General features: G+C 42.1%; 1 protein-coding gene across 1 annotated transcript; it reads right to left on the bottom strand.

The window, feature by feature from the left end:
• Positions 1–57,925: 57,925 nt before the first annotated feature.
• Positions 57,926–142,685, bottom strand: CACUL1 (CDK2 associated cullin domain 1). Its single transcript, XM_084633830.1, has 9 exons — positions 142,204–142,685; positions 129,490–129,616; positions 121,019–121,121; positions 104,822–104,917; positions 88,719–88,821; positions 76,267–76,356; positions 68,164–68,302; positions 62,665–62,708; positions 57,926–61,562 (listed from the first exon to the last, which is right to left on the bottom strand). The coding sequence occupies exons 1-9, from the start codon at positions 142,529–142,531 to the stop codon at positions 61,522–61,524; spliced, it is 1,071 nt and encodes a 356-aa protein (XP_084489956.1). The 5' UTR covers positions 142,532–142,685; the 3' UTR covers positions 57,926–61,521.
• Between the last annotated feature and the right edge of the window lie 1,494 nt (positions 142,686–144,179).

Here is a 144,179-nt window from a genome sequence, read left to right as displayed (position 1 = left end):
ACTGAAACCACCTTTAGGAGCTGGCTATGTGGAAAAATGCCAGAGTAAATTTTTACCAGAGACAGATGTATATAGAAAATTCTTGTGTGTTTTCCAAACATCAGTGAAATTCCAGTCCAGATCTGAATTTTGCAGCCTGCTTTCTTCTCTAGACTATGAACCTAATCAATTTCTAGACACTAAATGCTAACATATGTCTCTCTGATGATGATGCATGTCCAGCCTCTGATGCCATCCATGAGTTATCCAAAAGGATTTGAAAGATGGCAAGAGTCATTCGAATGCTCCCTAGGCAGCCAACTTCTCTTGCAATGCTGAGAAGTCACAAACAAATAATACACATAGTAAGTCAAGTATTGCTAGAGAGACCCTAGCATCTTTTTTGCTGCCCAGGTATAAGACTGAGTGGTTTTACTATCTTGCTGGTGTTAATATTAACACACCAAGTCAAGGACACAATGCTTTACCGTTACAGTCCATCAATTTGCTAAGTATCCTCTCAAAGCACCTAATCAACATTCTGAGAGGATGCCTCAAGAGACAATAATGGCTAGGGCTGGCTGTCAGTACTGATGAGTAGGGGTAATGATAATATTTTGCAATAAACATCATCTTCTCTGTCTGCACAGCAAATGAAGGATGACAGCAACACTAGCACCTTCTAGTTATTTTAAAAAACAATTACCAAAGCTGACAATCTTTTCCAAACTAATTTGGGGGGGGGGGGGCAATTCTTTGACTATTTAAGCACCAAGGAGCAAATTCAATGATACTGTGAACAGGAAACAGTGAAGGGGCAAAGGTGGTTTTAGGTCACTGATATATTCTCTGAATTGTGGCCACAAAGGGCTGCTCTGAGCTGTGGTTGGCTTGTAGAGATAGCTATAGGCTATTTGTAGGCCAGATAGCCAGAGCACACTTCTCTAATCAATGCCCTCCCATCAGGGGCACCGGAACAGGAGGGGGCAAGGGGCCATGGCCCTCTCACTTTTGAAAGTAGAGAGGCCTGGCCCGTCCACTTTTCACCACGGGCCTGGCCCACTGCCCCTCTTCTTCCCCCCAAGGCCCTGCCCCCTGGCCAGGCTGGAAGCTGGAGCCCAACCTGGATAAGAACAGCCTGGGGAGCCCGGGCAGCTGTGGGGAGCTGCAGACCCTCCACCTGCCCTGGGCGGGGGGCCCAGGAGGCAGGAACATAGGCCAGGGACTGCTGTTGGGCCCCCACCCAACCCAGGCAGGTAGAGGGGCCCGGGCTCCCCAGCCTGGCTCCAGCTTATCTAGGGGGTGGGGCCTTGGGGGGGAAATGAGGGGCAGGGCCAAGGAGGGGGTGGGGCCTCATGCCCCCCCCCACACACACACACTTTTAGGAAGAATCCATTGCCCCTGCCTCCCCTCCCCAGCCATGCCCCTGGCACAGCTCTACACATAATAGGAAATTCTCCTGCACACCTCATCCAAACACTCCTCCTCAGAGCCCGTGGCTGCGAAGAAAGCTGGAGAATCTGTGTTGGGGAGCAGGAGGATGAGATTTGGGGCTGTAGCCACCTTACAGAAGGGATCAAGATTGGCTGTAATTAGTGCAAATGGACTTAAAAGATGCTCTCTCCCTGGATGAGCTGAGCTACAGGACTGGGGCAGCTGCAAAACAAAATGTAAAGTCATGCCAGTCGATGTAGTAACCCTGGCCCGGTCGCTAGCTGTGATGCAGCAGTGCAGGAGGCTGTCCAGGGCAGAGAGACAGCCAATGAGAGAGCAGCTCGAGCTGGGGAGGGGGTTTAGAATCGCCCAAAAGGGCGCTGGGAAGGCGTGAAGAGAGTGTGCTGACCAGATTGGGGAAGTTCTGTTAGAGAAAGATGGCCCATGAAGGGTAGCATGCCAGGTGCCCGGCTGTGAGGGGCACAGAGCGTATGACTGATGAGGTTGACCAACAGGGCACTGACAGAGGGAATCCGGTTTGGGTGCCCGGGGAAATGGGTGTCACTCTCTGCAGGCGGAGCTGTCGTTCGCAGCTGGACCTGCTGGAAAGAGGTGCCATCAGTGCAGCACAGAAGCAAAGGACAGACTCAGGATAAGAGAGAGGTGAAGGCAGGAGAGTAGGGGTGAAGCTGGACTTGGCAGCCAGGGAGAGAAGGAGCTGATTTTCTGTAGAGGTGACACAGCATGTTGTTGAAAAAAATGTCTTTTATTGAGATGGTAATTTATAGTTTATTATTTTCCTAAGCAAGTATTTGATGTTACTTCATATTGTATCATTAGTCTATTATTTATATTACTGTTCCTGCCAGGTTTCTGGGTTTAGAATTTAGGCTTGTTTGTCTCTGCCTCTCCTCACAGTAGGCATAGTCTGGCTGAGGCCTGAGTCACTGCATAGGCAACAGTTTATACATGCACTAAGATACATTCATCTGCATGCTCCAGGCCGTTGTTCTGTGGTAGGACAGCTTGGCAGAGGTATCACTAGAGGGGTCTACAGCATGATAAGAAATCTGAAGGTGAGGAGTTGTGCGTTGGTTTGTTGTGGTTCCCTCTTTGCCCCCCTTCCCAATTATTATGGTTAATTTCTCCATGATCTTTACTTACTCACCAGAGACAAGAAAATCTGATGACCTTGGTAAACATTGCGAGCTCTCAAAAGATGGATTTTCCCTGGTGTTGCTGACTGTTAACATACAGGGATTAAACGTGGAGAGGCTGAGTAACAGAGACACTAAGATAATTCACTTCAACAGCCTCAGGGGAGAGATTGGACCATAACCTGGCACTTGTGACACAGAACTTTAGAACAAGGGATTTTCAAACAAACAGAGGAAGGTAATCTAAAAGCCCCTAAATGTAAAGGAAGGAAATTAAAATCCTGAGACTCAGCTAACTGACTCAGAGAAGGTATCCAACAAAAAACGGAATCAGGAAGGCAAGGAGAAAACCAGTCTGGTAAAATTGCAAAATGCAAGAGAAGAAAGGAACATAAACCAAGGGAGGTGAAAGGTTAAAGAAGCGATTTTAAAGGCATGGACAAAAGCCTAACTCCCACTGACTTTAAAAAGGAGTAAAGACCCTGATCCTCAAAGGTGTGTAGGCATCTAATTCCCTTGAGGATCTGAGTCTAAGGGCCTGCCATTTGTGCCTTTGAAAATCCTGACGTGGTAAGTTGACTTGATATTGTAGACCCCCCGCCCCCCCATCTCTTACCACTGTGTTCCCCATCAGAAAACTTCCACATCATTTTCCTTTTGGGTTAGAAACATATTTTAATGCAAATTAGGATATTTCAGAGACAGTCCATTATCAAATGGTTTGAATACAAATGGTAACTAAAGGAATTACAGTGATTTTCTCTAGTCTATCCAGTATAACTTTTATTAACTGTAACACTGGTTAAGCCTGGGGCCAGCATTTTCACAAAGTCAAGTTAGGAAAACAATGTTGTTCCTAAGGCAACACTACAAAATAGACAGTTTCTGCAGTGTAAAAGGTGTCTGTAATTCGAGTGCTCTGGTGATATAATCAAAGGAATTAATGGTATTATGTTACACGGTTATAATTTTCTTCACAGGAATGAATCTTATCCCTTTGCAGCCACAGCTCATGGCAATCTCTGGTTTCTGAATGCTACTTAGCAGATGGCTGACTAAGACGTGCATAGATGCTGAACGGAAGTAAGGTTCTTGAAGCCTTCACTAACGTATTGTTCTAGGCCCTGACACAAGACCTGCTGAAGTTAGTGGGATGGCTCCCATTAACTTTAGTGGGCAGTGGACTGTGCCCCTAGAGCTGTGTGAATTGTTCACAAAACGCATTCCAAGTTATGTGAAACTCACCCGGCTTTCAGTTTCATTACAAACTCAGCCCGGGTTTGAGCCCTCAAAACAAAGCAATATGAAGAAAGAGTGTATACGTGTAGGTGTTTGTGTGGGAAGGCTGGGAGCAGAAGGTGTGCATTTGCATCACACCTGGGTAAAAACAAAATGCAAGTTTCACACAAATGTCAATTGTTTTATTTATTATAGATAGACAGATAGTGTAGTTAAAGCTAGGTGTCCGTAAAAATTTCAGATTGTTTTCAGATTGTTCATGGACAGTTCACAAATATAAAAATGGGGCTAAATCTGCCAGTTTCTAATGGGTTTCCCAGCTCTAACTAATGGTCCATTAGCTCTTTATGTCCATATATGTTACCTCCATAGGCCTTCTGTGGCCCAGCTCCAGAAGGATAGCTACCACGTTCTCCAGAATCCTGACTGATACAAAGGTTCACACCCTTCCTTTGTTAGAAGATAGGGATACATTCTTCCCTTCAAAGCCTCCCATAAATGTTAGATCTGTCTCAGACTGGAGGACTCAAAATGTGCATTTATTTCAGGATACACCTGGGTAAACATTTTGTTTTCTGTTTTAATACAAATGCCATCCTACCAAAAAAGATTCTGCATATTACTCTATAAACTTTAATTGCACAGAATTGAAGAGTCCCGAGAATGTATTCCCCCTCCTCATTTTCCCTGGGTATGTACTCAAGTGGCTAGCCCAAACTGCTGCCCGTACTACCCCAGCTACACTGCTCCTTTTGCATGCCAGTTGGACCAGTGCTAGAATGGGTACGTCTACATGAGCTGGGAATCAGAGCCCTGGCTCCAAGGATAGACATAGCCTGATAGTCCTTGATATATATCCCAGCAGAAAACACATTGTTCCTATAAGAAGGATTGAAAAGCATTAATCATACTTTACTGCTCTTACAGTGAGCATTGATGCAAGTGGGTCCCATTGAAACCAATACATCTACCCACCCAGTGTTCGTCAGTGTGAGCAGGGATTCTACAAGCGAGCACATAATAGATACACTGGCCCCATTGATTCAATGTCAGAACCACTTCAGATTAGTATTTATTTCTTATTTGTATTATGGTATTGCCTAGAGGCTCCCACCAAGATCAAGACCACTTTGTGCAACGCCGCAAGCAATAATAAGAGATTGCAGAGCTTGCAATCCAAGTAGACAAGACAGATAAAGGATGTGAGAAAAGTTGTATTATCATCTTCATCTTACAGAGAAATGAGGCACCCTATTTCAGGTTTTGCCAAAGGGTTTGCCCAAAGGTCATACAAGAAGTGAACTCAAATATTCTGAATCCCAGTCTTATGCCAAAACCACAAAACCATCCTTCCCCTCCACAGAGAGTCCACAGAATGTGATTTCTGTCTTCTAGAGCCAGATTTGCTTTCTTATTATTGCAGTTCACAAAAGCGATCCCTGTAGATCATTCCTTTTCCTTGAGCTCCAGTGCATATTGTCTTTTCCTAGAAATTCATGTTCATTATGAGGTCATTTCCTTCCATTTACACACCTATCATTCATTAAATCATGCCTGTTCACCTGTTGCTCTTCAGACGTTTTGCCAAAGCAAATCTCATCCCACAGTTTACTCGTCTCCTTGCTACCACTGTAAAATAAATAGTTAATAAATAAATAAAAACGCATACGGGGAAATAATAATTAAAATATCATTGATAATCATATGGTTGATCATTACATACCAGTGAGTAATAAAATTAATATATAGTCCAGGATTTTCAAAGAAGAGTAAGGGCTTGTCTACATGACACAGCAAAGTGCTCCAGAGGGGTGTTATTTGTAGAGCGCAAGAACATGCTGCACTCTTGCTGCTCCATGTAGACCCTGCTACCATACTTTAAAGGGTACTGCATTCAACTTGCATTAATTTAGATCTGCTTGAAATGCAACTAAGTCCCCTTCAGAACACACCAGCAGGGTCTACATGGAGCAGCAAGAGTGCAGCACGTTATTGAGTGCCACAAATAATGCCCATCTAGTGCACTTTGCTGGTGCCATGTAGACAATCCCTAAGGGAATTAAACATCTCACTCCCATGTGTGCCTTTGAAAATGTCGCTGAGTGTGTAAAGCTCATATATCTCGCTCTTAAATCAAGAGGTTTTTAGTTAACATAGGGATTATTCTATTAAGTCTAAATTAAAATGAATGATTGGGCATATTTGAGGTTCAGAAGTAAAAGGGACACTTTTTCTTTCAACATTATCTGCCACCTTTTTGCTACCAAGAATACAAATCTACTTTCTTTCTTTAATGAGACTTACGGGGTGACGTCCCGTGGGGTGAATATTTATGAAGAAGATGCATCAGTGACTGTGACAGAGAGCTCTGGAGATGAGAAATAACATGCTTATACCGCTTAGTCCCAATTGTTTGCAGTGGAGGGGCATTTGCATGGAAGTCTTTCATTAAAATGATGTATTTCTTCCTCTGCATCCTTTTTTATTGATACCTCTAGTAGGGAATGTGGTGTAGTCTATAAAATTAACTACACTTGGATACGATTTGGAACAGTCGTGTCCTACAGGGCCTCTCACTCTTCCTCCAGAGAGATTAGCAGTCTGGTGCATGGGGCTGCGAGTAATTCAGTTGTTTTGAAGTTCTAGAATGAACTGTCTGTCTGTTCAGTCAAAGGAGAGAATGGAGGAGTGGGAAGTGCACCTTGCTTTCCAATATAGTAGCATTAACATCATGTTTATTAGGATAGAGCCTAGGGGACAACCGAGAATGGGGCCCCATTGTGCTGGGCTCTGTACCAACAAATAATAAGATACTATTTTGTGTTTATCCCCATCCTGCTTAAGATCAAGGGGAACAGGGTTTTGCTGGTTTGTGTTGAGGTATTGGGAACTAAGTTGCATGACTGGAGGAGGGCAGAGGGTCAGTTAAAATGTACTTGTGTGTGTGTGTGTAAGTGTAGTAGCAGCTAACAGGTTGGGAAGGTCTGGTAGAGCAACAACTGGGAGACAGGGGAAGGTCCTAGAGTGTAAAGCTTGAATGCTGGAAAGGATCAGGTGGGATGGAGTAGGAGACGAGTGGAGCAGATGCAGCAGGAACCCAGGAAGAACTTAGGCTGTTGAAGGAGATGGATAGGCCATCACCAGGCCAAGAAGGAGTCCAAGGGGTTTGCTATGGGGCACTAGAAGGCAGAACATGGGCAAAGAATGAGAAGGAACACGGTCGGACCTCTGCAAGCTTTTGATCAGGGAGTGGCTTTCATACACCAAAGAAGGGGCCTAGTGGGTCAGAAGGGTTTGAAAGAATAATCTGTAGTATGTTTGAACAGTGGAATTTTATGAGTCAACAATGTATGATATTGATTATCATTTGTTTCATGCACTCCTGAGGCATCAGTGACAAATGATACAGTCAGCCAGAAAGAGACGTCCATGTGAAATAGAACGGCATCTTAAATTTGAAATTAGAAGTGCATTTAATTACTGGAGCCTCAAGAGAGCCCTGAATTATGAGCTGTGGTTTTGACATGTTTCTGTTAATTAAAACCAAACTTATAAGAAGCTTGGAAATTGCTCCATGATAAACACAGCAGGATTTATTCCGCTCTCTTTTAAGGCTTTACATAAAGCCAGCCATTCTGTTTTTTAAGCATTGATAATGGGGAAATGGCCACGGATAATCAGTATGGTAGTGCTCTATTTAATGTGTGATATTTATGGCTCACTAAATCCCTCTACCTCCAGTGCCCTACACCCCCTTAACTTGGCTCAGATGGTACCCTGAACTATCAAGAAGCAATATAGTAGCCTTCGTACTATTTTCTGAGCTTACACATTCAGGTGCACAGTACACGTGTCACCCAGGGATTCCACCTTTATGTTTGTTCAGCATGACTCTTTCATGCCTGGTCATAGCCCAGAGCTGTAGAAATCTAAATGCTCCCATAAAAACATCAGCATGAGTGGCAACCCCAACAGAGCTGCAGCAAGTTGCTCAAGTGAAGGAGGCCACTAAGTTCACACATCTTCTGCCAATCAGCGATTGTGACCTACCCTTAGGAGGTTGCTCAGCCAAGTAAAGAAGTATAGGTGGGGCTGGCAGAATTCAATTTTTATTTCTGTATCCTTTTGATGGATAGTATCCATGAATTGAAGCATTTTGTCTATTTTTAATCTATTTCAGTTTTCATAGTTGCACAAAATTATGGGGAGACAGGCAGCGGGGGCAGGGAGGAATCAGACAATTATTTAATGACAGATGCTGAAATTCAAAAAGCTAAAGCTCTATATTACCATTAAAACACAAATGGTCAACATCACGCCAAAATATATGAAGTAAATATCCTTAAATCAAACTTTAAATAAGGTTTTAAGCAGCATTTTTCTCACTTTGTCTATCTGTAAATTTCAGTAATCAAGGGAAATATTTTTTTGCCAGTTTGTGTCTGTACTGTGAAACTGATGTTTACGGACACCTACCACTACAAATCAAATCCTTCCATGCCTAGGTAAAATAACCCCTTTACAGCTCTGTTATTTATACTTACTTTGTGGCTCTCTGTCCACCTCTAGTGCCTGGACCACAGAGGTTTATAAGTCTGTACAGTCTCTGAGTTAACACAGAAAGATCTTTTAACTCAGGCACTAGATGCTCATGCTTTTAAGGTTTTATCCCCACTGCCAGTCAGCCTCATGTTACAGGTGGTGTCAGCTCAAGAAGGAGTAAAGCCTCTGAAAGGCAGATACCTCCTCTCTAGCACAGAGGGGCAAGGAATGGGCTCCACATACACCTGCCTCCCAGATGAACAGATGCAGAGGAGGAAATAATCTGTTCCTAGAACAGTCCAAAAGCAAGTTACTTTCCCACTCCTGCTCTGCTCCTGGGGCAGCACAGTTAGGTGCTTCCAGTTACTTAGGACAGATTGTTAAGTAACTAAGCCACCCAGCAATAAATCAGAATAAATTAAATTACTCCCTCTGTCATGGCCAGGATTTTCCTTAGACAGTCCCGAGTCCTCCTGGATACTCCCACCCTTCTTCCCCTCTCTGGCTTTGACACAGTCAGGCTAACAAAAGTTGCATGGGCTCACAAGATTGGGAAGCACAGAGAGCAGAGGTTTTGTTTGGATCTTGAATAGCAAATTCCTTCCCCAGAAGGCTTCCTCCCCCACATTCATCCTTTCCTACTAGGTAAACCATAAGATTTGCTAGATCAATTAGGGAACAATGAAAATCATGGAGACTCCAGCCTAAGCATTACATGAGTGCATTTCTCCCATTAGAGTCAGATCAGTGACTCCACTTTCTGTACATTTGTTTTTAATAGGCTGGCAAAGGTTGTAAGAATAACGAGAATTTTCCATTGTGGGCCCTATTCCAGCTGCCCATCCCAGCAAAAGAGGCAAATGTTGATATTATCAGCTCTATGAAAAGCTTTCTCCAGTACAGCAGATTGGCAAACACGGCACCAGTTCAAAAATTCAAATGCACATAGTCTCACTGAATAGGTTTGTGGCATACAACAATATGGGCCCCTGGGTCTGGGTAGAGTTACTATAATGATATACTTGTGCACGCTTCTAGCGTACCACTCTTCTGTGATTTCCACTCTCCAACAATGCAAATTTCGGGGGGGGTGGGGGGGGAGAAGAAGCTGAGATTTATCATAACTTGGAGTAAGTGATGGGTAAAGGGTTAGATTCTGCAACCCTGACTTTAGTGAGAATTTATTTACACAAATAGTTCAGTTGAAACCAATGAGTCTTCTTGCGAGAGTAATTGCTCACCAGGGAAAGTAAGGGGTGCGCATTTGAACCTAAAATGAGCAAGAAAGAGGAAGGATAGGCCTGTGGTTAGGGTGTTAGGCTGGGACCTGGTAGACCCACCTTCAGTTTCCTGATCTGCCATGGGCTTCCTGTGACACCTTGGACATCGCAAGCAAGCACACTGAAATGGATGGGACTGCTTCTGGAATCAGGTACTTACTTTTCATTATAAGAGAAGCTTCCATGCCCGGGGGTAAATGTTGAAAAGGGAAATTCCAAAGAACTCGGGTGACTACTGGGTTTCACTTTGACGCCCAAAGGGCTCATAAAAACAGATTGCAGTATTTCCTGGTTCTCCTGGAAATAAACAGGAGTGAGGACAGGGCCTGCCATTTCAGAAGATACTAAGAGGATTTAAGAGGGAGTGAGTCTTCATTGCTGACCCACTGAAGTAGGATGGGGAACCAGATCATTCATCCACTCCCTGAGGAGCTAAGTAGGAAAGAGGTCAGTCAGCTAACCTGGAATATGGGAGAGCAGAGGAAACATTAGAAGGCCACTGAGCCTTTCCCCACACCAGATAGAAAGTGAAGGTTAGAGAGCCTAATTCTGAGTGGATCCCATCAGAAATACAGCCTCCTCCCACAGGGAGTTCGGTGAACTGCAGCACGTTGCACAGCAGCAGGCAACTCCCCTCCTCCCCCCACGGGTTTGCCGAACATAGTCACGCCGCTGTAGTTACCAGGCGGGTTGAACTAAAACACTTCCTGGTATAGTTGAAGGACAGGATCATCTGAAATGAGAAGCAAAACTCAATTGAAAGAGAGAAGAAGGGAGAGAAAAGGAAAAACAAAGGCTGGTAGCAATGCTACGGAAGGCTCCACGGAACACCACCTGAGCACACCCGCCCACAAAAGGAACTCTTCTGATAACCAGACTCATTTGTGTGGCGTGGTACTAACCGAGGGAGTAGAAAAGAGGCTTCTTTTTCGAAGAAACCTGGAATGGGATATTCAGAGGGGCTTAACTTTGGTGTAACATCAGTAGGAGCAGAGTTAGGCCAACGCGGAGCATTTTTGAAAATCCCACCCTCATTGACTATCTTAAAAATTGGGACATTCCCAAGTGCTCTTGTCATGGAGAAGTAGGGACATGAATAGAATAATCAATTAATAATTACTAATAAGAGGGCTATCCAAGTTCCTGTGGAGGATGCAAAAAATCTTGCCCAGGCACATAAAGCAGAAGTCAAACTTCCTAGAGTCTCCAATGTGACTTAAATATTTCCAGACTACATGACAGAGTTAACTCAATGGGCCAGTCTGAAACAATCCAGAGAACAATTAAAGAATCCTCATAAGTCTTATGTGACAGCAGCCTGTCAGTATAATACCATGGTGCTTTTCTCCCCTCTATTTTAAATGAGGCTTCACTTAATTATCTTGTGCAACTTGTGTTGGTATCTGAATGATAACTCACCTCCATTCCTGAGACTTGAGAAACTCAGGAGAGTTTCAACAGAAATCACAAACCACAGAGCACTTTTGAAATTCATTTTCATTCAGGCTGATCTTCAATTAAGTCAGATCTAGGAAGTCTTCAAGTCACAGAGGTCACTGGAAAATGTCAGCAAATTCATCAATCAGCACTGAAGTTTAAAAAAACAAGGTCAAGTTCAGCTTTTCTGCTATAGTAAAGACTTGCAGTTGCATAAAAAGGTCATCAAAACATCTTTAGACATTGGGAAAAATCTTAACCATTCAAATTACGACTTAGTTGTCAAATAAATGCTTTCTTCAAGGTTAGTTGCAGTATAAGTTTACTTCAACTATGAAGTATCTAAGAACGGCATTTCCCATCAAGACAGCTAGCAAAATGTTTCCCAGCTTCATTAAGGAAAAAGCATGGTCTTGATATAATCTTTACTGAAGGGAACAAGCACCTACATAGATGTATTTCTTAAGTCTGACCAAAATGCAAAGACACTTTCCATTGAAGAGTCTCACTTCATATAGGACTGAAGTCAGCGTGTGTGGTCTGTGCACAGGACAAGCAGCCAGGAAGTCCAAAGTTCTAAACCTATCTCTGACACTGACTTCTTCTGTAGCTTTTAGCAAATCACTTAACCTCTGTTTCAATTTCCCAACCTGTAATAAGGAGGTGATATTTACGTATCAGAGGGGTATTATAAAGATTAATTATTTAATGTTCACTAAACACTTTGAAGATGTCAAGGTCTATGAATGCTAAATATTATTGCATCCAAATGTCTAGCTATCTCATGGCCAACAATTCATCGTTCATTGTGTTGAAAAGCTTGTTTATTCCTTTTCTCTTTGGCTCTGGCAGGCCATTGGAGTCTTTTGTAGCCGTACAGGATACGGGCTACATAAACAGGCTACTTTCTGGGCTGCTTGCTACTGTGCTGGAGTACTCAAAGGCAACATATGGTGCATAGCGCTGCTGGGTATGGGTGCATTAGAACTCTCAGAAACCATGATGGGCATGGTGAGGACTAGTGGTTGGAGCGGTGGGTCAGAATCAGGGGTCCAGAGCAGTCATGGAACAAGGCAAGAGTAAGTCCAGGAACAAGACCAAGGCTGGAACAGAACTGGTAACGAGGCTGGAGCAAGAGCAGGGCTGGAACAGCTGAGGCCTGTGGAGTTTGTTATCCCTATCAGGCTGAGGAGAGTTCCAAGCCATGAAGTGACATTAAACAAACTGAGCTGCTGTTTCTCCTGTGAGGCTTATATACCTGCTCTGAGAGTCACATGATCAGCTCCTGACTTGTGGATTGGCTGGAGCCTAGCACAGGAATGACTCATGACGACAAGTGGTTAAATCAGGCTCTAGTTCAGGTATGACTCATCACCAAACGGTACAGCAATTATACCATGCTGACAAGTACTCTAGAAATGCCTGTATATAAATATAAATACAAACACACACACATTTGGCTTATAAAGAGGCCATGTTTATAAAAAAGTAATTTGGAAAAATATATTTTTAAGTCCTATCCAGATTGTAACTCTGCATCCCATCACCATGGAATCTGAGTCAACGTAGACACCATACCTGCTATCCCATTTCTGCAGCAAGGAGTTTGGCTGAAATGAAGTCATGTTGGGGTTCTCTTTTCTTACCCAAAGTAGAAGCTGGACTGGAACAGAGCTGAGGTCCAGCAGACCAAACGCTCCACCACATGGTTGACTCCTCTCTTCCTCCTCCCAGAACACAGCAGAGAGCAGACACCATCGTCCTGCCAGAAACGTGACTAGCTAGCAAACTGAAGTAAAGAAGTTGTGCCTGCTTTCAAGTTTGACTACAACAGTAGCTCACCATTCTGCTGCCGAAGGAAGGAAGCCTTCAACAGCCAGACGAGCCCTAATGAGATTCCCGCTGCTGTGAAAATTGACTCCATGTCTAGGTGTCTGGTGAAAATGTATTTCACCCTCATGAGAGTCCAAGGGGGAAAGAAAGCAATTTGCAAATGGTGGGGATTTAGTGTAAATATTAACGCAAACCTCAGGCTACATTTTAAAAGTTTTGGTAAGAATCTTAGACTTATTGACATAACTGTAACGTGCCAGTTCAAGATTCCCCATAAGCTCCATATTTCAGGGGGGTTTTGTTTGCTTGTTTCTCTATAAATATGCTAAAACAAAAAGAAAAAAAACCCAGACAAGAGCACAGTGAAAGCTTTTGGAAAGCCAATGTACTAATCAGCATTCACTACTGATGTTAAGATGGCTAGCTGCCTTATAGGTTTTCAAAACACAAGTCAGCCAGAGTAGGCGTTTAAAATCCTGTGGACCAAGTTTGCTGCGGGGGGGGGGGAGAAGCTGAGATTTATCATAACTTGGAGTAAGTGATGGGTAAAGGGTTAGATTCTGCAACCCTGACTTTAGTGAGAATTTACACACACAAATAGTTTGCTTTGTAAACAAGGAAGGTGGCATCCGATGCAATCCAGAGCACTCTACAGTCAGAGGAAGTTGACATTGTCATGTTTTGGTCATAAACAGCCTACCATCTTCCAAATTTCATAGAATCATAGAAGTTTAGGGTCTATTATCTAGTACAATCCCCTGCCCAAAGCAGGGGGAACACCAACTAAATCATCCCAGCGAGGGGGCTTTGTCAAACTGGGCCTTAAAAACCTCTAAGTATGGAGATTCCACCATCTCCTTAGGGAACCCATTCCAGTGCTTCACCACCCCCCTTGTGAAACAGTGTTTCCTAATATCCAACCTAGACCTCCCCCACTGCAACTTAAGACCATTGCTCCTTGTTCCATCATCTGCCACCACTGAGAACAGCTGAGCTCCATCTCTTTGGAACCCCCCCTTCAGGTAGTTGAAGGCTACTATCAAATCCCCCCTCACTTCTTCTCTTCTGCAGTCTAAATAAGCCCAGTTCCCTCAGCCTCTCCTCATAAGTCATGTTCCCCATTCCCCTAATCATTTTTGTTGCCCTCTGCTGGACTAGCTCCAATTTGTCCACACTCTTTCTGTAGTGGGGGGCCCAAAACTGGATGCAGTACTCCAGATGTAGCCTCACCAGTGCCAAATAGAGGGGAATAATCACTTTCCTCAATCTGCTGGCAACACTCCTCCTAATGCAGCCCAATAGGCCGTTAGCCTTCTTGGCAACAAGGGCACACTGTTGACCCATATCCAGCTTCTCATCCACTGTAATCCCCAGGTCCTTTTCTGTAGAACTGCCGCTTAGCTAGTCGGTCCCCAGTCTATAGCAGTGCATGGGATTCTTCTGTCACAGGACTCTGCACTAATCCTTGTTGAACCTCAGATTTCTTTTGACCCAATCCTCTAATTTGTCTAGGTCCATCTGGACCCTATCCCTACCCTCCAGTGGATCTCTCCCCCCCACAGTTTAGTGTCATCTGCAAACTTGCTCAGGGTGCAATCCATCCCATCGTCTGGATCATTAATGAAGATGTTGAACAAAACCAGCCCAAAGACTGACCCCTGGGGCACTCCGCTTGATACCAGCTGCCAACTAGACATCGACCCGTTGATCGCTACCCATTGAGCCCAACAATCTAGCCAGCTTTCTATCCACCTTATAGTCCATTTATCCAATCCATGCTTCTTTAACTTGCTGGCAAGAATTGTAACAGGGCAAGACTCACCACCATGGTGCCACCTTCTGGCTGTTCTGGGAACTAGCTTGTTTCAGAGTGCCTCGTCTAGTGGTGTCTTGCCCATCACTCTTGTCTCCACCTTTAGGACCCACGTCGCTCCCCAGACCGCGGCATCCTCTTCTGGACACAGCCCTCCAGCTATGTCCCACTCGGTTCTCTCCCCCCTTCCAGGGGACCTGACAGTCCTCAGCCACTTCCCTTGGTGGCAAACTGCAGTCTCTGGTCTAGCCACTCAGCTCAGTGGCAAACTGCAGTCCATGCACTGTCCACTCCCCAGTGCAGGGGGGTGCGGCGGGGAAGGAGGGCAAAGGGGACAGGGACCTGGGCCCACCTGCTGCTCTGGGTCCTGGCCCAAGGATCTTATAGCCGGTAGCCACGTACTGCCCCTCCTCCTAATCCACCATCTGTTTCCCTGGGCCACTTCCCCACAGCCCTAGCACCTTCTCCGCCCTTGTATCTGGGCCTCCGTCTGGAAGCCATCAGGCTGGAGCTCCCTCTTGCTCCTCTAACCCTACCCAGAACTGCTCTGTCCACGGTGTGTGTGTTGTGTTTCGTTTCGTTTCGTTTCGCTCCGCTCCCCTCCCCCAGGGCAGCCAGTCCCCCCCCCCAGCTTCCAGGGAGAGACTGCCTCTGTTCTGCTCAGCAGTCCTTCTTATATAGGCCAGTCTGGCCCTGATTGGCTGCTCCACTAAGCCTTCTCCCTATTGGCTGGCTCAATAAGCCCTCTTCTAATTGGCTGGGTTCTGCACAGCCTCCCCAAGGCTGCTTTAACCCTTCTTCTGCCTTTGTGGGGCAGCCGTCCCACCACAGAATATTGTGGGAGACCATATCAAAAGCTTTGCTAAATTCAAGGTATATCACATCCATCGCTTTCCCCATATTCACAGAGCCAATCAGGTTGGTCAGGCATGACTTGCCCTTGGTGAATCCATGTTGACTGTTCCTGAAACCATTAGCTTTCAGATACATAAATATTGTAACGAAACATAGCTGGTGCTGAGTGCAACAACTCACAGTATAATCTAGTCCTCTCCAGTCAGAGGTGCTCTCTTTCAGAAGACAAACTGAACAAGCTGGTGTTCCTTTATTTCAGTCTTGGAATTTAAAAAGACTTTATGCTAACAAAAAAGCATTTGGTTTAGTCTTATTGATGCTAGTATTTTGATAAGTATGAGAGAAGAACCCAATATAACTACACAATAATCTTGTTACATTGCACAGTACTTGAGATACCGCAAGGACTCAAAGCTTTCTTTTGTTTGTTTTTAGTTTTGCACTTGGACTCTGAAAAGATGGGAGCATCTAATTTATTACAGAAAAGGGGTCATTTTGCTGAAAATTATAAAAACGAATCTCAGTTTAACAAGTTCTCCTTTAACAACTTTATTCAATTTTAAAAATCACACCACTTTTTTTTGTTCAAGGACTACAGTAGATTCTGTGATAAAATGTGATATATAAATACAAAATACCTGCATACATTTCTAAAGAAGGTTCAAATAGTGTTATAATTTAATTTGTTTTTAAAAAGTATTTAATTTGGCATAATCTTGATTTTTTTTCTGTGCATAATTTCTTCGGGTGTAATGGAGGAATACAATCTAAAAATTACCACGGAACATACCTGTATTACCATATCTGCATTGGCCAGAAATAATATGCCCAGATATGTCTCAACAATGACCTTGAATAGAAAAAGGAAGAGAGATCCAACATTCAGCTAGGGACAGACTGGCTTGATGAGTTAGCACAAGCACTTAGGAGGTGAAAAATCACCACCTTAAAACATCATCATTTTTCCCCCAGGATGATGAAATGATGTCAAATTAGGCTGTAAGCTCTTTGAAGCAGGGACTGTCTTCCTAAATGATTTTATAGCACTTAGCATGATGAAGCTCCAAATCTTGATGGGGACTTTTGGGCACTCTCATAGCAAAAGTAAAAAGAACAGGAATACTTGTGGCACCTTAGAGACTAACAAATTTATTAGACCATAAGCTTTCATGGGCTACAGCCGACTTCATTGGATGCATAGAATGGAACATATAGTAAGAAGATAGATAGATAGATACACACACACAAGATATACATACATACAGAGAAGGTGGAAGTTGCCATAAAAACTGTAAGAGGCTAATTAATTAAGATGAGCTATTATCAGCAGGAGAAAAAAAAAAAAACTTTTGTAGTGATAGTCAAGATGGCCCATTTAGACAGTTGACAAGAAGGTGTGAGGATACTTAACATGGGAAAATAGATTCAATATGTGTAATGGCCCAGCCACTCCCCGTCTCTATTCAAACCCAAGTTAATGGTATCTAGTTTGCATATTAATTCAAGTGCAGCAGTTTTTGAAGCTTTTCTGTGGCAGAATTGCTACCCTTAAGTCTTTTACTGAGTGGCCAGAGAGGCTGAAGTGTTCTCCTACTGGTTTTTGAATGTTATGATTCCTGATGTCAGATTTGTGTCCATTTATTCTTTTGTGTAGAGAATGTCTGGTTTGGCCAATGTACATGGCAGAGGGGCATTGCTGGCACATGTCACATTGGTAGATAAATGGACACAAATCTGAACCTGTAGATGGAGGAGCTCAGAATCTCTCAGAATTAGGTCTTAGGTGAGATACACACCCAAAAAGCTAGGCACCCAATGACTGGAGTATCCCAAACTAGAGGCCACCTATGAAAAATGTGGTCTTAGATCCTAATTCAGATTTGGGGAGGGATTTAGCACAGTTGTAGACAGTAGAATGGACACCTTGTTCCACCAAGTTTCCATGCAGTGGTGCTGAAAACAATTCTTTTCCTAAAAGAAAAGGAGTACTTGTGGCACCTTAGAGACTAACCAATTTATTTGAGCATGAGCTTTCGTGAGCTACAGCTCACTTCATCAGATGCATGCATCTGATGAAGTGAGCTGTAGCTCACAAAAGCTCATGCTCAAATAAATTGGTTAGTCTCTAAGGTGCCACAAGTACTCCTTTTCTTTTTGCGAATACAGACTAACACGGCTGTTACTCTGAATTCTTTTCCTGTCTACATTAGCAGCCAATTGTTTTCATTTACAGTTGATGGGAGGCCTAGGGAGAAGTCCTTGCTGACAACCATTGTAAGTCATGGTTTATTTTAAGTCCTGTAAACAGACCCTGCGTGAAAGCACTACAATAGTCCCACCAAAAACACGGCTGGTGCATAACTGCACTAACCTGCTTCAAGGACCAGTGATGTAACAAAGTATTTCATGAAAGCAATGTTCTTGCAGCGGTTTTCTTCCTTAGTGCAGACAAGATTATAGTCAGATTCTCATTCTAGCTGGAGGTTAAAAAACCCAGGGAAGTGGTGCAATCTTACCTTATAGGTGGCAGGAAAAGTTATAAGTGTAATGTCACTGTCAAGGTTCCTCCCCCACTCTGAACTCTAGGGTACAGATGTGGGGACCTGCATGAAAAACCTCCTAAGCTTATCTTTACCAGCTTAGGTCAAAACTTCCCCAAGGTACAAAATATTACCCCCGTTATCCTTGGACTGGCCGCTACCACCACCAAACTAATACTGGTTACTGGGGAAGAGCTGTTTGGATGCGTCCTTCCCCCCAAAATACTTCCCAAAACCTTGCACCCCACTTCCTGGACAAGGTTTGGTAAAAAGCCTCACCAATTTGCTTAGGCGACTATAGATCCAGACCCTTGGATCTTAAGAACAATGAACAATCCTCCCAACACTTGCACCCCCCCTTTCCTGGGAAATGTTGGATAAAAAGCCTCACCAATTTGCATAGGTGACCACAGACCCAAACCCTTGGATCTGAGAACAATGAAAAAGCATTCAGTGTTTTACAAGAAGACTTTTAATAAAAAATAGAAGTAAATAGAAATAAAGAAATCCCCCCTGTAAAATCAGGATGGTAGATATCTTACAGGGTAATTAGATTCAAAAACATAGAGAACCCCTCTAGGCAAAACCTTAAGTTACAAAAAAGATACACAGTCAGAAATAGTTATTCTATTCAGCACAATTCTTTTCTCAGCCATTTAAAGAAATCATAATCTAACACATACCTAGCTAGATTACTTACTAAAAGTTCTAAGACTCCATTCCTGTTCTGTCCCTGGCCAAGACGACTACAGACAGACACACAAACCCTTTGTTTCTCTCCCTCCTCCCAGCTTTTGAAAGTATCTTGTCTCCTCATTGGTCATTTTGGTCAGGTGCCAGCGAGGTTACCTTTAGCTTCTTAACCCTTTACAGGTGAGAGGAGCTTTCCCCTGGCCAGGAGGGATTTCAAAGGGGTTTACCCTTCCCTTTATTTTTATGACACGCCCCCCAAATCTCAGCTAGGGTGAAACACTGGCTGGGATTTCTTCCTGGAGCTCTAGGAAAACAGAGTTAATAAGACACATGCATCTCTAAATATACTACCAAGTACATAAAGACTAACAATATTTTCCACATCTCAAGGACGATTTTAACCAGTTGATTCTGGGAAACTTTCACGGGAGAGTGCATCAGCCACTTTGTTAGAAGCTCCTGAGATGTGTTGGATGTCGAAATCAAAATCTTGGAGAGCTAAACTCCACCGAAGAAGTTTTTTGTTAGTTTCTTTGACGGTGTGAAGCCACTTTAGTGCAGCATGGTCGGTTTGCAGGTGGAAACGCCGTCCCCAAACATATGGGCGTAGCTTTTCCAGAGCGTAGACAATGGCATAACATTCTTTTTCAGTGACTGACCAGTTGCTTTCCCTCTCAGACAGTTTTTTGCTGAGAAACACTACAGGGTGGAATTCTTGATCAGGTCCTTTCTGCATTAAAACTGCTCCCACACCACGCTCGGATGCATCTGTGGTTACTAGGAACGGTTTGTCAAAGTCTGGGGCCCTTAGTACAGGGTCAGACATGAGTGTCGCTTTAAGCTTGTTAAAGGCCTTCTGACACTTTCCGGTCCACTGAACAGCATTTGGCTGTTTCTTTTTGGTTAGGTCTGTCAGTGGGGCAGCGATTTGGCTGTAGTGCGGTACAAATCGTCTGTAATAACCGGCCAAGCCTAAGAAGGATTGAACCTGTTTCTTTGACTTTGGGACAGGCCACTTTTGGATAGCATCCACTTTGGCCTGTAGGGGGCTGATAGTTCCTTGACCCACCTGGTGTCCAAGGTAAGTCACTCTGTTTAGGCCTATTTGACACTTCTTAGCCTTAACAGTTAGTCCTGCCTCCCTTATGCGCTCAAGGACTTTTTGTAGATGTTCCAGGTGGTCTGCCCAGGAATCCGAAAATATGGCCACATCGTCAAGGTAGGCGACTGCATATTCTCCTAATCCCGCTAGGAGACCATCTACAAGTCTTTGGAAAGTGGCGGGTGCATTTCGCAGCCCGAAAGGGAGTACATTAAATTCATACAGCCCGAGATGTGTGATGAAGGCTGACCTTTCCTTGGCAGATTCATCTAGCGGTACCTGCCAGTACCCCTTGGTTAAGTCCAAGGTAGAGATGAACTGGGCCCTTCCCAGTTTCTCTAATAGTTCATCTGTGCGTGGCATGGGATAGTTGTCTGGGCGAGTTACAGCATTTAGCTTACGGTAGTCCACGCAAAAACGTATTTCCCCATCTGGTTTGGGAACTAGAACCACTGGAGATGCCCATGCACTTTCAGAGGGGCGGATTACACCCATCTGTAACATATCCTGGATCTCCCGTTCTATAGCAGTTTTAGCTTGAGGAGACACCCGGTAAGGGTGGACCCTAATTGGGTGAGCATTACCTGTGTCAATGGAGTGGTATGCCCGTTCAGTCAGTCCTGGGGTGGCTGAGAACGTTGGCGCGTAGCTAGTGCACAGCTCCTGGATCTGCTGTCGCTGCATACGCCCAAGGGTCATGGAGAGGTTCACCTCTTCCACACCACCAGCACATTTCCCTTCGTAATAGACACCTTCAGGCCACTCAGCGTCGTCTCCTCCCTGGGCTGTAAACTGACAAACCTTTAATTCTCTGGAATAAAAGGGCTTTAGAGAATTAATATGATACACCTTAGGCTTTCGGTTGGAGGTGGGGAATGCTATGAGATAATTAACAGCTCCCAGGCGCTCCTGGACCACGAATGGCCCTTCCCACGATGCTTCCATTTTATGGGCCTGGAGCGCCTTTAAGACCATGACCTGGTCTCCTACTTTGAAGGAACGCTCTCTGGCATGTTTATCATACCAGGCTTTTTGCTCTTTTTGAGCATCCTGTAAGTTTTCTCTAGCAAGGGCTAAAGAGGTTCGGAGGGTGTTTTGTAGGTTGGTTACAAAGTCCAGAATGTTAGTTCCTGGAGAAGGTGTAAATCCCTCCCATTGCTGCTTCACCAACTGCAATGGCCCCTTAACCTCACGGCCATATACAAGTTCAAATGGGGAAAACCCTAAACTGGGATGTGGTACAGCTCTGTAGGCAAAGAGCAACTGCTGCAATACTAGGTCCCAATCATTGGAGTGCTCATTTACGAATTTACGTATCATGGCCCCCAAAGTTCCATTAAACTTCTCCACCATGCCATTTGTTTGATGGTGGTAAGGAGTGGCAACCAAGTGATTTACCCCATGAGCTTCCCAAAGGTTTTTCATAGTTCCTGCCAGGAAATTAGTCCCTGCATCTGTGAGGATGTCGGAGGGCCAACCTACCCTGGCAAAAATGTCTGCTAGTGCCTGGCACACACTTTTAGCCCTGGTGTTGCTTAGAGCTACTGCTTCCGGCCATCGGGTGGCAAAATCCATGAAAGTCAGTATGTACTGCTTTCCTCTGGGTGTCTTTTTCGGAAAAGGACCCAGAATATCCACAGCTACTCGCTGAAATGGAACTTCAATGATGGGGAGTGGCTGGAGAGGAGCTTTGACCTGGTCTTGGGGTTTTCCCACTCTTTGGCACACCTCACAAGACTGGACATAGGTAGAAACATCCTTGCCCATTCCCTCCCAGTGGAATGACCCCCCCAAATGGTCTTTGGTCCTGTTCACCCCAGCATGGCCACTAGGGTGATCATGGGCTAAGCTCAAGAGCTTGGCCCGGTATTTAGTTGGAACTACCAACTGTCTCTGAGGATGCCAGTCTTCCTGGTGTCCCCCAGAAAGAGTTTCCTTGTATAAAAGTCCTCTTTCTACAACAAACCTGGATCGATTAGAAGAGCTGAGAGGCGGTGGGTTGCTCCGTGCCGCCGTCCAAGCTCTCTGGAGGCTTTCATCTGCTTCCTGTTCGGTCTGGAACTGTTCCCTTGATGCTGGAGACATCAGTTCCTCATGGGATTGTGGACCTAGGCTTGGTCCCTCTGGAAGCGATATAGGGGATGGAGCTGTTTCTGTTGACTGTGAACCGCTCTCCGCTGGTGCACTATGTTGGGATTCAGGCTCCGGCTGAGCCTCTTGTGTAGGGTTATCGGCTGCTGCCAGTTCAGGTTCGGTGGGGCCCTCTGGTGTTGAGGTTGCAAGTACTGGATTCGGTGCTGACACGGGGTCTGGTGTTGGTTGTTCGGCTGGTTCCGGTTCTGGGACTGGTTCCGTCTGGGTCTCTGGGACTGGATCCACTACTGCTGTTGCAGACATTGGCCTGGGGTCCAGGTCCATCACCTCTGACTGGGTCCTGATAGAAGTTTCCGGAACAGAGCTAGGCCTCACGGCTTGTTTAGCCTGGTTGCGGGTGACCATTCCCACCCTCTTGGCCTGCTTCACATGATTGGCCAAGTCTTCCCCCAACAGCATGGGGATGGGATAATCATCATAGACTGCAAAAGTCCACATTCCTGACCAGCCCTTGTACTGGACAGGCAACTTGGCAGTAGGCAAATTGAAAGAGTTGGACTTGAAGGGTTGAATCGTCACTTGGATCTCTGGGTTGATTAAATTGGGGTCCACTAAGGAAGCATGGATAGCTGACACTTGTGCTCCGGTGTCCCTCCACGCGGTGACCTTCTTCCCACCCACACTCACAGTTTCCCTCCGCTCCAAGGGTATCTGGGAGGTATCTGGGCCTGTGGACCTCTGGTGTGATTCCGGTGCAATGAACTGTAATCTGTTGGGGTTCTTGGGGCAGTTGGCCTTTACATGCCCCAGCTCGTTACACTTAAAACATCATCCAGCTGACGGGTCACTGGGGCGAGGAGGGTTGCTGGAGAACGGGGTGGTGGGACGATAAGGGGTCTGGAGGGTTCTTTGGGAGGTAGGTGGGGCTTTGGGCGGCCCCCGGTAATAGGGTGTGGTCTGGGGTGGTCCCTTCTGGTCTCCGCTCCAACTGCGACCAGTTTTCTTCTTCTCTGCCACCTCCACCCATCTGGCTCCAATCTCTCCTGCCTCAATTACAGTTTTGGGTTTCCCATCTAGGATGTATCTTTCTATTTCCTCAGGAACACCCTCTAAGAATTGTTCCATTTGCATTAGGAAGGGCAAATTTACTGGAGATTCAACACTTGCTCCTGATATCCAGGCATCCCAATGTTTTACAATGTGGTAGGCATGTCGGGTAAATGACATGTCTGGTTTCCACCTTAGGGCTCTGAACCTCCGACGAGACTGCTCGGGTGTTATCCCCATTCTGACTCTCGCCTTGGATTTAAACAGTTCATACTTGTTCATGTGTTCTTTAGGCATTTCAGCTGCCACCTCAGCTAAGGGTCCACTGAGCTGCGGCCTCAGCTCTACCATGTATTGGTCAGTAGAGATGTTGTACCCAAGGCAGGCCCTTTCGAAGTTTTCTAAGAAGGCCTCAGTATCATCACCTGCCTTGTAGGTGGGGAACTTTCTGGGATGGGAAGTGGTACCTGGAGAAGGATTGCTAGGGTTTGTTGGTATATTCTGCTGGGCCTTTATCCTCTCCATCTCCTCCACATGCTTCCTCTCTTTTTCCTTCTCCTCCTCCTTCAGCCGCATGAGTTCTATCTGTCTTTCATGTTCCCTTTGTTTTTCCTCAGCCTGAAATTTGGCTAATTCCAGCTGTAGTCGAGCTGAGGATTTGGCCATTCTAACCTCTCTGTTTTTAACTAACTTTACACCCGAGGTTTAGAAATAAACAAACAAAACTTGGCTGTAAAATTTTGCTGTGCTGGAATAGAATACCTATTCTCTGATAGTGATTGTCAGCCTACAGAAAAAGACAATTCCCTTGTCTCTGCTCTGGGCCCAAATTAAAGCAAAAAACCTCCAACTACTTGGAAACCTGCTTACCCAGCCCAAAGAAGAAAAAAAATTTCTTTTCAAACCTGTGCTCCTTGTAAAACAAAAAAAAAAAAATCAAAATCCTAAAAAAACCCTGCCACTTTTGTCTCCAGGCAAATGGGTAGAGCACACACCCCCTATTTACTTTTAGGAAGAAAAGAAAAAAAAAAAAAAACCTCTGGGTTGGAAGACTGTGAATTTCCCAGCAGGAGTTAAGTACCCTGCCTCCAGGCAAAGAAAACCTGCAATTCACAAGATAATCCCCTTTTGTCTCTGCTTGGCCACAAAGCAGAGAGAAACCAAGCTGCTTTCAGTTTCAAAGCTGCCTTCTGGACTTCCTAAAAATTCCTTTTTAAAAATCTGTATTTCTAGTTCAAAAAATCTCAACTGGATCTCAAAATGATTTCAGGTTAATCCCACCACTGCCACCATGTCAAGGTTCCTCCCCCACTCTGAACTCTAGGGTACAGATGTGGGGACCTGCATGAAAAACCTCCTAAGCTTATCTTTACCAGCTTAGGTCAAAACTTCCCCAAGGTACAAAATATTACCCCCGTTATCCTTGGACTGGCCGCTACCACCACCAAACTAATACTGGTTACTGGGGAAGAGCTGTTTGGACGCGTCCTTCCCCCCAAAATACTTCCCAAAACCTTGCACCCCACTTCCTGGACAAGGTTTGGTAAAAAGCCTCACCAATTTGTCTAGGTGACTACAGACCCAGACCCTTGGATCTTAAGAACAATGAACAATCCTCCCAACACTTGCACCCCCCCTTTCCTGGGAAATGTTGGATAAAAAGCCTCACCAATTTGCATAGGTGACCACAAACCCAAACCCTTGGATCTGAGAACAATGAAAAAGCATTCAGTGTTTTACAAGAAGACTTTTAATAAAAAATAGAAGTAAATAGAAATAAAGAAATCCCCCCTGTAAAATCAGGATGGTATATATCTTACAGGGTAATTAGATTCAAAAACATAGAGAACCCCTCTAGGCAAAACCTTAAGTTACAAAAAAGATACACAGACAGAAATAGTTATTCTATTCAGCACAATTTTACCCTTCCCTTTATTTTTATGACAGTCACCTTAGAGAACTGGTCTGAAATCAATGAGATGAAATTCAGTGAAGACAAGTTCAAAGTACAACATTTAGGAAGGAAAAAAAAATCAAATGCACAATGACAAAATGGGGACTCACTGGCTAGATGATCATACTGCTGAAAAGGATCTGGGGGTTCTAGTGGATCACATACGGAATAAAGTCACATATGGAATATGGGTCAGCAATTGCAAAAAAAAAAAAAAAAAAAAAGACTAATATCACCATAGGGTGTATTAACAGGAGTGTCATATGAAAGCCATAGGAGGTAATTGTCCAGTTCTATTCAGCACTGGTGTAGCCTCTACTGGAGTACTGTGTTCATTTCTGGGCACCATGCTTTAGGAAAGATGTGGATGAACTGGAGCGAGTCCAGATGAGAGCAACAAAAATGATAAAAGGTTTAGAAAACCTGACCTATGAGAAAAGGTTTAAAAAAAAAAAAACTGGACACATTTAGTCCTGAGAAACGAAGACTGGGGGGGAGGGGGGGAACACCTGGTAACAGTCTTTATATAGCAGCCATTAACATATAAAGAGGATAGCGAACAATTGGTTTTCCATGTCCACTGAAGATAGGAGAAGAAATAATGGGCTTAACCTACAGCCAGGGAGATTTAGGTTAGATATTAGGAAAAATTCCTAACTATAAGGGTAGTTAAGCTCTGGAAGAGGCTTTCAAGGGAGTTTGTGGAATCTCCATCATTGGAGGTTGGACAAACTGTCAGAGATAATCTAGGTTTACCTGGTCCTGTCTCAGAGCAGGGGCTGGACTCTGTCCTCTCAAGGGTCCTTCCAGCCCTACATTTCTATGATCTTGTTCTAGGTAAGCAAGCATGTAACATAAGGAAAACGCAATTGGTATGGAGCTGTGGAGGATATAAATCAGAGCAGAATAACATGAATGATAATAATGCTGGCACTGCTTAGCACCTGCAGAGTGCTTTACAGTTGCACAGCACTGTACAGACTCTTTAATTAACCTTCACAGCATCCCTGTGAGATAGATCAGACAAGCCTGACAGACCTTTCATGATGGACAGTTCACTGTGGGGGGGGAGGGGAGGAAGCAAACACAGCATTCTGGTTACTGGGGAGCTTGTTCATGGGGTCCAGCATAGACCCAGACTTGGGTGTTGATGGCCAGGAAGGGGGCATCATCAGGGCAGCACTGCATCCCTTCAGCAGCCTCTGTCCTCAAGCCACTGATTTAGGGGTAAAGGCTCCATGCTGCATTATCAGTTCTAAACAAACAAGTCCCTTCCACTCTCATGAGCAGCTGAACTCCCCTGGATAGAAATGCAGCAGCAATAAGGTCATCTAGAGATTAAATTCTGAAGGAACTAGTGTTTCCCAGCTTTTGGAGGAAGAAATTGAATTGTTTTTCAGAATGAAACAGATCTAGCTAATGTCAAATTTCCACACAATTGGTCTAGATGAACCATCCTGTTTTAAAGCAACTTCAGTGGCACATAAATATGAGGAAAACTTTCTCTCTCAAAAGACTGTTAAGCTGAAACACATCATTTATTGGCTAATATACCTAGCTGCAGCATGAATCATGGCACAGTATAACAATGAAATGGATGCTAATCTCCATTGTGGCCAGGGGGCAATAGCTATTTCATGCCAATGGATATCACCAAGATCAATTCATCTGGAATACACAGACACTACAGAAACAGACTAGGGCTCTTATGTTGAGGCATTCAGTGTACATGATGTCCTTTTGGGTTAATGTTTTCAATTAAAGTTCCCAAATTGGCATTTGTGGGTACCCAGGGATATGTCGGCTGCAATGACACCTTGCAGAATTGGGCCCTTAATTAGGTTTTAATAAGATGTTTATTGTAACAGCGGAAGTCTCATTACCATGACATGTCCTTAGAGTGAATGCAGACTGTTCTGAGACTGCCAATCAACCTTGCAAGCCTTTCAGAACAGTGCACATAACTAGAATTGAGTAAAGGCGACAGTGATTTGGAAGCAGATATTTTTTAATGGGAAAGCGACTTCATATCCAAAGCTGAAACTTCAAGCACTTTATAATCATTCCATTTTAAAATGCCTTCATTAAAACAGTGACAGTAAGTGGATCTGGCTGTTCAGCATAAAGCCCCTGCCGAAAATGTAAACAGAGGGAGAAAGAAGAAGAATTCACAGTAAGCACTATATGAGATTCAGGGTACAGTCACTGGTGTTAGGAAGCAAAGATGGGATTTGGTGCAATAAATCAAATAGTAGTCATATACACAGGCAGGCCAATCTCCAGGCAGAACTTCATGTGGTGTTCTTATACAGTTATGATGTTTGGTATGGCTATGTCACATTTCTCTGGAAAGCTAGGATCACTCAGTATCCTCTCTAGGCTGTCATTTCCCATTTTGTAGTTGTGCAATTGATTTTTCCTTCCAAAGTTCATTTGTCTTTATTGAATTTCATCCTTTTTATTCTAGACCATTTCTCCAGTTTGTCAAGATCATTTTGAATTCTAATCCTGTTCTCAAAGTGCTTGCAACCCCTCCCAGCTTGGTATCAACCTCTCCTTCCTTCAAGCCTCTCCTGAAGTATGCATCTCTTCTAACGGGTCTGAAAATCCTAGTCCTCCCCATGTTATGTGTTAAATATGTAAGGTTGATTTATGAATTCATTAAAGAGTCTAAGTCAAAAACACAGAACTAACAAGACACACACCAGTTCCACCGTTAGTTTGTGTGCTAATGTCACATACTGTCAGCTGTACATATTGTATATAGAACCTGATCCCATTTAAGTGAACTACAAAACTCCCACTGATGTCTGACCCTTACATCTGGCTTTTGGGGAAAAGGTGTATCTCTATATTTGTCCATAAAACACCCAGCACACTGTAATGATACAAAACCTACTGCTGGCTGTGGCTCTGCATAGTTCCCTACACTTACAGCTCATACAAAAAAGCAACTTTCATTTTCAATTAATCTCATTAAACTTCCTTTTAAAAACTGTGAAAGGCTGTGCAGTGTCTAGAGTAGATTGTGACAATCTTTGACAGAGCTTCCACATTCTCAGAAGCTTTATTTCCACTTCATTAAACTATTTTCCAACAGACTAAGACTAGGACAAAATGTCTTGCCTTCAGCGAAGCAAACTGGACTGCCAACAAGACTAAGGGCCTGATCCAAACCCCAGTGAAGTAAAAATCTTTCTACTCATTTCAGTGGGCTTTGGATCACATTGTTAGCACATCTTCTGAAGATCCAGGCAATAGTGGAGTAATGGGATCTTTTGGAAATACATTTCAAACTAACCGATAGCATGACAAGTGCTAATAGCCTCACTGCTTTCTTTTAAATCAAAAGTTTTCTTGAGAGGAAAATAACATATTGAGTAGGCCATGATCCAATTTTCCATTGAGAAACAGTTTCAATGGAAAAGTGTGTTTTCAACAAACCTAAGTTTTTTGCTAAAAGCACTTGCTTTCTGCAGAATTTTTTGACTTTTTATTGACAGTACAGAAACCTGAAAACCAAAAATTTCTGTCCCCAAACCAAGAAGTTTCAGTTTCAGGCAAAGCAAAACAAACCAACCAACCCATTTTTCAACAAGAAGTTGATATTTTCCCCGGGGGGCGGGGGGATGGAATCTGACCAGCTCTTGCACCAAGGAACTCAGAACAGTCGCTTTTAAACAAGAAAATATTGTCTTCCTGTAACTCAAAGTGGCACTAGTAAGGAGGGGAAGAAAAACAATAGCACTATGTTTTGTTCCTGCATCTGAGGATCTACTGGGGGGGGGGGGGAGGAAATCAACTCAGGGAGGGGAGGACATGGAAGGATAGTCAATTCAGGCTGAGGGAGAGGAGCCAGTGGTGAGCAGAAATATCCTGATGCTACCCTTGTTTCATTCACTTGCCTTTCTGTGGATCTATGTACAATGGAGCTGGAATGTGTAATTTCCAGGTAGAGGAGACGTAGCTGAACTAGCTCTCATATAGCTAGCATGCTAAAAATGGAAGTGCAGCCACCACGGCACTAGGGAGTACCTTACCCTGAGCATGCACCTAGGGCCTCAGAAAGGCTCACACATGATCCTCCCACCACTTCAGCTACACTTCTATTTTTCGATCAGAACCAGACCAGTTACCTTTCCCCAAGCTGGAAATGACACCTTCCTGATCCTGTGTAGGCTAACCATGACGCTGAGACAGCTACTAGCTTTGGAGAACCATCAAAAAGGGGCAAGCACTGGAGCTGGAGGAGCAGCAGCAATGAAAATGTGTTACACAAATGGACTGCATGTACAAATGCAAGGCGGTGGCAATTACACTTCCTTCTAACTTGTTGCAGACTTAAATCCTACTTGCTGGGTAAGATTGGCTGGGAAGTGGCAAAATAATTCTGAGAACACTACGTTCCTTAACTTGTTGCTACTTCAGAATTTGCCCTCTCCATGTGCCAGAACAGCCAAGAAGAGAACGTTTATCCTGCTAATAACCCCTACCTACCATCCAGGTTTCAGTTTTTCCTGGGTTGTAATCAAGGCAGCTGTGATACATTCAACCAATAGTGTCATCCGAGCAACTGTAAAGGGGATATGCCATGCTAATAGAGTCCACATGGAAAGAGGTGTACAATTGTGTATAATATATTCTACCCCACATGTACTGTAGAAGATCATTTAAGTCTCCTCTTTCATCACTGTTAGAGAGCTTATTCCTTCACTCTCCCACTTCCCTGGTCCTTCTCGCATGAACAGAGAGCAACAATACCTGAAGTCCGAAGATGCAAACAATTCAATGTTTATTGGGGTGAACTTCCAGCAAGCTTAAATCCAAGTTCCTTTTTCCTTATTTTTGAATCCCAACTTACTTCCTGTTTGCCCCTAATTTATACAGTAATATTCTTAGTTATACCTTAACCAATCGTTCTACTGAAATTTACCTAACCAATTCTAACACATTGTAACATGCTTAGCTAACCAATTATATCCCACCACCTTCACAGAACACAGAACCAGACAGAGACCACGCAAATAAACAATAGCAAAGTGGGAACTAGAATGACAAAACAATACAGAAGTGAGGATTTCACAACTACATCTATAATGACATAAGGGTTTCCCAGCTGTGTCTATTGATAAGTGAGTTCTTACCAGGCAGAAAACTATCAACCTAAATTTCCTTTTACATCTTCTAGGCTCTTCCCTTTTTCTGGAGGTGATAGATCGGATCACCTTCCTAACAGCCCCAGATTGACTAGTTTGGGATGTGAGGATGTGATCGGTCGCTTCCCAGCTTACGGCTGCCTCTGCTGCTTATCCAAAGGCCTTGGCCTAAGAACAGGGCCTCAGACTGTCACAGTGAGAGAAGGCCCTTCCACAGATTCCTTCTTGTATATCTCTATTACTAGCTAAATGATAAACATAGACCTACATTCTTAGAGTACAGGCCTTTCCAGGCAGGCCTGAATATCTATAGCCTAACAGTCATCATAAGAGATTAATTAAAGATGTATAAATGATATAAACTGGTATGAAATGAGCTTGAAAAAAATCACACTATCCTTTTTAAAAAGTGGCAGCAGAAGAGCTGTGACCAAGTTAGTCCAAAATCATTTTCAATAATAACTAGTAATTGGGGGGAGGTCAGTATTTGGATGTCCAACTAGAGATACCTTAAAAGATTCTGAAAATCAATGTGAAAAAAGGTTTCAGAGTAGCAGCCGTGTTAGTCTGTATTCGCAAAAAGAAAAGGAGGACTTGTGGCACCTTAGCGACTAACCAATTTATTTGAGCATAAGCTTTCGTGAGCTACAGCTCACTTCATCGGATGCTTATACTCAAATAAATTGGTTAGTCTCTAAGGTGCCACAAGTCCTCCTTTTCTTAATGTGAAAAAAAATCACTAGTCATGTTTGAAAATCTCACATTTGAATAACCTTGCAGTCAAGAAAAGATGAAAGCTTTTATAGATATGTAATCATATATAAGGATCAATCACAAAATCATTCTAGTAGGTAAATACTTGCTGCCCGAATCTTTATATGAGTGACATTTCATTTCAAGAATAAAACAAACAACCTTGAACAGAGGGTAACCAACAGCGTCATTTTCTAGAAATATTTTACACCAAGACAATAATTGTCACAGACCACATTTCCAAAGAGACCTTGGAGAGACCTCAGACAATTACACACTGTACCAATCATAATAGACAGACATCACTTAACATTGTTATGCAAACCAGTTTTTTTTAAAAAGCCCATCTGATACAGTCGTGACACCTACTGTTTAATAAATAGAGAGATCTGTTTGGAGTTTTCGTTTACAGTGATTTAATGAAAACAACGGTGGGGAAAAATTCCGAGGGGAGATAAGGATTATTTGGTGGAAGAAAAAAACCAAACAGAAAACCAAATGCTCCAAAACGTTATTTTATAGGGCTTACACTAACAATTTTGCACAGTTCTTGGGTGGATCGCTGGATCACTCTACAGCGGAAACCAAAGATTACCATTTCTAGGATCCATTCTTACCCTAAAACTTTTGATGATTTGGATAGTTATTGCTAAACTGTGTAGCTGAGATTAAAGTTTAACTTCATTTTGTGACTCCCTAATATAAAATTAAACAAAAGGTAAAAGGAAAATAGGTTAAGATACTGTTGCATTGCATCACATAGACAACGAACTGTTTAAAGTGTATAACCATGGAGAGATAATTATAAATGGATAGCACTGTCAGGAGACAGAGACTAAAGTTTAGTGGTGAATTCAACAGCTGAATAGAAGAGGATACAAGGAACAAATGTATTAGGTAGTTTGGCCATCCTTATTTAAATTATAATTCTGGGGGCTACCGGAACCCAGCAATGAGGAGGATCATGGAAAGATTTTAAAGGAAACTGAATGTCAAGGCCTGTGTTTTGTAAACTGGCAGTAGTATTAATAATTTTAAAAAATTATTAAAGCTACTGTTAAAATTATATGGCACACAGGTTAAGAAAAGAGTGTCTGTACATCTGGGTATAGTGCTTAAATTATCCAGAAGGACAAAGATTTGTTTAAAAGCCATACAATACATCTAGTACATCATCCACAATAACCCAAATTCAGATTAATAAATTTAAAGATAGTCTAGTTATTAGCATCCAAATATTCAGGTACATCACTTATGGAAAAAGTTATTTAGAGAGTTGATTGTGAAAAGCAAATACAGCCATGTATGAAGATTGTCCTTGATACTACTACTAAATTACTTCTATGGATGGAAAATAAACTGCACGCTATGGTATTTTTCTCTTGCCTTTTCAACCTCTTAGTCCATGTGTGAGGGAATTCAAGTTAGAAGCATTTTGTTTAAAACAAAAGTAATGAATGATGACCCAAACAAATTATGTAAATGGAAACATTGTACCTTTCTTAATCAGAACAACAGTTTTTTTCCTTCTCTGAAAGGAAGTGGTTTAGTAGAAAGGCCCTCTCCATGTTCAGAGTGCTTGCTTAAACACAGCTTGTTGTTGTTACAGACGGCAACTAGATGACTCCAGTGACTGACAAGTAGATAAGCAGCTTTCTGCTTCTAGGCCATCACTTTGAATTGACCTAGATCAATCTGATATAAACATCATCATTAACAGACAACTTCAATAACATCTGAGAGGTAGCAAGGTCCATAGGCTTAGGCATTAGGAGAGCCAGGTTGTTCTGCCTTGATCTCCCTCTGGGTTATCTTAGGCAAGTGACTAAATTTATAGACAGTTTCATTGTCTACAGAATAGGGACATTTATATTTGTCCATCTCTTTTCAACAGGGAAGAAAATAGTCTAGTGAATTATTTTATTATTGCTCATGTCCCTCCCCCCAAAAGAATCTCAGCCAACCGCAAACCATTTCAGATGGCACTAATTAGCACCCTTCATCTTGTTGGCAGCCTCAGTAGGACAGTGTGTAATTGGGTGGTAGGGGATGGAGAAGTGGGACTAATGCCAGATTAAATATTTTCCATGACATTATTCTTAAAGCTCCAGAAGTATATCCACACAAAAATCTCTGCTTTGCTCAGCAGCCCAGTGATAGAGGAAATTAGAGGAATGTACTTTTTTAAAAATGGGAACTGCAACCACCTGGAGAAATAAAACAAAGGTTCCCTGGCTTCATGATGTTTCTGTAGCTTGTGTGTTAACATTACTATAAACAAAGGCTTTTGTGTCTTCTCAGAACACTACTAACATGTTCTTCCTTATGCAGGGGAGAAATGCTCCAACCCAGATCCTACTCAGCTAGTGCACATTGGTGCTTCTCTATGCAAGATCAGAGCTATGCTGATTTATACCCGCTGATACTGTGTCCCCTCCACTAACATCAAATTGGGCTCAGGTGAGACCTGTGATTTGGCTAGGCCCCCAAGCTGATCAAGGTGAAGATCAGGGGATGAGATGCCTCTGACACTGGTGCTGTTGCTGGGTGTCAGACATTTTAAGGACTTTGGAAGGAGAAGGGATTTACAGCTAACTTCCCTTCCCGTCTTGCTGTTGTAGGGGAGACTAAATTGGCCCACAAATTGATTGTCTATGTGTTGCCTCAAGCACTTGTGTTGCTTATGCTAATGGCCTGACCTAGCTGTGCTAAATCTGACAGCATGTTGTGTATTTAACATAAAGACTTAAATGTCTGAATTAGATGATATCTTGTTAACCTGCTAGGTTGTGCAGAACACTCAGGAAACATCAGCCATTTGTTCATAATCCCTTGTGCTGTGGGGTGACTAATTTTTATTGCCTTGAAAAGATGTTGAGCTGTGGCGGGAGAGAGGCCCAGTGGTGATGTCATTGACCCTCATTTATACTTTCTCTCCAGGTGCTAAAAAGATCCTTGCTGTGACATGGGCATTAGGCAGCCCCCATTTTGCACATGCGTGAGGTCTCTGGGAGAGTGGATTCTTCTTGATAGGCCATCAACACGTGTGGTTGGTCCTGAAATAAATTTGTCTTGTCACTGTTTGTTACTCCTTTGTTGCCACTGAAAGATTAGCTGTGAGCGTTTCCCACTTACCACATATTTCAGTAACAAATATATAGTAATACTTCATAACTTTGCATACAACTCAACAAGATAGTAATGTTCAACAGATAAAGACTTTTTAAATGATACCTTACAAGGCATACTTTGTATTAAAAAACCATATAAATCATCTCAGTGGTGAATGTGAGGTTTCAAGGGTGCTATTTAGAGGTACAGAGTGTCACACCTCTGTAAACTTCAGCTCTTAGAAGGAGACACTTGAGCAAATTTCATTCCATCTAGTTGACGGTGCACATACAAATGTTTAACAGTTAGGGCAATCAGCCATTGGAACAACTTACCCATGGATTCCCCATCACTGGCAATTTTAAAAATACGAGTGGATATTTTTCTAAAAGATGTGCTCTATTTCAGACAGGAATTAATTCAGGAAAGTTCTATAGCTTCTGTGATACAGGAGGTCAGACTAGATTATCACAATGGTCCCTTTTGGCCTTTTAATCTGTGAATTTATGAAAATATCCAGTACATTACAGTTGATACTAATTAATTCGTATCCCCAAATTATGTAAATATTTACACAGGTGCTTCATTTAGGCACAGTGAGAAGTCCCATTGACTGTATAGCGTGTAAAATTAATCTTCACAAGATCAAGGTGTTACTGTGTGTTTTGTTCTGGAAGATCTGAGTAGAGTTCTCATACACAGGATTGTTATAAAACTGATCTATAGGTGAAGGAAAAAAAACAAACATATCTACTTTTTCCAAAGCAATATATATTACAGCGAGGAATTATCATACATGCAGATTTTTGTAACACAGTTCATCATAAAATTGCATTACTCTATTGTTAATTTTATTTTGATGCTAGTGAGGCAGTTTGCCTTTCATAGTTTAATAAATTTATACTGAGTAAGATTTGATTTTCAAAGAAGGAACGGATAATTTGACCAGGATAAAATATCTCCCTCCACCTTATGTTAAGACGACCACAAAATTAGATTTAAATTCATAATCAGAGAAGAAGCTTTTTGTAAAAGCTATAAAGTTCTAAGTTGAGAGGCCTTTGAGTGCCATGGAAATGTTCTGTTAGCACCATTATATGAGAATTTGTTAATAACACAATCAATTTGGAGATGGTAATCTGAACAATTGGCATTGTCATTACTTAACTGTATGTCAAGCTACCCACAGAACATTCAGATTCTCAAGCAAATGCACAGTAGAGGATGAGCAAAGATCAGAGAGAAATCATTGATGCAGTGTTGAAATTGAGTAAATAGCAAAGTGGGATAAAACCCACATTAGGAGATACAGTTGTATCTAACCCTAAACCCATTTTTGTTAGAATACCTGCTGTTTGGTGTAACCTGGTATACTCCTAAGACCAAAAAAAATTGATCAGAGGTAATTTTGTGAGCTGGGGATAAATTTATCCCCCTCTGAGATAATCTAGCAGGCTAAAGAGAAGAAGGATGGTCCCATGGTTAGAGCATTAGACTCTAGAGATCTTGGGTCAAGTCCATGCTTCCTGTGGCCTTTGGGCAAGTCTCTTGGCTTCAGCTCCCCATCTGTGTACAATAGAGACAATTTTACATCCCCACCTTGCGAGGGGTGTTGTGAGATTAAATAAAGATCAAAGATTGTGTAGTGCTCAGATACCTCAGTAATGGGGGCCAAAAAAGTACCTAAGATGGATAGAACAACACTGGAAACAGAAATACTCTTCCTCATCCCTTCAATTTGAACCATAAGTAGTAGATTGGGTGTAAAGTGCCAAGCTCTACAATGTACCTCATTTCAATGGACATCACTCAGTTAGTACCAAATGTTTTTTGTATCCCCCTCACATCATGGTAAAAATCAGATATAAAGAATCACGAAGCTAAGTTTATAGAAAGTTCTTTACACTGAAGGGATAATCCAGCAGCATTTTAAGTTTAATTCTTGAATAATTTGTTCTCTTTCCCCCCTCCCCCCCCCATTCCCTCTCACATGATGTGCTCCACATTTGGGCACTGGCAGGTAGGGAAACAGGAATTACACAATTTCTCATTTCATTTTCCTTGGACATTTTACACCTAAGTTTATATTTTACATCCTCCCACCCAGTCTTTGTTCTCAACACTAGTACCTGCCATCTCTTGGCAAGAAGAAAAAACAAAAACATTCTTTATGTTCATATAAATGGAAATATTAGTTATATAGATTGTGGGCCCAACCTTCATATTTTAAGTTGATGTCCAAACTCCTCCTTTAGATGCTCAGACTGAAACATAGATGTGTACTATGAGAATATTAGGGTCCTGATTCTGGGTTCCAAGTGCTGGTTTGAGCATCCGAATGAAGGATTTGGATGTCCTGTTAAAGTGCACACATTTAGTATTGTGCTTGTGATTAAAAGGAAAGAACTTCAAACAGCCACCCGCTTTAGAAAAAGCCATAAAAGCAGGGCAGTTTATCACCTCATCAACGCTCAAGTAAGTCTATAGCTATGACACAGGGAACAAAAATTTGATAACAGAGGGTTCTTCAATCTAGCAAAAAAGGTATGACAAGATCCAATGGCTGGAAGCTGAAGCTAGACAAATTCCGAGTAAACACTTGTGCCCTATTTTTAATCAACCATCGGAAGAACTAACCAAGGGCCATGATGGATTCTTCATCACTGGGAATTTTTAAATTAAGCTTGGTTGTTTCTCTAAAAGAAATGCTGTAGATCCAACAGGAATTGACTCATGGAAGTCCTATGGGTAGTGTTATACAGGAGGTCAAACTAGATGATCACAATAGTCTCTTCTGGCCTTATAATCTATGAAAGCAGCATCAGATTTGTGAAAAGCATGACTGCCTACCCCCCAATAACATAAAAGCACAGTCAGGTGAGTATTTAAATAGCTGTTCGGTGTACTTATCCTTGTGGTTTCTGTTAACTAAAACAAGAGAAGCCAAGTTTTTCAGGTTGTGTGAATCTGAGATATTCACTAATGATGAATTGTCAAAAGCATTATCTGGTTTAAAGCATGTCACTCTCTGTATTCCTCCAATATTATGACAGGTCTAGCATGCCCCAGCAGTCACTTGCACAGATTTCAGTGCTACATTATGTTCCTATATTAGATAAGACTTAACTTTGTACTATTGCCAGTCAATCAAATCAGCAAGTCACCAGCTTCGGCTATGCTTTCCCTAACAATAGACAGCTCTGTTGTCTGAGAAGGAAATCAATACACTATGGAACTGAGGTTCCTCACAGGATTTGGGCTGAAATAGCAAACAGTACCAATAAACCAATTGTGCATTTATTCCTCTGCAAGACAGCACTTGTCAAGACACAACAAATAGGCCACAAGCCCCTAGTAACCAAATGTACCATGTATCCTGCAGATATAGCACATTGACTGTTTATATTGCCAAATAATTAATTTTTATTTCAACTCACTGTTATCATTTTTCATGAGCTAAAACCCCAGCACAACACTAAGTCACATTTATTATGCTCATGCTGAGCTTGTTTATCCCTTCATAAAGCAAGCTTTCATTTGGAAAAAAAATCTGGATTAATTGCAATAGTTAGAGAGACACAGAATCCAGCCAGATGCTGGAGAAGTCTCACGCAACAGTTCCAATGCATTTCAATTCTAACTTACTACTCACCTGCTGTTTGATTGCTTGGCACTGGTTGAGCAGAAGCAGCTAGGTGTTTAGGATAAAGTCATCTTATACAACCTAACCCTCATGGATCCCTGATGGATACGCCATCATTTAAATGGAAACGTCATTTTCAGGCTTCTTATAGCCTATGGCCAACAGCTCAGCTGGAGTACATCAGAATTTTTCCCCTGACTTCACTGGAGCACTACCAATATAAACTAGCTGAAGCTATGTCTCTATAACTTTTATTTCTTTGCAGTTGTTTTCTGATGACAAATGTCATTCTATTTTCTGCCAGCCTTTTTGAGAGGTTTGATTTTTAATCAACCAAAGTGCCAATCCCTCCTGTACCTGCTCCTGCACTAAAAATGTTCTTGTTATCATCCAGCTGCTTGTATTAATTGTGCTTGATGAAAACACATTAAATCTTAGGTATAGGGCAGCAAAGTGATGATAGAGTCAAAGTGGTCTAACTTCTCCATGCTACAAGCCATTTGGGAAATAAAGGGTACACTTTGCATTAATCTGGGAAATCAACAGCCTGCAAGGAGCTTTGAGTTAAACACGTGCACCTGTGCACAGCCCAAGTAAATTAGGTTTGTGCTGGGAACTATGCATGGGATGAAATTCACCTGGAGGGCCAGGCAAAGAAGTGATCCCTTTTCACGGCTATTGGCTCAGTGATGTCATGGACTTAGCAGCGATGCCCAATTTGTCCCTAAAGTCCCCTCTAGGGAGGGTTGTGTGCACTTGGCAGGGGCTATCAAGTCTCCTTTGTGTACAATTGTGTAACTGTTTGTGTAATCCTTTGTGTAATTGTTAACAATCAATTACTCCAGCCCTTCAGAACTGTTATGGATCCACAGCCCCCAAGGTAATGGGTAAATTTCATCCTCTGTGGACATCAGAGCTGCTATCTGATACCCGTGACTATACACACAGCAGTTTAGGAGACTAACTCTCTGCTTCCATGTCCTCTTATTTCAATTGGCTGACCAAGCATGAAGGAAGGATTCATGTGACTGTAATCATTACAGCTAACAAAATAGCAGAATTGATCAGCATCCCACAAATCACCTCTTCCCTAGAATCATTCTCCCTTCTTCTCTTTTTCCTTCATAGTCACTGTATAGTTTTCATAATACTCTTAGGGTGCAGCAGAGTTCTGTTGTATTGCATGTACCTTTCACTGGTTTGTGGTAGCATTTACTCAACCTCCCAGCTACTAAGAAAAATAGTTAACTGCCACCCATTTAAAGACCTCTGACAGAATCCCCAGTGCCCTTGCCAGATTGACTAATTATGTTCTGTCCATCTCAATTCTTCACTGAGACCATGACTCAGTAGACTGTCCCTATTCAGCAAAATACTTTGCCTGTGCTCAGTGTTAGATATGTGTTTAACTCCCACTTAGTTTGTTGAATATGGATGGACTTATGCGCATGCTTAAACGTTGCTGAATTGGAGGCTCAGGGTGAAACCTTGGCCCCATAAGTCAGTAGTAAAGCTCCTACTGACTTATTCTCTAGTAGATATTTCATGTCCTAAATTGTGGTTAGTTTTGCTGTTTTCTTTAAGCAACTGCTTCCCCTAAGGAAGCTGTGTTTTCAGTGTTAAACATAGTGGGGGGGGGGGGGTTTGGGGTTAAAATAACACTATGAAGGTAATAGTTTATTGTTATTATTAAACAGACATGTGAAAAGTAATCTCTAAAAGAAAAAGAAGAGGGTTAATCTGAAGAAAAAAAATTAAATCTACCCAAGAATGAAATGGTTATTAGACCATACAGAGTGGAGTATGACTGGAGACATTGATTGCCCCAAGCCATGTTCTGTTTAGCCATGTCGTCTTTTCGATATCAAAGCATGGGTCAGCTCTTAGCACTAAACAGTCTGAGCCTCATCACAGGGGGGAAGACAAAGAGAGAGAAAATCCTTACTGCCGTTGTGGTAACTGTGGGATGAGGGGCTTTGGGGTTTCGCCCCTTCCTATTTCCTTTTCGGTAACATGCCTGGGATTGTATTATTTATGAAGCACAACAGAACATGAATGTTGACCGCAGAAGATGAGATTTTCAAAGCTAAGGGGTTTAGCCACACAATTTCCATTAACTTAAATGACTGTCTCAAGCATAATCCAGGCCCCAAATGTGCTTTCAGTCCAAGGGCTCAAGTGGGTCCATGGAAGTTGAGTGCTTACAGCACATCACCATATATTTTAAAAACACAAGGCACTATTCACTTCAAAGCTATGTATCTGTATTTCAAATGTGCTTGCTCTGGGTAACACCCACAAAGCTTTACTTTTAGTCTGGCCAGCACATTAAGAAGGAACTATTCAAGTTGAATGGCCAACAAGGAACACTTAACTCACAATGGACCATGGAAGACTCCTATCCACACCTGATGGGCCTTCCTGGGGATGTTCTTGCTAGAATATGGGTAATGGCCCCTGCTATGACTCAGTGAAGCATGCAAGGGAATGAGACTAGACCACATGATACTGAACTCCATTTTGGTACCTGTATTTTTCCACAAACTGGCCTGGGAACTTGGCTTGGAACAAAGGGGGTCCCACCCTATGGAATAAGTTATAAAAGAGGGATGTGACATCACCAAGAGTCCTCGCTCCCTCTACAGCTTAACACCTGAGAAACAAAGAGTGAATGGAGGAAAGTGCTGGTCCTACGCAAGAAAGAAGAAAGCCGTGCCTGTGTATGAAACATCTACAAACTGCTTGTACTATCTAATATGGTGAGATGCTGTTTGATTCAAATCCTGTGTAGTGTAGAAGATTTAGATTGTGTTTTGTTTATTTCTTAAGTAATCTACTTTGATCTGTTTGCTATCACTTATAATCATTTAAAATCTATCTTTCTGTAGCTCATAAATCTGTTTTATATTTTTACCTAAAACAGTGTGGTGTAAGTGAAGTGTTTGGGGAAAAATCTCAGCTCAGTTAACAAAAGTTTATGCATATTCCCCTCCACATCAAGGGAGGGGCGGACTGGGTAATTGTAATAATCTTTACTGGTCAGGCTTTTGACCAGGGCAGAAAGGTACAGGTCCAAGGAGCTGGGGGGTATTTTGGCTAGAATCTCTCTATCGTTGGCTCATGCAGAGGCTGGCAGAGCTTTCATGTAACTTCCAGGTGGGTGTGTGAATGCTGATGGGAGTGCAGAATCAGGAGCGGTCTGCAGCTGGTCATGGCCGCACAGTATGAGAAGGAGCCCAGGATGGTAAGATAGAGGGCTGAGTGGTACACCTGTTCCAGGTCACACCCCTCAACAGAGTCTGTGCACTTGAAAATGAAGTGAATATGTCTGCAGAGCCACATAAGCTTGGAGGAAGAGGAGGAAAGAAAGTGGGTCTGAAGCCATGTCCTTCATCCTCACACCTCTCTGTATGCCCCAGGCACACATTTTAGCTGTGTTAAATGACACGGCATAGCTCCTCTGGAAAATCAGTGAGTTACCTGTTGTCTCAGCAATTTCATCTAAGCCAGTGTCTCCAGAGGCAGGGAGGCAGGCATTCCATTGTGCTCCTTTTATAGGAAATCTACTTTCTGGTGTGATTTTTTTTTCTCACTTAGAAATTTTCAGTCGTTTCTAGCACAGTTACAATGTTTTCTTTGTAACAGGGAGGAGAATGGTAGAGCCAATTCAAGGGGGTAGGTGAGGGAAGTACAGTTTACAGTCCCCTTCCCCTCTAAAAACCATCAGTGACATTTCAATTGATGCACATACTTAAGTATGACTTGATCATTTTCTAGTTTGTGGGCTAAGTAATGTAATTTTAGTAGCATGGTACTCCCATGCATATGTGTTTGGGACCAGAATTGTTAAGGTAAGTGTATATTCTCTAAAGGAAACTAAATCTTCAGCTGATGTAATTGGTGTAGCTCCATTGATTTCAATGGAGCCATGTGGGTCACGTCAGATAAAGATCTGATTACACTGTACTTCCTTATCTACTGCATTGGGAAGATTTTACTCTTAGCCTTGTAATTTTTACCAGTTTGTTCTGTTTTCCCTTCATGCAAAATGTTTGAGTCTGTCTAAAATAATTGTCATTGGAACAAAACAGAAAATTTAATGTAAAATTTATTACTTTCAAAATAGTCTAGAAAGGAAGGAAAGGAACTAAATTCCTGGAATTTTTTTTAGTATTCTCTGACTGCAGTCTCTTTTAATTCAGTGCAGTCCTATGATATACATTACCTTTCATTTACATAGACTCATTAATAACTCATTAAAGAATCATGTTACAAAAACAAATCCAGTGTAACATGATGAAAATGAGCTCAATTACTGGAAAAGAAAATGAGTAGATCTTTTTAATTTGCCTTCAGCTGAATTTTTGATGGATTATTACTTCATAAGCATATAGTGTGAAGTAGGAAATGGAGATGGGAGTGATGAAAAGACTAGTAAAAAGTTTTAAAAAATTTCCTTCTGCAGTGTAGGTCAGACATCTAGAAAAAAGGACCAAACATCTTCAACACCTCACAATCAATCCATTTTTTCAGTTAGACTTGCTGAGTTCTCTCTTCTGCTTTCAGAGAATCATCAGAACTGTATAAATATGGAATTGCTAAATTGTGTGTCGGCTTTCTAAAAACTTGGCAATTGAATCATGATGCCCTTAAATCTTACCTTCAGACTAGCAGGAGCCTTAGATATCATTGATCATGAGGTGATGACTGGCTTGCTGACCTGAAGTTAGTTTTTTTTTTCTCTCGTAGACTTACCCTAGTAGGTGGTTTTTGGATCATTATTTTTCTACCCCAAGGGCTATCTCCCATTTTGTTCCACTGAGAGTGGAATATGTGAGGGGAAGCCCACAACTCTGAAGTGCCCTCTCCATGCCATGGGCTGAAATAGCCCAGATTTACCACTTCTTCAATGTATATCTGGGGCCAGTGGGAAGGTGTGGGCTAAAGTCCTTTCAGTTCGCTGATGATATTCAGTTCTCTCTCCCTCCATCTTCCTTGATCCAAAGAGTGTTGCTGAGTTCCTCTCTGTGTGTGGTAGGAGCTGGGGCATGGATGGGAGAGGCTGCTAGAGGCTCAATCTACAGAAGATGGAGGTGATGCAGGTAGGCAGGGGGACGAATCCTAAGAACTCAGCTAGAGATTGATACGGGTGGTGCTCAGCCTGCAAGGAGGCTACATCCCTAAGGATTTGTCATGATGATAATCGTTAAGAAATTCCATTGCTAAGCCTGTGTCACTTGCTTTTCTGCCACATTGTCACCAAAGGGTTTTAACTAGAAGCCCAAACTGACCACAGCTAGGTGGAACTCTGAGGGAATGTGTGTGTAAGTGACTGGCGAGGGGGCTGCAGGAGGTGTTAGACACAGGTATGGCGTCAGACAAAAGGTCTGAGCATGGAGCATGCCCTAGAATTCCAGAGCTAGAAACTAGACTCTACCCAGACCCCACTGGCTCAGATACATGTGGGACCTCACAACTGGCTCCACTTGCAACAGCCCGGTGATGGCGCAGCAGAGTAACAGGCCAGGTTGTACCACCACTGACCTGCAAGGATTAAATGCAAAGAATGGCTTACACTCACTCCACCACCCCTGCCATTCTATTTCCCCATTTCTGAGAGCGCACAAGCCAGCACGCTGGACTCTTTGACCGAAGGAATTAAACGGCTTCATTGATGCTGATAGCCTCACAACTCTGCAAGCGCTACAGGCAGAGAGGAATTTAATACCCAGGAGGTGAGAAGAGCTTTGATATTCTTCATAAGTCCTTTGTCAGTGTTAGAGTACAAACCTGACACATCTCAGCAGACTATAGGATGCCAGCAAAACAGGAGCTGAACAAGAACTTGCACAGGTTCTGGGGCTATGAGCCTGATGACCATAACAAACATTTCTTCTCTGAACTATTAGAATTTATTCATGAGCTGCCAGGGTTCAACTGTGACTTAACAACAATACTGGCAGCATGAGGGCCTTGGGATTGTTTGAGTTAATTTGTACTCCATCTGCTTCCTAGTGGGATTTGCAAGCAGCTGAACAGTTATTGTCACCCATATATAAAAATGGTGATTACACTTTGCTTCAAACACAATTATCAACGGATTGATGGATCTGAGAAAGCAAGGCAGAGATTTTTTTTTTAAGGGTGCTGCTGGGTGCTCAATGCTTTATAAAATAAGGCCAATGAGGAGCCTAACTTTAAGCACCCATCTTTTAAAAATCTTGGCCTATAAATTTGGAGTTTGGGTTTCACCATTAATCTCTTTCTTTTGTGTGCGTGCCTGCAATTAACCATGCTCACCTTATTGCACCTGCAAATTGGGTAATTAGACAGCCATCAGTAGACATGTGGCCCAGAGCCAAAAAGGCACTTAAGGACAAAATTTCTGTTGCTCCAGTTGAAGTTTGGAGCCTAAATACCTGTGAGGATCTGTGCCTGTGTCCTCCCAAAAGGAGGCTGGCTCGAGGATCCTTTAAAAATCAGGCCTTGAGAATCCAGAAGATCTTTCCCACCATGTTCTTATTATTGTGAAGCGGGTGAAATCATCAGCCTGACTATTTGAGTTCCCCTTTAAGAAGTCTACTGGAGTCAGACAACAACCTGCTTATGAAATTAAACTTGTAAAGAAACAACTTTGGATTTTTCAGAAACAGATATATGTTTATGGCTGGCAATCTAGAGGTTAACAGAGAACCCACAGCATAGGTGCAGCAAGGAATTAATGGGGACATATGGACCAGAGAACCTACCCAAGAACAGCAGTGAACTACATTGGCTTGCCAGCTCCTGGAGCATGAATGCAGCAGCATATGGTAACATCATTGGTGCTGAATACGAGGTAAAAAGTCGTTACAATGATTCTGCCTAGACATCTGTTTAATACACAGCAGCACCTACAGCCACTTGGAGCAAGTCTTCAGCTGATAGGAATTGACATAGCTCCACTGAAATCTAAAGCATGTCAATTTACACCAGCTGAGGAGTTGGCCTTTCCTGCCTCACAACAGGGGTGTTACATGCACATTACATTTTTCCAGTGACGTCTTCAAAGCTGCCTATTTCAAAAGATTTGATATCATGGCTGCCTCAGTGGAGGCTTGTCTATGAGCAATGTAAATAAAGCTTAAAGAGACAGGTATTGTAAGGATAGGTTACTGACCCCAGGATCGCTACCCTCCCCAGGGACTGCAGAGGTCTTCCCTGGCTATTTTAGAGGAGTGTCTACACATAGGAGTACAGTGTTTCCACAGCTATTTCCATGAAGGTTGGGACTACCACATTTTGACTCCTATGTGTGTAGCTCTCAGTATTTTCTCCCTTTTCCAAGCTGACGAGACATCATAGCTGATCCCACGGGGGAGAAGATGGCGCTTGAACAAGGGGAGCAAAGATGGTCCAGTGGGTAGGGCATGAGCCTTGGACTTAGGAAATGTGGGCGTTCAGTTCTCTACTTTACTACAGACTTCCTGCGTGACCCTGAGCAAGTCACTTAGTCTTTCTGTGCCTCGGTTCCCCGTCTCTAAAATAGCGTAACAGTACTCTCCTACCTCAGAGTAGCACAGTGACGCTACAAACATTAAAGATTGTGAGGCACTGTAATAATGAGGCCACCAAAGTACCAAAGGGAAAAGCATGGAACAAACAGTTTTGAATTGTTTTTAAATATTTGCTTAGATGAAGGGGTAATTAGTCAAACTGCTGATTTCATTTTTAAGTGTACTACAGTGGTAACAGAGCTGTTTAGGACACCTTGGCTTCCTTCAATCACCATTCCCTTTATCTGTTCTTTGAATGTAGTTAAAGCCTTTTTGATAGCTAATTTAGAGAGGCATTCAGAAGAGCACATGTGTTTATCCAACTCTGAGGCACCCAGTAGGCTGTCCGATCTATCAATCTACCGGTATGGGCCTCTTCACTACAGTATCTAAGCAGCATCTAAATATTAAATTTCTCCTCACCATAGGCCCGAAGTAGTGAAATATCATCCCCATTTTACAAAAGAGAAACTGTCTTATCCAAGGTAACACTGAAAGTTTGTAGCGGAGTATAGAACTGAATCCAGATCTCGTCAGTCTCAACCCAGTGCATTAAGCAGATAACTGATCTAAAACAAAACCTTCACTTTAGAAACTCCCGTGAGAGCTGAGGGTTCTCAACAACCACAGAATTGGGGCTTTAGGTTCTGTTTGGCCTTGAATATTATTAAGGCCCTGACTCAAAGCCCACTAAAGTCAGCGTGCATCTTTCCATAGTCCTGAATGGATTTTGGATCAGGCCAAAGGAGAAGAAATGGCTTTCATAGCCTAGCTTAATGCTGGATTCATAGGTCAGCTAGCTACTGAAGCCAGATGTAGTAGTCGAAGGCAGGTCACAGACCTTGGCCAATCATTTAAGGCAGCAGAGTAATATTTTATTATTTTTTAAAATTTAGTCTATGGGGAAATAGGTATAACATTAGAGTAAGAAAAACTTGACACACTGCCCAGCTGTTTTTTAATAAAGCCTTTGCCAGTTCATGTACACAAAATGTGATTTTTATAAGAGAACAACAGACCTTGGGGAGAGAAGTCAAATGCATGCTGTATTATTACATTTGAGAGCTGCACAGTGATGGATATCAGCTTTGTAAACACAACTGGTTTTGGAAAAGCATCTGCATTCAAACAGGATAAAAGGGCTGAGCATAAATCAGCTCCCAATACTATTCAATTTAATATCACTCAAAAGCTGACATTGATGGCTGTTGGCACAGGAAAAGGGGGAAGTACAGCTGAAGAATGAAGAGGATGCAGTTGTTGCAATGGAAAATTCGGCCTGGAAAAGCAAAACATAAAACCAAAGGATCAACACCTTCACATTTATTTTAAAATGCCTGTTGCGATCATTGGGCCTACAAATTTACCCAAATTGTGAGCTCAATTGTGAAAACTGAATGAAAGTTCATAAAGTGTCACAATAACCTATAACAATAAATCTTGATGGGAAAAGTTGCAAGATGGAGACAAAGACTGAATTAGTAAAAACAAAAAGGCCTACTGCTATAACACAAGGACTGTGTTAAGATCATGCCTGTTAAACAAGACAACATGAGACCAAAAGTCAATGTAAGAAAATTTGTGTGTTAGAAATTAGGCTGACTGGCAGACCACCTAAGGAGAGGCTAGACTATTCCGCCCATTACTCCTTTGGGTGTCTTTGTCTTTAACACACTCTCTCTCTCTCTCTCACTCTGGGGAATATGGACAAACAGCTGGAGGCTACCGTGATGTTGGCTGACTGAAAGACAGAGAACGGGAAGGAGTGAGCTTCACCATCATGGCTGCCACACCACCATCTCCTGGCATCCTAGACTTTCTCCGTCCGAATCCGAAGAGATGTCCTCCCCAGACCGGCACAGGCAGAGGGACCAAGATAACACTACCACCTTTACCAGCTCCGTAGAATCCTAGAATATCAGGGTTGGAAGGGACCTCAGGAGGTCGTCTACTCCAACCCCCTGCTCAAAGCAGGACCCATCCCCAATTAAATCATCCCAGCCAGGGCTTTGTCAAGCCTGACCTTAAAAACTTCGAAGGAAGGAGATTCCACTACCTCCCTAGGTAATGCATTCTAGTGTTTCACCACCCTCTTAGTGAAAAAGTTTTTCCTAATATTCAACCTAAACCTCCCCCACGGCAACTTGAGACCATTACTCCTTGTTCTGTCATCTGCTACCACTGAGAACAGTCTAGATCCATCCTCTTTGGAACCCCCTTTCAGGTAGTCGAAAGCAGCTATCAACCCCCCCTCATTCTTCTCTTCCGCAGACTAAACAATCCCAATTCCCTCAGCCTCTCCTCATAAGTCATGTGTTCCAGTCCCCTAATCATTTTTGTTGCCCTCCGCTGGACTCTTTCCAATTTTTCCACATCCTTCTTGTAGTGTGGGGCCCAAAACTGGACACAGTACTCCAGATGAGGCCTCACCAATGTCTAATAGAGGGGAACGATCACGTCCCTCAATCTGCTGGCAATGCCCCTACTTATACAGTCCAAAATGCCATTGGCCTTCTTGGCAACAACGGCACACTGTTGATTCATATCCAGCTTCTCATCCACTGTAACCCCTAAGTCCTTTTCTGCAGAACTGCTGCCTAGCCATTCGGACCCTAGTCTGTAGCGGTGCATGGGATTCTTCCATCCTAAGTGCAGGACTCTGCACTTGTCCTTGTTGAACCTCATCAGATTTCTTTTGGCCCACTCCTCTAATTTGTCTAGGTCCCTCTGTATCCTATCCCTACCCTCCAGCGTATCTACCTCTTCTCCCAGTTTAGTGTCATCTGCAAACTTGCTGAGAGTGCAATGCACACCATCCTCCAGATCATTAATGAAGATATTGAACAAAACTGGCCCCAGGACTGACCCTTGGGGTACTCCACTTGATACCGGCTGCCAACTAGACATGGAGCCATTGATCACTACCTGTTGAGCCCGACAATCTAGCCAACTTTCTACCCACCTTATAGTCCATTCATCCAGCCCAACTTCTTTAACTTGCTGGCAAGAATACTGTGGGAGACTGTGTCAAAAGCTTTGCTAAAGTCCAGGAACAGCACGTCCACTGCTTTCCCCTCATCCACAGAGCCAGTTATCTCGTCATAGAAGGTCATTAGATTAGTCAGGCATGACTGGCCCTTGGTGAATCCATGCTGACTGTTCCTGATCACTTTCCTCTCCTCTAAGTGCCTCAGGATTGATTCCTTGAGGACCTGCTCCATGATTTTTCCAGGGACTGAGGTGAGGCTGACTGGCCTGTAGTTCCCAGGATCCTCCTCCTTCCCTTTTTTTAAAGATTGGCGTTAAATCCCAAATACCATCTGGGATCTGAGACTTTGTTTCTCTCCCCTTGTGCCCCCTAGGTGTCCTTTTCATTCCCCACCTCATTTCTTTTCCTTCCTCTCCCCAGGGCTATCCTTACCCATATGCAAAGCACGCAACTGTGTGGGGCACCAAATTTCCTGATGCCCCCTGCGTGCTGCCCCAGTGGCTGCTCTGCCTCTTCCCCAGGGCCCCCGCCCCTGCTCCCCCTCCAGCCCCACCTCTTCCCATCTTGTCCCCACTCCCCTGAGCTCTGCGGCAGAGCCAGGGCTGCACTCACCGGCAGCAGGAAGTGCAGCGACCTGGCCCCAGCTGCGCTGCTGGTAAATGCTGGGGGGTGGTTCCCCCCGCCCCCCAAGCCAGCCCCCCATGGAGGCCTGGGGCCCCACACACACCCCTGCTCCTCCCCGCACAGGCCTAGGGCCCACCCCCACCCCCTGTGTGTATGGGGGGGGGGACTGCGTAGGGCCCCAGAATAGCCAGGGACGGCCCTACCTATCCCTCTCCTTTTCCATTTTGTCTAATAAGAGTCTGGCTTAGCTGGCCAAGACTGCATATTTTGCAACACTGCTGGAAAGCTGTGACAGAAAGAGGCAACTAAAAGCCAGTCTTGAGTTTAGTCCTGTGTGTCTAAACTCGTCAAACACATTAAAGTGGGGGGAACTTTCCATTCACTAAGAGAACATGCCAGAACTATCACTCAAAATCACTGTGCTCATAAGGCCCAGTCAGCATCCACACTAGTATACATCCACAACATCCCCACGCTGGTAGAACTATTGTGGCAAACACACTGAAGCAACATAATCATACCACTACAGAAGCTGGGTGCACCAAGCCTTCAAAATCTTTAAGCACTGGCTGCTAACCCAGCTCGTTAATGGGCCATGTGCAGATTTTCATTTACTTGTTCCACTCACATGATTGTTTTCGTATTTTTTCTTCACTTGTGGTGATATTGCAGCTATGGCCAAAGGCTCCTGCACTTAACAGTTAGTTGTTTCTATTTCAATAAATCCAGGGATTTACCATGCACTAAAACAGGCCTTTTTGAAAAGCTCTGGCTCAGAATAAAAGATAAAAGAGGTTATGGGTTTGAAAGGCTTTTGAAGAAATTCAGCTTAAATAAAAAAAAGTCTAGGTATTTCACTTTGAATCATGGTACTGCTGCAAACCCACCTCTGCTCAGTTCCTTTTTATCTGAGTCACTGACATCAGACATGCATTACAGTGAATTATGAAAGGAGATCAATGGCAGAATCTCATATATTGTAAGAATCAGTGAATCATGAGTATTTGAATGACAGTATAGTAACACCTAGGGAATCATGAACCAGCCCTGACTATGGAAGATTTTAATACATTTAAATTAATTCCCCTTCACCACCACCTCAGAGAGCCCTATGTCTACACAGGAAGTATCTAGCGCTATTTTGACACTTTCAAGGCATCAATATTTTCATCTTTGCTGCTTTAGCACCCAGTAACAAAAATTAAATCGAGCACCCAAATGTGTTGGCAATTGTTTTAAGTCAGCCAAAGGTGATCAGAATTAAAGCTGCCACACCATCCTTTACTCACGTGCTGCGGCCAGGGTACTGCCCAAGGTCTGGGCCCTATATCTTCGACTGCGGCCAAGGCATGCAACTCAAAAAGAGGATTGCAAAAGTAGCTTTAATGCACATTTGCTCTCCCCACAAAGTAAGTTAGGGCAACTAAATTACACAGGTTATCAAGGGGTTATAAAGGCAGCCAAGGATTGCTGGGACACAGAGAAAGCCTCAGGTCATGGGGATGGGGGAAGGCATGGGGAAGGGTCTGAGACAAGACTCCACCTATTCCATTCTCCTCCCTTCCTTGCTGGGGTTGGGGGGGGAGGGAGAGGAAAGTAGTTGCATAAGAATGGCCATGCTGGGTCAGACCAAAGGTTCATCCAGCCCCAGTATCCTGTCTTCTGACAGGGGCCAAGGCCAGGTGCCCCAGAGGGAATGAACAGGACAAGTAATCATCAAGTGATCCATCCCCTGTAAGCACTCACTTACTACCTCTGGACCCAGGTCCAGGTAGCCCATTGAGGGATAGTCCAACTTCAGCATTAGCCACTAGCCCATGAAAATGCTGGCCTAGGCACATGAAGTCAGTGGAATCTGTATGCGTGCTCAGTACTTCTGAGACTAAGGTCACTTATTTAGAACAGTAACTAGGAGCCTACGATTTGGCACCCAAGCAGGAAAGCTTTTGCTTCAGTTTCCTGCCATGCTTGGGGGCTCTGCTCCTGTTCTACCAGCTCCTTGAGGGGGAGAATGTGGAAATCGTGGCTGATCAGAGCATACATTTACAACAGCATTAGCCACACTCAGGATTCAGTCAGTGACAAGTTCACCCCCAGGAAGGAGTGCTCCTTAAACATCAAATCTCATCATGAATTGGCATATTAATGTGCCCTTCTTTGGTTTTAAATTATGAATTAGTTCTTCATGATGGTAAAGAACTGAACTGTTAGCCAGTTATTCCTCGGAATTTATCTTGTTACCTGTTTAGGAGAACAACTTTCGCTTAAAAAAAAAATTAAAAATGATTCCATGGTCCATAGCGCACTGCTGTGACAATAGAGATGAGTTAGTCCTAACAGTCCCAACTAACAGCAGATCAGGTCTGTTTTATTTTGCATATCGAGATGGGCGGGGCAGGGGGGAAGAAAAGGGTGACAAAATAATTTTTACTGGTGGTCAGGGCATTTTTTTTATTCAGTTAGTGAGTTTCACCATGATCAGGGGAGGTAGCTGTGGGGTTTGAAATAAATCACGTATTGCTGTAGAAATACATAGCGGAGTTCGTTTCAACAAGGAGTTACCGCTGTAAAAAGTAATTTGTAGTGATAAATTAAGCGTAAAAATCAACATTACTTTTAAACCAGTTTAAAAATGCCCACACCAGTGACTTGCAGCAGTTTAAATCAATTTAGAAAATGATTAAACTGGTGAAATGTGTGCATCTGTAAGTCACCTAATAGTAAGCAGATACCACTCATTTTTTATAATTACATTTTAAGCTGAATTTTAATACTGATTCCCCACCCCTGTAAAATTGGTGTAAACAGATATTCATGATTTAGGTTTAAACGTCACATTTTATCTGCAATTTGTATTACTGTCTATACATTGCATGGTCAGGTTAATTACAAACAGACCATTATTGTATGTACAAGGGAGACCTTGCCACTGTGGGGATCTAATCTTCTGAATTTCATGCTGTAGCTGTGACTAAAATATCAGTGTTGATGTAGAATTTTGCATATGGCTTTGACCCAGGTCACCACCTCTCTGCTTTGAGATTTTCATCTTTCCCCCAGCTCATGAAAAATAATCTGCCGTAGGTTAGCTCATTAGTTGGGGCTTGACCATCCCTGTGGGCATTGCCCTGAGTAAGGACTGGGGTGTAAATGCACCAGCCCAAAAGTAGTACTGAGGGCATGGGGACTCACAAGGGTGTCTGATGCATAATTCCTTCCTTAGAGGATGCAGTTTACTTCTTCCCCTCCATGCCTGAGCCAGCACTCACATTCCATTCCCCAAAGCAGGGAACATCTGTACAGCAAGGATTTTACTCCTCTAAACCAGAACCAAGTAGATTTAATCAAGTAAGAGACTGGCAAGCAGGGAGGCCTTGCTTCCCTACTCAGTTAAGTGAGGCCAGGGCACAGTCTAGCTGCCCATCACAGATTAGCAGGACAGTAGCTTCTTCAGTATTGCACAAACCTCAGGGTTAGACAGCCAGAATAAAGATTTCTTTTGAAAGATCAGATGTTAAGAAATTAAATAGGTTAAAATCAACTCAGACAAAAAATATGGTAGAGGGCTAATTCAATAATTATTTCAACATTTATTTTGTATGAAAGAAGAATTCTGAAGCAATGGTCACAGATATAAAAGCTGAATTATGGCAGTTTAATTCTGCCTAAACTCAGTCTACTTGGTTTTGATTGGGTCTTGAATTATAATTGTGATTGAAGGGGAGTTGGTTTTGTTGGCAGCAAACTAGCAAGACACAGAGTAGTGAAGGAGAGCTCTCAACCCACCTCTTCCCACACTACTACTGCCAGATTACAGTTCAAAGGACAATTACTTCCTACTTAAAGAACAAGCAGAAAACTGAGAAGCACAAATTTCTTGGTTCCCTCACTAACTAAGCATTCAGCACATGTGAGCACAAAAAGTAACTCGTTCTTTCACTTTGTTTTCTCTTGGGAAATAATCCTAGTATTTCTTGGTTCACTAACAATATCCCAGAGTGTGACATGACAAACAGCAATTCTCATTACCATTCATGCTGCTTGTGATGTCACAATGGTGAATTCTGGAGTCTCTTCATTGATCCCTAGATGCTGCAGTTAATACATTAGAACTAGAGTAACGAGGGTGTAGGTTTCCAGAGTGACTAGTAGTTTGAAGGCTGTTTTCAGGTACCAAATTTGACACATCTTAAAGGGGTCTGCTTCTCAGAAACAGCTGAGCACCTATTCTTTGAAAGTCAGGCCCTTCATGTTGTCTCAGATTGAGCACCCAAAAATCACTAGTCCCCTTTGAAAATGTAGACTCACAGGGCTGCACAGGTAGGAAACTTGAGTGACAGTCAGGAGACTGGGGTTCTATTCCCAAGTTGGCTGCAGGCTTGTTGTGTGATCTTAGGTAAATTGCCTCTGTTTCCTCTGATTCTTTTCCAGTCTTTGGCTATTTTAGATTGGAAGCTTTTCAGGGCGGGGACCATCTCTTATGGCTTTATACAGTGTCAGTCACAAGTAGGCCCCAAACTATGGCTGTGCCCTTAGGCACCACTGTAACACAAATAGAAAATAATTTAGGAAAATAATATTAATAAAGCTCTAACTTATTTTTTGTGCTTAATGTTCCCTCGACCACCCCTACCGCATAAAACTAATTAATAGGTACACCGAGCACAGAAATCTGTGGTGAATGCATTTTCAATGTAGAGGTCATCATAAATATAACTGCGTGTGTTCAACACAATATTCCCTGTAACTCTCAGTGGCCATGAAGTAGCAAGCTGTGTGCTTTGCAGTTGCTTCTCTGATTCTTAGAAAGCTCTCTGAAGAGCTGTAATTGAGTGAACAAATACTATAAGATTGTGTACATTATAAATAGTTTAAGCACCAGAAATTGTAGATTCTTATGTTTTAAAGGAAATTAATAAGCAGGATTATGAAATCTTAAGTGAGACAGATTCCAGGAGACTGGAAAGCTGCCAGCATAAGAGCACTGGTCCCCCATAATAGCAACTGCAACAATAAAAGGGCTAAGAGACATCTCAAAATGTTAATTAAACACACATTCACCTCCTATACTTACCCATGTGATTCAGACAAAAGAATTAAACAGTATCTTCAGGTGTGCAGAGGCAAAGATAGTGGAGGAACAATACAGACAGTTTCTAAAAGGAGCTGGATTGCACACGCACCAGATGGGAAATGCATTTCAGTGGAGACTCAACATAAATCAAGTTAGTCCTGAAGAAGGACCCAAAAAACACACATCCTCCTCTTCCTGCACAGGAAGAGAGGTCATGCCTTGCAAGTTCTACCTCAAGCTCCCCTTAGCAAAGCAGGGTAGGAAGTATAGGCAGGGCCTACAAATGTTCCCATTGGATGGCTATCCACAGGAACACAATACCCAAGCCTTGGGGATCTCCAGTCGCTGGCTAGATGCTGCACCACTGAAGTCAATGGAATTGGTGCTATTGACTTTACATGGAGCAGGATCGAGCTCCAGAAAAGCAAAACCAACCTCCTACGTACCATCTAGCTCCTCTCTCAGAATACTGAGGGCATGGCTGGTTCAGGGCAGCCAGTCACTTTTTAGGTCAGAGAAGATTATGCCATTCAGGGCAACTGCTCCCTCCAGCTGCCCATATACTCTGCATTATAGGCATAGAAGAAATCTAAGGAGAGAGCCGTGTTGCGTGGCTGCATTTCCTGTCTACTCCTTTTTCTGCTGAATTTCAGTGTTTTTGCTCCCTCCTGCGCAGCAGAGAGGAAAGTGCCCAAATGTGCTAAATAGAACAATCCTCCAGAACATTGAGGGGGAGCGGGTGGGGGGGACGACAACTTATTAGCAGGGGAAGAGAAGAAAATAAAGGTGTTACAGTTATACAGACACTATAAGGGGCAGAGATTCTATAGGGATGAGCCCAGAGTAATCCCAAGAAATAAATTAATTTCTTAACTCTAACTAGAGTACTGTGTTCAGTGCTGGCCATCATGTCACCGAGAGAGGATTGCACCGGGCATGATGCGGCTCAGTGTTACCAGATAGAGTGATTGTAAATTATGAGGAAAGACTTCAGCTTATTCTTGCTGGGAAGAGAGGCAGCTTTGAAATGACTGAAGGTGTCTGAAAGGAGATTTGAGAGAAATGTGTTCGCATGAGGGAAGGGTTCAAAAGCTAAACAACAGCGTTAAAGGATTAGGGAAGTATAACAAGGAACTCGGGCAGAACCATTTTTCACAAGGAGTGTCTGGGTAGCCATTTAGAACGGAGTGGTGTATAGGACCCCCACACACATAGGTCCTCCAAACTTCACCAGACCTCAGATGTACAGCATGGACAATACCATTAAATAACAGCTACTAAGGGCTAGATTGTGCCCTTAGGCACAAACCTGAGCAAGGGATGATGTGTACACTGTACCCCCAACCCTGTAGGGAAGCTCTGGAAAGCACTGTGCCTCAGAGATACCCCCGAGTCATAATCCCTCTTCTGCTTCTTCCTCACTTTGGCCAGTGAGTGTGTGTCAGGGGTGGGGGTGGAGGGTTGAAACCAAGTGTCCACCTGTTCCCCATCCTTCCTTTCTCACCTGCTCCAGGTCTGTCGTAAACAGGCACACAGCATTTCTATTTACTCCTGTGTGGCCAGATCCAAGGCCTGGTGGCAGAAGCAGGGGGTTAAAGGGAGGTTCTTATTCCTCCTTACTCCCTTGTGCAGCCCACATCACTAAGTCCTCAACTCAGATAACGCCAACTAAATATTTGGTGCATTTCAATTTTGAGTTGTTCCCTTTGTGCAAACAGCAGCTCTCCTGTTGATAGCATGCAGAGAGAGATTGCAATGTTATCAATTAAATTACCATTTGTCTGTTAACAGAGATTGGAGGAACTTCTGGCAAAATTCCCCCACAAGTCACCTCACCTAAATTACATAATCTGTGTCTACAAGCAACAAGTTCAAAACAATACTAGAGAGGAAGTAGCTGCCACCATTTTTATCCCATCATTACAGGATTCAACATTTCCAATGTTATGCTAATTAAAATCCTTTAGCAGGAGCTCAGAACCAGGGGGTTAGCCACCAGGATTCCAAAGATGGATGGAAGAAGAGCCAGGAGGGATGGCTCAATGGTTTACACATCAGCTATGTTTCAGAGTAGCAGCCGTGTTAGTCTGTATTCGCAAAAAGAGAGTACTAGTGGCACCTTAGAGACTAACCAATTTATTTGAGCATAAGCTTTCGTGAGCTACAGCTCACTTCATCGGATGCATCACAAAAGCTTATGCTCAAATAAATTGGTTAGTCTCTAAGGTGCCACTAGTACTCTTTTTTCTTTTTACATCAACTATGAAATTTCTAGATTCCCTCAAACTATGAATTCAAATCTGGACAAGATCAATTTAATCCTTCCTCATTGCCTGGTATAGTAGAAAAAAAATACCATGAGTTTTCAGAGGAGACACAACACTATCTTCTCTCTTGCAGCATTGAGAAAGCAGAGGTTGGAAGGGCGGGGGATACAGCTCAGGAGAAGCCGTTCCCTCTCAGCAGCTAAAGAAGACAACAGACTTGAATCAAACACCGACAAAGAAACCCAGTGACACAGCAACAGAGCCACACCTACAAAAAACACTGACAGAATGGGCCAGATCCTCAGCTCCAGTAAGACTGTTTTCACACTATTCCAGTGGGTAAAAGCAGTCTTAAACCTGGCCTATGTGACCAACAGGGCACCCTCCCCTAGCATAAGGCAATGCCCAGGTGGCATAGTGTCAGTGAAGACAAATATACCGTTATCCTCACAAGCCCCTGGTGTAAGGAACATGCCAGGAGGATGTTGGAGGGAAAACACAGCGCTCCAGGACAACCTATGGACTCTGGGGAGCCACTGCTGGGAAATCTGAACAACCCTGAGACGGCTACAACTTGCACTGGGGGCTGAACCAGCCCCAAGCACTGGGGGAGTGCAAAGGTGATGTAAAGCTGTTTATCTTTCTCCTTACTGGAGTCTACACCAAGCACAAGTCAGTCAGACCTGAAGAGAGGGGTGCACTTGCAAGTACTTAAGTTAGGTCAGTCCTATAAAACCTATTCTTTCCAAAGAAAAATTTCACAGAATACATGAGAATCATTTTTCAATCATTCGGAAGTAAATATTTGTTTTGGGGTCAGGGAGTTCTCAACATGAAAGATGATGAAGAATCATGCCTGGTCAAGTTAAAAGGAGATGGAGGCATTCCGCACCTTGTAAAACTGGGCCTTCTATTTGGTGTGTGAAAAGGAAATACTGGGCTAAATGCACCCTGGTTGACTCCACTGAAGGATGAATCTGGCAGACTGTATTTCTGGCCAGTAATTATCCCAGAGAGAAAGACCCAAATATTTACATAAGAACAACCATACTGAGTCAGACTAATGATCCATGTAGCCCAGTATCCTGTCTCTGACAGGGACTAGTGCCAGATGCTTCAGAAGGAATGAACATACCAGGGCTGTCATGAGTGATCCACCCCATTGCCCACTCCCAACTTCTGGCAATTGGAGGTTTTGGGACACCTAGAAACTGGAGTTGTATCCCTGACCATCTTGGCTAATAGCCATTGATGGACCTGTCCTCCAAGAACTTAAATTGTTGTTTGAATCCAGTTATACTTTTGGCCTTCGCAACATCCCTGGAAATGAGGCCCACAGGTTGACTGTGCGTTGTGTGAAGTACTTCCTTTTGTTTGTTGCAAGCCTGCTGCTTCTTATAGTCCCTTTCTCCACACCATGATTTTATAAACTCTATCATACTCCCCAAAGTCATCTCTTTTCTAAACTGAATAGTTCCAGTCTTTTCTCTTTCTCCTGGTATGGAAGCTGTTCCATCCTCCTAATTGTTTTCATTGCCCTTCTCTGCACCTTTTCCATTTAGCTGCATTACATTTTCACAATGTCTACATAAGATGTTGAGTGAGGTCCAAAGTCTATACAGGAGTTGAGTGCTCAGCACCTGCACAATCTGGGCCATATACAGAACCACAGACTATTTCTGTGTCGAAAACTGCCCTAAACATTGTTTAGTCAAGAACTTCCTACAAACACAAAAGAAGTAAGATAAATATTTCAACTTTCAGAAGCAAGAAATGAAATTCATCTAAAAATACTTTAATATAGCAAGTTTGCCTAGAGAACTTAGACATAGAAGAGGACACCCAATGTATAACCAAATTTACTGTTTAGTCTCATGGTAAGCAACAGATGCAAATTTACCACAAAGTTATTTGGTTAGAGTTACTAGTGTAGCTAGGACCATGCTGCCTTGTAGTCATGGTTTTACAGTATCAATGCTCAAATTGGCTGAGTTAGTTTTACTGTAAGTAAAATTCAAGTTTACAAAGAAACAAAATAATTTAGCATATTATGCTATACTCCATTTCATGCTCAGCTCACAATGATAAAACCCTAGAAGACAAGATAAACAATACTTCAGCATTAGGTTAATAATGCCAAAACATACAGAAATTTTAATGCCAATTTACAACATAATACAATGCTTTACAAGGAGAGTTCTCATGTCCGCTGGCCAAATGGGAACGCCACACGGTGAAAAGCATTCAAGTACTGTTATAGTGCATATAATATTGTCCACACTAAGAGGAATGTTTTATTTTACCTTCTTATAGAATTATTGTTTCAAAAGTCTGTGTCCTAAGTGTAATGCAACAATAAAGGAGTAAATTAAAATCATTGCCTCAAATATGAGGCCTAAGTCCTACAAGTTATTTACAAACTGTAGATCAGTAAACCCTTTGTAAAAAAAAAAAAAAAAGAAGAGCAAAACCTTAACAGCATGATAAAGCTGAGAGCTTGCATACTATCATATGAACTAGAATGGAACTGATGTAGTATATCAACTAGTTGATGTGTATATTCTTAATTCAAGAATATTTTCTGTCACCATATACAGAGTAAATGTACAACTAAGGACACTGTCAAATGGTTTTAATTTTGAAATTTGATTTTTTTTTAAACTGTTTTTGATAAAATTTTGGAATGTGGCAAAATTAAAATCAGTAGCCATTCTCTATCAGCATTTGTTACTTTCTCCACTGTGTTCATTCAAGGTAGGATTTACAAAAGCAATCAACATTGGCCTAATTCTGCTTCCAACGATAAAACTCCTATTGACTTCAGTCGAAGCAGAGATACACCAAATGCTGAGTGCTTTTGAAAACCCTATCCTTGATGGTTTGGTTTTGATCACTGATTCAGAGTAATCTGGATCTCTTGGTAAACTGGGAGCAAGCAAACAATGTGTGTTTTAATATGGCTAAATGTAAACATGTAGGCTATACTTACATGATGGGAGACTATCCTGAGAAACAGTGATTCTGAAAAAGATTTGGGGGTCATGGTGGATAATCAGCTGAACATGAGCTCCCAGTGTGACACTGTGGCCAAAAGAGCTAATGAAACCCTGGAACGCATAAATCTCAAGTAGAACTAGAAAGGTTATTTTACCTTTGTATTTGGCGCTGCTGTGACCGCTGCTGGAATACTGTGTCCAGCTATGGTGCCCGCAATTCAAGGACATAGATAAATTGGAGGGGGTTCAGAGAAGAGCCACGGGAACGATTAAAGGATTAGAAAACATGCCTTACAATGATATAACTATTTAGCTTAACAAAGGGAAGATCAAGGGATGACTTGATTATAGTCTGAGTATCTACATGGGGAACAAATATGGGCTCTTTCATCTTGCAGAGAAAGGTACACCACCATCCAATGGCTGAAAGTTGAAGCTAGACAAATTCAGACCGGAAATAAGTAGTAAATTTTTAACAGTGAAACTAAGTATTGGGACAATTTACCAAGGGTCATGGTGGATTCTCCATCTCTGAATTTTTAAATCAAGATTGGATGTTTTTCTAAAAGCTATGCTCTGGGAATTATTTTGGGGAAGTTCTATGGCCTGTCTTATACAGGAGGTCAGACTAGAAGATCACAACAGTCCCCTCTGGCCTTGGAATCTATGACACTGTAAATTTAAACATGAAGGGAATAGAGTCTGTTTACAAAGCAAAGTTGGAAGGAAAAGAACTCTCTGTCACTGCCACATGTATATTTTGCTTCTTCCTGAAATCTATAGACCACTCATGCAAGCTTAAGAGAATTTCTCTAAAGGTAGGACAGTTGTGTGTGGCAGAAGTGTGGATACACTTGTGCCTCAGCTCAGAAAGGTTTTTGATATTACTAGTTTGTTTGTTTGTTTCTTCTTAACTAAAGATGATAAAAGGAATCTGGAATCAAAGCTACTTTTTCAAGTACATTTCTCTCCCTTTTTAAATTAACTGGATTCGATTACCCATACTGCTAACTGAAATTCATCTCCTAACCATTACAATTAAGACTACAGGTCCAGATTTACTGGACCAGCCCAATTGAGCTTGGCACAAGTCTAGAAGGGTGCATGCATGCACATATGCATTACATCACCTTGGTATCTCCCTGATCCTGAACGATGCTGTGTATCTTACACTCTGGCTGTTTGGTTGCAGGGCCATATCCCTCTTCACCAGTCACACGCCCTATGCTGGTAGCCAGGAGGAGCACTGGGAGAGCCACTCCGGCAGCCCTGCATGGGTGCTGTCATCCACTGACCAACTAAGGCAGGTTTAAGTCTGCTCATTGCTGCCAGAGTGGCCCATAGCATAATTCAACAGACTGGAGAATCTTGCTCATAATCCAACTCTCAGCTAACTTTCCAAAATAACACACAACACAATACATGGCATTGCATTCATTTTGGAGTTCACATTCATCTATTGTAATTACTATGGAGGCCACCAAAGTCACCAGAAAAGGGAGGGGGCATAGGGATGTTTCTACAAGAATTGGTCCCAGCATTAATACTAAATAAACACAGGAAAAACAAAAAGTGGGAAGGAGGCCAAGTCACTATAAGTGACACTATCAGGTTAAAAGTTTTCTTCCTTTCTAAATTCATATTCTAGTAATGCAGGAGAACCTTGTGACTTTGCAGCATATTTGTTCACAACATCACAAGCTTTTCCTTAAGAACCCATTTTGCATTCACCAAATATGGTCTGTAAAGTTGCCAAGTGCACAAGCTGAAGGCACAGAGTCAAAAAACATTAAGGAAAAAACCAATGGAAGAAACAAATTCGGAATCAAAAACCTCATTGTCAGAATTATATTTAGAAGGGACCAACTCTTAAAGCTGCTGTCACTTTGTACTGAATAATAAATACTGCAAAGTAACAAATCTTTATTCTTATTATTTAAGTAAAAGCTTCAGAAAATACCTTGAAGTTTTAAAACTAATACACTGATGTGTTAATTAGTTTAAAGAATGTCCATAATAAAAAACAAGAGTGCAAAAAAGATTCTTCCATTTTAACATTTTTGGAGGAAGCTGCTGATTTTGGCTGCCAATTTTCACTTAGAAATTATCTGGTTTTCAAGGCGCATTCCTCACGGAATCAGAGAGTAGGAACTTGCTGAGAGACCAAACCGAAGCATCATGTCTTTCAAAGTTATCCCAAGTGTAGCAGCAACTGACATTTTATTACATAACGAAGAAAGTCCAAACTGCTCTTCCAGGTATAGCTTGCGACAGAGCTCCTGAATATCAGCAGACCCCAGCTGAGGCGCTGGATATTATCTGTGCTCCTCCAGTGTCGTTCTGGCTAGGAATAAAAGCACATCCGGTATGTTCACTATCTGTACCCTCTGGAGCTTGCACATGCTGACGAGCCATCTGAAATATACATAAAAGAGACATGGTTAATCAGAAATCCTTATAATAACTTACACTTCTGTAGCGCCTTTCATCCTGACAGATCCTAAAGCACTGTGTACAAACTGAATCTGATACGCCAGCTCTTTAGTCATTTCATCTACCACCCTTCTGTCTAGAAGAATGGCAGCACAGAGCAATGCTCCATATCAGTCTAGAGAAGGAAATTAAGAAGGACATATTCCACTGATATTATTGGAAGAAATTGGGTAGAGAGAATGCAGTCAAAATTCAATGAGAGCTGATGCTACTAATAGTTACCAAAAGATCCAGGGGATGTTTAGTGTCAAGTGATCAGGACCTTGCTTTTAAATCTCACCATAAAAGATATGGGACTAGATTCTCTCCTGTGCCAAAGCTCTACTGAGGTGAGGGCACCAAAGACCTAGTTATCAATCCCTGATTCAGCTGACCAGCTCCAGCCCTGACAAGTTAGAGCAAGCTGTTGGGCAGCTCTAATTTGTACCTCTGGGATAGGGTAGCCAGCAAAGAATTGTAGCAGAGCTCCAATTTCCTCCCTCCTTCCTTTCATATATCCCTTATACAGGGGAGGGAATAAGGTGGGAAACTCAGGTACAGGGCCCAGATCTGGTACACTTGCATAAATAGAGAGAGTTGTCTGCTGGTCATTTTTTTGGCCAAATTATGGCCTCTTTACATGGGCTTAATGGTGCAAAGGGCTGTAACTGTGTGGAGAATCTGGCCCCCCATCTCCACAGTTGCATGGACACCTTGTTGTCTCAGAGGCAACACTGGGGGCCTTGTTAGAGTTGGTCCTATTAGCAGTGGTTACGTGGAAGACAGCAACACATTGGAGTGCAGGTTCTGATCACTCCCAGACCTCAGAGACCCACCCTTTTCTCTGTATTCAAGCAGTCCACTCGGAAAAGAATCATTCCTCCCCCTGCTGAAGAGTTACACCTTTATATACATAGAAAATGATATGGTCTCCACCTGCTGGTTGAAAGACCCATAACCCAACTAGCACAGAAGATCAAAGACAGTTTTATTCTTTTTATTTTTTTTTAAACTAAACAATGAACAATAGCGGATTCTTACTTACTATAAGTTAACTCTTCTCCAGCTCTCTTGCGTGACTGGTCACCTCTGGGAAAGAATGGGGAGAAAAGAATGGTCATTGAACCAAACAAAAAAACAGTGTGGAAACCTATGACAGCAAAGTCATCATATTTAATTTGTAAAAGAAATACTGGGACATTTAGTAGAAATTAAACAGTATGCAAATATGCTAATGACAACAACAGTCGAAATATATGATTGGGGAAAAAACCACAGCAGAATCAATACACATACAATAAAAAGTGCAATCAGACAATTATATAGTTTAGTTACTCTATCCTTTTCTTTAAAATTGATTTTAAAAATAATTCTTATGATAAATAAAAAGCTCACCCTCTGGATTTAAATGAAACTATTTAATGTATGAGTTGAGACCAGACTATAGCTGAGCAATTTGTCTTAAAACAAACTCCTTATACTAGTTTTATAAAGCTATTTTAGAAGATCTGAAAGATTTTTAGATTTAGCAGTAGCCGAAATCTTCTTATTCTTCTGATCCACTAAATCCAAATACTATTCCTCTAAACAGAGGATTTTTTTTTTTTAAAAGAATTCTGGGTGAAATCCTGGCTCCACTGAAGTCAACAGCAAAACTCTCATTCACTTCAAAAGGGTTAGGATTTCTTCACCCCTTTGACTTTCTTGACTAGTATGTACAGAAAACTGAGCTGCTTTGTAGTTTTATTTGAAGCTAGATGGCAATAGCTGACTATGAGGCAAGAGAGATGTCTCAATGTTATTTATTTTCTTCATGCTAGCCAGAATCTCTCACTTCTCTGCTAGCAGGCAATCCAGATCAAGCGTTCATGTGACACAACAGGAAGTAGTGAACCACTTTAATAAATCCATCCTCTTTGAGAGTGGCCTGTGGTGTGCACTTTGTTTAAGGTCATTAATGCAAAAATCACCACGGAGTGATTAGGTAACTTCCCCACCACCGTCAGTTGCACTAGTCATTTGATTATCACTGCTGAAAACTTTCTAGAGGGGTGCCAGTCATGTAATTAGTTCTTCAATGTTCAGTCTCCTTGTGGTTAATTTTGGTGTGATATGTGGAACAGTGAAGATGTCAACAATCTGCTGCTTGTACAGAAAGTCTCATTTGGGAAATAGGAATGTTGTTTTGACTTCATCATTTATATATCAGGCTGCTAAAATTGATGGCTTTTTAATCTATATTTAATAAATGAGTTAATCTGTAATTTTAAGTACTAAACAGCACACCAGAATCTTAGTCTAATTGCAGGAAATTATCTCCATCCCAGTGTACATTCTTTTGACTCAGCTGATTTTTAGCAACTCTAGAATTAATTTAGCAAAACAACTGTTTCATCAGCATGAATGTCAATTACATAAGCAAGCCATATATACAATTAAATTAGAGAGGAACTAATATGGAACTTTGCAGCTTCAATTGCTAATTGAATAAAAGCCTATAGTTCTCAGTATAAAAGCCTAATACAACTTGATTTTTTTAATTTAGTATATAGTTCTGAGTGTGTGTGGTTTCTCATAGTGCATTTGACCAAAGGCTGCACAAAAGAGTTCTTGAGGATCATCCACTTTTTTTGTTCTAGGTTCTACCATCCCCCTTTCTGTATGACCTCTTGCCTCTATACTCCTATGAGGTCACAGAACTGTGAGAGAAAGAACAAGTTAGTTAGCCTGTTTGCAGGCAGACACAAATACTGCTCTTCAAAGGAACCAGCCATCAATGCTTGGCTCTATTTAAGCACTGTAGAACATCAAAACTTGGCAGCAGAAGACCCTGGTTATTCCCATGCCAAATAACAACCATTACCAAAGGTAATGTATAGAGACAACGTGAATTGGAACTGGGCTACAGTGGTCAGTAACATTAGGAACAGGCAATTATTTATTTTTGTACAAAACAGAAATTGACAAACTATGTTTCAAGGACCCCTGGTGGTTCAAAGCACTTGCTGTGGGGTCCATACTAGATGGAGGGTAGGTTGTTCCCCACAAGGGCCCCTTAACTCTTGAACATACTTCCCCCCCGCACTAGTCTGCTAGCGTATAGATCGGGGAACTTTCCAGTCATATATTGCAAAGCCTCTCTCAAGCACTTAGGAAGGTAATGATTATATGTAGATGGTAAAACTGGAGGCCTTTATTTTTATATCTTTGGACTAGTAATATACTGTTGAGTAACATTAGTATTATTGTCAATCATTTTTAAGTAAAGTGAATTTAAATTACTGCTAGGGCACTCAGAGCCAGTGATGGGCTCTTTTAAATGCTAAAAATGGAAAGAAGAATTTTTTTATTTTTTTTTTGTAAATTAACCCCAATGCTTGCCATCAGAACAATATCTAAGCATATATAGTATATTCTAATACTGCTCTTTCAAGCACAACATGCATATTAGATATGTTTATTCCAAATGCCCAAATCAGACCTTACCTTCTTTTTTCCATATAGCATATTGATATTTACAGAATAAAATCAGTTACATTATATTAGAGTTATCCTATAAACACCTTCAAAGACTAAACCCAAATAGTGGGTATTCCTTATTCAAAGAATTGTTGTCGTCCCCCCTCACCCGGCACAGGTAGCATTTGGTAGATAGCAAAGTACATTTTTTTTTATTTCACAGAAAACATCGGGACAGACGTACCCAAGAATTGTTATCCAACATCACATATGCAGATACAAAACTAAGACAAAGATATTAAAGCCCAAGGGCCCCACAAATTATTTTTTAAGTCCTTTACAAACAGATAAAGGTATTTTCTTGCACCCATGTAAATCCCAGTGAAGGATCAGGGCTATGGAGGTTACAGTCCACACCCTAGGCAAAGATTCCAGGAAAAGGAGCAGCATAGGGAAAAAAAGCAGAACAATGAGAGAACGTTGGGAAGAGCAAAAAAAAATCTTGGGAAGAGCAAAAAGGAGAAGAAAATAAGAGAGAAGGTAGGGTAGAACAGAAAAGAGACTTGAAAACATAGACAAGAAGTTAAAATTTGATGTGGAAGGTGAGATGAAGCCAGTGAAGGGATAGGAAGAGGAGAGTGGCATGGTGAGAAGAGGTGAAATTTGCAGCATTTTTTGGAGGGGATTGGAAAGTGACAATTTGGGGGATCAAAGAGAAAGAGAGAGACTGCTGCAGTCAAGACTGAATATACACTCTAGAATTATCAAATTGTTCTGACAAAATAAATATAGAGTTTTCTGGGAACACAGATTTACATGAATAATCAATAAGATAAGAAGAAAGGTTGGCTTATCTCAATAATTTTTATGTAGGTTTTTAAATAAGGCTCTGCGTTGCAGTGGTGATGTCAGAAACGATGCTGAAATAGCTATCTACCAGGACACACGTTTTCACAGTTTTTCCTTGCACTCAAAGTGCTGTCAGTATAGTTCGATGGGAAGAGTTAAACCCTTTACGATAAAACTATGAATCATTAATTATTGACCTATGGCATCATGGAAAAAGATCTTTCAGATCAAATTTATTAGCACTTGGAATATTGCCAGTGTTTAAAAAGCTCAGCTCAAGGCTTGCTTACGAATTGTCTCTGAGGAAATATAGTTTAACTTCTCAATTAAAAATAGACATATTTCATAATCAGATTTCCAGGTTTAAGTGATTAGATGTAATTGTATCATTTCAAATATGTTTACTGATAAAAATGATGCTTTAGAAATCTCAAGTCATCTTGTGGCTAAATGCCCTTAAAGTCTTTTCTAATCTTTCTTTTTCTTTTTCTTTTTTTTTTAAAACCACACATTCTTAATGAGGGTTTTAATGCAGCGAGAACTTTTGCTAAGATCAATATCAATCTCCCCTCTGCTTCTCCACTCCCAAAGAACAACCCCATAACTGAGAACAAACTGTAATTCAAGAGACCAATAGGGGGTTTCTTTTAATAACTTCAATTTTTCTCAAAAACAACTTCAATACATTCTGCTCTATCTATGGTCTTTGAAATGGAGTGTGTCAAAATTTAAAAGGCTTGACTAAATTTCCAAGTTAGTATAAACACCCTCTCCTTTTCTTAGGCTATTCAATATATACAAGCACAGCAGAAAACATGCGAGTCTTCAAATTACCACTTAAATACCAAGGCAATGGCACATAAGAAATACTTAAAATATTACCCGATCTTACTCCCATTAATCTTAACACCAGGATGCTGCCCATTGATAGAAGCCAGTATTAAATACAGAGTGCTGGTTTTGTGTCAAAAGATAGGCAGATGATTATTCCTTAGCACTGGTGCTTTGAACAGCAGAATATTTACTAATAACTTTTCTACTTTAGTAACTGGAACTCTCACTTGGGGGATATTTCAAAGGAGCTCAGACGTGCTCAGCTACAGATCACAAGGCGATCTGAAGGTCAACACCAATGTGTTAAGACCGACCTGACCTTTTGTTTTATGTGTATTCTTTATGATTGGAGAGAACACAGTTCTAGGTCTCCTGACAGCCAACATACAACACATGATGTTATTCTAGTTAGGAGATAAAAGAATGTGCTTCTCAGAAATACTGATCATCAACTGAAATATTATAATTATAATATTGATCTAAGTGAAAACTGAAGGCCTTAAGAAAGACTATCTATAAATTCCCATTTCTGTGAGAATATTGTATATGCACTATTGCTATAAGCAGCCACTAAGATTAGGATAATTAACATTTAGAGAAAAATAAAATTCTCTTTTACTCAGTTTGTTTACTTTGTGCATTTGATAGTACTTTGTGTATTATCAGTTTCAATGCTTTGTTGAGGGTCACTTTCACTTCCTGCCTCATGCACTAGCTGCTCTACTCCGGAGAGATGCTCCTCTGAAAGGATCTGGGCTTGCTAACTTCCTCAGCCTAACCTTAGCGTTTCTGGCTCCTGCAGAGGGGGTCAGGAGAGGCAGCAGTGGCAGTCACGTGCTGCAGCCTGCCAAGTTCACTGAAAGACAATCGGCCGGTAAGATGTGAGAGCACGGACTGGAGTGGGAGGAGAAGAGGAGCACAGTAGACCCCAGCGCATTTTTAAAAACTAACAAAAATTCAAACTGATGGTGTCCTTTTACTACTTTAGGGAAAAGCTATGTTCAAAGGACAATGCTGAATGGGAACTGACAGTGAAGATGACCACCCACTAATAAATAAATCAAAATACCACGAGGGTATAAAAATAATCAGAAACATCTCAATTTTATCGGAAAGTATTTGAGAGCTGCTGATCACCTATTACTTCTTATTGCTTTCAATGGAATTTGTGGGTGCTCGGAACGTCTGAAAACTCAGGCCACATTGTTAGGTGCTTAAATATGGATTTAGGTGCCTAAATACCCAGATTTGAACATTCTGGTTCAAGTCTTTAGAATAATATTTAATATTCTATTGAATACAATATTTACATTTTTATGGGTTTTTTTTTAAGTATATGCATTTTAGTAGTATCAGTGCTGTCTAGTGTGTGCAACTGCCATTGAAGGCTAATAATTATTACCTGGTAAATCCATTCTGCATAAGCTCTCTTTGAAGTTTCTGGTCTTGAGCAGCATATTCCTGAAGCTCAGATTCCACAGCAGGGGGGAGAATGTTTGGGATGAATTTAGAAAACAAAGCTGGTGCCATCTGAACCCACTCTGTGTGAAAAGGGAAAAATAAAAAAAATGATGAAACATGCAGAATAGGAAAAAAAAAAAAACCTTATGAGCGGTAATTTTTTCTTTAAGAATTAGCAATGATTATTTTGAGGAAGGACTGAAGGTTTTTAAAAAAATAATACAAATTGTTTAAATAGCTTGAATTAAAAGACTAGATATTCTTAAAGTCTCACACATTTTTGGCCCAAGAGTCAGTGCTTCTCCATCAAGAGCCAATGGCACGATAGACACTTACTGCTGTAAACAGTACGAATCTTATACTTCATTGCCCTGTACCTTCTGTAATCCTTTACACCAGAGCAAGAGGGTGTAAAATGCTATTAAGTCAGAATAGATTCATAGATATTAAGGTCAGAAGGGACCATTATGATCATCCAGTCCGACCTCCTGCACAACGCAGGCCACAGAATCTCACCCACCCACTCCTGCAAAAAACCTCTCACCTATGTCTGAGCTACTGAAGTCCTCAAATCGTGGTTTAAAGACTTCAAGGAGCACAGAATCCTCCAGCAAGTGACCCGTGCCCCATGCTACAGAGGAAGGCTAAACCCTGAGCATATGGGCAAGATTCACCAGCCAGATACCCAATGACAAGGTGGATAAGGTAATGTCTTATTGGACCAGCTTCTGGTAGTGAAAGAGACAAGCTTTTAAACAACTACACTGCATACAAAGTCAGAATGGTATACATCCTCCAGGAGGCAGCTCCACAGACAGGGTCTCTTCACTGAAGCAACCATGCCTCCAGACTGATTCCATAGACTCTCAGAAGTGACAAAGCAAAGATAATGTAGCATATAGCAACTGCCTTAGAAACATGGAGAAACAGAGAGGTACCACAGAGTAACAGTGCAAGTATCTATAGCTGAGCTTGCTTGGAGAAGAAGAGAATGTTTGCTAACAACTGTTGCAATTCTAGTGTAGACAAGGCAAGTTGTACTCATTGGTTAAGGTAAACCCTTGGCTCCCTCATAGGGTTTACCTGACTACTGAACATGCCTTAGCTAATGTGTTAAAAATATACCATGTTCCTAGCGTAGACATGGCCTTACACATGAACACCAGTGCATAAACCAATACCTTCATCACTGTAGTAAGGTTCACTGATAATTTATACACAAAGCAATACCACCTTGCACATTACACAGTAAGTTAAAGGTACTGTGCCATTTAATGAGTACACACAAATATCCCATTAAACTAACAGCATTGGACAAGTTAGCCCAAGCTAATTTCTTAACATTAAATACTGTTGACAAGCTCTTCTGTGCCATTGCCATTGACACTGACCATGTGAAATAAAAAGTGTTTAAACCTATAAACAATAAATCCTCTAATGGTGACGTGAGTCAGAGAGATCAGTATCTTACACATTCTTTACCAATGAAGGAAAGTTATGGACAGCAGCCAAATGCACTGTGTAAATGTCTACATATTTTCTTAGAACAAAGGATTAAACCCACATTTACCCCCCCACCCCCCATCTTCAAGACCTTCAAGTCTGGGTTACCTCAACCCCATGCCGTGGCTGGTCACTGCATCTGACCTGTTTTTCTCCATCCTCTCTTCCCTGCCCCCACCCCTGCCATTTTCATTTTGTTATTTTTTTTCACCCCCTCATCTCTTTTGTCTGTGAATGTTGCTCATTCATATGGTCACCTCTTTCATAGAATATCAGGGTTGGAAGGGACCTCAGGAGGTCATCTAGTCCAACCCCCTGCTCAAAGCAGGACCAATCCCCAACTAAATCATCCCAGCCAGGGCTTTGTCAAGCCTGACCTTGAAAACCTCTAAGGGAGGAGATTCCACCACCTCCCTAGGTAACGCATTCCAGTGCTTCACCACGCTCCTAGTGAAAAAGTTTTTCCTAATATCCAACCTAAACCTCCCCCACTGCAACTTGAGACCATTACTCCTCATTCTGTCATCTGCGACCACTGAGAACAGTCTAGATCCATCCTCTTTGGAACTCCCTTTCAGGTATCATAGAATCATAGAATCATAGAATATCAGGGTTGGAAGGGACCCCAGAAGGTCATCTAGTCCAACCCCCTGCTCAAAGCAGGACCAATTCCCAGTTAAATCATCCCAGCCAGGGCTTTGTCAAGCCTGACCTTAAAAACCTCTAAGGAAGGAGATTCTACCACCTCCCTAGGTAATGCATTCCAGTGTTTCACCACCCTCTTAGTGAAAAAGTTTTTCCTAATATCCAATCTAAACCTCCCCCACTGCAACTTGAGACCATTACTCCTCGTTCTGTCATCTGCTACCATTGAGAACAGTCTAGAGCCATCCTCTTTGGAACCCCCTTTCAGGTAGTTGAAAGCAGCTATCAAATCCCCCCTCATTCTTCTCTTCTGCAGGCTAAACAATCCCAGCTCCCTCAGCCTCTCCTCATAACTCATGTGTTCCAGTCCCCTAATCATTTTTGTTGCCCTTCGCTGGACTCTCTCCAATTTATCCACATCCTTCTTGAAGTGTGGGGCCCAAAACTGGACACAGTACTCCAGATGAGGCCTCACCAATGTCGAATAGAGGGGAACGATCACGTCCCTCGATCTGCTCGCTATGCCCCTACTTATACATCCCAAAATGCCATTGGCCTTCTTGGCAACAAGGGCACACTGCTGACTCATATCCAGCTTCTCGTCCACTGTCACCCCTAGGTCCTTTTCCGCAGAACTGCTGCCTAGCCATTCGGTCCCTAGTCTGTAGCTGTGCATTGGGTTCTTCCGTCCTAAGTGCAGGACCCTGCACTTATCCTTATTGAACCTCATCAGATTCCTTTTGGCCCAATCTTCCAATTGGTCTAGGTCCTTCTGTATCCTATCCCTCCCCTCCAGCGTATCTACCACTCCTCCCAGTTTAGTGTCATCCTTCAGTTCTCCTTCTTCCTCTCTTTCCCAACCCCTATTCTCTTTCCTTCTTCTGTCTCCTTCCTTCCACTATGTGGCTTCCTTTCTCTACCCTTTACCCTCCCCATCCCCAACATTAATCAGAACAAATTTTGCTGCGGGAGATCTGGAGAGGAATCTACTAGTGTCTCTGTGTTCCTCCAGAAAAGGCATGCTAGAGTAGGTAGAGAAGAGAGAAGGAAAAAGAAGCAGATTGAGCTGCTTAAGGAGAGCTACTGGACAGTGTTCCCTCTAATTTTTCCCCACAAATCTATGGAATGAATTTTGTTATGTGCACCAATATGGAGGTGATGTGTGACGCATCACCTTCATATTGGTGCATTTAACAAAATTCATGTGGTGGGGCCGAGGCATTCGGAGTGTGGGAGGGGGCTCAGTGCTGAGGCAGAAGGTTGGGGTGCAGGGGTGTGAGGGCTTCAGCTGGGTGAGGCGGGTTCTGGGCTGGGGCCGGCGGGTTCTGGGCTGGGGCCACGGATGAGGGGCTCAGGGCTGGAGCAGAGGCTTGGGGTGTGTGTGGGGGGAGGGGAGGGGCTGAGGGCTCCGGCTGGGGTGTGGGCTCTGGGGTGGAGCTGTGGATGAGGAGTTTGGGGTGCAGAGGGTGCTCCAGGGCTTCGGTATGGAGAGAATGGACTCCCCAGCTCTCTCTCCCCGCAACAGCACCTGGGCTGGGGTGGGAGATGAGCCTCTCTCCACACAGCAGCTTCAGGGCTGGGGCCACGGGATAGGCACCCCTTCCCTGGCAGGTCTGGGCTAGGGGCGGGGTGCCTCGGCCACAGCAGGTCCAGGCCGGGGCTGGGTTTGGGCCGCCCCTCCCCTGGCAGGACCTGGCCGGGCGGGTTCCCTAAGCACATGCATAGCGCTAAACAGGCTGCTGCACAGCTTACAGGGAACTTAGGTGCTGGACACATTTTGCTCCCTGACTTCAGCCCAGATCAGAGTACTTAAGTGCATGGCAAGTTTCTCCAATCGCACTACTCTTCTTCTCCTCCCTTTGCCAGCCTCTCCTATTACTCTGTCAATCGCCTAGTCTCAGAGAACCATTTGGAGACAGAGCGTGGAGAAGAGATAGCTCTTGAAGCTCATATTCCCTTCCTTTGTATTTCCAGTGCCAGCAGTGGAGACTGAGTGGCATCAACAATCGTGTACAACTGGAACAGCTTCTCACCTTTGGGGCAGTCTCACAGCCTCCCAGGGGCCTGCTCTTCTGAACACGGTAGAATCTAAATCACCAAGGACTGACTCTACTAAGGAACATCTTTCAATACAGAGGAATTATTCTTGGTACAAACTTAGAGCACTTCCAGTCCAGCTAGAACAGCATTCATATAGTATCCTTATCTTCATCTAGTATCCTTATCTTCATCTTTTCAATTAATTTTACTATGTTGCTATTGACTAAAGCCATGACAAGGTGAACGTTTGACAGATTGAGCTTAAGAATTTGATGTGTTGTATACCACAAACTCAATATTCTTTCCTTAATTGGTTTCAGAGTAACAGCCGTGTTAGTCTGTATTCGCAAAAAGAAAAGGAGGACTTGTGGCACCTTAGAGACTAACCAATTTATTAGAGCATAAGCTTTCGTGAGCTACAGCTCACTTCCTCAGATGCATATCGTGGAAATGCATATCCTTAATTGCTAACCAAAGACATTCTGTTCTCTTCCATAGCATAAGCATTGTTCACAGATTGGCTAAGTGGACACTGTGAACTCTAACTATCTCACTCTAAACATTACAACTGTCTCTGAATGCTTACTTATGAAGCATCCAGCAGGATTACTCAGACAACTATGCACTTCTACTCAAAGTTAATAGGTATGCAGGTCACCGGGTATATGACTTGAGAATTTAGAATAAGAGATATTCAACGTTATAATTATAGTGCTGCCAACTCATGATTTTATTGCAAGTCTTGTGCTGTTTGGTGTTTTTCTTAAAGCCTACACTTCTGGAGTCATGCAATTACAGGACAATCTCAGCTTTCATTTTTCTATCCCTCAAGATTGTGAAGACGGGATTGAAAATGTTAAACTCAAAAGCTCAAACACCAGAATGCAAATAAAAAGAACCTCAAATTTATCATTTTTTAAAATCTAATTTTTGTGGACATGACTGTGATGAAGTGGGGATTTTCCCTTGTTATGATGGATGTGAGTCTTACTGTTGAGCCTATGTGAGTTTTACTGTTTTGCATGAATACTGTGTGTGCCTCAATTTCCCATGTGCTGCACCAATACCTCGGTGGTGAGAATAGGGGTGTCTGACTATGGCTGAGACCTCTGAGGCAGGTGAGGCTGCTCCAGCTGCCTGCACATATGCTATGACCGGTGCCCTTCACAACCTGAAACCCAGGAGGGGATGCAACCAGGTGACGACCAGATGACTCTTTGCCCAAGAAGCGAGACAAAGACAAGCAGCAGCAACGGAGGTGTCTGAGGTCAGGTTGCTGGAAGCTGGCAGTCTGCTTGAGGAGACTGGAAAAGGGGGAGTCCAGGGCTTCCGGGCCCAGGACTCCCCAACTTGGACTTGGCCGAAAGTCACTAATTTCCATGCTAACAAGTTCTGTTCTATGCTGTGTTCCTGTTGACTAATAAACCTTCTGTTTTACACTGGCTGAGAGTCACATCTGACTGCAAAGTTGGGGTGCAGGGCCCTCTGGCTTCCCCAGGAGTCCCGCCCGGGCGGACTCGCTGCAGGAAGCGCACGGCATGGAAGGGGATGCTGAATGCTCCAAGGTCAGATCAAGGAAGGTCGAAGCTGTGTAGGTGTCTTCCCCTGGCAACAGTATGCTCAGAGAGAGGAGACATGCTCCCCCAGAGTCCTGACTGGCTTTATACGGAGTAGTTCCAGAGCATCGCCCGGTGACTCCGAGACAACAACTCGTGATTTTTAAACATCTGGCAATACAAAATCCAATCACTTCATGTTAGGATGGTGCAGAGAGAGGGCGGTTTGTACAGTCCCGTCTGGTTGTCAGTTATTTTGGTCAAATAATGGAATGGCTTGAGCAATCTGTCATATGAGGACTGAGGTTGGGGCTTGCAAGAGGACTTCCACAGATGTTGGAGCAGCTGGTAACTGACAGCTTTACCGTTTTTAAGGGAAAACTTAAATTCTGCAGAAATCAATGGCTTAGGTCTTCCTACTCAACACTAGCCAGGTGATTTTTCATGACCTGGTAACAATCTTATTTAAATAGCCTTTGGAACACAGTAAGAATACTGAAAATCTGAGAGGGAAATGACAGTACTGAACCAAACTAAACTTTGTCTGTGAAGGAAAAGGCAAGGCAAGTTCCATTTAATCTTGACAGGCTTTGTAAGGTTTTCAATACTCTTGTCTTTTGGGATATAAAATAGGATAGTAATATCAAAATCTTACAGATCGGCTCAACTTAGAATGAAATCATGCTTTGTGCTCTTTTTAAATACATTTTCCTTCTCCAGCACTGAAAAGTAAAAGAGGGTAAAGATGAAAGTCATCACCAGTTTCCTTCCCCTACCTCCTTATATTTTTTAATGTTTGATAAAAATAAGACATGCCTGCGAAGAGTGTTAACTGTGTGAATTCTGTAGATAGTCTGACCACCACAATACTGGCCCTCATACACGCCAGACTGAAGTTTTCATAAAGCTTCCTCTTTGTCATGTCTGGTTCTTTGAGTGGCAATTCCATAGAAAAGAAGATGTGATGGCACCTGGATACGATCCTCTTCGCAGTTACACCAGTACAAAACAATAGAATAACTCCATGGAGCTAAAACTGGCATTGTAGGTAAGAGGAAAACCAGGCCCATTTTGGTATTTGTGTTTTTGAAGCAGAAAAATAAAGGAGCATGACCGATGTTCATTCCGGGAACTTCACAGAATGCCCAAAACATTTCCTCTCCTCATCGCCAGTTAGATGCTGTTGACAGTAGAGATTTACAGCAGAGACTATACCTGGTCACTAACTAAAGCATATGAATACACGTTCATTACAATATTGTTAGAATTACATATTTTATTATATGCCTATTAAGTCTTATAACAACTGCAGAGCTCACCACATGGCAAACTACACATACCAGTGACTAATGGTTATTTTAAATTACCTGCTGCTGTACTGTTAAACTCCTTGGGAATACTGTCCCTTGACCAGGGCTCCCTTCAGTTTCCAAATTATACTTTACAGTACCTTCTCAATTTCATATTAAATTTCTAATGCCATGAAAAATCTCAGAGTACGTCTACACTCCCATAAAAAACCTCTGGCACCGAGTCTCAGAGCCTGGGTAGCTGACTTACGACTCACAGAGCCCGGGCTGCAGGGCTGAAAATTGCAGTTTAGACACTTGGGCTGGAGCCCAGGCCCTGAGACCCTCTCCACTCATGGAAACATCTACACTGCAATTTGATAGCCCTGCCGCCACAGCCCCAAGACAGCTGACCCAGGCCATCTGCAACAGTGCCAAAGGTCTTTTATCGCAGTGTAGACATACCCTCACACACCACACTTTTCTAGGCTTGTTGAGATAACTAATGTTGGACTTGAAGCCCACATTATATACATTTTACCCAAGGGCAAAATAAAACTTTACAATGAAATAAATGAATTATTTATTTGTTTTAGCAAAATTACTTCTGTAATCACCACAGCATCATAGATGGAAAGGCCATATCATTCCCACTGTTTTATCTATCTTGTTTTTGAATATTTGTCATGATTGTCCCATTGAGCAGCCTCATCCCCTTATAGTAATACAAAGAAGCACAGTGCTCTTGCTTCAGTTTCCCCTCTCTTATTTTAAACTATTTAAGTGAAGGTGGGAGCCCAATGCAAGAATTAGTCCTCCTGCAGTTCACAATATAGATCTACGGCATTCATAACAAAGGCTTTGCTGGGACATTACACAACACAGCTGAACACTGGCTGACAGATAAGATCATGAAACTACCTTTTTAAAGATACATAATATTCCAGTTTGTGGAATGTTTTGGCACTATAGAATGATGGGAGATTCCAAAAGGAAGCAATGAATATTTACCTGGTCTAAGTGTATACAGGCCTTTCACAATATTTGCCATGGTTGAAGGGGTTATTTGAAACGGTGTTGACTGAGCTTCTAAAAGTAAAGCTGAAATGAAAAGAGAAGCCTGATTAGCCATTTTCTTGATCAAATACTTTAGGTTCTCTGCATATATTTTTGGCAGTTAAAAGAAAGAAAGTTATTTTTTCCTGCTCTGTCACCTGATGTTCATAATGAGGAAACCAAGTGAGAGACAAATGAGTGAGAACTGTATTCTTACAGATGTAAGTACTGTATAACCTTTTAATTAAAGTGCAATATACGATATAAAGTTATGTGTGGCAAAAATGTGAAATAATACTTTATCTTTCTCCTGTTACAGCTAAGCATATAGGACTTGTAAGGGAAAACAGGCAAGTAACTGTGTTTCAATGACTCCGCAACAGAACTGAAGTAAATGCAACTTATTTTTAGCGGTAACATTCACAGTGCTATGGTAAGCATAAGAATTTCCACTAATAACTGTTTTAAGACATTTACCATCCTGGCAACAATATCTGCTCTGGATTTGAAGTCCAAACATGAACACTCACCCTGAAACAAAGTTTTTTTTAAAAATCAGCTATAAGCAAGAGTACTTTCTTTCTTTTTTTTTCAAATAGGAGAGAATATTTATCTTTCATTCTTGATGCACTTATTGGCTTAATATGTAACCGAGAGACACTATCAATAACTGCATTTTTTCTTTGGATAGTTGATTTGGTACTATTATTAAGCATATTATGCGGCATCAGTTTTTAACATGAGGTGGATTTGATTAATGTTGTACCTGTATAAACTACAACATGAACTACTTGTAATTCATTTTGTTAAAGAGCTACATCTGCCCCAAGCCCTTCCTGCCATGTTTGTATGTTTCCAGAAGCCACTGGTCAGCATGTGTTACACACTCCTCTCTCTGCCCGATCCACAGCGCACGGTCCTGTCCCTTTAGCTCACACTTTGGAAACATATGTTTTTAGCTGTAGAGCGTCCCCAGTTCAATACCCAATATTGGTCAAGATGGCAGTCACCATACTTATAACCACTGTTTTTTTTTTTTTTTTTTTTTTTTTTAAAGTTCTTCCTTCTTCTGTGGTATAAAAGACCTGTATAAAACAGTGGAAACTGACAAGAGAAATCTCTTTCTTTAATCTTTCAATTACAGTAATCCAAAGTGCTATTTGTAACTATTATAGGTAAATTTGTCTCTGACAGAAGTGTGATTTTAAAAAGAACAGTGTCCCTTTAAATCTGGAAGTTTTGAAAGGACAGTGACTTGCATTCAATGAGACATTTGAAACCTTTCCTCAACAGATTTTCCCTGCAGCAGTACCTAGGCTAGTCAGGAAAGCTGCCTAAAGTGATGTCACCTAGGGAACAAGACTTTATTACAATGTGTAGCAATATCTAAATATGATCTAGAAGAGATTAAGCTATAGATATATCATGCATCTAAAACACAAGCCTAGCCATCAGACGTTTAGGTGCAATTGTAAAATGATTCTATCTAAAATGGAACCAACGTATGTGTACTGGATTTAGTTCTAAATGGCTTTTTCAGTTCCTCCTTAAAACTTTTGAGAAGACTATTTAAAAAGAATAATCACATCAAAGGTAAACATTTAAACATTAAAATGAACATAAACTCAACAAAAGCCAGAACATTCACAGCTAAGAGCAGCTGAATACATGGCATCTGACAGTATCTTCAAACCATTTGGACATAATTCACTGACTTCATTAAAGGAAACCCAATAGCAAATCTTGCTTTGTAGTAGTGTTTGATCTTATATCCCACGTAGGCTGCAACAGCTAGAGATATTTAAACATACTTGAGCAGGACTAACACTCATCACAGGCAATTTTACACAATGGGGGAGGACAGACAGAATATTATTACAGAGAAAAATGGTATCGCCAAATGTTATGTTCCTATCAATCAGAGAGAAGTCAGGAAAGCAAGCTCCCTAAACAGGTGCATAAAACATTCTTCAAGCTGCAAATTACTTAGATGCCTTTGATCACATAAAATAAAATCAGAGTCGAATATAGGGTGACCAGACGTCCCGATTTTATAGGGACGGTCCTGATTTTTGGGTCTTTTTCTTATATATGCTCCTATTACCCACCCCACCCCGCACGCCCCACCCCGTCCTGATTTTTCACACTTGCTGTCTTGTCACCCTAGTCAGATACTAAATCTCTGGTTTATAAATTTGTTTCAGAGTTCATCCCATCATACCTTTTATATATTTGCTTTCACATTATGGAAAACAAAAAGTGCCCAGAGACACAAAACATCTTTTTCTTAAGGCACATCTGATCCAAGCAAAACGCTGTATGGGTGGGTCTCTAACAGATGTAGAGCCAACAATGTTGGCTATTACAGCTCTCTGACCATGGTACAGAAGGCATGTTGGGGGGGAACGAGAGAGGAAGCATGGCTGGATCACATTACACTCCACCAGGTGCAAGTCAGAACAGCCCCCCAAGCTGCTTTCATCTGTGATAGGGCTGGGGCAGAGAATAAGGGAGATATAATTGGTTGCTTGTTCTCAGCTTTTTTCCCCTCCCTCTCCTGGGCTACCCTGCATGGCTGTAGGAGGAGGAGAAAGGGGAGCCATCCATCAACAGGCATTCCTTCCCTTAGATACGGCAGAGTCAAACTGCTGTGTTCTCCCTGGGGCTCTCACAATTTGGTAAGTGAGCATGCACCTCATTCCTCAACCCCTACAATGCAGCAAGAAGCCAGCAGAGAAGCTAACAAAGGGATAGTAACTGCTCAAAGTGCTCCCAGTTCTCATTAGAGCTAATCCTGGGGCTGCTGAGGAAACAATGGGAGGCAGCTAGAGAAGTGCTATCCCCTACAGGCCCCCTGCAATGATAGGGCTGATTCAAACACTGTTTAAAAATCATGGGGTACAGCTTATAGAACACACAAAATACAATTTTTTTCCTCAGTGACACAGTTGCCTAAGGGCACAGCTTAGACACTTGAGGTGCACAAATGGACACTGGACCACAGGTGGGACCCCACTGTCATAGGAGATGACAGCTCATGAATCAACCTGCAAACTTACACTAGTGGTGCTTAACTTGCACTGAAGTCAATGGAATTAGTCCTGAAACTTAGGACTGTTTGCATGACTAACCCATAGCTTGGAGATGTTTAGACTTAAACATGATTTTAGTTGCTGACTACAGTATTTCCATACTAGTTTAGATATTTTCCCATAAAAACATTTCTTTTTCAAATTGAGGTATAATTCTGTTCCACAATATGTAGTATTTGAAGATTTAACCAGATGCATCCACAATACGTGGCAAGAAAAGTGAACAGTAATCTCTGTGCTGGTTTATTGATTACTGCACCCGCCTTTTTATAAAGGAATTTCATTAGCAAGTTCACCTGGAGATCAATCCTCTCATTAACAGAAGTGAATTTGTGCTTTCCTCCCCAAACCTTATTACACCTTGACTAGTCAAATATTTTTTACCACTTGTTTTTGGTAGGCAGATTGCACCAGCCTTTAAAGCTACAAAATAGCTCACTAAGAAAGCTTTTCTGGATTATTAACTCAAACTGTACTGATTTTGAGACAGCACAGCTGCTGGGCCCAAGTCATCTAAATGAAGAATAAAAATAGTTCCTTTCTTACAAGAGATTAATTTCCGCATTGAGGTAGGAGTGAAAAGGAAAGTGGGAGCAGTACCAACCCTATCTTAAAGGTAAAGCAAGCTTGGGGGTAGTGCCCTGTGCAGATACAAAAATGTGGATCCGCATCCAATCCGCATCAGCAAGAATCAACTTGCATCCAACCTGCGACCTGCACTTCATCTTTTATTTCTATCTGCATCCGCACCGCCTCCGCAGCAGCACGCTGACAGTGCCTCTCAGAGGACCATCTGTGCGTGTGTGTGTGTGTACTGTAGGATCTCAAAGGCAGGGAAGCAGCAGTCTGCAGCTCAAAGCCTATGAGGCTGCCTCCCTATCTTTGAGATCCTATATCCATCACCCCCCATACAGAGAAAGGGGAAATAATAGATCAAGAAGCCACTGTCTGCAGCTCATAGTCTATGAGGATCTAGAAGGCAGGAAAGCAGCCTCATAGGTTATGAGCTGTAGACAACTGCTTCTTGACCTATCACCTCCCCTTTCTCTGTATGCCAGGGGCGGGGGGGCGGGGAAGGGGTGGTGGTGGGAAGAGTGGGATCTGGAAGACAGGGAAGCAGCCTATATTCTCTCTCCCCGCAAATATACACAGAAGGGGGGGGGGGGATAGATCAAGAGAGGCAGCAAAATCCCCCATGCGCCTATCACCATGGTTTAAGCAGCCAAGCTATCTAGGAAACCTCTCCCGACTTCATTTTTGCCGTATCACGGAAGTTTAGAGGGAGGCAGCTGCTTCTGTAAAGTAAGTAGATGGGGGGGGAGGGGGAAAGAGTGATGGAATATAGGCTGACAGCTGCTTCCCCGCCTTTGAGATCCTATATTTATAGCCTTGCGCAGATACAAAATTTATATCCACGTCCGATCCACAAAAATGGTTCGTGGACATCCGCATCTGCATCTATGGATGCGGATATCCCCGAATATAAAGTGGATATCCATGGATTTGCAGGGCTTTACATGGGGGCACCCATGAGACTGTTGTGCATTCCCCATCCCTCTTGGCAGCCTGGAAACCAAAAACGTAGATATTCTTTTCAGGCCCTTTTTCTAGTTTGCTCTGCCAGCGCAGCTGCAGGTAGCTTTCCCATAGCTGACCCCTTGAGAGGGAAGAGTCAAACTGGAGAAAAAAGAGAGGTCATCACTGGAAGATAGCAAGATCCTTCCATCTGATTAATTTTGAGTTCTGCCTGCCTGTTCCAAAAGGTGAGGTGGGGGAAGATACCAGCTTCTCTGCCATAGCAGCCCATTCAGGCATTGATCTTGACATTAAGTACTGTCCAGTTTTCTCCGAGTATTTTGCATAGTCCCTCTTCCCATATATAAAAGCTGGGCATGGGACATATCACTGTAAGACAGTGAGTCACTCTACTGCCTTCTTTCTTAGTTAACTAAGAACAAATCAGTACATTTTGTTCCACCAACATTAATGAGCTCGCTGATGACAGTATAGAGTTACACATCTGTTAGTAATTCGCTGGAGTGCAAATCAAGTAACACACCCTTTCCTGCCTGTCCATTAACTGAGGTATCAAAAAGTGAAAAACCCCTTTCCCTGCAACATGTACCAGCCTCCAACTGCCTTAGTTTTTTCTGTATTTTCATATGGCGTTTATGCTTTTTAATTCCATATCAGAAGCAAGAAGGGATGATCTGAGTGGATTTCTTTTGCAAAGAGCCATCGCTGAACTTATTCAGCTTCTAGGTCAATTTTTCTGCTTCCTCTTTGAAATTTTTACAGTTGAAGCACTTTCCCCCTATGTTCGTCATAGGAGACCTTTTAAAACGAACTCTTTTCTCATATGCGATTATGAAAGAACTCCTGCCCTTTTTAAAAATGAAAAGGTGAACAGCTTTAAATCCACCCCTTTCTGAGTCTGGGGGAACATGACTGGGAAAAAGAAATAACACTGTCCGACGTAAAAGACAACTCTGACTAAAATATATCATAGGATCAATTAAATGTTTCACAAGTAAGAATTCTTGGAGATGGGGAGGGGTTCCAGTGTCAGGGCAAAAGAACCACAGACCCCTGAGAGCGAAATGTTAGACTCTCAGACTTCAAAATGTAAATCACACAAATCCATGCCACAGTTATTTTTGTGACAACCAATGACAGAAATATTGGCTTTGGCTTTTGATCAAGATCAAGATGTGTCTTTTCAGGTAAATATTTACTTTCAATGCACTCAAGTAAATTAAATCTTGAACCTGAGTACTACATAAAACAAATGCCTGCTTGCTATTATAGTGAGTCAGCCTGTAGATAACAAATCTGTCAAATAAATGAGTAGCTTTTGATTAGCTAATCGTATGACTGTCTAGGTATATGTTATGACTTGGGAAAGCACAGACTAAAAAAGTGTGGGGCTAGATAAAAATCAGTGTTGAACTATATTGTAAACAATTAGTATAATTTTGTGCACGTATTTTCATGCCTAGACTCTGATTCTCTGTTTCTGGGGTCCATCTTTATTCAGATCTTGCACTTCTGGTTTGAAATCTGACTAAAGAGTTTTATATCAGTAAAAGAGTGATTGCAGCCAACGTTTCTCTTTCCTTATAGTACTTCCTCAGCATGAGTGGTACACTCTGTCACACACCTATATTAACAGCCAGCTGGATGTTTCCCTTTCTCATCCATTTATATAAGAGGACAGGTGAGTGAAGGGAAAACATGAAGATTCAGCCTCCGTCCAATCCCCCCTGACCCCCGCACCCGTGGAAAAGGGAAGTAGCAACTGGGAAGCTATGTGGAAGAAATTAATTTCTTTCCTCTGGTGGAGCAGATCTCCTCCTCTAGTTACAGCTAAATGATTCCTCAAGACGGGAGTGCTTTATCTTTGGATCAAAATGATGTGTTTGAAGGGAAATCTTTTTGTCTTTGGAAATCACCAGACTGCACCAAATGGCAGGCATTATCACATGTTTTACAAGGGTAGGTTTCTCCCAAATACAATTAACTCTCTGAAAATTCTTCAGCTCAGATACAGACACGAAGGGAAGGGGAGAATATGCACATGAAAACAGGAATGGTGAAAGTCAGCAAGACAGTGTACGATGCCAACACTTACAGAGGCTCTTGGTGGTGCCCCAAGAATAGAATCTAACATACCCCAGCCAAACAAGTTAGTGAGCAGCACTGCTCCAGACTGAGAATAATCAGAATTATTTTGCCTTAGATACTCTTCCAAATCCAGTTTGTTCCTTATTAGCTTGTTCTTTAGTAGACCAACTGAAATTAGTACAGCTGAGCTTTCTACTTTAGGGTTGCAGTGAGCTCCTCCTGGAGGTGCCAAGGAGTTGTTCACATCAAAGATGAGAACCCTCAATTGTCACTTAAAAAACTTTTTTTGCCACTGAAGGCGGCAGCTGGATATGTTTGCAGATATAAGAAGTTGCAAATGGACCATAGATTTTCAGGTACCTATTATGCCATCAGTCAACAGTGATGTCACCCAACAAAGTAATAACTTTTAAAGATTCTTCTGGACACAAGGCATAGCTGTAAGCCATGACTGTCTGGAGAGGTTTCCAATTAAACCTGTAGAAAAGCCTGGCTTCCTGAACTACAATCCACTTTAAAATGTCAGTGACCAAACTGGGAGGGATAATAGGTGTTCTATTATCAGAAAACATTTTATTCCTATCATTTCAAATGGGACATATCACTCTCACAGCGCATGAAGGAACAAGACGATCTTCTATCTCAATTTATTGTAAAGTGAAGGACTGGAGATTTGTTTATTAGTGCGTTTGAAAAGAATGACAACAGTAAGCCTTTCAAATGACCTGTATTTGGGTTTACAGTATAAAGAAAGTGATTGTGGTTTAGATTAGTGACTATTACTCATTTCTGGATTTTGTTACTTATAATAATCTCATGCATAAATGCCATCAACAACAAACAAGATTTTTTCATGAAATAAAAAGAGAACAAATTATCTGCATCACTCATTACCACCAAAGCTTTGTGTAAATAAGATGTTTCATCTCTCCTTGTTATACCCAGGTAAGTAGTTTTGCATTTAGTAAATGCTCCATTAATCATTTAATATAGCGGCCTTATCAAATGAAGCCAGCTTTTAGCTCGCATAAGAAAAATAATATGGTTCTATTCACTCAGTTTATGTGGCTCTACTTTAAAGAGCTCTGACATGACAATTATTTCTGTTTGTGTAATTTCATATACTTATACATAGGTACACAGCTGTGTATGCGCATCTATATAGTATTTTTTTAAATTATGATACTATGTCCAGAAATAGCACACTAAGGGCCAAAGTCTGCAACCAGTTACACCCATGTATTTTTGCGAAGACAATCAGGTTGAACGGGTATGAGCACAGGCAAAACATGGCCAGAAATCTGCATAAAGCTCATTTATTTTATGCTTTTTCTGCAAAGCAAGGATGAGTGTAGGCCCCATCCTGCACTGATCATAAAAGACTGTGTCCCATATGCAGGTGTTTCCTTTTTCCTTCAGTGACTCTCAATTCAGACCCACCACAAACAACAACTCAGGGTATGCCTACGCTACATAAAAAGCGTGTTCTTAACTCTGATCAAAATAGCAGCGAAGACACATCAATTCAGCTTTTAACACTAGTTAGCAGCTCAAGTTCAACCCCTGGCTCAACTACAGGCTTTAACTCAGAACCCATTGCACCCCCAACTGCCTAGGTGTGTTAGAGGATTCCAAGTAAGATCAGAGTTCTAATTATTCTCTTCTCACCTCCAACTATATGGGTTCAGAAGCAGGCCCTATTTTAGGCTATGTCTACACTGTGGAACTGTACTGCTATTGGGCTGTAAGGTCTCCTGTATAGCCCCTCTTTGCCGGCAGGAGAGAGCTCTCCTGCAGGCATAATTAAACCAACCCCTACAAGCGGTGTTAGCTACGTCGGCATAGCGCTGTCCACACCAGCGCTTTTGTCTGTGAAACTTATATCCGACAGGGGCATGGGCAGTGGGTATCATAGTCTGGGAGAGGCTGTGCCTCCCCAAACAGCCTGGTGTGACCCTGCCCACGGTCCACCCCTTCCTGCAGTTCCTTCCCAGTTCCTGCTCTTCCATAGCCCAGGCTGGTTAGGGCTGGGGTGGCTGGTGTGCCGCCCAGAGCTCAGGAATGAGGGGGCTGCAGCCATGCCACCCGGAGCTCTGGGGCTGGTGGCGCTCCGAGGCTGGGTTTGAGGGCCCGCCTGGAGCTGCGGGTGCTTGGGGCAGTTGCGGTGAGGCCACGGGGTTGCTCTGGGTTCCTGTGGGGGAGGGGAGGCAGAAGGGAAGGATGATTGGTGGGGCCTCAGTCAGAACGGGATGGGCTGGGAGTTAGCCTCCCCCAACAGCCGGTTCACCAGCAGCCCACTGTCAGGGGTATGTTTTTTCATACCCCTGACCAACGACAGTGCTAGTGTAGACAAAGCCTCAGTCAATGGGACTTTTGCCTTCACAGCATATTAAAGGCAGAAAGCTCCACACCATTTATCCCTTTTTTTTTTTTTAAACAGTGCCTTTGTGCAGGAGCACTTTACAAATCAATTAAACTTAAACTACACTCATTTCCCCTCTTGAATGGGATTTGAAATAGAAATTTCAACTTTTAGCCTTAAATAGGATGACAAGATACCATCAACAAAAATGCATTAAAAAGATGAACAAATTTTAAAAGTAAAAATAAAAGTTATTCCTTTGTGTTGAGCTTAGAATATATAATCTCCAAGCATTTTTCATATTGATAGATTGGCCGTGTGCATGTGTGTTTGGGGAGGTTGGGGAGGGAGGGGAGAAGTGTTAAAAAAAATGACAGCTTCAACGTCTTATCAAAACTTTTTCAAATATATTAGAAAATTCAATCTTCCAAGAGGGCCTCAAATTAAAGTTACCTTATTTCCCTAAGTAGATGCCTATTTTGAACATTTATTCTCATGAATTGTCTTGCTGAACTGTAGTAGCAGGTAATCGGACATCCAAATTATTTTTTTAAATTAAAAAATGCAATTTATGTAAAGATATTGAGTCAAACCGTAGGTAGTCACTGAGGTACGATATAATATTGTTTTTGTTACACAGTCTTTAAAATATAAAGGGGTAATTCCTTTATTCTGGCATTAAATTTTAGAATGACTGGAAAATATTTGTGAAGGTTACTGCAAGATGTTTCTCAATTTCCCTACTGTATGCATGTACTCAGTTACTTCCAGGGATACTGTAGGAAGTTTAAAATTTTGTCAAGATACCACTTTTTAATCTTTGATTTTAAAAAAAAACCCACTACTACAGTCAGGATATAAGAAAGTCAGATCACAGTAAGAAGTTTGTCAAAGGTTTAAAAATATAACACAAGATGTTAAATGGCCTAGTTCTAATAAGCTGAATGGTGAGACTAAATAAATGCAGTCCATTAACAGTGCACCTCACACTAGGGTTGCCAATTTTGGCTGGATGTATTCCTGGAGATTTCATCACATGACAATCTTTAATTAAAGATTAACCTTTAATTCATAGATACAAAGGTCAGAAGGGACCATTATGATCATCTAGTCTGACCTCCTGCACAACGCAGGCCACAGAATTTCACCCACCCACTCCTGCGAAAAACCTCTCACCTATGTCTGAGCTATTGAAATCCTCAAATTGTGGTTTAAAGACTTCAAGGAGCACAGAATCCTCCAGCAAGTGACTCATGCCCCATGCTACAGAGGAAGGCGAAAAACCTCCAGGGCCTCTTCCAATCTGCCCTGGAGAAAAATTCCTTCCCGACCCCAAATATGGCGATCAGCTAAACCCTGAGCATATGGGCAAGATTCACCAGCCAGATACTACAGAAAATTCTTTCCTGGGTAACTCAGATCCCACCCCATCTAATATCCCATCACAGGCCATTAGGCCTATTTACCATGAATATTTAATTACCAAAATCATGTTATCCTATCATACCATCTCCTCCATAAATTTATCAAGTTTAATCTTAAAGCCAGATAGATCTTTTGCCCCCACTGCTTCCCTTAATTCCTGGAGACTCCAGGACAATCTTTCAGGGTTGGCAACCCTACTTCACACAAAGCCATACAGTAGGTTTCTCTACTTCCTGCAGTTTTTTATTTTTTTTATCTTTTTCCAATATTTTCTTTTAATTTGATTTCTGCAACTCATCACAAAGCAGTAGCGAAGAAAGACAGAGAGACCCTATGGTAATCAAAGGAAAAAGTCACGTGTGTTACCTGGTAAATTCTTTTTTCTGTTATTTGTACATTGCTTTTGATATTGCAATTATAATTCACAGAAAAATTATATGGCAAGAGAGATCAGAAATTTATTTTCTAAAAATGTTAACTAGTGTGCTACAGAGCTTATTGCCTTACAGAAGGTCATACTAAATTAAATCACACTAGTAGCTGAAAGCCCATGCTGTCGTTTGGGTGTAATTTGTAAAGTAATGCGTGATAAGAGAGCCAAAAAGAGGCTGAGAACTTAAAAACCGGATTGTAACAGACCATGAATCCCAGTGATCATTGAACCCGGTGATATTCTGAACAAAAAGAACGGTCAACCATGCTTGTAAATCTTTCTATGCTACATACTGATTCAGACATTTTATGCTTCAGAGTGATGTTTGGTTACACTGGGTGTGCTGGTTGTGTTATGCCCGGAGAGTTGTGTGGATTTGTGCATGTGGCAAATGAGTGATCTGTATTAACATAAGGGACTGTGTGTGTTTGAGGTTATTTGGTATGCTGATTGTGTTGTGTGGGTGGATGTCTTGATTTGTATCTGGTGGGAAGAGGGGCTGTGCTTGGAGATTTATGTGGGTACACTAAGGCTACACTAGCCACTACTTTGTCCATCCCCCAACTTTTTCTTAATTGGTGGGGTGGGAAGGGAGATGTGGTTCTCCTCTTGCTGTACACCCTCTTTAACACCTGGGCACTTGATTCCTCCAACCACACCACACCAGTCACATTTTACTTAGCATTTTGATATTGAAACTAGAAAAGAGCATAGGCAGCTGGACAATAAAATATTATGTCCTCATAATCGTAAGATGGACATCTTTAGCATGAAGTACTTAGAGAACAGTGACATCTACACAAAATGATGTTTGTGAAAGCGTAATTGTTGTTTTGGCACTAATATGCCTCATTCTTCCTCCTAGAACAGTGGTTCCCCGCTTGTGCGGGGAAAGCTCCTGGCGGGTTGGGCCAGTTTGTTTACCACAGATTCAGCCGATCACGACTCCCAGTGGCCGCGGTTCGCTGCTCCAGGCCAATGGGAGCTGCTGGAAGCGGCGCGGGCCGAGGGATGTACTGGCCGCCACTTCCAGCAGCTCCCATTGGCCTGGAGCAGCGAACCGCAGTCACTGGGAGCCACGATCAGCCGAACCTGCGGACGCAGCAGGTAAACAAACCGGCCCGGCCCGCCAGGGGCTTTCCCTGAACAAGCGGCAGAACAAGTTTGGGAATCACTGTCCTAGAACATTACTAAATTTATACCTTTATAAATAACCAACCTTATTACACTGCATTTTTACTGGGAGACCCAAAAAAACCCCACAGTATGGCACCCATTCCCTTATCTTTAAATCTTATTTTAAGTACTGTTCTTGGAATCTGTATTTAAATCCTCTAGTTCTTTGCCATTTTATTCCTACCTATTCTGCTTTTTCTCCTAAAACCTACACTTGAAAATATTATAGTTTCCCAGAATTGCGACAGAATCTGATTGCCCCCCATTTTAAGAAAAGTCCAATAAATTTACTTACGCATTAGGCTGTAAATGTGCTTTTCTGCAACATGTTCCGTAAACAGCTTTATAAGGTCATCTTTTAAGTCTCTGTTAAGCTTGGTTTCTATGTAAAATTTATTCTGGAAAACAATACAGACAAAGGTTTTTATATTTGACTTTACAATGGCAGACTAAGCAAATATACTTTACCACCGAATGGAGTCCAAATTTAAAAACTGTAATAATGCTATTGTTTGAATTCTAAACAGATTACTTGCTAATCTGATTCATATTACACAAACGAGCCCTGATTCTACAAACATGCAACATGCTTAAAGTTAAGCACATGAGTAGCACCACTGAAGCCAATGAGACATCCTTAAGGTTAAGCACATGCATGTTTGCAGAATTGGGGTTTGCATCTGCAAAATACATTTTATTTTAATGATAGTTTTGAACAGACTACAATACCCAAGTAGGAGTCGATATCATGTTTATAGCAATAATGTGTTTATCAAAGGCATCAAAATGTTTAAGATGTGATTTGTTATCTGCGAAATTCTACTCACTTACTTGTTTTTGAAGGACAGGAGTGAGGTGGGGGGTGCATGTGTATAAAAAACATCTGAAGTGTTTTTCATCAGCTTCATGGCAAGGGAGTGTTAGCAGATTTTGTGCCAGCACGGGTAGTTTCATGAGGATTATACAAGTCTTCATGAAAGACTGCCAAATAGTTTATGAACAAAACTGACTGACTTTGAAATTATGATCTGGTTGGGAGGTCCTGCAGATTTAAGTTTTTGGCTTAGTCTTTTTCGTAAACTGTTTTTAATTCAACTACTCCAAGAGAAAACCACCACTACACAACCACTATTTACACTTAACCTTACAATATTTTTGCTTTGCTGCCACAGAGTCAGTTAGCAAGCAAAAAAAGGAGCACCAATCAACACACCCTATTCCCAGGAATAAATCTCACTGCAGATAACTAGGAGTTTAAACCAACCATCCCAGTAGAACCACGGAGGAAAGGAAATGTGAAATACTACAGCAGAATACACTTGCTATTCTCTAATCATAATCTGCAATACATTAAATAGACCAGAAACAGATTTATTTTGACAGGTTTCAGAGTAACAGCCGTGTTAGTCTGTATTCGCAAAAAGAAAAGGAATACTTGTGGCACCTTAGAGACTAACCAATTTATTTGAGCATGAGATTTCGTGAGCTACAGCTCACTTCATCGGATGCATACTGTGGAAACTGCAGAAGACATTCTATACACAGAGACCATGAAACAATACCTCCTCCCACCCCACTCTCCTGCTGGTAATAGCTTATCTAAAGTGATCACTCTCCTTACAATGTGTATGATAATCAAGTTGGGCCATTTCCAGCACAAATCCAGGTTTTCTCACCCTCCGCCCCCCCCCCCCCACCCCTCCAAACTCACTCTCCTGCTGGTAATAGCTTATCCAAAGTGACCACTCTCCTTACAATGTGTATGAAAATCAAGGTGGGCCATTTCCACCACAAATCCATATTTCAGAAACACCAATTTTGTTTAGGTTTCAGAGTAGCAGCCATGTTAATCTGTATCCGCAAAAAGAACAGGAATACTTGTGGCACCTTAGAGACTAACTTATGCTCAGATAAATGTGTTAGTCTTTAAGGTGCCACAAACACTCCTGTTCAATTTTGTTTAGTAATTTATGTTAATAGCAGTCCTAAATTTGAAATGAGTTTAGGAAAAAAAACCTGAAATGTTGAAGTGTTTGTTTTGATTTAATTTACCACAATTAAGTGTTTTAAAGCACCTTGGTTCCTTGCTCAAACGATGCTGGTAAAGTTTGCAAAAATACCTAAATCCAATTGATTTTGATAAAGGCAACAAACATTTAGAACCATAGAAACCCACAGTTTAGCGTCCTTTCTCATGCCGTGTCAAATGCTGTGCTGAGCACGTGCAACATTTATAGCTAAATTCTGTTCAGTCAGTTTTCAGTCCAAGACATCTATGGTACGAGTCAATAGACCACAGGTTGAATTTCCAAAGGGGTCCACACCTCCATTTTAAATTTTTTAGAGGTTCACAACTGAAAAAAGTTTGAAAACCACTGATCTACATGTCTGATAATTCTGTTCATAACTATAGTTTCAACCAATTTGCCCGGTACTGAAGTTAGGCTTATTGGCCTGTAATTGCCAGGATCTCCTTTAAATTTAAAATTTAAAAATTGACAATACATTACCTACCATCCAGTCATCTGGTACACAAGCTGATTTACGTGAGAGGTTACACACCACAGTTAGCAGTTCTGCAATTCATATTTGAATTCCTTCAGAACTCCTGGGTGAACACTATCTGATCCTAGTGATTTACTACTGTTTAATTTATCAATTTGTTCCAAAACCTCCTCTACTGACACCTCAATCTGCGACTGTTCCTCAAACTTGTTACCTAAAAATGGTTGGTGTGTGAATCTTCCTCACATCCTCTGCAGTGAAGACCTATGCAAATAATTAATTTAGCTTCTCCACAATGGCCTTGTCTTCCTTGAATACTCCTTTAGCACTTCTATCATCCAATCACCCTAATGTCTTTTTGGTAGGCTTCCTGCTTCCGATGCATTGAAAAAAACGATGTGTTGTTAGTTTGTGTGTCCTTAGCTAATTGTTCTTCAAAATTCTTTCTTGGCTTGCCTTCTTATACTTTCACACTTGACTTTCCAGAGAGTATGCTCCTTTCTATTTGCCTCAGTAGGATTTGACTTCCAATTTTTAAAGGATGCCTTTTTGCCTCTAAATGCCTCTTTTACTGTGCTATTTAGCCATGGTGGCATTTTTTTTTTATTTTTTTATTTTTTTGGTCTTCTTACTGCATGAAGATACTGCATTTGATTTGGACTATGAATTATGTTCTACAGTTTTCCTAAGGAAAACACTCAGAATTTCTCTATAGCTATTGGCATTTTCATTCTTTTTAATTAGGATAGCAATGATAAGAGATCACACGTCTTTTATACTTCATTAGAAAAGGTGTTATGACTTTAATCTGATCCCATTATTTTTATAATTTTAGTAGGTGTCCCAATTAGTTTTGAAAAATGATGCAGTGTTCCAGTGATGTCTTTTACAGTACAAGGTGGTTTAGTACCATCTAGGTATTTATCAAATCACATTCATGGCTCAAATTGATAACTTCAGAGAGATGACTTGACACATCTTGTACAACATTCCTAAATACATTAATTAATAATGCAAACTGGTGGAATTAATATTAGTCATGGCATTACAGTACAGAAATTATGCATAAATCAGATTCATATGTACCCTTTGCTGAACTTTAAAAGAGATTGGTACATTCATGTTCTAACAAGTGTGCCCTTTGTCAGACCTTATTTCCTTGTTCCCTGAAATTTCCCAATAAATAGTTGCATGGAGCCAATGATGCAACATATAGTTTTTTCGGGTATAGGAGCCATCAGCTAGCTAGGCCACTGTAAACTCTAACTCTAGCTAGACCCAAAGTACTACATTAATGGTATTTGCAATGTCAGATTTACCTATCTTTTTCGCCAGCTGACTAGAGCCAGTTAAAGTGATTTATCTATACAGAGTCTCCCTTCCATGCCAACTCAGACAGCTGATGTCTGACAGCCAGAAACAAGCACAGCAGTAACTATTTTTGTCTGGGTGGGGTGAGACACCGAGCTGAGAAAACAACAGATCTGACTGGGACAGCGGGGGAAAGATAGTCAAAGCATTCTAATAAGTCTGTCTCGGCCATGATTAAACAAATTAGACAACATGCTCTCTCGCTCTTTGGTGGTGAAATGGTGGAAAGTGGTGGAAATGCCATTACTTAAGTTTTATAACTGGAAAAGCAACACAGAATATGGGGGGGGGAGTAGGGAATACTGCTGAAACAACAAGGGGGAAAGATTAGATGGCTTTTGTATCTCTAATTTCTATAATGCTGTGACAGAAAACATTACTGTATGTATCCTATCATACAGGCAATATTACAGAATATAAATGATCTATTTGTTTACTTGGAAATGCTGTTTACATGCTATATCCACTTTCTGTTTCTCACAAATGTAGTTATGCTGTAAGTGATAAATATTTCAGTACAGAAAGGCCAAGGAGGAGGGTTTTCTCCCCCCTACCCCCTTTAGTGAAGAGACCAGCAGATTTTTTGTAAAAGTTAACTGCAACTAAAATGTCAAATGTGAACCTGAGTTAGTGCTAATAAGGTGAACCAGGAAATGTGAAAGAAAAGCACTTTTACTACCATCCATGCAATATATTCTCCATCCAGCGAGCATCAATGTTTGTGGAGGTGCCAAAATAAGAATGCTAATATTTGAGAAGAATTGTAGTGGTGATGAAATTCAGCAGTCAAAACTAGAAGGGCCAACACTTTTGTTCAGACTGACTTCATGACATGAGATGTAACGGGGTTTCAACTGCTGGGACTCAGCCATGACATAATTTGGACAAATCCATGTAAGAAAGGAATAATCAAAGTCTAGACAAAAATAGGAGAATATTCCAAAATTATAAATTTAAGGGAGTAATAGGAAATGTTTTGTTTGTTTAACTTGAATTCCACAGTTTATGTCCCACAGCATGTTGTGTAGTAAACCCTTAGTAAGCATCCAGAAGTGAATCCTATTTTTATTTGGATTTATTAAAAAAAGATGCACCTAAGTTCTAGGTGTCCTGGATAATTATTTAAAGCTGGGATTTTCAAAGGAGCCAAAAGAGTTCAGATGTAGGCTGCTGCTGGCTAGATCTTTGTTTAGTTGTGCAAGAAGGCTGGGATTTCAGAGGACTCCAAGTCCACCGAATTTCAGTGGAAGTTAGGTGCTTAGCTTCTTTAAGATCCTTAGAAAAGCCCAGCCTAAAAGCACACCTAAACAAAGAGTAAACCAACAGCAACCTTAAAACCATAAATGACAGCTCTTCGCAAAAGGAAGAAATGAGAATTCCTTCTCCTGCAACAATCCCTTCTCCGGAAATCTACCACCACCACCTCATAAAGATGAGCCTTACAGGATATGCGGGAAAACACACTGAGCTGATCAAGCATACATACTTCCTACATTTTCAATGCTCCCATACATGTCATGGGACCTGATCCTGTACTACTGGAGTCAATAGGAGTTTTGCTATTGACTTCAGTGGGTACACACATTCAAACCACAGCAAAATACACTGTTAGGCCATACTGAGGAGACAAGCTGAGACAAGCCAAGGAGCTCAGGAACAAAAACACGTTCAAGATGTACCACAGATTTCTCAGGAAAAAAGGTTGTTTGACTCCTTCATGGGGGAAGCGGGGGTTAAATACGAATACTGTTATCCTTACAAAATACATTACTTGAATGCAACTTGACAATACAGAAAAGGCCATTCATGGTAATAATTAAATTTTTCAAAAAGAAAAGGAGTACTTGTGGCACCTTAGAGACTAACCAATTTATTTGAGCATGAGCTTTCGTGAGCTACAGCTCACTTCATCAGATGTTTCCACAGTATGCATCCGATGAAGTGAGCTGTAGCTCACGAAAGCTCATGCTCAATAAATTGGTTTGTCTCTATGGTGCCACAAGTACTCCTTTTCTTTTTGCGAATACAGACTAACACGGCTGTTACTCTGAAAAGCTAAATAGTAACTTAGGTTCATACTATACATATGAAGCTTTCTAAGCATTAGTTTATTCCTGTTTTAAGTTACAAGTACCTTCTTTTAAACACTGGCCACTGGGTGTGGCCCCAGTCCCACAATCTGATCCATCCAAGTGGGCCCTTCCATCCATGCAGAGTCCCATTGAAGTCACTTTTCAGAGTAACAGCCGTGTTAATCTATATTCGCAAAAAGAAAAGGAGTACTTGTGGCACCTTAGATACTAACCAATTTATTTGAGCATAAGCTTTCGTGAGCTACAGCTCACTTCATCGGAAAAAATACCTCCTCCCACCCCACTCTCCTGCTGGTAATAGCTTATCTAAAGTGATCACTCTCCTTACAGGAGATCACTTTAGATAAGCTATTACCAGCAAGAGAGTGGGATGGGAGGAGGTATTTTTTCATGCTTTGTGTGTATATAATAAGATCTTCTACACTTTCCACAGTATGCATCCGATGAAGTGAGCTGTAGCTCACAAAAGCTTATGCTCAAATAAATTGGTTAGTCTCTAAGGTGCCACAAGTACTCCTTTTCTTTTTACTGAAGTCCTGCCCGGGTGCTAGAACATTCCCATACAGATCAGATTATAGAATCATGGCCCATGATGCAAATATTTGAAGAAAATCATAACTAGGAAAAAGCCCACTTCATCGGATGCATAGAATGTAACATATAGTAAGAAGATATAGATAGATAGATAGATAGATATACATACACACACACACACACACACACACAGAGAACACGAAAAGGTGGAGTAAGAGGTTAATTAATTAAGATGAGCTATTAGCAGCAGGAGGAAAAAAACTTTTGTAGTGATAATAAGCTGGCCCGACAGTCTCTATGCAAAAGAATAAATGGACACAAATCTGACATCAGGAATCATAACATTCAAAAACCGGTAGGAGAACACTTCAACCTCTCTGGCAACTCAGTAACAGATTTAAAGGTGGCAATTTTGCAACAGAAAAGCTTCAAAAACAGAATCCAAGGAGAAACTGCTGAGCTTGAATTAATATGCAAACTAGATACCATTAACTTGGGTTTGAATAGAGACGGGGAGTGGCTGGGTCATTACACATATTGACTATTTCCCCATGTTAAGTATCCCCACACCTTCTTGTCAACTGTCTAAATGGGTCATCTTGATTATTACTACAAAAGTTTTTTTTTGTTTTTCCTCCTGCTGATAATAGCTTATCTTAATTAATTAGCCTCTTACTCCACCTTTTCATGTTCTCTGTATGTATATTATATCTATCTTCTTACTATATGTTCCATTCTATGCATCCAATAAAGTGGGCTGTAGCCCACAAAAGCTTATGCTCAAATAAATCTGTTAGTCTCTAAGGTGCCACAAGTACTCCTGTTCTTTTTGCGGATACAGACTAACACGGCTGCTACTCGGAAACCTGTCATAATTAGGAAGCGAAGCTATGTCATTTTATGCATGGGGTCCTACCAAATTCACAGCCATGAAAAAGCATCATGGACTGTGAAATCTGGTCTTTTGTGTGCTTTTATCCATACTATACAGATTTCACAAGGGAGACCAGCATTTCTCAAATTGGAGGTCCTGAGCCAAAAGGGAGTTGCAGGAGGGGGTCACAAGGTTATTTTAGGGGGGTTGCAGTATTGCCACCCTTATGTCTCTGCTGCCTTCAGAGCTGGGCAGCAAGAGAGTGGCGGCTGTTGGCTGCGCACCCAGCTCTGAAGGCAGAGCCCTGCCAGCAGCAGCGCAGAAGTAAGGGTGGCAATACCATACCAGGCCACCCCTACTTCTGTGCTGCCGCTGGCAGCGGCTCTGTCTTCAGAGCCGGGATCCCAGCCTGCAGCCACCGCTCTCCAGCTGCCCAGCTCTGAAGGCAGAGCCGCTGCCACCAGCAGAAACGCAGAAGTAAGGACAGAAGTACCACAACTCCCCCCAAGAAGAACCCTGTGACCCCTCCACAAACTCCTTTTTGGGCCAGGATCCCTACAATTACAATACCGTGAAATTTCAGATTTAAATAGCTGAAACCATTAAATTTATTATTTTAAAAATCCAATGACCATGAAATGGACCAAAATGGATAGTGAATTTGGTAGGGCCCTATTTATGCAGTGATGGTTCTTTAATGTGTTTTTCCCTCTGGGTGCCCCACTGTAGGTGTGCTTGCGCCTCTCCTCTGCACTGCTGACTGGAGAACTTCAGTGCAACGTCCACTGGGCCCAGACATGCTGCGCCATGAGGCTAGCCAGTGCACACAGGCTAACCCTCCCCGGTTCTCTCTCCACTGCAGAGTCAAGACAAGAATTCTGAAGTAGAGGGAGCAGGGTGGATTGTGGAGCACCCATAGGGGGACACATCTCGAAGAATCCTGGTTACTGCACAAGGTAACTTCTTCGTCTTCTTCGAGTCGTGTCCCTATGGGTGCTCCACTGTAGGCGACTCCCAAGCAGTATTCCTTCTCGAGGGCTGGGACTGCGGAGTTGGGTCAGTTACAGATAACAGTCCTGTGGAGCCGAAGATGGCATAGGAGGCAGAGTCCCAGTGATCACCCTGTGTTCTGCGAAAGTTTAGACTGATGCTCACGTCACCGCTGTACAGATCTAGAAGATAGGGACATTCTTGAGGAAGGTGATGGATGAGGAGATCGACTTTGTGGAGTGTGTATGTATGGCATTTGGAGAGATGTGTTGGGACATGCACGAAATCTGAAACCTGGACCATTTCTGCAGGTATCATAGAATCGAATCATAGAATATCAGGGTTGGAAGGGACCTCAGGAGGTCATCTAGTCCAACCTCCTGCTCAAAGCAAGACCAATCCCTAATTTTTGCCCCAGATCCCAAATAACCCCCTCAAGGATTGAACTCACAACCCTGGGTTTAGCAGGCCCATGCTCAAACCACTGAGCTATCCCTCCCCTCAAGTACAAGTACAACATGTCAAGGATATTCTACTGTGTAACAGAACTCTTGTATCTCTCTTGAACAGGAGGAGCTTTTTAGGTGTTAGAACCAAGCAGGAGTCATGCCTTGAGGTGGAGAATCCCCAAGTTGGAATGCAGGGTATGTTCTTTGTTCTATGACAAGCGGTGCGGAATGGTCGGGAGAGAGACTGGTGAGTACGTTGTGAGCTGACACACGTAAGGGTACTAGGTCTGACTCAGCCAACTAGGTGCAATCAGAATGACATGAACTCCATCCCTTTTTATTTTCAGCAGAACCTTCAACAGTAGGGGAAATGGAGGGAAGAGGTAGAGAAGGTCCCTATGCCAAGGGAAGAGGAAAGCATCGCCCAACAAGTGCTGTCCCATCCCCGCTCTGGAGCAGTAGTGTGAACATTTCTTTTTCAGGTGAGTGGCGAACAGGTGTGTAGACTGGGTGGTATGTCTCCCCATCACTTGAACTGGTTGTGAAGTACTGTTGGGTGTATCTCCCACTCATGGTCATGTGGGAATTTGCAACTGAGACTGTCCACTATCAAGTTTTCTGTATCCAGGAGGTACGCTGCAGACAGTATAATGTTGTGGGAGATGTCCCAATTCCATAAGCTCATCACTTTTGTGCATAGGTAGGGCTATCTAGCTCCCCCCTGCCAATTGACGTAATACATAAAGATCCTGACAGATAACTTGGCCTGTGTGTGATCCTGTGAGCAGCGGGAGAAAATGGGTGCAGGTTTTCCTGACCGCTCTCAGCTCACTGATGTGGAGGGATATCTCTGAAGGCGACCATTTGCCTTGCATTGTGAGGCCGTTTTGATGCACGGCCCACCCTATGAGTGAAGCATTGGTGATGAGGAGCAATAACAGTGATGTTTGTGAGAAGGGGATCCCTTTGCAAACATTGTCTAGGTCCTTCCACCAGTTTAAGGAGTTTTTGATCCTGGTGGGTAGCAACAGGGATTTGTCCAGTCTGTCCTTGATTGGTCTGTAAACTGAGATGAATCACATTTGGAGACATCGCATGTGAAGCCTGACATGTGATACGACTGCTGTGCCTGCTGTCATATGCCCCAAGAGTTGGAGGCAGACTCTAGCTGGTATTTGTGGGCTGCTTTGAATAGTGTCTATGAGTGTGACTAGGGATAGGAACTTGTGTTGGAATAAGAGGGCTTTGACCCATGACGAGTCAAGGTCAGCCCCTATATATGCCAGGCTTTGCACTGGAGCGAGGATTGTCTTCTGGGTGTTGATCTGTAGGCCCAGTTCTGTAAAGTGTATTGTAGCTTTAGTGACTTGATGAGCCTCTCAAAGAGATTGGGCTCTGAGAGGACAATCGTCCAGCGAGAGGTAGATCACTATCCCTTGAGAATGTAAATGAGCGGCAACCACTGAGAACCTTGGAGAATACTCTGTGGGCTGATGATAGCCCGAAGGAGAGCACTCATTATTGGTAGCGGTTGTGACCCAGAGCGAACCAGAGGAATCGTCTGTGAGCTGGTAGGTTTGAGATATAAAAATAGGTGTACTGGAGGTTGAGGGCTGAAAACCAGTCTCCCTATTCCTGTCGTTGCTAAAGTGACCATCTTGAATTTTTGAGCCTTGACAAATTTGTTGACAGCTCTGAGATTTAGTACGGGTCTCCAACCTCCCTTCCTTTTGCGTATTAGGAAATAACGAGAGTAGAACCCCTTGCCTCGTAGATGTTAGGTACTGGTCCTATGGATCCTAACCGGAGGAGGTGATCTATCTTCTGTCATAGTAAACTCTCGTGAGAAGGGTCCCTGAAGATGGATGGGGAAGGGTGTTGTGGAGAGGAATGGGGAGGTAAAAATGGATGGAGTACCCAGTTCGAATGATCTCTAGGACTCATCGGTCCAATGTCATGCATTCCTAGGCACTGTGGAATGCTTCCAATTGGTGGCCAAACGGGGATAGAATGATGGTCAGCTGTGTCAGTGTAGCCAGACAGCCAGCCCCCCCTCTCAGACCAGCATTGCTGGGAACACAAGGGAGCCAAAACAACAGGGCACTTAACATAAATTCCAGCACAGCCTTTGAAGCTGTGAGAAGCACAGGTGTGCTGCTACAATGTACCTCTGGGAACATATACAACGATTAGGCTCACAGCAGACAGAGAAGCTGTGACAGACATGGCTCTTAGCCCCTACTAAATAGCGTGATGCACACACCCCAACATCCTAGGTGGGAAAATATTTACCCTAATAAAAGGAATGTCCAGTAGTCGAAACTTATTGTTTCTCTCCCTTGCAAGTGTAAACTACTCTTGCGAGAGCTGGCGTCACCTAGACAGACCAGCCCCAATTTGGCATAAGAAAGGAGAAAGAGAATAAAGGAGTACAGAGGTTTAAGTATGGGACCTACAGCACCAGGATTTTTGAGTGCTTTTCACTATCTATCTGCTGGTCAGATAAGTGACAGCCTCCCAAGGCTTCTGCAGCTAAGAGGGTCCCTAAGCCTTGTCCCTTATTCGTCTTTCCGCGGAATTGAGTGAAAGATCCTGGCTTGGCACCGCTGGAATCGTGCAAGGAGGGTAAGAAGCACCCACACCTGATCTCCTATCTTTAGTGTACACATATTTTGAAATAGAGCTTTATACTTTGTTTTCTTTCTTTGGGATTGTGGCTTCAGTTTTCTAACTTGTTTGTGTGTGTGTAACATCTCTACATTTAAATAAGTAGGCACTAGCAATTTTGTAACCACATGATTAGAATCTAGTTTAATAAATTTTGGTAACCATTTGTGCATAAGCCTGACTTGTTTCTCTGGTTTACTGTAAAGCAGCCAACACAATTAAAGAACCTCAGCCGTTTTGGCTATAAAGCCTGGCCATTAGGTGAGAGTACTAAGAGCCTAGCATTGAGTTGTGCCGCCTCCACAGGGCAAACTCTTGGGGTGCCTGTCAGTCAATCCTGACTGCCCACTGCGAAGGAGCTCTGAGCTCTAGCAGTTAAAGTCACGGGTGTTTAGGACCTTGGGGCATCCGTCAGCCGAGCCCGGGCTGCCCGCCGCGAAGGGACAGTGTGTCCTAGCGGTTAAAGTCACAGATGGTATAAAACGGGCATAGCTGGCACCTCACCAAACATCCTTGGCCATCGGCTAAGTCAGTCAGTCAGGGGGAGTGGTCTAACGGTGCCTCAACCTGCCCATCAAAAGTGGTGCTTAGACATAGAGGGCTATGAAGAAGATTGTGGGCCAGGTGGTTTGCATTTAGAGGATTTCCCTTTCTTTCTTTGTGACTCGTAGTGGCAGTGAAGTTGGTACTGAGATGCCTGTGGTCTATGTTGGGACAGGGAACTAAATAGTCTCTTTTGTCCCTGTATATAGATACCCAATGACCAGAGGAGGGTTACTCCCGGTAACCCTGGAGTCTGTCAGAGTGTGAAGGGAAGCGTTAGTCTTCTTGGCAAAGAGCTTCATGCCCTCAAAGGAAAGGTCCTCGCACGTGGACTTTCGGAAAGCCCGACAAATGGATCCATGACACTCGTCGCATCACCAAAGCCGTAGAGATAGAGCTAGCTGCCGTGTTGGCTGCACTGAGGGCAGATTGCAGTGACGTCTTTGCCATTAATTGGCCTTCCTGGATAATGGCCTTGAATGAGTCACAATGTGCTTTGGCATCTTTTCAATAAAGTCATTCCGTTTTGAGTAATTTATGAAATCTGATTTTGCCATGAAGGCCTGGTAGTTGGCAATACGAAATTGTAGAGTAGCTGAGTAAGCTTTTCTACCGAACAGATCAAGGCACTTCCAATCCTTGTCATAGGAGAAGCTCTTGACTGGTGTTGTCGACCACAGGAGTTGACGGTGTGATGGAGTTGGGTGGTGGATGGGAGAATAGGAATTCAGCTTTCTTGGCAGGGCTATAGTATTTTTTTTTGTCCGCTCGCTGACAGGTTGGGGCCATTGATGCCAGGGTGTGCCACACAGTCCCTTGCCAGGTCTAAAATGGCCTCAATCAGGAGGGTGATCTTTGAGGAGGCTGAAGAATGAAGTACCAAGGAGTTGATGGTGGGTATCCTTGACTTCCTCCAATGGAATCTAGAGCACGTCAGCCACCTTCTTTGTTAGCTCCCGAAGGGACGAAAGTCATCTGCCAAAGATGGTGGAGAAGCCATGACAGCTTTGTCTGAAGAGGAGGAGGAGGATATGGTCCTTGGTATCACTTCCTCTTCAGTACTGGCTTCCTGTTCCTCTAAGTCTTGAGGCAATTCAGAAGCCCTGGATAGTGTGGCCGAGGGAAGTGTGCCTCAAGGGTTCTCGGACGAGGCTCAGAGGTCGAGAGGCATGATGGCAGTGCGCACCCAAGGATCCCAATATGGCCTTTGAGGTGGTGGTGGCATAGAACCTGGTAGTGGCACCCATGGATAGCCATACCAGGATGGTGATGATGGGACCATCTGTGGGTATATCCTGGGGCTCTGTTGGTAAAGAGCACCATATGGAGCTTGGGAGGAGTACTGCAACACCACTTCCTCAGGCTCACTGTTTGAACCCTCGCTAGAGAGCAGAGGGGAATGGCATGGCAGCAGGGATACTCCCCATGCTTGGTAGAGGCTTGGTGCAGAGGTCTCAGTACTCAAAGGAGGGGACTTGTGATGCGGAAGTCATAACATTGTTATGTCTGCTATATAAAAAGGAGTGGTGGTGCCAGGGGGGACAGATCTTTCCCGCACCAATTGCTCTGGTGCCTGGCGAGCCATCACTGGTGGTACCGATGCAGACTTGCATACTAGAAGCATCTTTTTAGAACAGTGCTTACTCCTGTCTTTCAGTGCCAATGAGTCAGTGCCCATACCCATTGGGTCCGTGGGCCTGTCAGCAGTACCAGTTGCAGTCGGTTTCCATGAGCCATGGTGCCGGACTGAGATTGCCTCAGTGCCGAAGATACTGAGCGAGACGGTGATCGCTTGCAGCTATCTTGGCGCTCACTATGGAGGCTTCCTGCTGTCTTCTTAGATGATTTGTGAGAGGGGTCCACACCCCTTAGATGTAGAAGGCTGTGGGAAAGACTCACATCTACCAGGAAACTGGGGTCGGAGAGCTGCCTCCATGAAGATAATCTTCTGGCGGAGTCCTCTGTCTTTGCAGGATCTTGGCCAGAGTTGTTGGCGAAGGTAACACTTTTGTTAAACGTGGCCTTCTCTGAGGCAGTGAATGCACTGAGAATGCTTATCCACAATTGGGATCACCTCTTTACAAGTGAGGCAATTCTTGAAGCTCAGTGAACTGGGCATACCCCACTGGGGGAAAAGGTCCCCATTGGGGGAGAAAAGGCCGGAAGAAAAAATAAAGTCTTCTTTAAATTTTATTTTTAAGGATAAAATAAAAGTAGAAAAACAACTAGAACTACAACTAGGAAACTAACTAATCATAGGTATGTAAATTAAGATGATAGTCTTAATGGACTGCTAATGGCTCCATCTCTAGCCAGGGGCGGTTGAGAAGGAACTGAGGAGGCCATACATGCTGGCTAGCCTCCTGGCAGAGCACGAGGAGAGACAATGTATGTGCAGGCACAATGGACACTGCTATTGAAGTTCTCAGATTAGCAGCCCAGAGATGCAAGCACACCTAGAGTGGAGCACCCACAAGGACACTACTCGAAGAAGAATCTATATTTTTCTTTTTAAACAGAGTTAAAAGCAGATTCTGATACCATCTGCCTGTTTACTACTTACACAGCCCTCATCTATAGTGTCTAATCAGTAAGTTCTGACCGTTTGATTTACAATTACAGTTTCTTGTTTTCACTATTTTCTGTACTCTCAAAAACTCTATCAAGAAACTAACAGAATTAAAGACGTTTCCCCTCACATCAAGAAGAAATGAACACCAACTGAAATAACACTGTTATGACAAAGATGGGATGGGGAAACCTATGGAGCAATTAGAACCTGTGATTACATAAAAGTTATTATACTGAATAAGAGAATAAAATTACTGCAATGCCCAAATGTAATCTGCTAAATACAGCTTTTGACCAGGATTTTACACAATAAACCGGTGATAAAAGCATGTACTTGAACATTAAGAATATATTATTTTAGCTATGGGCTCTAAATCATGAACAAAGGACAGCTCAAAGCATATACAGATAATGCAACGGATTCTCATGTAGCACGCAGAAAGGAAGCATTGCACACTCTTGAGAGCCAACTCATTGCAACAAAGATTGGTAAATCAAGAAGTATAGCCATCTCTGCCTAGTTATTCATATCCCATCTCAAGGGACTGAACTGACTCATCCCTTCACCAGCAAGTAGATCTCTGGGGAATCTGGGGGAGGGCGCTGTTGGGGGTTTTTTTGGGCAGGCCAATGGGGTTGGTACAAGAGATTACGCTGGGCAAAATAAACAGTACCTGCTCCCAAGGAGAGGACTGGAGAATCCTCACCTCCTCATCATGGTCCCTGGCTCCACTATTCACTGGTCCACGTGGAGGGGACTGAAGAATCCCCATCTCCTTTTATAATTTGGAGGATTATAATAAAGATACAGGAGTGACCCCTTAGCTAAAATTGCGACAAGTGAATTAAACACACGCATATGCATATGCACTCCCCCTTCTAACAAAGTTTTTTTTGCATCTAGCAAAGAATTTTTTTAAAACAGATAAAATTAAAAGTATAAGACATTTTTTAAAATCTTATTTAAGTTTTTTCTTGATCTAGATATGAAATATTCCTTCTATTCATATTCTTGAGTGAAGTCCAATGCATAAACTATTTTTGATAAGATCACATGCAATTTTTGTTTTTAGTTATTTATTACAAAAATATACATCTTGGAGCTCTAACAGGTTCCCACAGAATTATTATAATCTTCTGCATAGGTATCAAAGAGCTTAAAAACTCCACAGGCAGGAATTTAGAAAAATCAATAAAACCAATAGTTACAGTTCAATGAGTTTAGAACTTCTGCAAAAATACTTGCGAACCGTAAGCTTTGCAAACAATCATTTGGTGCAACTGATGCTCCGAATTCCATTATCGTTATGGCTAATTATACTTCCGAGACCGTATGGTGGGGTTTTTAGCTTTTTTTGTTTGTGTGGTTTCTCCCACTTGACTTCAAGAAGCCATTGTAGGCCTAGAGAACTCATGCAACCTAAAGAGAGAAATCACCTTTTCCATAATGCACCCAAACTACCAGGCCAACGTACAACAAGCCTATGAGCTGGCCAAACTCGCAATACATTTAAAAAGTTACACAAAAGTTGATTTTTTTGCTGTCGATACAAAAAAATATCAATCTTTCTGCTATGAAGACACTGGCAAGGCAGAAAAATAGCAAACAACTCTCAATTTAAGTGCATTGCTTTTCTTATTTTCCTAGATTTGATTGTAAGTGTGATACCAGCAGCAAAAGCAACAATGAATACTATATTCCGTAAGTCATTAAAGTTGCACTTATCTCTTTCCACTTTCAGTTAACATCTCAATGTGCATGGACATAGTCTATTCAAAAAAAAGAATGTTCTAAACTTACCATATATATGAAAAGAGGCACAATGCTCTGCAATGCTCCCATATATTGTCCAAGAGCTATGTTAAATCTTTCAATATACAGATCTGGAGGGCTGGCCTGCAAGAAACAGTAAAAGGGAAGGAGTAATTTTAACACAAAGGAAAACACAAATGTAGGACACCATGGACTAAACTTTCAACTCAAAACTCCCAAGGCTATAAAGGATGCGACACTTAGTCCAAGAGGAGCAAGTCACATATTAATCCAGAATTCCTATTTCCAATTAGAATTAGAACAACCTCCACCAAGACACCCAGCAAAAACTTAGGCTACAACACCCAGTTCCCCCCCAGAAATCTGTCATTACTCTGACAAATATGTCCAATGATACCTCCAGCATGCCTGTAGCATAAACCAGTATTTAGCACAACCAAGTATATACATTTAACTAAGCATCCAAACATTCTTTTGAAAGGTTTAGTCTGTCAGGGCTAGATCCTGACAATGAATCTGTATGGGTATTGAAGTGTGCCTGCATGTTTCCATTTTTAGGATCTACCTCTTAGACATTATGGTGACATTAAGCCACTGCTCGGCATATAAGAAACTGTGTCTCTGGGTTTTGCTGAGTTTTTCAGCGTGAGGGAAGTATGATCAGACATTTAGTTGGAGGTGATGTGAGGCATAATGCCTTATGAAGCTCCTAGGGCAGAAGCAACAGCACCACTCTTAAGGGGTTTGCTACTCTCCAAGGCCAGTCAAGTTTGCTATTAAACTTTAACAGGGAACGTGCCTTCCCCTGCCCCATCTCCTTCCCACAGTGCGAGTAGGAGCAGGTAGTTCTTATGCTCAGACAAATGTGAAGACTGCAACAGTGGTTGAACCCTGTGCAGTGGCAGTGAGAGAGATGCACATTTCTCAAGCGGGTCTGCCACACTGACTCTTAATGCTCATTCAGAATGGTTCGCATTATATTAATTCCCGTGGGTAGGTGTGCGGTTATTTAGCTACACCTGAAATATTGCCTCATCTTCACAAGCCAGAATTCTTATCTTCTAGGTGATTTCACTGTTACCAGTATTTTCATAAAGACATACTAACACTACTTCTAATATGTTCAAAACCAATCATTCCATACAAGGCAAGGTTTTCCAGCAATCTTTTTTTTCTTAATATAGCTAGTAAATTCGTAAAAAGTGTTAATTTTCACAGTCGGAACCCAGTTACATGGAAACAGAAGTAAAGACGTTAAAAAGGCAAATCAAAAGCCACAAAAGAATAAAAGAGATTTTTTGGATACATTGTAATAAAAGTGACAGAGTTATATAGGATCAAATTGAACAAGTGTAACAAATGTATGATTAAAAACAGATTATGGGACCAATTCTCAGGCCCAGCCAACCCACTCTTGGAACAAAATGCAAATGAGGAGAGGGTATGTAGAGGTGGCTATGAGCTCGGAAGACTCCTTTTTCATACACAGTGTTTAGAAGACATTTATGCACAAAAACATATTTGCTGAAAGTAGTGTGCCATCAAATCTCATTTTCCAAGCAGACAGTATCTCTGCTTCCTCTAAAATATGTTCCCTTCCACTTCTCCACCCCAAACTATGGTCTCCAAGGTACATTTTTGTGTCTGTCTGTGCTATTTTATTATTGAGATCATTTCCAGTTTTTAAAGATTTGTTGTAACCTAAGTAAAGTTTTTTAAAAGGAAACTTCCACTTCAAGGGATGTGTCAAACAGGAGACAATCTCACACTGGACATCTCTATCCTTATCTGGCCATGCGAAGTTCACATAAGACTTTCATAAAAAAGAGAAAAGTCAAAGACATAATAAATTGTTTTACCATATTTGAACACTCTGCCCAATACATTATATCTGATCTCCCATTAATGTGTGTCCTGGAGTTTTATTTAATGCTTATTTCTCCCACAAAGATTAAAATATACCTTAATTTCACCTAATGAAACAGTCATATAGGGCTCTAAGAATTCCCATGACGAATACTGACTACAACCCAAGTGTCATAAAACTCCACCTGATTATGGTGTCTCTGGAGTTCCTCTGATACAATGAATACACAAAAATGAGCAGAGTAAAGAACTGTGACCATCATCTCCTTATAATAAAGGAAGAAACTGTTGTGTTAGGTACTGATCCAAAGCCCTAAAGCACATCTAATTTTAAGTACAAAGAAGGCCAATTGACTTCAGTGGGAATATTTATGTGCTTGAATATGTACGTGTTTAAGGTTTTGTTGGATAGGAGCCTTAAGTTTCCTTAACTTGCATAGTAACTGCCAGCGTCAAATAATTAATGCCGAGTAAATTAACGAAGCCAAGCTGCCTATCTTCATTTTTATTCTTCTGGTATTTCACATTGGCCCTTATACAGTTGATGGCAGCCAGTGTCTGACAGTAACAACAAGGAGTCTGGTGGCACCTTAAAGACTTACAGATTTATTTGGGCATAAGCTTTCGTGGGTGTCTGACAGTAAAGCACTGAACAGCTAAATCCCATTCACCTCCAAAAAGCTATCTTTAAAGTGACAATATTTCACTCTCTTTATCAAACAATATCCCCCCTCCTTTCCCCTGTAAACTACTGTAAACAAAAAAAATCACCATGAAGAGTATTTCATAATTTTAAAAGCATTTCCTCCCCACAGTGATTCACAACAATTCTTTAGGTACCTAAAAGGAAGTCCATAGCCTCATTAAATTTTTCCCTCCTTTCCTTAAATTTTCAGTTCAATGGTATTTTACTGTAGGGTTGTTCCTAACTGTTGGACTGCAATGAGCTACTTGTTTCAAAGTAAGGACTCTACGCAGTAAGTCCTTCTTCACACGAATAGCCCCAACGACTCTAGTGGGACTATTTGTCTAAATAACTGCATAGACTTTGCAAATTAAGAAGAAGAAATGGATCTTGGACCTATTCAGACAGTCAAGTAATCAGACTTCATTAAAATGATTCTCTACAGGGGCTCTAGTAGAAATGTCACTTCTATTTTAAATCCCTATTTTCAGTCGGTTATAACTATCATAAAAGATACTGTCTGCTCTGGCTGAAATTTCTCATTCTTGGTCTCAGTCCAGAAGCAAATTATTATTGAAAATATTAACAAAAAAATCCATTCAGCCATTTAAATCATGGAAGAAATAGTGAAGTACGACAACTACCTTTTTACAGCTAGGTGAGGCAATTATGAAAGACTTTAAACTCTGATTGCCCTTTAACTAATGAACTGTAATAGAAGAAACATGCTAAATAGAAAAGTGAGATACTGAGAAAAAAAAGTTAAAGATTTCACACAAATATCTGTATGCAAGGGAAATGAAAAACCATGCAAAATATCTACCGAAATTGTTTCAACTGCTTGGGTAAGATCATTACAGGAAAGTTGAAAAATATCAAGAACCAGGAAAAAAAAAATATTTGAAACCTCCAGACCATTCAGGATAAAGGAAAGACTGAGTACACCACTAAAGAATGTGAACATGGCTCCTGCCTCCTCTTGTTTTGTTAAAAGGCTTTTGGACAGCTGGGGTTTGTTTATGGAATAATTGGTCTTCGTTTTTGTTCATTTTTCTTAACAGAAAGGTACTTAATGATTCTGCATTCTCAGTTCCACTGACTCACGGGTAGTTTCTTTGCCACAAGGCATTTCCTCTCTCCCTAGATCCGTGCCCTGTCCACACTGTCTACAGTGTGACTGGCTGTGGGTAGAGATTCACAAATTATTTGTGCAAAACCAAGGCCGTAAAAGTGTAGCAAAGACATCTGGAAGTGTTGCATCAGAGGTTTTGAACTCTCCCCAGGCAATAAGTCTGGGCATTCAATTACAATGGAAGTCTTTCCCTCTTGGGAGCTTTCATATTTTTTGGAGGCTACAGTTTGCCAGGATGCACACCTTGGATTTGCCTCTGGATGTAACCAGTGGAGGTACTTGAGCTAGAACTCCCTTGTTTTAAGAAGAGAGGACTACTGGAAAGTCATTATCTATGAGCGTCTCTCAAGTTTGGAATTCACTCCCTTCACTTGAAATAACCTAACTTTGTTCAGAGCATATTGGAAATTAATCTATTTTCTTAGGGATTAAATAGCTATAGGCTGGTATACTTGAAGAAGGTGAGGTATTTGTACGTTAACTTGCTTTGGGTGGGTATTTTAAGAGAAAGGAGAAGATTAAGCTGCTGATTTTGTATATGTATTATGTAAATTTTTGTCAAAGCCATCTAGAGTATAGAATAGCAATCTTTTTTAAAATTATTTATCAATCAAAATAAGATTCATTACAGGGTGGACATTTCACATTTTCATCTACAGATACAAAAAGTCTTTTCCTCTTCCTTCTGCAATAAAACTGTTGGCAACTGTGCCGCTTTAGGCTGTCATCTTTATCACCCAACTGAATAGCAATAACCATGCTGCTAATTCAATAGTATGATATCCAGCACAGATGTGCCCCATTTTTTGTTGCAGAGCACTTGCAGATCAATATTCTTTATTCATATGCGGAGGAAGAAAGATACAACTCTCTGACCCTCAGTATCTAATACTTCATAAAAAAAAATCACTAATCTAATTCATTCAAGTAAAAAACTGTTACTAACCTTGCATAACTGTTGTTCTTCTAGCATGGAATGGACATGAGCAACACATCTTGGTGTGCGCGCATTGCGTGCACTGTTACCAGAAATTTTTCCCTTAGTGGTATCCGCAGGGCCAGCTCCAGTGCACCTCTGGAGTCACACGCATATGCGCCGATGTAAGGGGCCTCGCAGCCTCTCAGTTCCTTCTTGCCAGTAACTCCAACAGAGGGGTAGGATCGTGGGTCATGGAATGGACATGAGCAATGCATCTCGAAGAACAACCGTTTTTTCTTTTTAGAGTTCTTGCTCACGTCCATTCCACGCTAGGTGATTCACAAGCAGGACCCCTGGAGGTGGGCTCCGAGTTCATGGATGTGAAGTAAAATCCCTTCCCTCTCGAGTCCCGGGAAACTTCCTCTACAGCCCCCACACGTAGGAGGAATTGCACCTCTGGGCAAGGAGTTGCTCGTGAGAAAGGTCCCTGAAGAGGGACGGGATGGTGGGTGGGAGGGAGGGAGGGGTGCATAAAAACTAGAGGGTGTAACAAACTGTTACTGTACTCAGGATCCAACGGTCCAATGTTAAATAGGACCATGCCGGACAGAAAGGCGACAAATGGTCCAAAAACAAAGGAGGGAGCTGCTCGGTTCGAAGAGCTAGTATCGCCTGGAGCATGTCCACTTGGCGCTCCATAACGTTTAAGAGCCGCTCTGTAGCTTCTTTCTGGTGTGCCGCGTTCTCCTTTCGGTCCCTCTTCTCACTGTCCAGCCACTCCTTCAATTCCTGTTTCTTGGCGGCAGAGTGTATCATAACCTCACGCAGAAAATCCTCCTTAGTTGCTCTTGGCCGCTTTCTAATTCTGCGCAGCCATTCTTCCGCCGATAAAGAGGGAGGCTGGGCTCCCAAGGTCATCTCTGTGAAGTTTAAATGCAACATTTTACAGAAGCAGTATTGTTTGCAACACAGACAACACTGATTCAGTGCTTTAAAACACAGCCAGTACTCACACACCTTTCACTAACTGGCTGACCCCAGGCAAGCACACATGAGCCATAAGATCCGCAAAATGGTGAGTAGCCACAGGGGCAGGGTAAATCACTCTTCCCGGAACCTGCTGGTGTGCTCTTGGGGAGAGCCAGCACTGTAGTGGGGACCTAATGATCATTCCCCATCTTGGAGCAAAGTGGCAAGGGAAAATTACCATTAATGGGGCAAGAAACAACACAACTCTGCCAAGGAACCTGCGGCAGCAGATTGCCCAGTATCTCCACGAGAGTTTCCTGGAGATCTCTGAGGGACATTCCCACGAAGTGAGGGAGTCTATCAACAGCCTGTTCCGCCGCTCAGACTAGGCATGCAGTGGGAGACAAGCCTGCTTTCTGCAACCCTCCTGCCCCCGACAACTCGCTTCAGCGATTCCCAAAATCAGATCCACTTATTAGGGGCCTCCTCTCCTGTTTGCGCTTCGCCAAGATCCAACTGCCGTGACTGGCTAGGTTCCTCCAGGGTAGAAAAGAGCTCCTGGCTGCATGCATCTCTGGCCTCTGAGTCATCCTCTGCCTCTGGGTCCCCCTCCCCCTTTTCGTCCAAGATTTCCTCCTCCTGACTCAATCCACTCTCGACTGGCATGCAAGCCAACAAAGTATCCACAGGGGCCTTCACAGTAGAGGTGAGGTTGCCACTGAGTATTGCGTCCAGCTCTTTGTAGAACCAGCAGCTCGTGGGCGCAGCACTGGAGCAGCAGTTTGCCTCCCACACCTTGTGGTATGCTTTCCACAGCTCCTTCACTTTTACCCTACACTGCAATGTGTCTGGTCATGGCCCCTTTCTGTCATGCATCGTGAAATCTGTCCGTAGATATCATAATTCCTATGGCTGGAGCGCAGCTGGGACTGCACAGCATCCTCTCCCCTGAGGGCAGGGCACTAGAGTTCAAACCAATGACCAGAGAGGTGAGAACAGGCATTGTGGGACAGCTCCCGGAGGCCTATCGCAGCGCTGCAATCGACCAGGGTGTCTACACTGGCACCATAGCGCTGTAACCCCAGCGCAGAAAGCTGTACGCCTCTCGTCAGGGTGGGTTTTTTTAGAGCGCTGCATCTGCGCCGTTTCTGCGCACTAATTGGTTTGGCAGTGTGTACACCCCGGGAGTTAGATGCTTAGCAGAAAGATGCTTTACTGAGCATAAACTTGCCAGTGTAGACAAGGCCTTAGCCAGAGATCCTCAAAAGCTATTTAGACACCTACCTCCCGCTAATTTTAATTGATTTTCAATGGCGTTAATGATTAAACCCGTTTTCATGGATTGAAAAGACTGGTTTGGGGCAGCGTATGGAGACTTGTTCTGAAATTGTGGTAGGGATGGAGCATAGACGCTTTGAAAGCAGAAGACATACAACAGCTAAAATTTCATTGGCATAATTCTGTGCTATTGTTGGATCATATTAAAGAAGTTCTGTATTAAAATCACAAATGAGTTTGATTCCCCAGAGTTTAAATTACTAATTAAGAAGTCTCTTGGTTTTTGGTACTGTTTCTCTCCCTCTCTAACAACAGAAACAGCACCCAGAGACTCCTCGCCCTTTTGTTGTATTAACAATTGTGATTAAAATAGAGATAGAGGATGTATGTGGATGGATGCTTGGTGTGGATAATAACTGAATGATCAGGGAGGTGCCAGCCTAAGAATCCAGTGTCCATTGGCTGAAGAAGGTGTCAAGTGGAAATAACCAGAGCGCCCCCCCCCCCCACCCCCTCCCAGAGTGCAGACTGGAATCCACCCAACAGCCTCAAGAATGGGAGAACCAAAGAACAAGATAACATCTTGGAGCCGTCAGGAATGTGCTATCTGCTGATTGATTCAGCAACAGCATGATGAAGCAATTCCCATAGACTGGCATAGGAAGAAATTCCTATAAAAATAGACTCTAAAAAGTGAGAACTTTGGGGTCTGATTCTGCAAACCAACTTCCAGGAGCATCAGATGAGCATCTGACAAGGCCCTGCTCCCTCCTCATGTCCAGGCCACCTGGCCAGTGGCTTGGCATGAGCAACTCTAAGGCTGGTAACTATGATAACATCCTTGCAGAACCTGTGTGTGTGTGTGTTTGTATGAATGAATGTGTGACTAAATATGAGATTGAATGGAATGTTATAGCTATAACTAACTGCTTACTATGATTCTTTCTGTATTCACAATAAATGTGGTATTTTGCCTTTTTCCCTTTAATAAGATCCTGCTGGTTTTTATTTTATTGGTACAACACTATGCCAGGTTTGGTTTCCTAGCACTAAAAGTAATTCTGACCATTTTTAGAAATGTATACAGCTGTAACTGAAATGATAGAAGCAATGACCTTTTCATATGAACATTACGTAGTCATACTATTTTGAGATGGTTTTGTTGCACTTTAGAATTTTAAAGGTCCAATATTTGCAGAAAGAAAGTTCTTTAACTAAATTTTATAATTTAATAATCAGTGTCCGACTCCACACAAACACTAACAATACATTATTTGGTAGTTTTAAGAATTTAGCTTCTTATTTATATGCCTCTTCATTAAACTGAGATACTAAATGGACATTCAAAGTAAGAGGAATGCCTAGAGTGTTTCCAAGTTTGACAGCTAGTTGCTTGACAGACATGTCATGGCTAAAGATGTTTGCACACTTACCACAGGGAAACAGTTAACTGCTAGAATACCACACATCTATTTCCATGCAGTTTTAAAACCTGGTGCAAGCCATTAGAGCAACATGATAAAACATTACCAAAAAATTACTAAATAAACCCATTTTGATAAGAAGTAGGGGTGATTCTGTGTTACAGAGAATCATGATAAAAAGTAATGACCATCATAACTGCAAATTAGTGAGTTTAAAGTGAGATGTTCATATTTAATACAATTTTGACTACTTATTTGAAAAAGGAAAGCGTAACAAATAATGCCCCAACTAGAGCAACTTATGTAAGTGCAATACCAGGAATGATCACTTCTCTCACTGTCACGGTCTAATTAGACACATCCACAAGTGCAATAAATAATTTTTGCTGTTTTTCACATTGGGAAAATTAATCTGTCAAGCCTCTACAACAGAAATAGATGTCTTGTTTATTTTTTTATCATGGCCACGACCATTACAGATTACACTTTTTCCAACAAAATATCCACTGAAAATTATACGATTTTATTTAGTGCTTTCAGCTTTTTGGGACGAAGTCCTTCAGAAAACTGAACCTAGGGCTGCCATGCCAAAGGAACCCCACAAGCCTTCTGCCTAGATAGCCAGGAGGGAAATCTCTATTAATGCCTAACGAATGCCAAATTAGCCATTTTTAAGCTGCCTCATTTCTGAAATTCTGCTCAGCCCACTCACCACACACATGGCAATCTGGCTCTTCAGAAAAGGGTTCAATAAGCATACCCCAATTTTACTGAGGCACACAGTCACCTTCTCTGCCTATTTGCTGGATGGGAGAGGGGATGAGACAAAGAAATCCTTGTTCAAAGTCTCTTCACAGATGCAACAGAGAGGACCCGAAAGAGAAGGGCCATTCAACAGACCCACTCACTCTAATAAATGGTGATCAGAGAGGTGAGAATGGCAGTATAAGAAGCCAGGAAGCCATCCCCTGCTCAACTCTCTCCTCCCAATACATCAATATTAAGAAATATTATTTGAATTTCCAAAACGTAGGCACTTTCCACAAACAGGAGGACAGTTCCTGCCTTATAAAGTTTATGATCTATGACAACAAGTGACACATACATTACATATTTTAATTAAATATACATTGGCTTCTGTTTGTGGTTTGGGCTGCTCACCAGCCCACCCTACTACTGATATCCAAGAATATACTCTTTCAAGCTAAGCAATATTTTCCTATTCTGTTTGTCAACTTTTCAGTGCCACCTAAAGAAGCGTTATTCAGCCCTGTAGATTCATTTTACATCCACCCTTTACACTGTAGTTTCTCCAGCAAAGAATGTATTAAGTAGGCCTGGCAACCAATTTGGAACAGAGGAGGCGGTAGGCAATGAATACAGAAGCAATACATTATACTTTGTATGTTTTGTAACTTTAATGGGGGTGTAGAAGCGGCTGTGATCCATTAATGTTAAGAAGAAAAGTTAATTGGTCTTTTTTTTTAGTTTGCAATTAATATAGCAGTATTCTTTCTAGACAGAACTGCTGCTTGTGTCAAAATTAAAATATAGCCCTCTGCAAAGTCGAAGCTACAGTGCAAAGAAGAAAACTTTTATTTGCATTCTACTGCCACCTACAGTACAAGTTATAAATCTCAAATCGATAACCATGAGTAATATTGGACATTAGGACAGCTAAAGATTCTAAATCTATAAACACCATTTGCTCTTGCTTTTTTAGGGCTCTATTCAACCCCTCTGAAATCATTAAGTCTTTCTATTGACTTCAGTGGAAGTTCCTTAATGCAGTGTTCAAAAGAATACGTACATGGGACAAATATTCTCTAGTCTAGAAAGAATAGTGTCAAGTAAAAGTATCAGAGTAGCAGCCGTGTTAGTCTGTATTCGCAAAAAGAAAAGGAGTACTTGCGGCACCTTAGAGACTAACAAATTTATTAGAGCTCACGAAAACTTATGCTCTAATAAATTTGTAAGTAAAAGTATCTCTGTGATGAACCCACTACAGACAGAGGATAGGTTTTAATAAGACTAGAAACCAGCAAGACTAAAAAGCCTGTCTAGAGATATCAAATGCTCAAGCATTATGTTCAGATATTTGACAATTCTACAACTTCTTTGGTTCAGTGTTCCCACTAGGAAATTTCAGCGTGAGGATAACCAGATTATTCTGACATACTGGTTGTACACAGATGCTCTGTAATGCAGCTGTTACACAACCGCTGCTAAGTACTCTGCTTGCTGAGGAGATGACATTTTGCATGCCTGCCATTGCAATTTTTATCACCCACTCTCTTTTGACACAAAATTATAATACCATCACCTTGTATTAGACCCCATCTTCTGTATCCATTCCTATTAAATCATACCAGTTAGGTAAGTGTTTGTCTGCTCAACTACAGCACTGTAGAACGGCTACCGTGTTGTGGGCCACACATGTGAAATATGCACTGAAATACTACATGTTTTAAGAATTTTTAAGTGCTAGAGAGTAATAGGTAGTTTCCAGACTACAATCTGTCCTGCTCTGATTTAAATGATATGTAGTTCTTTAAAAACTTTAAATACCCCCCTTTTATAGAAAATGTAAATGTGTTCTCTTCAGTCAGGCATGGAAAATGTTTTCTAATCATAGTAGATTAAAAAAGAGACATGGGAACCATAGGACAACTTAAAAAATTTTGCCGGTGTAAAAAGGAAGATAAATTCCTGACATGGAGTCCTCTAGCTAGAACAAAGTCAATTGCTTAAAAATATTAAGACTTTTTTTTCCTTGCATTAATCCCATTAAATGGGGTCCACTCTACGAGTCCCCTCCCTCCAAAGTGCTCTGTTCAAAGCTGTATCTTCTGTCAGACCATATCCCAATGTCTTCCTTTATGAGATTCCACCACTACTTCTTGGGTTGGCCTCCGTCTTTTTCCTTTAGTCTTGATCAACTGGACTCTCTTACCCACATAGTTGTCAGGACTGCACTTTCCATGACCAAACCATTTGAGCATGTCTCCAACATACACATTCCTCACTTACCCCTTTATGCTTACACCATTCAACCATCTTAATATGCGCATTTCTGTGGAACAGATCATCATCTTCATTGCCCAACATTCAGCGCCAGACTGTAAAAGTGAACTTTCCCTTTTAATCTTACTGGTATCTTCTTGTCGCATACTACACCACTTCTCCCTCTCCATTTAAGCCACGCATTTATTATCCCAGCTCCAATTTCATCCTCCATTTCCCCCACTTTTCTGGATTCTGGAACCCAAATACTTGAAACTGTTTTCAGTACTGTCTGGCCATCTAGTTTCAAGGATAATACTCCCGTGTTCACATTACTGAAATTACATATCGTGTACTCTGTTTTTCCTCTGCTTGTTTTTAGACCATGTCTCTCCAACACATCTGTCAATTTTTCAAGATCTTCTTCTAGACCATCTTTCTCCTCACTATGCAGAATGACATCAGCTGCAAACAACATGCACCAACGTGATTCCTTCTATACGTTCCTTGTCAGGATATCTAGCATGAGGATAAACAAGAATTCAATGCTGATCCCTGATGCACTCACACCTTTACTGATGAAGGGTTTTCACTACTAGACGTTCTAACTGTTGACATTACACCTACACACATGGCTTTAACATGCTGCACATAAAGTTGTGGTACAATTTTTCTCCCTCATACATCACCAGGTGACTTTTCTTGGAACTCAATTACAGATCTTTTCCTGGCACGAAGTCGCACTGATTTGCATTAATATCGGCTTATTTTCTTAGTCTCTTATCAGTGACTCTCTCCCACAGTTTTATGTATAACTCATCAGCTTTATACCTCTATAATTAGTACAGTTGCCAAGGTCACCTTTTGCCATGTATATCAGCACCAACAAACTTTTCCTCCACGTGTTAGACATTTTTTCCCGTCTCATAATTTATTTGATTACAGAGATGTCAGAAGATTCTATTCCAAGCTTATTCCTTCTACTCCAACCTTTTTTGTGCCTCAACAGGGATTCCTTCTGGGCCCACAGCCTTATAATTTTTCATTTCTTTTACAGCATTTGCCACTTCATCTGGTGTGATAGGCTCCACTACACCTAAGTTCACCATTTCAAAGTTGCATTGCTCTCTTGGGTTTTCTTCATTTAAAAGCTGTTCAGAATACAGTCTCCATTTATCTTTATGCAACTACCATCAGTCAACACCACACCAGGTTTATCTTTGATGAACCTCACTTCCTTTATATCTTTAGTCCTTTGTCCCATGCTTGTGCCAAGTCTTTGTTCCTAGTCTTGTGTAAAGTTCCTTGAATATACAAGTACATTTTGCAAGTACATTCCTGGCCAATTTCTTTACATCCTTGTATTCCTCCAGGTATCATTTGCTCCTACTCATTTGCCAGAGTCTGCTATAGCTGATTCCAAGCCCAATTGAAAAAGAGGAGGATTGGTGTCAGACTGGTAGCCAACAACAAAAAATTGCCAAAAACTGATACTACTTTAAGACTTAACCATCTTGCTTAGTATTTTAGAACAACGTTTACCTGCTATGCAGCAGCTACAAATACCCGCAACCATCTCTCCCTTTATAAATGCCACACCAAATCCTGTCCCACTCACACATCTGGTACCCATTAGTAGATACAATTTCAGGCTTTGATCTGCACTCTGAGACAAGCAAGCCCCCACTAAAATCAGTAGGGGTTTTTTCATTTATTTCAATAGGTGTTAAAGTGGACCTTTTATGATGAGTCTGCTCTGGACCCAGTACTCTGCTGATACCCACCTACAGTTGAGTTGTACACAGTCTAACTTGCTTTGTGAAACTGTCATTTGAAGTAACAAACTCCAGTGCAGATTACAGCAAGCAAAACTGAAGGAGAGGCAGTTGAAATTGGCTGATGCAGGCAAAAATCCTGGTACAACGCTACTAGCTTACTATGCTAAAATTGGGAACCCAGGACAGTCTTATAGCACAAAATCCTCTACTTACTAAAACCACTTTCAAGCCTTTTATGAGCAAAGCTCTCATGAATTCAGTGTGAGTTCACCTGTAGATAACTTGTACAATCAGACCCACAGTGCAAATTGTTTAACATCACCTCAAGGTGAGAGAGTTAGAATCCTTTCACACATACTTCATCACTTTACAGTATGAAGAGTGGAACCACAGGTAACCATTCCACACCAGGGAGTTCTATCCACTGAAGTTAAAGCTAGAACTATATTTATGAATACTGCAGTCCATAATCTTGAGATTTAAACAGTAATAATTTTTAATTATTTGTATAGTATTAATGGCATGCTAGTGATTTCCCAGACAGGTTCAGAGATAGATACCTGACAAAGAATCTAACACTTAAGGCCTGTTCTAAACAGAGTTGCAGTGGTTTAAACTGAATGTCTTTTTAAAAAGTGAATTTAGTCAAACTTTGGGGAAATTCCGGGATAGACATTCTTAAAACCAATTTAAAGCTGGATTACATTGTTTTAATTTAAGTCAGCTCCTTAATGCATGAAACTAAACCAAAATAATAAGACATTGACAATGATTTATGTTACGTTAAGCCAGAATTTGTTCAGTTAAATAAGAGAGTTTAGAGTAAGCAGCAGAAGTGTCATTCCCCAAGAGTCAGTTTTGCAATTAATACTTTGGAAAGTATAAAAATAGCTGAAAAAACAAAAGACTGTTGTCCTAACAAGAAACCAGGATGCTCAGTTTTATTTCATAATACGTCTTTACACTGGTTCTTGATCACTTACTGAGCGTATAGTTCTACATTAGAGAGTATAAAGAGATATCATATTGAAGACATGCAAGTATAAACTGATGGAGTTTAATTGTGAAAATAAACAGGCATGATTAAAATATCAAAAATGTCCCACCTCCCTCATTGTGAGTACATAAAAAAAGAATGAATTGTTTTAGCAACAGAATTTAGCGTTCTCCAAAATGCCAGTGTGCAAGTATGGGCCTGGTAGACATGGACAAAACTGCCTGCTAGGATTATTGCCAATTAGTTTTTCTGCCAGAAGCTGAGACTGGAAGGCAGGGAATGGATCACTCAATAATTGCCCTGTTCTTTCATTCCCTCTGAAGCACCTGGCACTGGCCACCATTAGAAGACCCGATACTAGGCTAGATAGACCAGTGGTCTGACCCACTATGGCCATTCTTTGTCCTACAGAGATTTCTTGTAGGAAACCAGGCTAAGTGAGGGATCTTTACATATGCACATTTCAAATTATATGATTTGTTGTATATGAAACAAAATATTGTAACTAAAGTCAAAGGTCATGTCATTATATCATACCATAATAATTCTATCACCTGTCGTAAGGTGGGTTCAATCTAAGCAAGGAAGCTGTTGCAAAGACAGGGGCTGCACAAAATAGTTGTCTCACTTATTCTTGCAATAGGTTATAGCAGATATTTTCAGAAGAATTTTAGTGCATCCATGCACAGATGCCTTTAAAAACAATAAATTCTTAAATTCCTGAAGGAACTCTCTCAGAATCCAGCACTACAGCAGGGAGCAAGGGATTTTGGGAAATTTCCAAACACGAAGCATTGCATCGTAGGATGGAATTAGGAGGACTAGTTGAACCAGTGCAATGATTGTCAATTCTCATACAAATGGAGGAAAAAAAGTGTATAAAGCACCAGTTCAGCAGGACCTGAGCTGAAGACTTAATTCTAGATGTTGCAACCAGCTACTATAAGTAATGCTTGTAGAACAGCTGGGATGGCTGTTATGTGGGGATGTAAGACATTGTAAGGGAATTATTCTTATTTCTTGGTTACTTGGCACTTCACAGTAGACAAAGAATGAGTCCCTGCCCCAAAATGCTTACAGCCTAAATTTAGATGAGAGTAACATCAGCATAAGCACATTATTACATATTTTGATGTGTGTATTTATATTTAAAAACCAAAAACAGATCTAAGATAAAAGCAGTAAAACAAACTGTTGTTAATTTCAAGCACTGTGAAAAAAAGTGAGGTTTATAGTCAAGGTACTATATTTTCACCAAGTGAAAACAAAAAACTGCTGTATTTGAAGACTCCTAGATGTTTTGTGTTACTGCTTGACTTTTAAGTCAGCAAGTGACTATAATATCAGTTTTCAAAAGTGATTAAAGTCAATTACATGACTTTGTTGTAATTTTAGTTTAATTGTTAACAACTAACGTCAGTGCAACATTCACTCGAAATAAACATGAACAGAACTACCTACAGTATAGCAATAAAAGTACAGCTATAGTTTTCCATTTTCAGCCTGCTGCCTGAAAACTTTCAGGATGCCCTCGACTTCCAGTTGACCAAGTGATGACAATTTGGAGAATGCTAGGTTATAATTTTCATGTTAGAAATTCCAGAACACAACACACAAAAGAAATAGACGAAAGACACTGTACAAATATCAGAAATGCAGAGTGCGACAGGAACATACAAGCTGTATTATGATTGCTGTAAACCACTGACATCTAGGGATGGGTAAGAAAAATGCACATTTGTCTCTAACTCAAAGAATTCATATTTAATGGCACATAATATTCACCTACTTTTTACCATCTCATACATAACTCACCAAGTTTTTTCCTTTAATATGCACAGTTGTCTCCAATTTCTGACCTACGTGGATTGTAAGTGACCTTGTGTGCTTTAAGTTAGCAAAGCGGAGTCAAGCACCTATGTCACATGGGCCAGATCCTGACTGCTTGATGCATTTGTGGTCTATATTATGTTCAGATTCCCAAGTGTAAACCAGTGCTGTACAATCTAACCTTACCTACAATTGCGTTATTGTCTAAATCGCAGTCTGTTAATTATGCATCAATTTACTGAATTGCAGGCACTAGTCTTGATAGCAACCCCTTCTAAATGCTGGTTCCAGTACAATGGCAGATCCCAGGAAAACAACAAAATTAGATTGTGCAGCTTCTTACCTGCAGCTCCTTTGAGACTCTCTCTAAGTGGTTAGTTATCTTTTTTATTAGGTCACTATACATCTGTTCCGAATGCTGCTGGCATACACATTTATACACACAACTGCAGAAACAAATATAGGAACAATGATGAATTTACAACAGTTTGCAATGGAGGGCAGTGAACATTTAAAATATTGCTTTAAATCTCAACTTAGAGGGCAACAAGATGAAGCTTTAACAGTTTGTACACTAAGCCAATGACCAAGGCCCCAATCCTGAAATCTCAGCATGGATCCCCATTGACCTCAATGAAGACCCACCATAATGGAGCTCAGGACAGGATCAGAACCTAATGCTGTCTAGGAAGTAAGGTTGCACTTCTAAGTACATTGGTAATTCTGTCAGGAGTACACTTTGTATGTTTCTCCTTCCATACACAGCATTAAAGTTACCATATTAAGTATATAAGATATACAGCACTGCAACCAGTCATAAAAATAAAAATAGCAAAACAATTGGTTTTAAACCATCAAAAGACATAAAATTTATTGCCACAGATAAAACTTGGCTGAGTGCCTCAGAATTAGAGCATATTACAATTCGCCGTCCATTGGTCTAAGACTTTTGACATAAAGCCACATCTTCACAGAAACGTGAAGTCAAGAGACCATAAATGGTACCTTAATTGCTCATTTTAGGATTTGGTTGGTTTAAGTCAAATCATCACCATTAGTTCTTTTAAAAGATTTTATTTTCCCCCATGGCAACAAAACTACAGATTAGAAATATACGTAAGCAGTAATAAAACAAATACTTACAATACGTGCAGCAAGAACATGCCCTAAGCTAATCAGAAACGTCGAAGATTAGACACAGCTTACCTTTGCCATAATATAGGGTGGATTAAAAATTGACCTTTTTTAGCGATGTCGATTAATCGCAGTTAACTCATGCACTTAACTCAAAAAAAATTAATCATAATTAATTGCCGTTTAAATTGCACGGTTAAACAAAAGAATACCAATTGACATTTATTAAATATTTTGGATGTTTTCTACATTTTCATATCTATTGTATTCTTTGTTGTAATTGAAATCAAAGTGTATATTATTTTTATTACAAATATTTTCACCGTAAAAATTATAAACAAAAAAAGTATTTTTCAATTCACCTCATACAAGTACTGTAGTGCAATCTCTTTATACAAGTACTGTAGTGCAATCTCTTTGTTGTGAAAGTGCAACTTACAAATGTAGATTTTGTGTTACATAACTGCACTCAAAAAAACAATACAATGTAAAGCTTCAGAGCCTACAAGTCCACTCAGTCCTACTTCTTGTTCAGCCAATTGCTAAGCCAAACAAGTTTGTTTACATTTACAGGAGATAATGCTGCCCTCTTCTTATTTACAACCTCACCAGAAAGTGAGAACATGCATTTGCATGGCACTTTTGTAGCCGGCATTGCAAGGTATTTACGTGCCAAATATGCTAAACATTCGTATGCCCCTTGATGCTTCGGCCACCATTCCAGAGGACATGCTTCCAAGCCGACAAGGCTCGTGAAAAAAATGTGTTAATTAAATTTGTGACTGAACTCCTTGGGGGAGAACTGTATGTCCCCTGCTCTGTTTTACCCACATTCTGCCATATATTTCATGTTATAGCAGTCTCAGATGATGACTCAGCATGTGTTGTTCATTTTAAGAACTCTTTCACTGCAGATCTGACAAAACACAAAGAAGGTACCAATGTGACATTTCTAAAGATAGCTACAGCACTAGACCCAAGGTTTAAGAATCTGAAGTACTTTCCAAAATCTGAGAGGGACAAGGTGTGGAGCATGCTTTCAAAAGTCTTAAAAGAGCAACTCTCTGATGTGGAAACTATAGAACCCGAACCACCAAAAAAGAAAATCAATTTTCTGCTGGTGGCATCTGACTCATGAACATGCTACGGTCCACATTGCTTTGGATCGTTATCAAGCAGAACCTGTCATCAGCATGGGCGCATGTCCCCTGGAATGGTAGTTGAAGCATGAAGGGACACATGAATCTTTAGCGCATCTGGCATGTAAATATCTTGCAACACTGGCTACAACAGTGCCATGTGAATGGCTCTTCTCACTTCCAGGGGACATTGTAAACAAGAAGTGGACAGTATTATCACCTGAAAATGTAAACAAACTTGTTTGCCTGAGCAACTGGATGAACAAGAAGTAGGACTGAGTGGACTTTTAGGCTCTAAAGTTTTACATTGTTTTGTTTTTGAATGCAGGGGTTTTTTTTGTACATAATTCTACATTTCTAAGTTCAACTTTCATGATAAAGAGATTGCACTACAGTACTTGTATTAGGTGAACTGAAAAATACTATTTCTTTTGCTTTTTTACAGTGCAAATACTTGTAATCAAAAATATAAAATGAGCACTGTATACTCTATCGTGTGGTAATTGAAATCAATATATTTGAAAATGTAGAAAAAAGTCAAAATATTTATATAAATTGTAATCTATTATTGTTTAACAGTGTGATAAATTGCAATTATTTTTTTATCGTGCAGTTAATCACAATTATTTTTTTTAATTGCTTAACAGTCCTAATTTTTTTTAATTAAAAATCAGGTTTTTAATTTAAATGGGATATTTTTAGTTTGTTATTTAAATTATAAGTTCTTACTTTCTAAAAATAAACCTGTTTAAAATGAAATTTGAATTTAATACAAAATACGTTAAGGGCTAAACTTATTATAATCTCCTAAAACATTTAAATAAATAAATAAAATATACTGAACCCATGAGCCTCTATCAAACTTTGAGTTAAAGGCTGGTTTTCTATATTATGAAAGAATCAGGGGGGAAATATCTAACTTTTGAGGTCAAGCTTTTAAAAAAATGGCACAATAGGTCAAGCCTATGTAACTTCGGAGACTGTCATTTTCAAGAGACCTATGAGAGTAGGAACATAAGCTTCAGCCACTTTCATTTAGGCATATTTGAAAATTTTCCCAGGCTTACCTGAAAATAATCAGTTTAATTCACTTACTACAGTTTATCCCTCTGTTTAATAAATCATTTAGCTGTAAACTTAAAACATGTTTTGATAAGAGAAGTTTATATATCCAAAACATTTAAGGTTGTTTTGTTTAATTAAAGTAAGTTTTCTACTCTAATTCATGTGTTTAATTAAATTTCAGTTACCATCTTAATATAACTTGACACAAATCATGAGCACAAAGTTAATTATCTAGTAAATCAGTATGTCATTCTCCATTTTCTAACAAACTAAAAATGTACAATTATTAATCTGAACATATTAAACTATATGTTTGCTTAAATATGTATATAGTTATAAATGTATACAGTTTTGCTTCCTCGGTAGCAAAAAGATGTATCAATTCTAGCACAAAGGCTCATTTAGTTGTAAACAAACATGTTTTAATGGTTATATTAACTAATAAGAATGCACCTCTCTCTAGAAAATAATTAACATACAAATGGAAAAGTTGGTTTAAATAATTGATTTTAATCAAGGCTTTCTACTTGATTTAAATCGATGATTTAAAAATCAATCCACCCTACCAAAAACTTTTGCTGTTGTATTAATACAATTTGCGTATTTTTTTAATTATGTGAATTTGGCTCTTTTGAAAGTTAATACTACTACTAATCCTTCTAGTAGTGAGAGGCAACATGGACTAATGGATAGAGCAGCAGATTGGAAATCTGGTTCCTACTCCTGTCTCTGCCACTGACCTGCTGTATGATCTTGGGCAAGTCACTACCTCTCTGTGCCCTTGTTTCTCCTCCCCACATTTGGTCCATCTTATCTATTTAGAATGCACACAATTTGCAGTAGGGACTGCCTCTTATTGTGTGTCTGCACAGTGCCTAGCACAATGGGGTTCTGATCCTATTTGAGGCCTCTAGGTGCTACTACAATACAAATTTATAACGAACTAAAGCCAAACTATAAACGACCTTCTGTACACCTCTGCTGAAGTACCCAAAATCTTGACTACAACTACTCCTGGGGGAATTCTGAACCACTGCGCATGCACAGAATTTATGTCCCCTGCAGATTTCTTTGCTTCCCCACAGAAAAATTCCTTTCTCACGGGGAAGCCACAAGAGCAGTCATGTGACCCTCCCCAGCAGTATGTTTCGGGGGCCCAGGGCAGCCAGCAGAGAGGTAAATCACTGTGGGGCAGAGGGAGAGACTGGAAAAGACCCGGCTGGTGGCTCCTACCCTGCGCCAGGTTCAACTGCTAGTCCCGGCTGGGCTGGGGAGGAAGGGACTTCTTCTTCCCTTGCACAGCATCCGGAGCCGAGTCAGACCCACCCCCAGATTTCTCCCCCGACTGCAGAAAGCTCTGCCAACCCCCTCTCCCCCTCCCGGGCTTCCTGCGCCCATCGCTCCTCATCTGCAGGTGGAGGGATCTTTGTACAGGGAGCTGTTCCCCCATCCACCCAATGCCCATGACACCAGGCATCCAGACACCCTCATACCCAGACCCTCCCACCGAGCCTCACCCCCTCCCGAATTCAGAATCCCCACGATGACCCCCCCCGCACCTGGATCACCCGACGAGCCACCCACACCCAGATCCTGATCCCCACCCCACCGAGCCCCAAGAAGCTGCACCTGGATCCCTACCCCACTGAGCCCCACTGCTCCAGCATCTGGCCCCCCCACTGAGCCCTCCATACCCATACTCAAGCTCTATCCCCCCCACACCCAGATCCCCCCTGCTGAGCCCCAACCACTTTCACCTGGACCCCCCTGCAGCGTCCCATTACCGTTGTACCCAGAACCCCACAACAAGCTCCTGTGCATCCAGATCCCCACAGACACACACGGATACCCCACTGAGCCACCCACACCCAGACTGCCCCACGCAGAACCTGCTCAACCCACACCTGGATCCCCCCACACCAAGCCCCTCCACACTTGGATCCTGCTTTGCTGAGCCTGCCCGTCCACACCTGGTGCACCTGGCAAGGAGGGGCAGGGCCCTAGGGTGTTGTGCGCAGAATTTTTATTTTTATTTTTGTTGCAGAATTTTTAATTTTTTGGCACAGAATGCCCTCAGGAGTATACAACTCTCCAATTCCTTTCTTTGTCGTCGTCCCGTCCGTCCCCCCTCAGCAGAGGCTAACAATGCCAATAAACATGCAATATGGATCACACAATGAATCATAGGATAAGATCTCCAAGAACTCAATAACACTGGTGAAATGTCAGGAATTAACCCCACAGTTTCACAGGTGAAAAAAGGGAAGCCCACTCAGTAACTATGTCATGCTCTCAGGCCACTGAAGACGCATTTTGGTAGAATTGTCATGACAGACTAATAGCTCCTTCAGAACATTACAAAGTATGACAACAATTTTTACTATAGAACACATCTGTCCATCCCCTTCCAGGGCTCCTCCAGTGGCCACCTACACTGCAACTTCCCTATCCAACAGGTCTCTTAAAAACTGCTCCTCCTCCTCTTACATATACTTGGTTTTCAACTCAACTCCCTATAGTTTCTCATGTTTACTCCTCCATACCGAGGAGTTCAATCTTCTAGCATAAAGTCTAAAGAAGGAATGACCAGGTAGAAACATATCATATAATACATTAATGTCAGAAACAACATTTCTGTAATTTGGATGAAGAGAAATGGAGACAGAATAAGGCAGATGAGATTGGTTGTGTCAAACTGACATTTAGATAAAGACAGCACATGGCTGTGGGGTTTATTTGTTCAGACACAGCACAATATGTGGCCACTCCCACAATAAGTGAAGTGGACTGATTCATTTGAAATAGTACGTAATTTTACAAAGTTCTACGTGACATTTTGCAGGAATGTACTTTGAATTGCTGCTATATCTACTCCTGCCCTGAATTTCTGCAATCCTTTATGTAGTTAAACAGCTATAGTTGGACAATGTTAGTATATGAATATAGGTGTGTGTGTTTAAGTTTTTATTTGAAGACTTCTATTTTAGAACTTATTTCCCATTTTCAGATCCTGTTCTCACTTCCCAAGTGCAGGCTGAGTCTGAGTCACCACTGCTCTGATATCACTCTAAGGAAGCTGAAAGAGAATTTTACCAGACTGATGTTCCTTTTAGCACAGTCCCACACTTCAATGAGAGATTATCAACTCCCCAAATAGAACAATTAGAAGATAACTGAATGGAAAATAATCTGAGATTTGTAAATTTTCTACTGTTGAATAATGGTGATTGAAATTCTAATTTTTAATTAGATTTAAAGAGAGCTTATAAAAAGTACTAGAAGTACAACTGATCCGTCTACCTCAGATTTTCTTCCTCTGAGAGATGCTCTCTACAGATTGTGTCTTATTTTTAACTCCTCAGGGATACAGGAAAAATATTCAGTGTATAGGCAGACTTTATGTAAGTACTTTGTGTGTGAGAGAAGGATTGGCTACTTTATTTAGTACAACTTAGGTTTTAAGGTCCAGAAGGTCTTTGTTTTTCCCATCTCTTTCTCAGACAGCGAGAAAGATAAAGATGCGTAGCTGTTTATAGATTTGGAGAGGAAAAACAGTCTTCTGGTTAAGGCACTGGACTGGAACAAGAGATGTGCTTTCAAGTCCTGGCTCTCTTACTGAATTCCTGCAACACTTTGTCTCTTCATTTTTCTGTGTGTCAGTATAAAAAATATTATATATATATTCTTTCCCCTATGCTTGATCTACCCTGTCTATTTAGCTTGTAAACTCTGTGAGATAAGAATTGTCTCTTACTATGTGTTTGTATGGGGGCTAGAACACTAAGGCTTTGATCTCTGTTGGGACCTGTAGGCACCATCACAATCTGAATACTAATTGTTGCTTCTGAGACTAAAATCCTTTGGGAGCAATTTAAAATTATTTATCCTTATGATTAGTTTCTCATGAAAATATATAATTCATTCAGAAGTGTTCCAGTCCAGTGCCTTAACCAGAAGACCGTTTTTCCTCTCCAAATCTATAAACAATAAACCAATTATTTTTATTTCTAAAGGAGTAAAGAGTTAGTCTAATTATCTGGGGGAAAAAATGGTCTGGATTTGCTGTGTTTATTGTTTATCATAGGTCAATGCTGGTAGGTGCTAAGCTTGTCTTTATTGTTGGCTTTGTGCTCATTTGAGACTTCTAGATGGGGAGAACACCTGTTACTTCTAAAGAATGAAGATTCAGTTACCATCTAATGAATTAAAGTGAACTTATCCCTCTTAATTTTTGATACAGATGTTGCAGTCCAGAGACTGAGGAGAGCATTTTCTAAGAGCAGGGCAGCGGGAGAGAAGAGCAGGGTAGAGGTGATTAATTTTGTAATTATTGAAAAATTATAAATACTTTTATTAAACAGTAAGGCAGCAACAGGCAGTGCCCTAGATGCAATGTGGCAGGTAATTTAATTTTCCCCATCTGGCTCTTTTTTCTAAGGATCCAGCTTGGGGAAATGGGGATGGAGAAGTGGAAGGCTATGTCCAAGCGGGGGCAGTAGACAAGAGCTGAGAGGCCATAAGCCTCATGAAATAGAGCTGAAATAGGACTGCATTCCTGGCACCCATGCTTAGAACCCAGTCCTCTGCTAAGGAACATGGAAGGTGGCTTTAATCTGCTGGTGTCACTAGCAAGAGTCAGCCCCTTACCCAATAAAAGCAGCTGCATCTCTCCTCACCAGCTTTTCTCCGACTCCCTGAATAGCTGCCACCCACAGGGCAAAAACTCCCTTTCATCCCAAATTTAGAAATATAGATCACTAATCCTTTTCTAGAGGAGACTCTTAGCACCTTGCAGGATCAGGCTTCTAAGGGTATGTCTACACAGCAAAAAAACACCCACAGCAGTGAGACTCAGGACCTGGGTCAAAAGACTCAGGTTCATGCTGCAGGGCCAAAAATAGCAATGTAAGCATTTCGGCTCATGCTGGAGCCTGGGTTCTGAAGCCTGGTGAGGGAAGAGGGTCTCAGAGCCTGGGTCCAGCCCAAGCTTGAATGTTTACACTGCTACTTTTAGCCTTGAAGGGCGAGCTCAAGTCAGTTGACAGAGGCCCCAAGACTTGTTAAGATGGGGATTTTTTTGCTGTGTAACCATACCCTAAAAGGTTACTTGAGGCATTCACTCAACTTCTTACCATGATGCCTCCCTCAACTGCCATAATTAATGGTGCGTTACACACTTCTGGGTGTATTATACCAAAATTCTGTAGGGGCACCGTATTTTATTTTTATAGTTTTCACTTATTCAAGATGATCATGGTTTTGCTCTACGTAGATCAAGCATAAATGCATGTATTCCCTGACAGAAGATGCAAGGATATTTTTACAGCTTATTTTTTCCCATTCTAACCACATGAGTAGTAAATGGATTGCATTTTATATAATAAACAAAATCAATAACATATGTAGCTTGTAAGGGAGGATTTTACACATAAGTTCAACTGAAAGGAAGTTACGTAGTACTTAAAGGGTTCCTTACCTGTATATTTGTTCATAGGAGATAGGGATGTAGTCACCAGGACTCTGAGTTAAAAGCTGATCTATGGCACCGTCCAACTTTGGCCAATATGTGCTCTTATAATCTTCAATGGTTATAACATTCATTACTGTAAGGAAAAAAAAAAAGACAAAACTGTGTTTTACTGCACTTTTAGCTGAGGTACTCAGAGGCTGGTGAACTGTCAGCAATTTAAGATCACAACTGATAAGCAGGCAGAGAACTCCCTATGAATAACTGCATTTAATTTTTGTCAGGATACACCCATCTTGCACAATAGAGGTTATGCCCTAATTTGTATCTGAGGTTTACAAATGAAAAAGTTGCTAAGTCAGTGTTTTGTGGCCCCAGAAAAGAGTTACCAATTCTGCTGTGAAAGGGAAAATCACCATCCTGGAAGCTCCAATAATGACAAAATGAAAAAAACAGAAAGTGGCTCAGTGACTTAGCATATGACAAATTATGCAACTGTGTGGGAAACCAGAATTAAAGATTAACACTAAGCTCTCCCACACCAGAAGAACAAGGGTAGGCTGGGAGCATCAGTTTCCCAGAACACTCCCTCTCAACTGGTATGCGAACCACACCATCTTACAATGGACCATCAACACTCTTGACTACAAGGTTCATGGGTCAATGCAGCGACAATTTAGGACTTGTCTACATGGTGCATTAGTCCACACTAACTGTAGTGTAAATTCCAATGTGTGCCAGCATATTGTGTATTAATTGGCCGCTGTGGATCCTGCTGGTGCATACTCATACTCATGTCCATTCTGTGTTTCAAAATCTGTGGCAAGTCTCTGACCCCAAATCTAAACACTGACTCATGCTACAGCACTAAATATAAGCTGTGTAGACATTTGGGCTCAGACTGGAGCTCCAGATCTGAAACCCACCCCTTCCCCAGGCTTCAGAGCCTGAGTTCCAGCCCAAGCCTGAACATCTATGCAACTGATTTTAGTGCCATAGCCTGAGCTCAAGTCTCTACACTCACTGCCACCAGTTTTAAAACAGTGTAGACATATCCTAAAAGTTCCCTAGTGTGTGTTGATGTAGACCATTAACACGCACTAGGCAACTTTTTGTGCATGCCAGCAAGGGGCCATATGAGCCAGTTAGTGCACAACACACCAGTGAATATTAGTCTACACTGGCTGGGGTGTAAAATAAGGCACCATGTAGACAACCCCTATATCTTTCAGTGCCTTAGTTCTCCTTCTATAAGAGAAGCATAGTACACCCATACCTGGCAGGGATGTTGCAGGAAGCAATACATTAAAGATTGTAATGCACTCAGATATTATGGTAATGGGGGACAGAAGTACCTAGGACTATATATACTACTGAGCTCAACCACCATCCCACTTTTGTTCCTTGTGTCCTTTTCCCCACACACTTTGGGCATCCACACAGGCACAGTCAAGCCCCTAACATCTGAAATTAAAGCTCTCTCTTCTCAGACAAGGAAGCTTGATTAACTGCCCATGGAACAATTCCAGCTGTTCTAGAATGAACAACACCTTTTCCCTCAAAAATGCATAGTGTATTGCATTAGTAGAACCACTTTGCTAGCTCTTGCTCACAGGGAGCTTGAACGCAAGTTCCAACTAGCCCAAAGACACAAATAGTCAATACAATACATAGCACGTTTTTTACCAAATCTGAACTGATCTGTTCAAAATTGTATTATTATCTGAGCAGGAAGCTTGGTGCAATATCTTCATAAATGATCTGGAGGATGGTGTGGATTGCACTCTCAGCAAATTTGCGGATGATACTAAACTAGGAGGAGTGGTAAATACGCTGGAGGGCAGGGATAGGATACAGAGGGACCTAGACAAATTGGAGGATTGGGCCAAAAGAAATCTGATGACGTTCAATAAGGATAAGTGCAGGGTCCTGCACTTAGGACGGAAGAACCCAATGTACCGCTACAGACTAGGGACCGAATGGCTAGGCAGCAGTTCTGCGGAAAACGACCTAGGGGTGACAGTGGACGAGAAGCTGGATATGAGTCAGCAGTGTGCCCTTGTTGCCAAGAAGGCCAATGGCATTTTGGGATGTATAAGTAGGGGCATAGTAAGCAGATGGAGGGACGTGATCGTTCCCCTCTATTCGACATTGGTGAGGCCTCATCTGGAGTACTGTGTCCAGTTTTGGGCCCCACACTACAAGAAGGATGTGGATAAATTGGAGAGAGTCCAGCGAAGGGCAACAAAAATGATTAGGGGACTGGAACACATGACTTATGAGGAGAGGCTGAGGGAACTGGGATTGTTTAGTCGGCAGAAGAGAAGAATGAGGGGGGATTTGATAGCTGCTTTCAACTACCTGAGAGGTGGTTCCAGAGAGGATGGTTCTAGACTATTCTCAGTGGTAGAAGAGGACAGGACAAGGAGTAATGGTCTCAAGTAGCAGTGGGGGAGGTTTAGGTTGGATATTAGGAAAAACTTTTTCACTAGGAGGGTGGTGAAACACTGGAATGCGTTTCCTAGGGAGGTGGTGGAATCTCCTTCCTTAGAAGTTTTTAAGGTCAGGCTTGACAAAGCCCTGACTGGGATGATTTAGTTGGGGATTGATCCTGCTTTGAGCAGGGGGTTGGACTAGATGACCTCCTGAGGTCCCTTCCAACCCTGATATTCTATGCTCCTCAGAACACAAGAAGAGACTGCTTCAGTTCCAAATAGCTCACATTCTAAATGGACAATATAAATTCAAACAACATTTTGGAGAGGGATATAGTCAGAAACCATGAAGATATTTTAAATACTTTTCTAAATATAGCATCACTACTCTCTTTGGTGGATTAACATTGATGGGATTAGTGAACTAAACATGTTTTAGTTTGGGATTTGAATGAAGGGAGCATGGTAGCTTAATGCAACAAGAGGGAGAGGATTTCAGGCAAAACTTGCAACATGAAAGAAGACAAACACAAGAAAAGAAAGATACAAAGGGCATGGAAAGAGGTGCGAGTCAAGCAAGTGTCTGAATAGCAGCATCAAAAGCAGAACTGAATTGAAAAGATTTCTCAGTAGAATGGTACTTTACATATTTCTTCTTATAACATTTAGTTCAGATTCAGCAGTTTTGCTGACTGTATAACACTAAAATGCTATACTGCCAGCCCATCTTGGCAAAACTATTTGTTCACCCTCGCTTAATATTTGTTATACATTCTGTTCATTGCAAATGGATGGACACCAGAGGCTTTAGGACACTCAGCAGTGTACATAGCACGCCTATCGAGTATTGTAGCCTGCCTTAGCCACAGCTAAACCTTCGTTCTGACAGCACGCCACTCTACTCCAGCAAATCAATGAAGTAAAAGTTATCTATGACATTAAGGACTAGAGCCACAAAGGGGACAAACTCAGCATTACAATATGTAACATTTAGGTGCCCTGTCACTTAGTGGAATCCACGGCCCCAAGCTGGGCACCCAGGCTCCCTATGCAATGCATGGGGAACGTGAGGCATCTAAGAATGGGATCCACAAAAGCCAGCAAGCTGAGTGGGGAGCCGCCTAAGCTAGCCAACAGCAAACGCTGAGGAGAGCAATATAAATAATTAAATAGTCATTGGAATATAAGACCCAAGTTCAAATCCCCACCTCCTAGGTGAACGCCTCCACCACTGCGCTAGAGAATCAGTCTCGCTCTCTCTGGCACAAGGACTATTTAAGTAATTTATACAAAATGGAACAGCTTCAACCTGACAGAATAATACCCACACCAGTGTTTAGGGAGCTCACTTGGGAGGTGGGAGACCTGGGTTCAAGAGCCTGATCCAAATCAGACAGAGGGGGGGACCTGAACCCAGGTCTCTCACATCCAAGGTGAATGCTCTAACCCCTGGGTTATTGTGCATAACAGAGAGACCACCTCCTTCTCCTTGGATTTTTATGCATGGCCTGATCCAGTAGGATGCCTGGGAACATGTCTACAGGATTTGGCCCTGCAGGAGAGACAGGCAGGGAAATATTTAGTCTGAGCATCCTCCAAGGCTTAATCACCAAACTGCTCAGTGGTGTCAGGACCAAGGCAGCTATGTACATGGCCAGCAACAGAAATTTAGGTGTCATGGGAACTTTACAGGTGGGAATTTAGGCACCTACATAGTTAGGTGGCAGCTGACTAGGGGGGTTGAGGATTTAATTTCTGGATTTAGGTGCTCAAAGTGGCAATTAGGTACCTAAACTGCTTTATGGATCTAGCCCTAAGACTCATAATAGTCTAGTATCTGGGTAGCTGTTCTCAACAAAACCTTACATGTAGCTTTGGACAGCCTAATCTGCTTGTATTAAAAAGAATGGTTTGGTCACCAGAGAAAGAAGAGACTTTCATTTAAAGTCTCATCCAAAAAATAATGCCTCCATGCAGCCAACACTAAATATTAGTCCAAATCCTCGTGTAGATTTGAGTGTAATTAACTATGCTACCCTGACAAAGAGATCGAGTGACCTAAGAACTAATTTGGAACTACATGGAATCAATTTTTAAATGGAGTGATAAGTCCTATCAACTTTTTTGTGGCACTACAAAGAATTAAGCACTAGAAACCTGAAAACCTATTCCGTTTCAGTCTTTAAGAGGGCAGGGGTAAAGTGACACTTTTATGAATAACCCTCTGACAGAGGTAGCGGTTGCAGTGTACTAACTGGCTAGAACCTATAGATTCTGGAAGTATTGTGTAGTAGATTTTAATTAGAAAGCTATTACAAACCCTATTTAGTCCATTCAGGAGTAAAGTGCACTTGATTGCCACCACACAGCTTTCAACTGAAGCCAACCAAAATGTTTATATATCAAACGGTCCAAGGACTGTGCACTGTCCAATTCCTGCTAATTTTATTCTTTCCCTTAAAAAAAATAAGTTTCTCCAGAATTCTAAGAACTCTTGCTCTCATATACATCACATCCCTTTCTTCCCACCCATATCTACTCACACCAAATAAATGCTGAATTAGCACAATACTGCCTGATGATCAGTTCCGTAGGGGTAACATCAAGATTTTGCACAAACGGTTTTATCGAGAGCAAGGGCAGGATGGGGGTGGGAAGATCAACTCAGTGAGTTTTTAGGGTAATAATTTGTATTTTTTCCATTTGTTTATGAATATCGCACATATTTGAAAGTAAGTGTTTTTTGCTTTTTATTTTGTTTTTAAACCACCATCATCATTAGGCTCCAGTTTCAATCTGTAAGTGAAAACATTCTAAAATATCAGAAGAAAATTCTGGTGTGGTATGAGCTATACAATTCTCCAAAGGGCAGCTGATAACGTGGTTCTACATAAATCTGGCAACCTTTTTTTATTTATTTTTCAGTGTTGTATTCATCCCGGGGCTATTTCACATTCAAACCATACTAAATGTGAAAACTGCTGATCAATACTGCAAATTACTGATTACCAGCTATCACTGTATGATTTTATCTGACACACTATGACTACTGTTGAAACAAGTGATAGAAAACTGGTGATTAAAGGGACAGAAGTAAACCAAACAATTCCTCCCAGGTAAATTGTAAACTTTGCCAAGATTTGAAAAGTAGCAAGATAAAAGGAATTTTTCTACACTTTTTGAGATGAGCATTCAGTTTCTTCAGAGCCTAAAGTCAAATGTGCCAGTGAATTAAATGTTGTCTATTAAAGTGGAAAAGCAGAATGCTGATGAGTTTTATACTGCAACAAGCATTTTCAATGTCACGGTCATAACTGAAATACTGCCAAAAAATATTCACGTTCCAGGCCTTCCATGAACTCTTTCACATCAACTTCATTCAGAAGCCGTCCAAATGCCAAGAAGCAGCAAAGAGCAATCACTAATTGTCATAAAATAAACTTGAAATTGATAAGAAATCTGCAAAGTTCTTTTTATGCTAACCTCACTTCCTGTATAGCACAAAGTGACAAATTAAAAAAAGACTGAAGCACTTTGTCCCTAAACACTGTCCTCCAGACAGATTTAAATTCACAGATCCACTAATAGATCCTGCAAGTGAAGAAATTTTAAAAGGAAAAACTGAAAGAGTTAACATGGACATGAATGCAAGGTGATTACAGTTTCTAAATCACCTATGGGGACCCACTCCTTCTCAGAAAGAGCATCCAAACAGTGGTTGCAAACTATCATGATGGCTAAATGCTAAATCATATGTTCTGGGTCTTTTGATGTTCACAAAGGTCTCACAGTCCATGTGGATTTGTGAAGTGCATTATTCCAAAACAAAGTCAGCATAAGAGGAGAGGGGGAAAGCTGAAAATGCAGAAAGATTAATCAGCAGTGTTAAATGAGAGAGGTGAAAGCTTGACTGAAACTGGTTTGCACAGGGCCTCCAAGAGTAATGTAAATCTTTATTCTTAACTACAGTGCAAGTCCTATTTAATAGGTCTTAGGTAATTCAGATCAGGAAGAGCCAGTTGGAAGAAACTGCATTCTAGGCAATTGCAAAGCATAGTTGAGAGAATTCCAACTAAACTAGCAAAGCCTGCTAGATAGTGTCATTCAAATATACCAATACACAGTGGAGTCACATCTTACCCGGGGGTTAGGTTCTAAAGTTAGCACATAAGGCGAAAATCACGTATATAGTCAAAATTACCCTTAAAAATCCCTTAAATCACCCATAAAGTACAGTATACTGTACATGGTCTTGTGTATACAACCCTGTACAGTAATATGTATACATGTATAATGTAGACAGTAAATAATAAAGAGTATATATGCAAAATATAATTTTACAGTACTGTATTTTTAATTACAGTGGGTAATTACAGGGGGTCATCAGGGCTTGATGTCAGCCCAGGAGACAGAGGTGATGGAGAGTCGTAGACGAAGTGGTTGGCTCTGGTTCAGCTCGAGAAGTTGATTGCATAGTCTCATCTGCTGCTGGTTGTTTTTCTCTTGAAAAACATGGTGATCGGCAACTGTCGCTGTTGTCTCTTGAGCTGCTCAAACATTTCTTGATATGGTCTCAAATCGTCCATAATACTATGTGTGATTTTGAGGCTTTGTTCCATAGAGGGATCATATTCAGAAATTAAATCATTCAAGTGTTTCGCTGCTTGGAGCACTTCAGAAAATTTATGAAGATTCCAACTTGCTGGCTCTTCCTGGTCGTCATCATCATCTTCATCTTCTGTAGACGATTTTATCAGTTCCTCTAACTCTTCGTTAGTCAACGTTTCTCTGTGGCTCTCAAATAATTCTTCAATTTCTTCCTCAAGGATGTCGACGAAGCCATCACCACACACTTGCCTGGCCACCTGAAAAATGAGTTTCACTTCTTTGTCAATGGTCGGGAAACCCTTAAAATCATTCACACATTCTTTCCATAGGTTTTGCCAACATAAATTGACTGTTTCAGGCTTGATTGCATCCATTGCCTGTTTAATATAAGTGATGCAATTGGCAATGTTGAAGGACTTCCAACACTCCATCACATTAAGATTGGGACCGGCATCCATAGCGCTACGTATCCGTGAGAACGTAAACCTCATGTACGTGGCCATGAAACAGCGAATCACGCCTTGGTTGGAGGTGATATTGGGGGAGGGAAAGACGACTTCAACATCGTTATGCGCAAACCAGAGTGCCACAGGGTGGCCAAGAGCATTGTCTACAATCAGCAACACTTTAAAGTCAAGTCCTTTCTCTTCGAGGTACAGCTTGACCTCTGGAATGAAACACTTGTGGAACCAATCCAAAAATACTGCTGACGTCACCCAAGCCTTTTTATTTAATTGCCAGGACACTGGCAGTAGATTTTTGTTCTTGTCTTTTAGGGCACGGCGATTTGCAGCCCTGTAGAGTAAGCCCAGCCACATTACCACAAAACAACACAGTCACACGGTCTTTAGCTGCTTTGAAGCCAGGGGCTTGTCTTTCTGATTTCGAAGTGTAAGTGCTGTTGGGCATTTTTTTTCAGAAGAGCCCAGTCACATCAGCATTAAAAACTTGTTCCGGAAGATAGCTCTTTTCTTCTACGATTTTTCTTTAATTATTCAGGGTAGGCTTTTGCTGCCTCTTCACTGGCAGATGCAGCTTCACCGGTAGTCTGTACGTTTTTGCGTTGAAGCAGTTCCTAAAACTGTTAAGCCAGCCTTGGCTGGCTTTGAATTCCTTCTCATCAGAAGGCTGTCCCTCTTTGGTGGGAGGTTTGAACAGCACACAGAGGCTAAGAGCCTCTTCTCGCAACGTGTTGCCATCGATAGGCACACGTTTACAGTTCATGTCTTCCAGCCATAAGTTTAATGCCTTTTCAGTCTTCACTGAAGTCTTACCATGCATCTGGCTTGTCATCTTAGCAGTTTTTGGAGCACTTGATGCCACAGCATGACGAATTTCTCTCTCTCTAATCTTGATGCTAGATTCTTTGCGGCCATATTTACGTGCCATGTTGGAGACCGACATACCGTCTCTAAGTCGAACACAGCCAGTTTTTCCTCCAGCACTGGAGCAGATCGCTGTTTCTTCAGCTGAGCACCAGATGAAGTAGTTGGCTTGCGTTTAGGGGCCATGTTGTACGAAAAATACGTACAGTATCTTTAAACACTAGAATCACACTCAGCGTGGCGAGATGCTCACACTATGAGAGGCATGCGGGAACTGAGACTGACTGAGGGAACAGCAGATTCAAGTTTCCCATCTCACGCTCACTCCAGGGCATAAGCTCATTGAGTGGAATGGTGGGCGGAATCGCCCACACTATTTACAGGTATCTTGTTTTTTTTGTTTTTTTTTTTTTTTGCAGAGCGCATATAGTTGAATTTGCTTAAGTTAAATGCACGTATGATGCGACTCACCTGTATCCAAGCACACCTTGCATCTCATACTTTTCTTTTATTGTTGTATGAATAAAAATAACTCTAGTATTCCTCTTGCAATCACCATTCACAACTATAACAAATTAGTTCTAAGAATGAATGCTTTTGGAAAACATTCTGTCATATACTGTATGAAGAGTTTACCTGTAGAAATTGCTGCTCTTCATATGATGACCATTCCCCATTGTCCTTTGTTTTTAAACAAAGTAGTACAGAATGTTAAAAGAATGTCCAATGGCATTTTTCCCCAGCTATACCCTGGCATAACGTAGCAAAATTATGAATCCATTCTGTGGCTGCATTACACACCACTACTTCCCACTCACTACTCAAAATGCTTACCAAGAGTAAATTTCAAACTTTTGTCTACATCAATGGATTTCTTACACAGAAAAATGAACACAGAATGCTTTATAATTAAGTTCTTACATAATTTGGGTAAACATACATCAGCATATCTCAATCATCCTGCTGCTATCTGCACTGCCAAACAAGGATTTATTAAGCTGAGCAACAAATCCATATTAGCCATGTTTGCAAGCAGAGCTAAAGCCAAACTTAAAACAGTTTACAGCCACATTGTGCGTTGATGCAAACTGCGCTTTACCCATTTTCTCTACAATTATCCTACGATCTGATTACAAACACAATCGATAAGTTCTCAATATTTTAAGTAAAACAACATGAACTGACTCTCTAATGACCTTAGGAAAAAAACACTATAAAATGAACGGCTTCTATAAATATTAGGTTTAGAATCATCTATCTGGCGATGTACAACAAAACTCGCAACAGAGAAGTAACTTCTTTTAAGTCTTTTATAGGAACAAAAGGAGGACAATGTGAAATTAAATATGCAACATCAAGTCTATCTAGTTTTAGGTCTACCAACCTTACCAGAATATCATTTATATATTAAAATAGATTTGACCTCCTGTATGTATTTTAAAACTGCAAGATTGAAGAGTAGTTTAGACCAGCATTTCTCAAATGCTGCCAAAGGTGGATTTTTTTGCAGCCATGACAGCCTCTAAAGCACGGGCAGAGTGGGATGGGGGCGGGGGGGGGGGGGGGAGAGGAGGTGCTGGCAAAGCAGCAGCCCCTCCCTGCAGCATCCAGCTGTTGCTCCTGAGTAGCTGTTACCAAGGGCAGCGAGATGTACTGCTTTGGTGTTTACGCTGGTGCTGCCAGTGGGGATCGGTGCCCTGCATTGCACAACCTCCTTGGGGGCTCTGGGCAGCACCTCTGGAAACAAGTGGGGCCAGTGTCGGAGGCAGCTCCTGTCAGTGGAGGCAGCTGTGGCACTCGGTCACTGGGGCGCTCCCCTGGGCATCTCCCCTGCTCCCACCCAGCTGGGGCACAGGAAGCCTGGGACTCCACCGGTGGCTGGTGAGTTCCCAGCCCACCTTCCCCACGGAGGGCTCTCGCTGAAGCACCAGAGGAGGCAGGAACAGAGAGATGGATTGGCACTTTCCCTGCCTGGGGCCGCACCTGCTGTTTACAGTTGCCTTAGATACCACAGCTGTTCAACAGGCCTGGCAGCTCCCCAGCAAGGTGAGGGACTCCTGTTCCATGACACACACTGAGCACAAGAATAGAAGCAAAGTCTGGGTGTACTGAATGGGGAGCTCTATTTCCTACCACCTTCCTACTGCATAAATAAATTACAATGATTTGGACGTGTATATGTGCATATTTATTTGTTTTTCCTAAAATATTTTAGGAAAAATTGTCAGAGTGGCCACCAGCAAGAGTTAGTGGCCACACTCTGAGGCCACCAAAACATTTGTTGTGAGAACCCCTGGTTTAGACAGTAAGCTGCTGCTGAGGTGGGGAAGGCAGGAGAGAAATTGTTGGGTTGTCCCTCCTCTTCCATCTCCTCACTCCCACACACTTATCTCTTCAAAACATCCTCAGAACATACCTGTGGAGTAATTATTATCCCCATTTTTCAGATGTGGAAACTAAGGCAGAGAGATTAAATGGTTTATCCAAGACCAAGAATAGAGTCAGTGTCAGAGCCAAAATTAAAACAAAAGGAGTTCCTGGCCCTGCATTCAGATCACAGTGCCTCTATAGACTATGCCATTTGAGCAGCAGCTGCAGAAGCTAAGATCTATGTTGCTCATGTACACATACCACCAACGTTTATCTGTCATAGGCCAAGATGATCTATCACAGGGTTCTCAACCTTTTTCTTTCTGAGCCCCCTCATGCTATAAGAACTCCCCAGCCCACCTGTGCCACAACAACTGTTTTTCTGCATATAAAAGCAAGGGCCAACGTTATGGGGTAGCAAGCAGGGCAATTACCTGGCCCCACACCACAGGGGCCCCCGACAAAGCTACACTGCTCAGACTTCGGCTTCAGCCCCGGATAGCAGGGCTCAAGGCACCAGGCTTCAGTCCCATGTGGTGGAGCTTCAGGTTTCTGCCATGGAGCCCAGCAAGTCTAAAGCTGTCCCTGCTTGAAGGACCACCTGAAACCTGCTCATGGCCTCCCACGGGGCCTCAGACCCCTGGTTGAGAACCACTGATGATCACATTGAGGAGTTCTAATAAACCAAACATTTGTTCGTGATTTCATAAATATTTTGATTAAACCATTTTACTAGTTTTTACATAGCAGTACTGGATAAGGGAATTCTGAAGATAAGTGAAGGTCTGCATACCTACTAGTACATAGCTATTTCATGGGAGCTCTGAGAACAAATGCTCAAATATGCTTAAAAAAAGAAATCTGCCATTTTAATGACAGATCTATATTTTAGGAGACCCACACAACACAAAAGCAAACACAGCAGTTCCTTCACCCTCAAACCTAAAAAACAGAGTTGTCTGAAAACTGGAATTCACATTACACAGAAAATTCTGAAATTTTGTTTTTAACAAAATTGTTCCAAAACAGAATGAAAAATTAAATTTCAAGATTTCTTGCAGAATTCATAAATTTCATTCAGAAGAAGCTGAAATGACCATTCCATTGTGACCTTTCTGAAATATTTCTGAATCTACCAAACTACCTTAAAGACTAACAGATTTATTTGGGCATAAGCTTTCGTGGGTAAAAAGCCACTTCTTCAGATGCAACTGCATCTGGATTTTTTAACCACGAAAGCTTATGCCCAAATAAATCTGTTAGTCTTTAAGGTGCCACTGGACTCCTCATTGTTTTGGTGGACACAGACTAACACGGCTAACCTGATACTTGATACCAAACTACCTGGAGCCCACCAGGTGAGTAGCCAAGCAGCATGGGAAGTCCCAGCTCTGAGGCAAGTGGGAAGCATGAGGGCGAAGGGATGCTTTCTACTTCCAACTCAGTCAACCATTCAAATATTTTTGTTCTTAGTTCAGATACAGGCAAGGGCTGAGATAATCAGGGAAGTGGACCAGTTTGAGAACGGACTCAAGGCCCATACAGGCATGTAAGGGAAAGAGAGTGTTCAAAGGGAAGGAGGCGCGAAAGACAGTGACAGTTTTAGCTAAGCAGCAGGATGAGAAGGGCAAACACATGGTGGGTGAGAGGACAGTTTCAGCCTAGACTCCAGGAAGTGGAGGGAAGCATAGCTCAGACACACAAGCGAAGTCCCAGCTTCAGCCCCGTTTTACAGAAGGGGGTGGGGCAGTGGCAGTTAGGGTAGACTCCCAGGCCCCGGACACAGCACGTGTAACACAAGGGCAGGCTGGGGACCCCAGGCGCAGAGTGAGAGTATGCCAGGGGCGACACAGGGACAGACTCCAGGCCAGGGCCGCCTGGTCACAGGGTGTATGTGTGGGAAGCTGGTGGGACCCAGGGCATTCTCGGGGTGGGGTGCAGGCCTCTCCGGGCCGGGCCAGGCCAGGCCAGGCTCTGTCACTCACAGAACTTGGAGGTGGAGGTGTTGATGGTGGCAGCAGCGACGGCTCCTCCCTTGCCAGCAGCCCCTGCAGAGTCACAGCCCTTCATCAGGCCATTGGCTTCGGGCACCATCTGGGCCTCTTCCTCCTCCTGCGGCTGCCCCCGGTGGCCCTTCCTATCCGCGGGCAGCTGCAGGGCCCTGTCCCCGAGGGGGGCCTGGGCATGGCCCGCAGGGCGCTGCTGCCTGTAGCCATCCACACCGGCCTCCCAGTTGTTATGGTTCTGATCGTCCATCATGGCCTCATAGCTGCTGCTGCTGCCCCCCTCCTCCTCCATGCTCTCCTCCTCCATCCTGCCCGGGGGAGGGGGGCCCCGCTCGGTCCGGCGGGGGGCGGCGAGGCGGGGGGAAGCTCAAGACCGACCTCCCATCCTGCACGTTACATCCCAGGGCTCGGAACCTCCGGCTCAGGAGGGCAGGGCAAAGCTGCGGAAAAGCAAGCTCAAGCTTCAGCCGTAAAGGACGCCGCTCCAAAGCCGCGGCACTTTGCGGCGGTGGCTCAAGCGGACCCTCCGCCCAGTGCCGCCGCGGAGCGCTATGGGGATGGTAGTTTACCGGGCCAGGGAGGCGGTAGGCTGTGTCACGTGACGTGGCCCGCGGCCATTGTTCCCGACGCCATGACACCATAGGCAAAGGGCCAAGGCGTGGGGCGGGCGAGTTGCTCAGCCTCACATCGGGGGTGGTGCGGGCGGTACCCTCGCTGTGAATTGAGGGACAGACCCTGTGCAGGAGAAAAGACCCCCGCATGTCAGGGAAATTCATTCTTCCTGTTGTGAGGGGTGGGGAAGGGAGACTCATTTCTGGGGAGGGAACCCCCTTTTCTTTGGGGAAGGTGCCCCCTTTTTTTCCAAATGGGGACATTGTTACTCTGGGGGAGACTCTCCCTGTTTGCCATCTGCTGGTGGGCTCTCTGGCAGGGAAGGGCTTGGCTTTGTGATTTCCCCTGAGACAGGGCTTGAAAAATCCGCGGGAGGAGGAAGTGCTGGGCCAGGGCTATTAACCTCTGCAGAATTTCAGCTGTCATATAAAAAGGGTTTTGAGCCCTCCCTAGCGGCAAAGAAAACCTTCCAAATATGAACTGAGTGTAACCCAATTATTAGTAACTTGGATTGCAGTCGTGCCTAGTGGGCCCAGTCAAGGATCAGGTCCCCATTGTGCTCTGCTTCAGAGACCATACAAACCTAGCTTCATGACAAGACACAATGAAACAGACGCAGTGTAGCCCACTCTCAATTTCACCACACCTCTCACCATATTTGGTGGTTTTCTTAAAGTCCCAGCTCCTGTAATCACGTGACTGTGAGACAAGCGGCTCTCATTTTAAAACGCCCTCATGGTTGTGGATGAAAAGTTTGAAAAAGTGATCTGACTGTATCACCCCCCAAAAAAGGTCAAACCCAAAAGGCAAATACAAAGAACCTCAAATGGTAGTTTTTTAAAATGAAAATCTCATGATTTTTAAGCCACTCGCGTGATTTTTGAACACTTGGGTTTGGCAGTACTGCGGCAAATGGAGGGAAGGAAGAGGTAACAGTTAAAAAGTACTTTTATGCATAATGAGCAGAGTCTCAGCTCATTATCTGCCTACCCCTTGTAGATAGGGTTGCCAGGCATCAGGCATGCCCGGCTCCTAGGTGCAGGGTCTGGCACGAGGGCTCCACGCACTGACCCCACCCCGAGTGCCGGCTCTGCAGCTCCCATTGGCCCAGAACCGTGGCCAATGGGAGCTGCAGGGGCAGTGGCTGCAGGCAGCATGCAGAGCCCCCTGATCCCTCCGCCTAGGAGCCAGACATGCCAGCCGCTTCCGGGAGCCGCGCAGGGCCAGGGCAGACAGGGAGCCTGTTTTAACCCTGCTGCGCCGCTGACTGGGAGCCACCTGAGATAAGTGCCGCCCAGCCGGAGCCCACAACCCATAATCCTCTCCTGCACCCCAACCCCCTG

Source organism: Lepidochelys olivacea, assembly GCF_965140295.1.
Source record: "Lepidochelys olivacea isolate rLepOli2 genome assembly, chromosome: 7".
Lineage (NCBI taxonomy): Eukaryota > Metazoa > Chordata > Testudines > Cheloniidae > Lepidochelys > Lepidochelys olivacea.
The sequence above is the reverse complement of the archived record's forward strand: the minus strand, read 5'-3'. Positions and strand labels throughout refer to the sequence as shown.

Coding starts and splice junctions, on each gene's coding strand:
- CACUL1 (XM_084633830.1), bottom strand. CDS start 142,531: ATGGAGGAGGAGAGCATGGAGGAGGAGGGGGGCAGCAGCAGCAGCTAT. Junction 104,918..121,018: donor GAGTCTCAAAGGAGCTGCAG/GTAAGAAGCTGC, acceptor TGTTTCTTGCAG/GCCAGCCCTCCAGATCTGTA. Junction 76,357..88,718: donor GCACATTTACAGCCTAATGC/GTAAGTAAATTT, acceptor TTTTCATTTCAG/CTTTACTTTTAGAAGCTCAG.